The following is a 116,950-nucleotide window of genomic DNA, read 5'->3' on the forward strand; positions in this document are numbered from 1 at the left end:
TTCTTTAGAAATCCTCATTCGTGCCTTTGTTATCTCTACATTTGAACATTTCAATGTACTCTTGGTAGGTCTCCCAGGTTCTACTCGGTCATCTTGAGGCCATCCAAACCTCTGGAGTTTGTGCCCAGTTCTCACCCAGTCCCGTTTACCCATTGCCCCAATGCTGGCTAAACTACATCACCTCACAGCTAAACAATGCCTTGATGTTAAAATTCTCATTTTTAGTTTCAAATCCCTCCATGCCTCATCCCCTTCCTCTCTTCAATTTCTTCCACCTCACAACCCTCTGAGATATCTCTAATTCCAGCCGCCTCAGTATCCCCCATTTTAATCGCTCCACTATTGGTGGCTGTTCCTTTAGCTGCCTGGGCAGCTAATCTTTAGAATTCCTTCCCGAAAACCCGTTTCCTCACCCGCCTCCTCCAAGAGGCTCCTTGAAACCAACTCTTTGATCAAGCCTTTGGTCATCTGCCCTAATACCTCCGTATATGGCTTGGGGTCAATGTTGTCTGAAAAGGTTCATGTGAAGCACTTTGGGAGATTCAAAAGTTTGCTGTGATATCCAAGGACACCAACTGTCCTTCGCTGTTTTCCCAAAAGTGATCATTCCTCCAGGGGCCAGAAATAGATGACTTGATTGAGGAGGCAATACAGCTGACTCCTATGATAAGCCACTAAATAATCAGCAGCAATCATCATTTTTGTTTTAGAACATAGAACATAGAAAATACAGCACAGAACAGGCCCTTCGGCCCACGATGTTGTGCCGAACCTTTGTCCTAGATTAATCATAGATTATCATTGAATCTACAGTGCAGAAGGAGGCCATTCGGCCCCCTGAGTCTGCACCAGCTCTTGGAAAGAGCACCCTACCCAAACTCAACACCTCCACCCAACACCAAGGGCAATTTGGACATTAAGGGCAATTTATCATTGGCCAATTCACCTAACCCGCACATCTTTGGACTGTGGGAGGAAACCGGAGCACCCGGAGGAAACCCACGCAGACACGGGGAGGACGTGCAGACTCCGCACAGACAATGACCCAAGCCGAAATCGAACCTGGGACCATGGATCTGTGAAGCAATTGTGCTATCCACAATGCTACCGTGCTGCCCTTAAGAACAAATTAATCTACACTATATCATTTTCCCGTAATCCATGTACCTATCCAACAGCTGCTTGAAGGTCACTAATGTTTCCGACTCAACTACTTCCACAGGCAGTGCATTCCATGCCCCCACTACTCTCTGGGTAAAGAACCTACCTCTGATATCCCTCCTATATCTTCCACCTTTCACCTTAAATTTATGTCCCCTTGTAATGGTGTGTTCCACCTGGGGAAAAAGTCTCTGACTGTCTACTCTATCTATTCCCCTGATCATCTTATAAACCTCTATCAAGTCGCCCCTCATCCTTCTCCGCTCTAATGAGAAAAGGCCTAGCACCCTCAACCTTTCCTCGTAAGACCTACTCTCCATTCCAGGCAACATCCTGGTAAATCTTCTTTGCACCTTTTCCAGAGCTTCCACATCCTTCCTAAAATGAGGCGACCAGAACTGTACACAGTACTCCAAATGTGGCCTTACCAAAGTTTTGTACAGCTGCATCATCACCTCACGGCTCTTAAATTCAATCCCTCTGTTAATGAACGCGAGCACACCATAGGCATTCTTCACAGCTCTATCCACTTGAGTGGCAACTTTCAAAGATGTATGAACATAGACCCCAAGGTCTCTCTGCTCCTCCACAATGCCAAGAACTCTACCGTTAACCCTGTATTCCGCATTCATATTTGTCCTTCCAAAATGGACAACCTCACACTTTTCAGGGTTAAACTCCATCTGCCACTTCTCAGCCCAGCTCTGCATCCTATCTATGTCTCTTTGCAGCCGACAACAGCCCTCCTTACTATCCACAACTCCACCAATCTTCGTATCGTCTGCAAATTTACTGACCCACCCTTCAACTCCCTCATCCAAGTCATTAATGAAAATCACAAACAGCAGAGGACCCAGAACTGATCCCTGCGGTACACCACTGGTAACTGGGATCCAGGCTGAATATTTGCCATCCACCACCACTCTCTGACTTCTATCGGTTAGCCAGTTCGTTATCCAACTGGCCAAATTTCCCACTATCCCATGCCTCCTTACTTTGTGCAGAAGCCTACCATGGGGAACTTTATCAAATGCCTTACTAAAATCCATGTACACTACATCCACTGCTTTACCTTCATCCACATGCTTGGTCACCTCCTCAAAGAATTCAATAAGATTTGTAAGGCAAGACCTACCCCTCACAAATCCGTGCTGACTATCCCTAATCAAGCAGTGTCTTTCCAGATGCTCAGAAATCCTATCCTTCAGTACCCTTTCCATTACTTTGCCTACCACCGAAGTAAGACTAACTGGCCTGTAATTCCCAGGGTTATCCCTAGTTCCTTTTTTGAACAGGGGCACGACATTCGCCACTCTCCAATCCCCTGGTACCACCCCTGTTGACAGTGAGGACGAAAAGATAATTGCCAACGGCTCTGCAATTTCATCTCTTGCTTCCCATAGAATCCTTGGATATATCCCGTCAGGCCCGGGGGACTTGTCTATCCTCAAGTTTTTCAAAATGCCCAACACATCTTCCTTCCTAACAAGTATTTCCTCGAGCTTACCAATCTGTTTCACACTGTCCTCTCCAACAATATCGCCCCTCTCATTTGTAAATACAGAAGAAAAGTACTCATTCAAGACCTCGCCTATCTCTTCAGACTCAATACACAATCTCCCGCTACTGTCCTTGATCGGACCTACCCTCGCTCTAGTCATTCTCATATTTCTCACATATGTGTAAAAGGCCTTGGGGTTTTCCTTGATCCTACCCGCCAAAGATTGTTCATGCCCTCTCTTAGCTTTCCTAATCACTTTCTTCAGTTCCCTCCTGGCTATCTTGTATCCCTCCAATGCCCTGTCTGAACCTTGTTTCCTCAGCCTTACATAAGTCTCCTTTTTCCTCTTAACAAGACATTCAACCTCTCTTGTCAACCATGGTTCCCTCACTCGACCATCTCTTCCCTGCCTGACAGGGACATACATATCAAGGACACGTAGCACCTGTTCCTTGAACAAGTTCCACATTTCACTTGTGTCCTTCCCTGCCAGCCTATGTTCCCAACTTATGCACTTCAATTCTTGTCTGACAACATCGTATTTACCCTTGCCCCAATTGTAAACCTTGCCCTGTTGCACGTACCTATCCCTCTCCATTACTAAAGTGAAAGTCACAGAATTGTGGTCACTATCTCCAAAATGCTCCCCCACTAACAAATCTATCACTTGCCCTGGTTCATTACCCAGTACTAAATCCAATATTGCCCCTCCTCTGGTTGGACAATCTACATACTGTGTTAGAAAAGCTTCCTGGACACACTGCACAAACACCACCCCATCCAAACTATTTGATCTAAAGAGTTTCCACTCAATATTTGGGAAGTTAAAGTCGCCCATGACTACTACCCTATGACTTCTGCACCTTTCCAAAACCTGTTTCCCAATCTGTTCCTCCACATCTCTGCTACTATTGGGGGCCTATAGAAAACTCCTAACAAGGTGACTGCTCCTTTCCTATTTCTGACTTCAACCCATACTACCTCAATAGGGTGATACTCCTCGAACTGCCTTTCTGCAGCTGTTATACTATCTCTAATTAATAATGCCACCCCCCCACCTCTTTTACCACCCTCCCTAATCTTATTGAAACATCTATAACCAGGGACCTCCAACAACCATTTCTGCCCCTCTTCTATCCAAGTTTCCGTGATGGCCACCACATCGTAGTCCCAAGTACCGATCCATGCCTTAAGTTCACCCACCTTATTCCTGATGCTTCTTGCGTTGAAGTATACACACTTCAACCCATCTCCGTGCCTGCAAATACTCTCCTTTGTCAGTGTTCCCTTCCCCACTGCCTCATTACATGCTTTGGCGTCCTGAATATCGGCTACCTTAGTTGCTGGACTACAAATCCGGTTCCCATTCCCCTGCCAAATTAGTTTAAACCCTCCCGAAGAGTACTAGCAAACCTCCCTCCCAGGATATTGGTGCCCCTCTGGTTCAGATGCAACCCGTCCTGCTTGTACAGGTCCCACCTTCCCCAGAATGCGCTCCAATTATCATACATTCTCTCTCAGCAGAAAAGTACTGGGGTCCACTGTGTGAACCATGACTAAGATCAGCTATATTAGTATTGAGTTTGGGGTTTCCCACTGCTTTTTGTCAATGGGTCAGTTCCACACTGGGCAGTCCCTTTACTAACTGAGTCATTAGGGGAACTGAAACCAAAGAATGAAGTGTATTTGCAGACTATAATGATGTAGGCTGTGGTTGTGCTTTGACTGTTGAGTATTTATATATGACGCTGAAAAATCCATAAGTTCCATAACCTAGGTCCATTGCATTGATCATTAACCTGGTTACATGACGCAGAAAATAATTATATTACAATTTAACTTCATTAAACAAACATATTCAATGAAAATATTAAAAACAGTATCTCAGGAACTTTATATAGAATATATAGATAGGAATTAGCATAGATCACACAGACCCCCTGTCAAAAGAAAATCTATTTCCTTTTGGCTCCTTATTCATATTGATGTTGTCACCTGTTTGATTTGAACATGATTTTAATAATTCAAACAGCAAAACATGCAGTGATGCACATCATAATTTAACGTTTTGTCTTTTAAAGAATGATGGAATGTATACATTTTCCTCCACTGTATTGAAACTTGGATGCATTTTCACTAATGGGGCAATGAATCAAAGCTTCATTGAGTGGTGAATGATGGCCACTGTGGACTATTAAGGATGTGCTCCATTGCTAGTCTTTCTTTTTCTGCTTGTTGCCATGTAGAGGAGAAAGGAAATTATTGGATTGCAGTCCGATCATCTAACAAGTGAATAAATATCTTGTGTAAAAGTATGAAGGTGGAAACACTCCAATTTGAAGACTGCTTGGTGTGAAGTAGCTTGTGTCTTGGAAATCATCAAATAGATACATTTTATTTTTCCTTGTATCATTTTTTAAAAATATGAACTTGATAATGATAAGAAGATATTTCTATGAGGTATAAAGACATTCACTGTGAAGGTCAATGGATCTTAAATAACAGGTGGAAACCTGTTACAGAAAGATCAAGCAAATAATGGTGATTATTTAGCTCCTGACCTGCAGGTTATCAAATACTGAAATGATTTTCTGTAAAACTTTCTCTATAGAAATAGCGTTCTTTCATTGAGCCAATGTTTTACGGAAATGCATGGAAGGTTGAAGGATTGTAAATTATTCCCTGCTCAAGTATCTATAGAAAGCGAAAAAAAAATGAAGAACTAATCAAAAAATGTATACATAATATAACCTACATATAATCTATACATAATATAACCAAGTATATTTTTGACTACTTTGGTTAAATATAACACTTTTCCACAGTCCCTATAAAGTGACAACTAGGTCATGGTAAACTTCCCATGGAAACCTGGATTTAAATCTAATCCATAAACTGATTGGACAGAAGGTTGTCATTCTGATTGCTCAATGGGGTTTTGCTAATTCCAACTCAATTTTTTAATAGTACAGGCCTATAGCTCAAAACTGTTCACCAGTCAAAACAAATTAGCCATCTCATAAGAACAGGAAATGGGAGCAGGAGGAAGCCATTTGGCCCCTCAGACCTGCTTTACCGTTCAATAAGATCATGGCTGATCCGATTGTGACTTGGTATGGACCAGGGTTTAGAGAACCCCAAAGTGTATCATGGAGTTCACCTGACCCACAACTTTACTAGATTGTGGTACGGGGAGCACGCAGCCCACTCTACAGGTGTAGTACAGCAGAAATGGAAAAGTATTTTTTAAAGCAAAAATGTTTATTCTATGAACTCAAGTTAACCTTTTTAAAACAAACAGTGAACAGCTTAGCAACTATTAATTCAATACAACACCCAAAGAATACAACACTAAGTAATCCTTTAAGCTTTCCTTTTAACATCCATAAGACTTAAAATACCATTTACCAGAAGCACATCAAGTTAAAGTCACTACTGTTATTAGTTTTAAATCACCAGGATCGATTTACAGTCTTTAGATTAGAGAGAGAGACTCTAATACACTTTCTGGTTGTGACTGCAGCTATCCAGCTCTGAAAACGAAACTAAAACACACCCTGCAGCAAACAGCCTAAAGCAAAAGTAAAAAGCCGACAGACAGCCCAGCTCCACCCACTCTCTGACATCACTGCAGGAATAAAAACCCATTTCTTAAAGGTACTCTCACTACAGATATTTATATACACACCCATTTATAAACACCCATTTCTTAAAGGTACTCTCACTACAGATATTTATATACACACCCATTTATAAACATTCATTTCTTAAAGGTGCTCTCACATGACAATTTTAACTCCACTTTCCCATCCATCTCCAATAACCTTTGAATCATTTGTTGGTCAAATATCTGTCTGACTCAGTCATGAATATATTCACTGGGCCAGCAAGCACTACTCTCTGGGGTAATAAATTCCAAAAATTAGTGACCCATAGAAGAAATTTCTCCTCCCCACCCTCTTAATTGGGAAACACCTGGGGCTGGATTCTCCACTGTCGGGATTCTCCGTTGCGGAAGCAACGCACCCGCACCCGGGGATTTTCCGACGGCTGAGGTAGCCCACAATGGGAAACCCCATTGGCAGGCTGACGGGTTGGCGAATCCCGCTACTGGCAGGGGCACGGTGCAAAGAAAACTGGTGCGGCGCATCAGAGAATCTCACCCCTTATTTTTAAACTGCACCCCTGCATCCCAGATTCCCCACATGCAGAAACATCCTCCGAGCAACCAGTCTGCCTCTCAGAATATTTTCAGCTCTCATTCTACTAACTCCAATGATTATACGCCCAACCTGCTCAATCTTTTCTTAAAAGGCAAACCCTTCATTCCAGGATTTGAAATGCTTCCAATGAAGTCAGGATGCCAAAACTGTACACAGTATTCGAGGGGTGGTCTGACCACCGGCCTGTACAGTTCGGCAACATTTCCCCTACTTTTATATTCCATTACCCTTCCATTTGCATTCCTAATCTCATGCTGTACCTGCATGCTAATGTTTTCTGATTCACGTACAAGGACACCCAGATCCCTCTGCACTGCAGCATTGTGCAATCTCTTGCCATTTAATTAATGTTCTGTTTCTCTCTGTTTCCACTGAAGCGGACAACCTCAGCTTTTCCCACGGTGCACTGCAGCTGACAAATTTTCACCCAATCTGTATTCCCTCGCAGACCTTTTCTGCCCTTTTTCACAAGCCGCTGCCTATCTTTGAATCGTCAGAAAATTTGGCGACAGGACACTCAGTCCCTTCAAGTCATTCATATAGATCATCAATAGTTGGGGCTACACTTCTGAGGTCATACAGTTGCTTATGTGGGAAACTGGAAAATTCACATGGACACAGTGGATATTTTATACTATGAGCGCAGGTGGAGAACTGACATTTGTGGATCAACCTCACGTTATAGTCATCAGCTATGGGGAAGAAGTACAGGCTGCTGACTCCATCCATCAATTCAAAATTACATTTTCAACTTAATTCTTGTTTTAGAATAATCTTTACTATTCGTGTCACAAGTAGGCTTACATTAACACTGCAATGAAGTTACTGTGAAAATCCTCAGACTGCATGGATTTAATTTCTGAAACATTGCCAACCTGAATTGAGTCACTTATCAATTTTAAAAATAACGATTCTCTATTTATTTTATTCAACTGGAAATTTGTGCCTATAATTGCCTGTGAGGTGGTGAAACAAGCACTACACTTGCAAACAATGTTCTCCTTTTTAGATAGGGGAAGCATTACATCCTTATTGTTAACCCACCACAGCACAAAGATGCATGGAATTGTGGTGAGGAGCATTTCTGGCATTGGTCAGAGACTATGTCAATGAGTTATCATCCCAGTGAGATCCTTACTGATGTGATGTTGCCAGGAAACGACTGCCTGAGGTGAGATGATTTCTCACAGGGTGTGAGGCAGCAAAAACCAGAGAGGGAGCTAAGCTCGAGTGTTATTGTTCCCTCTGGTAACCAGAGGGAAGAAATGGATTGCATTAATGTTATGATTTACAGGGCCAACACGGTATCACATAACCCTCTGTTTTGCTGTTAACCACTAATGTGTTTGAGCTGCATGCAGAACAATATTTTTCACTGTACCCCGATACACGTGACAATAAACCAATCCACTCCAATCCAATGTAATGATTACCTATTTAAATCGCTTCTCGGCCTTTTGGCTAAGATCAAGTGTAGTATGATTACCTATTCAAAAAATGAAGGAGATTTGGAAGTTTAAAAGATGGTGAACAGATTTCCTATCATCATTCATCTAACCTTCAGAATATGATGAAAATCCATCTTCTGCTCCTGTTTTATGGGAAGCAGTTTGGTCTTTTGCTGGTGAGGATTAACAGCGATAACACTGGATGGCAATAGGGTACAATTGGTAGCAAATAACTAAATGATGAGGAGAGAAAGATATGGGCTGTAGCCCAAATATATCTATTTCCCGAACATCTGTGAGGTGGTAAAACATGCATTACAATATCCATCACATTTTTCATTTCCAAAGTGCTTACAGTCGTGTGTTCTGCAAAGAATTCTCTTTGGTTCTGCATTGCGTTGATCTGATGATGATGAAGTGAGAATATGTGAAGACTGCAAATGCCCACTGCTGTTGTTTCTGCTTCTGACAGTCTCCCACCCAATGTGTTCACTCGTGGTTCTTTCAGGTAACTTCGGATCATTGGATGGGTTAGAATTGGGGCATCTCCGCATCACAGGACTCTGAAAGGACAACATTTTATTCAGCCATCGCCAGGTAAAGGTCAATGGATGGTTTTGCACATACAGTGGTTCACTCCTTCGTTTCCACAGACTGTAATCCAGCATAAAGTTTAGTGGTAAAGCTTTTCTTTTTCTCCTCTGACTGTCTTCGTTCTTATTTTAGCCACAACAGGATTTTGCTGCACAATTCCATAGCATTTTGATGTCTTGCACAAACTATCTTATATTGTTGTTTATATTTACCCTCCTGTGAAAAGAAAATGCACCCAGGTTTCTCTGCTCCTGAACCCCCTGCAGGATTGTCCCCTTTGTTTCTTATTGACTTTCCTCATACAATCTAACAAAATGAATCAATTGTACTCTACATTATGATCCTACTGTAGGAAATGAGAATGATTACTTGATCTGGTTAGACATTGATTTAATTTTCTAAACGTATTTGCAAGTTGGAAGAATAGATTGAAACCATGTCATTTCTGACATAAGAATCGTGGTGTCCAGGCAGCATCTGTAAACAGAGTTAACTTTTCATCAGCTATTGATCTGAAATGTTAACTCTGTTTCTCTCTGTTTAATGAGAGGGGGGTAACTTAAGGACATTAATATTATTAATGAAATGGTGTTGGGGAAATTGATGGGATTTATAGAATTTACAGTGCAGAAGGAGGCCATTCTGCTCATCGTGTCTGTACCGGCCCTTTGAAAGAGCACACCACTTAAGCCCACATCTCCACCCTATTCCCGTAACCCAGTAACCCCGAAAGCCCACCTAACCTTTGAAGGCTGATAAATCCCCAGGGCCAATCTGCATCCCAGAGTACATAAGGAAGTGACTCTAGAAATAGTGGATGCATTGGTGGTCATCTTCCAGGATTCTATAGACTCTGTAACAGTTCTTGCAGATTGGAGGGAAGTTATTGTAACTTCACTATTTAAAAAGGGAGGTAGCGAGAAAGTAAGGAATTATAGATCAGTAACCTTGATGTTGTAGTGGGGAAAATTCTAGAATCCATTAGAAGATAAACATAGAACATACAGTGCAGATTGAAGCCATTCGGCCCATTGAGTCTGTACCGACCCACTTAAGCCCTCACTTCCACCCTATCCCCGTAACCCAATAACCCCTCCTAACCTTTTTATTGGACACTAGAGCAATTTAGCATGGCCAATCCACCTAACCTGCACGTCTTTGGACTGTGGGAGGAAACCGGAGCACCCAGAGGAAACCCATGCAGACACGGGGAGAACGTGCAGACTGCGCACAGACAATGGCCCAGCGGGGAATTGAACCTGAGACCCTGGTGCTGTGAGGCCACAGTGCTAGCCACTTGTGCTACCGTGCTGCCCCATTGTCAAAGATTGTATAGCAGAGTACTTAGAAAATAGTGACAGGATCAGACAGAGTCAGCATGGATTTATGAAGGGGAAATCATGCTTGACAAATCTACTGGAATTCTTTAAAGATGTAACTTGTAACGATGATGAGGGGAGCCAGTGGATGTGGCATATTTGGACTTTCAGAAGGCTTTTGACAAAATCCCGCATAAGAGATTAGTGCATAAAATTAAAGCCCATGTGATTAGGGGTAATATATTGAGATGGATAGAAAACTGGTTGGCAGTCAGGAAACAAAGAGTAAAGGCAGCACAGTGGCGTGGTGGTTAGCATTGCTGCCTCAGGGTGCCAAGGTCCCAGGTTCGATCCCGGCTCTGGGTCACTGTCCATATGGAGTTTGCACATTCTCCCCATGTTTGCTTGGGCTTCGCCCCCACAACCCGAAGATGTGCAGAGTAGGTGAATTGGCCATGCTAAAATTGCCCCTTAATTGGAAAAGAAATGAATTGGGTACTCTAATTTTTTTTAAAAAGGAAACAATTAGTAGGAATAGGTCTTTTTCAAATTAACAGCCAGTGATTAGTGGGGTACCACAGTGATCGATGCTAGGACCCCAGCTATTCACAATATATATGAATGAGTTAGATGAGGGAATTAAATGTAATATCACCAAATTTGCAGATGACACAAAGCTGGGTGGAAGGGTGAGCTGTGAGGAGGATTCAGAGGTCCTTCAGTGTGATTTAGACAAGTTGAGTGAGTGGGAAAATGAATGGCAGGTGCGGTATAATTTGGAGAAATGCGAGGTTATCCAGTTTAGTAGCAAAAATGAGAAGGCAGACTGTTATCTGAATGGCCATAAATTAGGAGAGGGGAATGTGCAATGAGACCTGTGTGTCCTTGTACACCAGTCACTGAAGGTAAGCATGCAGGTGCAGCACGTGGTAAAGAAGGAAAATGATACGTTGGCCTTCATAGCGAGAGGTTTCGAGTTCAAAGAACAAAGAACAAAACTGAACATAAACAGGCCCTTCGGCCCTCCAAGCCTGTACCGGTCATGATACCAACCTTTGCCAAAACCCTAAGCATTTGTGCCATGTCCCTCTATACCCATCCTATCCATGTGTTTGTCAAGATGCCTTTTGAACACCGTTAATGTATCTGCTTCCACAACCTCTCCTGGCAACGTGTTCCAGGCACTCACTCTGCATAAAAAACCTGCCTCATACATGGGCAGCACGATAGCATAGTGGTGAGCACAGCTGCTTCACAGCTCCAGGATCCGAGGTTCGATTCCCGGCTTGGGTCACTGTCTGTGCGGAGTCTGCACGTTCTCCCCGTGTCTGCGTGGGTTTCCTCCAGGTGCGCCGGTTTCCCCTCTCAGTCCAAAGATGTGCAGGTTAGGTGGATTGGCCATGTTAAATTGCCCTTAGTGTCCAAAAAGGTTAAGTGGGGTTACTGGATTATGGGGTAGGGTAGGGTGGAGGTGTGGGCTTAAGTAGGGGTCTCTTTCCTAGAGCCGGTGCAGACTCGATGCGCCAAATAGCCTCCTGCTATATAAATTCTATGATCTCCTCTAAACTTTGCCCCACGGACCTTTAACCTATGCTCCCTGGTGACTGACCCTCCATCCTGGGAAAGAGCGCTAGCCCATCCACTCTATCCATGTCCCTCATAATCTTGTAGGCCTCTACCAGGTCACCCCTCAACCTCCATCTTTCTAATGAAAACAGTCCGAGTCTATTCAGCCACTCCGCATAGCTAACACCCTCAGACCAGGCAACATCTCAGTAAACCTCCTCTGCACCCTCTCCAATGCCTCCACATCCTTCTGGTAGTGTGGGGCCATGAGTATAGGCAATATTCCAAGTGCGGCATTACCAAGGTTCTGTCGAACTGTAGCATGACTTGCCAGGTTTTATACTCAATGCATACTCAATGAAGGCAAGCATTCCGTATGCTTTCTTGACTACCTTGTCCACTTGTGTTGCCACCTTCAAAGATCTGTGGACCTGCATGCCCAGATCTCTCTGACTTTCTATATTCCTAAGAGTTTTGCCAATTACGGTTTATTTCCCCTCTATGTTAGACCTACCAAAATGTATTATCTCACATTTGTCTGGATTAAACATCATTTGCCATTTCTCTGAACAAGCTCCAACCTATCTATGTCCTGCTGTATCTTCTGACAGTCCTCAACACTATCTGCCACTCCATCAATCTTGGTGTCATCCGCGAACTTACTAATTTGGAGGAAAATGTAGCCAGTCTGATTAGTAAGTTTGCTACATCCGCGAATTTACTAATCAGACCGGCTACATTTTCCTCCAAATGGTTTATGTTCAGGAGCAGGGATGACTTGTTGCAATTATACAGGGCCTTGGTGAGGCCACTCCTGGAATAGTGTGTGCAGTTTTGGTCTTCTTATCTGAGGAAGGATGTTCTTGCTCTCGAGGGAGTGCAGGGAAGGTTTACCGGACTGATTCCTGTAATGGCGGGACTGACATATGAGGAAAGATTGAATCAGTTAGGGTTGTATTCGCTGGAGTTCAGAAGAATGAGGGGGGATCTCACAGAAACCTATAAAATTTGAACAGGATTGGACAGGGTAGATGCAGGAAGGATGTTCCTGATGGTGAGTGTGTCCAGAACCAGGGGGGCACAGTCTGAGGATATGGGGTAGACCATTTTGGACTGAGATGAGGAGAAATTTCTTCACCCAGAGAGTGATGAGCCTGCTGAATTCATTACCACAGGAAGTACTTGAATCCAAAACATTGCATGTTTTCAAGAAGCAGTTAGATATAACACTTGGGGCGAAGGGATCAAAGGACATGGGGAGAAGGCGGGATTAGGTTATTGAGTTGTATGATCAGCCTTGGTCATAATGAGTGGCGGAGCAGGCTTGAAGAACCGAATGGCCTCCTGCTGCTCTTATTTCTATCTTTTCTATGTTTCTATGAAATGGCCATTGACCTTCAGGTCCTGTTGGCGGCTAATAGCGGGCTGCCGCCGGAAAGCCCGCTGCAAGGGTACCGGAAAATGCCAACCACAGTGCGCGTTACAATTTTGATATACTCTTTAAATCACATAAGGCTGTCTCCCCTCACCTGCCCCATCACTTTCTTCAATTGAAAAAAAACAACTTACCCAAGCATGTTGTTCTGTCGGAATGTCGCTGACCATTTCGAGCCTTTGAAAGTGTTTCCTCTGTACATCAACATAGCATTTTTCGCAATATCCGTTGTACACAGGATTGGCGAGCATGCTACATTCGTGTTTACAACAAACAGACATGTTTTTAAGATGGGATGAAATCTGAGCCAGGTCCCCAGGTGAAGGGGGAGGCTCCTTACTCTGCTGTCTGTTTGGATCTTGCTCAGAGGATGCTCCTAAGAAAAACAATATTAGAATAAGTCTCACCATCAATCATACTAACCCCACAAAATAGTTCAGCAAGATCACAGAAATTTCCACTAATTAATATAATGCATGTATTTTATTAAATCAGTGTCCCTATGCAAAATGTAATCACATGTGTAGACTATTAAATCCTCAAGCCTGGTTCACCATTTGGTAGGATCATGGCTGACCTGATTCTAGCCTTAATTGTTCTTTTCTGTCTCTCCCCTATATCCTTTGGCCCCCTTGTCAATTAGAAATATGTCTAACGTCTTTCAGGCTCTCCCAATCTTTATACCAAAGGCCTTTTTTTGGAAAGTGGACACGATTATTTCGGACTTTGTATGGACGGGGAAGGTGCCGAGGGTGGGGAGGACCCTGCTACAGAGGCAGAGGCAGCAGGGGGGGTTGGCGTTGACGAACTTGCTTCATTATTATTGGGCGGCGAATGTGGTCAAGGTGCGGCGGTGGTGGGAAGGAGAAGGGGGTAGAGTGGGTTAGGATGGAGGAGGAATCTTGTAAGGGGTCTAGTTTGAGAGCTATGGTGATGGCAGCATTGCCAATAGCTCTGAGTAGGTATTCAGGGAGCCCAGTGGTGCAGTCCATGGTGAAGATATGGAATCAGCTGAGGAGGCATTTTAGGGTGGAAGGAATGTCGGTGCTAACGCCGCTGTGCGAGAATCATGGGTTTGAGCCGGGGGGAATGGATAGTGTATACAGGAGGTGGAGGGAGGTGGGGCTGGTCAAGGTGAGGGATCTGTATTTGGAGGAAGGGTTCGCCAGTCTGGAGGAGCTAAGGGAGAGGGTAGAGCTGTCGAGGGGTAGTGAGTTCAGGTATCTGCAAGTTAGGGACTTTGGCCAAAGGTCTGGAGGGGTTCCCTAGGTTGCCAGGATACACCCTGCTGGAGCGACTGCTGCTTCCGGATGTGGAAGGGGAGAGAAGATTTGGGGATATTTACAAGTGGCTGGGGGAGAAGGGAGGCGAGCGGGTCATGAAGATCAAGGAGAAATGGGAAGTGGAGTTGGGAGGGGAGGTCAATTGGGGAGTATGGAGTGAGGCACTGAATGGGGTAAACGGGACCTCCTCTTGTGCAAGGATGAGCCTGATACAGTTTAAGATGACGCACAGATCATAGAATTTACAGTGCAGAAGGAGGCCATTCGGCCCATCGAGTCTGCACCGGCTCTTGGAAAGAGCACCCTACCCAAGGTCAACACCTCCACCCTATCCCCATAACCCAGTAACCCCACCCAACATTAAGGGCAATTTTGGACACTAAGGGCAATTTATCATGGCCAATCCACCTAACCTGCACATCTTTGGACTATCCACAATGCTACCGTGCTGCCCCAGGGTGCATGTGACTCGGGTGATAATGAATGGGGTCTTTCAGGGGATAGCAGATGAGTGTGAGAGGTGTGGGCGGGGCCCAGTGAATCACGCGCACATGTTTTGGGATTGCGAAAAATTGGGAAGTTTCTGTGCGGTAGTGTTCGCGGTCTTCGCCAGGATAGTGGAGGAGGGAGTGGACCTGGAGCCTTTGGTGACGATATTTAGGGTTTCAGACAAGCCAGAGCTCATGGAGAGGAGGAAGGCCGATGTTGTGGCCTTTGCCTCTCTGATTGCACAGCGGCAAATTTTGTGAGAGTGGCGGTTGGCATCGCCACCAGAGGTAGCGGCTTGGTTGGGTGACCTGTAGGACTTCCTGCAGTTAGAGAAGATAAAGTATGAGTTAAGGGGTTTCAAAGCGGGGTTTGAGAAAAGGTGGGGGATGTTTGTGACTGTGTTTGAGGAGCTGTTTGTTGCAGGAGGGTGGGAGAGGAGGGTGAAAAAGGGGAAAAATCTTAACAGACTGTATAGTTGATTGCTGGGAAGTATGTTTCCTGGGGTGTTTATTTGTTGTAACCTGTTTTGATACATGTTTGCAATAAAATATATTTTTTAAAAATAGAAATCTGTCGAACTCCGCTTTCAAATTATTGATGACCAAGCCTTGTCCACTCTCGGGGGAAGAAAATTTCATAGATTCACGAATGTCAGAGAAAATAATTCTCATCTCCATCTCAAATGGGAAATCCCTTTTTTTTAAACTGTGTTACTTGTTCTAGTCTCTCCCACAGGAGGATCCATCCTGTTAAGTCCCCTCAGGATCTTATATGTTTCAATAAGATCACTTCTCATTCTTCTAAACTCCAATGGGTATATGCCTAACCTCTGCAACCTTTCCTCATAAGATGAACACCTCTATCCCAAGTACCAGCTGAGTGAACCCTCTCTGAACTGTTTCTAATGCATTTATATCTTTTTTTAAATAAAGAGACCAAAACTGAATAAGGTACTGCAGATGCAGTCTCACCAACACTCTGTACAATTGTAGCAAAACATCCCGACTTTTACATTCCCTTTGCAATAAACAACAACATTCCATTTATCTTCCTAATTACTTGCTGTATCTGTAAACTAACTTTTCCTGATTCATGTACCAGGACAACCAGATCCCTCTGCACCTCAGAGTTTGGTAATCTCTCACCATTTAAATAACAGACTGATTTTCTATTCTCCCTGCTAAAGTGGACAAGTTCACATTTTCCTCCTCATAATTTGCTCTCCTAGGTCATCAGCAAATGGAGAAACCATATGATAATCTTTATTGTCACAAGTAGGCTTACATCAACACTGTAATGAAGTTACTGTGAAAAGCCCCTAGTCGCCACATTCTGGCGCCTGTTTTGGGTGCACGGAGGGAGAATTCAGAACGTCCAAATTACTTAACAGCATGTCTTTCGGGACTTGTGGGAGAAAACCGGAGCACCCGGAGGAAACCTACACAGACACGGGGAGAACGTGCAGACTCCGCACAAACAGTGACCCAAAACCGGGAATCGAACCTGGGACCCTGACGCTGTGAAGCAACTGTGCTAACCAGTGTGCTACCGTGCCGCCCCATATATTTGGTCCCTTCATCCAAGTCATTGATATAGATTGTAAATAGTTGCGGCCCCAGCACTGATCCATGTGGCGCCCTACAAGTTACATTTTGCCAACCTGAAGATGATATATTTATGCTGTTTGCTGACTAATCCTCTATCCGTGCTAATGTGTTGCTCCTAACACTATGAGCTCTTACATTTGAAGAAGTCCCTTATTAAACATTTTTAGAAATCCAACCATACCACATCGACGGGGTTCTTTTTATCCATGTGGCTTGTTACTTCCTCAAACAAATAAATTAGTCAAACATGGTTTTCCTGTCACAAAACCATGTTGACTCAGCCTGATCACATTGAGATTTTTGAAGTGCCCGGCTATAATCTCCAGATACAGATCCCAGCACTTTTCTCATGACATCGAGGTGAGGTTGGATGGCCTGTAGTTTCCTGCTGTCTCTCTGCTTCCTTTCTTGAATAGAGGAGTTATATTCGCTATTGCCTAATATGGTGAGGTCTTTCCAAAATATAGGGAATTTTGGAAAATTACAACCAATACATCAACTTTCTCTGCAGCCGCTTCTTTTAAGACTCCAGGATGAGAGCCATGCATTTCATTTGAGTTTTGATACTGAAGTGCACAAACGATGAGGTGAGTACTTACTTTAAAAAGCCTTGCCTTTACAGGAGCAGCCCTTTGGATTTCGGCGGCAGCGGTGCGCAGGGGCCCTCTGGGAGGTGAGTAGTGAATTTAAAAACTCTTACCTTTACAGGAGCAGCCCTTTGGATTTCGGTGGCAGCGGTGCGCAGGGGCCCTCTGGGAGGTGAGTAGTGAATTTAAAAACTCTTACCTTTACAGGAGCAGCCCTTTGGATTTCGGCGGCAGCGGTGCGCAGGGGCCTTCTGGGAGGTGAATACTTACTTTAAAAAGCCTTACCTTTACAGGAGCAGCCCTTTGGATTTCGGCGGCAGCGGTGCGCAGGGGCCCTCTGGGAGGTGAGTACTTACTTTAAAAAGCCTTACCTGGTCCCGTGTCTGTTCTTCTTTTCTGTTTTATTTGTTTTTATATAAGGCAGGAACCGGAAGTTCGACCCGCGGACCTCTGGGAAGTCCCCCCCCCCCAACCAATAAATTCTGGTGGAGAGGAAACCCGAGACACTACACGTGTCTCCCACCCGCCCTCCTCCTCTAACCTAATAATAAGACCCATTGGTGTAAGGTAAGTGCCATATTATATTATTATTATATTATTAGCATTGTGCAGGTCAAGGTTCGGAGGTGGAGGAGCAGTCTCTGTCAGCGAGAGAACCTGAGAACATCTAAGGCACTCAGAAGGTAAGAAGGTAGGTAAGTGATTTTTACTTATTTTCACTTTTATACCTTTTTTCAAATTGTGTGTGTCGGGGGGAAACTGAAGTGACATCACAGAAAAGCTGTGGCCAGAGTGGCTGGTTGGGATTCTACCCTAAATTTAAAAAAAAATGTGAGTATTTGGTAACTAATTAAACATAATAACTTAATTATAATTTAGAGGGATATCTAAGCCAGAGATCGGAGAGTATTATAGTTAGCTATCGCATTTTTATTAGAAATCTAGTGCTAGGAAACAGATAGTTGACAGTAACTTTAAAAAAAAATGTAAAATATTTTTTTTAAAAAAGACAAATTTTAATTTTAATTTTAATTAATTGACACAATGTCAGTTAGAGGGGTGCTGTGCTCTGACTGTGAGATGTGGCAGGTCCGGGAGGCTTCCAGCGTCCCGGATGGCTTCATCTGCAGAAAGTGCACCCAACTGGAGCTCCTCACAGACCGCATGGTTCGGTTGGAGCAGCAATTGGATGCACTTAGGAGCATGCAGGTGGCGGGAAGCGTCATAGATCGCAGTTATGTAAATGTGGTCACACCCAAGGTGCAGGCAGAGAAATGGGTGACCACCAGAAAGGGCAGGCAGTCAGTGCAGGAATCCCCTGTGGTTGTCCCCCTCTCGAACAGATATACCCCTTTGGATACTGTCGGGGGGGATAGCCTATCAGGGGAAAACAGCAGCAGCCAGAGCAGTGGCACCACGGCTGGCTCTGATGTTCAGAAGGGAGGGTCAAAGCGCAGAAGAGTAATAGTAATAGGGGACTCTATAGTCAGGGGCACAGATAGGCACTTCTGTGGACGTGAAAGAGACTCCAGGATGGTATGTTGCCTCCCTGGTGCCAGGGTCCAGGATGTCTCCGAACGGGTAGAGGGAATCCTGAAGGGGGAGGGCAAACAGGCAGAGGTCGTTGTACATATTGGTACTAACGACATAGGCAGGAAGGGGCATGAGGTCCTGCAGCAGGAGTTCAGGGAGCTAGGCAGAAAGTTAAAAGACAGGACCTCGAGGGTTGTAATCTCGGGATTACTCCCTGTGCCACGTGCCAGTGAGGCTAGAAATAGGAAGATAGAGCAGATAAACACGTGGCTAAACAGCTGGTGTAGGAGGGAGGGTTTCCATTATCTGGACCACTGGGAGCTCTTCCGGGGCAGGTGTGACCTGTATAAGACGGGCGGGTTGCATCTAAACCGGAGAGGCATAAATATCCTGGCCGCGAGGTTTGCTAGTGTCACACGGGAGTGTTTAAACTAGTATGGCAGGGGGGTGGGCACGGGAGCAATAGGTCAGAAGGTGAGAGCATTGAGGGAGAACTAGGGAATAGGGACAGTGTGGCTCTGAGGCAGAGCAGACGGGGAGAAGTTGCTGAACACAGCGGGTCTGGTGGCCTGAAGTGCATATGTTTTAATGCAAGGAGCATTACGGGTAAGGCAGATGAACTCAGAGCTTGGATTAGTACTTGGAACTATGATGTTGTTGCCATTACAGAGACCTGGTTGAGGGAAGGGCAGGATTGGCAGCTAAACGTTCCAGGATTTAGATGTTTCAGGCGGGATAGAGGGGGATGTAAAAGGGGAGGCGGAGTTGCGCTACTTGTTCGGGAGAATATCACAGCTGTACTGCGAGAGGACACCTCAGAGGGCAGTGAGGCTATATGGGTAGAGATCAGGAATAAGAAGGGTGCAGTCACAATGTTGGGGGTATACTGCAGGCCTCCCAACAGCCAGCGGGAGATAGAGGAGCAGATAGGTAGACAGATTTTGGAAAAGAGTAAAAACAACAGGGTTGTGGTGATGGGAGACTTCAACTTCCCCAATATTGACTGGGACTCACTTAGTGCCAGGGGCTTAGACGGGGCGGAGTTTGTAAGGAGCATCCAGGAGGGCTTCTTAAAACAATATGTAGACAGTCCAACTAGGGAAGGGGCGGTACTGGACCTGGTATTGGGGAATGAGCCCGGCCAGGTGGTAGATGTTTCAGTAGGGGAGCATTTCGGTAACAGTGACCACAATTCAGTAAGTTTTAAAGTACTGGTGGACAAGGATAAGAGTGGTCCGAGGATGAATGTGCTAAATTGGGGGAAGGCTAATTATAACAATATTAGGCGGGAACTGAAGAACATAGATTGGGGGCGGATGTTTGAGGGCAAATCAACATCTGACATGTGGGAGGCTTTCAAATGGCAGTTGAAAGGAATACAGGACCGACATGTTCCTGTGAGGAAGAAAGATAAATACGGCAATTTTCGGGAACCTTGGATGACGAGTGATATTGTAGGCCTCGTCAAAAAGAAAAAGGAGGCATTTGTCAGGGCTGAAAGGCTGGGAACAGACGAAGCCTGCGTGGAATATAAGGAAAGTAGGAAGGAACTTAAGCAAGGAGTCAGGAGGGCTAGAAAGGGTCACGAAAAGTCATTGGCAAATAGGGTTAAGGAAAATCCCAAGGCTTTTTACACGTACATAAAAAGCAAGAGGGTAGCCAGGGAAAGGGTTGGCCCACTGAAGGATAGGCAAGGGAATCTATGTGTGGAGCCAGAGGAAATGGGCGAGGTACTAAATGTTCACCAAAGAGAAGGAATTGGTAGATGTTGAGTCTGGAGAAGGGGGTGTAGATAGCCTGGGTCACATTGTGATCCAAAAAGACGAGGTGTTAGGTGTCTTAAAAAATATTAAGGTAGATAAGTCCCCAGGGCCTGATGGGATCTACCCCAGAATACCGAAGGAGGCTGGAGAGGAAATTGCTGAGGCCTTGACAGAAATCTTTGGATCCTCGCTGTCTTCAGGGGATGTCCCGGAGGACTGGAGAATAGCCAATGTTGTTCCTCTGTTTAAGAAGGGTAGCAAGGATAATCCCGGGAACTACAGGCCGGTGAGCCTTACTTCAGTGGTAGGGAAATTACTGGAGAGAATTCTTCGAGACAGGATCTACTCCCATTTGGAAGCAAATGGACGTATTAGTGAGAGGCAGCACGGTTTTGTGAAGGGGAGGTCGTGTCTCACTAACTTGATAGAGTTTTTCGAGGAGGTCACTAAGATGATTGATGCAGGTAGGGCAGTAGATGTTGTCTATATGGACTTCAGTAAGGCCTTTGACAAGGTCCCTCATGGTAGACTAGTACAAAAGGTGAAGTCACACGGGATCAGGGGTGAGCTGGCAAAGTGGATACAGAACTGGCTAGGCCATAGAAGGCAGAGAGTAGCAATGGAGGGATGCTTTTCTAATTGGAGGGCTGTGACCAGTGGTGTTCCACAGGGATCAGTGCTGGGACCTTTGCTCTTTGTAGTATATATAAATGATTTGGAGGAAAATGTAACTGGTCTAATTAGTAAGTTTGCAGACGACACAAAGGTTGGTGGAATTGCGGATAGCGATGAGGACTGTCGGAGGATACAGCAGGATTTAGATTGTCTGGAGGCTTGGGCGGAGAGATGGCAGATGGAGTTTAATCCGGACAAATGTGAGGTAATGTATTTTGGAAGGTCTAATGCAGGTAGGGAATATACAGTGAATGGTAGAACCCTCAAGAGTATTGAAAGTCAAAGAGATCTAGGAGTACAGGTCCACAGGTCATTGAAAGGGGCAACACAGGTGGAGAAGGTAGTCAAGAAGGCATACGGCATGCTTGCCTTCATTGGCCGGGGCATTGAGTATAAGAATTGGCAAGTCATGTTGCAGCTGTATAGAACCTTAGTTAGGCCACACTTGGAGTATAGTGTTCAATTCTGGTCGCCACACTACCAGAAGGATGTGGAGGCTTTAGAGAGGGTGCAGAAGAGATTTACCAGAATGTTGCCTGGTATGGAGGGCATTAGCTGTGAGGAGCGATTGAATAAACTCGGTTTGTTCTCACTGGAACGAAGGAGGTTGAGGGGAGACCTGATAGAGGTATACAAAATTATGAGGGGCATAGACAGAGTGGATAGTCAGAGGCTTTTCCCCGGGGTAGAGGGGTCAATTACTAGGGGGCATAGGTTTAAGGTGAGAGGGGCAAGGTTTAGAGTAGATGTACGAGGCAAGTTTTTTACGCAGAGGGTAGTGGGTGCCTGGAACTCGCTACCGGAGGAGGTAGTGGAAGCAGGGACGATAGGGACATTTAAGGGGCATCTTGACAAATATATGAATAGGATGGGAATAGAAGGATACGGACCCAGGAAGTGTAGAAGATTGTAGTTTAGTCGGGCAGCATGGTCGGCACGGGCTTGGAGGGCCGAAGGGCCTGTTCCTGTGCTGTACATTTCTTTGTTCTTTGATACAGAAGAGGGAGCACAACCCTTCCTTAAAAAAACATTTGCTGTGAGGTACATCTTGAACAAAACGAGGGGCGAGATTCTCCGACCCCCCCGCCGGGTCGGAGAATCGCCGAGGGCTGGCGTGAATCCCGCCCCCGCCGGTTGCCGAATTCTCCGGCACCGGATATTCGGCGGGGGCGGGAATTGCGCCGCGGCGGTTGGCGGGACCCCCCCCGCGATTCTCCGGCCCAGAAGGACGAAGTCCCGCTGCTGGAATGCCTGTCCCGCCGGCATAGATTAAACCAGCTACCTTACCGGCGGGACAAGGCGGCGCGGGCGGGCTCCGGGGTCCTGGGGGGGGGCGCGGGGCGATCTGGCCCCGGGGGGTGCCCCCACGGTGGCCTGGCCCACGATCGGGGCCCACTGATCCGCGGGCGGGCCTGTGCCGCAGGGGCACTCTTTTCTTTCCGCCTTCGCCACGGTCTCCACCATGGCGGAAGGAAGAGACTCCCTCCACAGCGCATGCGCGGGGATGCCGTGAGCGGCAGCTAACGCTCCCGCGCATGCGCCGCCCGGAGATGTCATTTCCGCGCCAGCTGGCGGGGCACCAAAGGCCTTTTCCGCCAGCTGGCGGGGTGGAAATTAGTCCGGCGCGGGCCTAGCCCATTAAGGTTGGGGCTCGGCTCCCCAAGATGCGGAGGATTCCGCACCTTTGGGGCGGCGTGATGCCCGACTGATTTGCGCCGATATCGGAGAATTTCGCCCCAGCTCTTCTTATACCTCGGGCTGGATTCTCCGCCGGCGGGATGCTCCGTTTTGCCGGCAGCCATGAGGTTTCCCGATGGCGTGGGGCTGCCCCACAATGGGAAACCTCATTACCAGCCAGCGTAATGGAGCATCCCGCCAGCGGGATAAAAGAGAAATGTGGCACGGCGGAAGAGAGAATTCAGCCTCTGGGGCGAAATTCTCCAGTATCGGCGCGATGCCCGCCGACCGGCGCCCAAAACGGCGCAAATCAGTCGGGCATCGCGCCGCCCCAAAGGTGCGGAATCCTCCGCAACTTGGGGGGCCGAGCCACAACCTTAAGGGGCTAGGCCCGCGCCGGACTAATTTCCGCCCCGCCAGCTGGCGGAAAAGGCCTTTGGTGCCCCGCCAGCTGGCGCGGAAATGACATCTCCGGGCGGCACATGCACGGGAGCGTTAGCAGCCGCTCACGGCATCCCCGCGCATGCGCTGTGGAGGGAGTCTCTTGCTTCCGCCATGGTGGAGACCGTGGCGAAGGCGGAAGGAAAAGAGTGCCCCCACGGCACAGGCCCGCCCGCGGATCGGTGGGCCCCGATCTCGGGCCAGGCCACCGTGGGGGCACCCCCCGGGGCCAGATTGCCCCGCGCCCCCCGCCAGGGCCTAGGAGCCCACCTGCGCCGCCTTGTCCCGCCGGTAAGGTAGGTGGTTTAATCTACGCCGGCAGGACAGGCATTCCAGCAGCGGGTCTTCGGCCCATCTGGGCCGGAGAATCGCGGGGGGGGGGGGGGGCCCGCCAACCGGCGCGGCGCAATTCCCGCCCCCGCCGAATATCCGGTGCCAGAGAATTCGGCAACCTGCGGGGGCGGGATTCCCGCTAGCCCCCGGCGATTCTCCGACCCGGCGGGGGGTCGGAGAATCTCGCCCCTGGTTTCTGTTTGCAGCATCTTATTGTTATTTGTATAAAGCTGCAAAGAATGCTTTGATAAGGTGAGATTTAAATTAAACGGGTTTGAGTGTCTGTGAGACTCGCTGGCCACAACAAACCATCCCTTTTGTGCACGCATTTTAAAATATACGTTTTCCCCCCCATTTACCTGCATTTATGAATAATGATTCACGAATGGATACTTGTACTCATGTCCGGAGCACCTGGTTTAAATTTAGCATGTTCATCACACTGGAATTATAGGGCGAGATTCTCCGGAAAAATTTCCAAGTGCTGTAACGAGCGAGAATTGCCGCGAGTTTCCCGGCGCTCGGCCCAGCTAGGCTGGCAACACTATTCAATGTTAATTGGCCCACTTAACGAGGCCTCACGGACTTTGCGCCCTGAATGCCGGCTCGCTAGCTCATTCACCGGGATCGCGCTCCCCAGCACCCCGCTAACAATGTCGAGCAGCACTTAGGCTGCACTTGCTCAGCCAACTCCAGCCAGCTCGCAACAATGGAGCCCAGGAGACCCGCCCCAAGATTTGGGGATGCTGACCTGGGGAGGCTCCTGGATGCAGTGGAGGCCAGGAGGGATGGCCTGTTGCCCCGTGGGCCCTGGACGGTGAGCCACAAGGCAGCCAGTGCTGCCTGGGACGAGGTGGCGGCAGTAGTCAGCTCGGGCAGTGTGACTAGGAGGACTGGCCTTCAGTGTTGGAAGGTCAGCGACCTACACTGGGCAGCACGTGTGAGTAGACACCAATGTCCCACCCCCCAACCCCCCCAAGTGAGCATCTCCCCAGGCGACCCCCAACCTTCCTTCTGTCTCCCTCCCTCTTCAGCACTCCCTCCATCCACCCCTTCAACTGTGAACCACGCGTGTGACTAACAATGCCCTCTCGTTGTCCCCTCAGGAACACGATCCCATAATCGGCGGCAGAAGGCACAGACTGGCAGTGTGGTGCCAGACGAGAATCCTCACCTCCATCGAGAGGCAGGCCCTGTAGGTGACCGGTGTGGCCGAGGACAGGACGGTCACCCACACGGAGACTGGCGGATGCCGCAGAGGTGAGGGACCACCAGGCTCCACCCGGAGGATCTGTCAAACGCGAGTAGTGATTGCCTTACTGATTGACCCATCCACCCCCAATGACCACATGTCCATTCTCCCACAGGTCCTCCATCCGACGATGCCGGCCCACCCCGAGTGGCCCTCTCTCCTGACCCAGAGGAGACCACCTTGGAGGAGAGCTCCAAGGATGCAACTGTTATAGTCGCAGCACAGCTGTCATCCCCACCCTCCACCAGCACAGATACACACACCTCAGTGGACATGTTAGTGGTCAGGCTTCTGTGGCACAATCTGGTGAGCACCACATTGCTGCTGATGTACATCAGTTGGAGGCAGGAACCCTCAGGCGAGAGAACAGTCTGAGGGTTGGACCCAGCTGGGTCCCAGCCTGATGCTGAGCCTCTGGAAGTGGGTTACCTGGAGCAGATGGGGACGCTAGGGACAAACCTGGATGTTCAGAGGGAGATGTTAGCATCACTCCAGCAGATCCAGAGCTGACTGGAGAAGTCCCAGAGGCTACGGGTGCAGGTGATGTCGCCGGCAATGCGTGGCACCGAGGCCAACACTGCTACGGTGGGGACCGCAGTGGAGAGCTTGGTGCATGCCGCCGGCACCATGAGTGAAGATGTCCAAGACGTCGCACAGTCGGTGACGGCCATGGCTGAGGTTCTCGGCAGTAATTCTGCCTCACTGGGGGATGTCACCAAGCACCAGGACAACCTTGATGAGGTTCTGCAGGACATGTCCCACTCTCAGATGGGAATGGCCGAGGCGCTGCGGAGCTTGTCCCAGTCGCAGGTGGGCATGGCTGAGGCGCTGCAGAGCATATCCCAGTCACTGGGGGATGTGTACCAGTCACCGAGGAGCATCAACAAGGGCGTCAACGCGATGGTGCAGACTATGGGGAACCACCAGGGCTGGCAGAGCCAGATGATGCAGGGGCAGCTGGGGCTCGAGCCAGCTACACCTCCGTCCCTAGGTGAACCCCAGGGCCCCATGGGCACCGGACGGGAGGAGGGGGCACTGAGTGCCAACCCAGGACCATCGGTGGCCACCAGCTCCGCTGAGTTCCACCCCGCTGATGAGGCCGCATCTCGGAGTCAGCACAGGGAACAGGGCGGCAGGGCTGTGCATGTGCCGTCGACAAGTGAGCCGGGGCCCTCTGGCCTCAGAGCTCTCAGAGGACGCCTGCCGGGAGCATCGAAGGCCATGGGACGAGTTAAGCAGCAGGCTGCCTCCATATTTGATGTGCATCCTGGGGACACACCAAGACATAGTGGTAGAGCTAAGAAGACCAGGCACGTTGAGCATCACTGAGGGCACTGGGGGGCTCTGTCAGGAATGGGGTATTGTACAGCACATTAAACAACTTTTATACAAACATTATGATGCCTCGGTCATGTTCTTCTGCAATGCGGGCTGACCCCCGGACCCTTTGGCTGTCACTCCAGGCTACCCCCTCTCCCCATGGTACCCACCCACCCTCCAACCATGGTCATGACCCGGTACCTGTACCCCATCCCCTGGGTGTTCGGATGTTGGCTGCTGCCTGTGTGGTGTTGACTCCCACACAGTGTCTAGGCGTAAAAGTGCGATCGGAATGTTAGGCAATGACTCCCACATGCGACATGGCCCGCCTATACACAGGAACCCACTTGGCATGTGTCAAGTGCTCACTTAACCACGATTGCCAATTCCCTATAAACGATAGTCTTCAGCCAAATGACCAGAGGTCCAACAGTCGGTGGGGGTTATGGCTGATTGGTGGGGCAGACGGGCAGGGACAGCGGTTGCCCCCGGAATGGGGTTGGATCCAGATATTGGCATTGTAGTGTTGTGTACGATTGCCCCCCAGTGGCCCCCCCATCACCTCCCTGCAGAGGGTCCCCCACCCCCGCTGGGCACTGGGGTGGCAGGCACAGTGCCCCCCCTGGTCTCTTTGCCTGTGAGCAAAGATGGCTACTCCCCTCCTCGACTCCCCACGGAAGCCCTTCCGCCAGGTTCACGTTTTTAAAAAGGAGTACTAATTGGTGCCAGCGTGAATGACAGGAAGCCTTTGGATGACGGGTGGCTCTCATTAATTGTATGGAAAAGGGTTCAGAGGGGTTGATTTCCAATGGGTCAGAATGGAGGAGAGTTTGTGCAGGGGTTGGGATTGAAGGCGCTAGCGACAGCGCCGCTTCCGACGGCCCCAGGGAGATACTCAGGGAGTCCGGTGGTAATAGTTTCGTTGAGAATTTGGAGGCAGTTTCGCCAGCACTTTGGGTTGGGGGCAGGGTCAAGAGACATGCCGATTCAGGGGAACCATAGATTTGAGCCAGGGAACTGGGATGGAAATTTTCGGAGATGGGAGGAAAAAGGAATTAGGACACTAAAAGATATATTTCTTGGGGGTCATCTTGCGGGATTGAAGGGGCTGGGAGCGAAGTACGGGCTGGAGCAGGGGAAAATATTTAGGTACATGCAGGTTCGAGACTTTGCCAGAAAGGTGATACAGAGCTTCTCAGTAGAGCCGACCTCCATATTGCTGGAGGAGGTGCTGACGACAGGGGGACTGGAGAAGGGGGTAGTTTCGGCAGTTTACGGGGCTATTTTGGAGTAAGGGAAGGCGCCGATAGAAGGGATCAAGGCAAAGTGGGAAGAGTTGGGAGGGGATATGAAGGAGGGTTTCTGGTGTGAGGTGCTCCGGAAAGTGAACGCTTCCACCTCGTGTGCGAGGTTGGGGTTGATACAGCTGAAGGTGGTGTACAGAGCACACCTCACAAGGGCGAGGATGAGCCGGCTCTTTGAGGGGGTAGAAGATGCGTGTGAACAATGCGGGGGGGCCCCGCGAATCACGTTCATATGTTTTGCTCCTGTCCAAAGCTGGAGGATTACTGGAAGGAGGTTTTAGGGTAATCTCTAAAGTGGTGCATGTGAAACTGGACCCGGGCCCTCAGGAGGCCATATTCGGGGTGTCGGACCAGCCGGGATTCGAAACGGGCGCGGAGGCAGGTGTTGTAGCCTTCGCCTCGTTGATCGCCCGAAGGTGGATCCTGTTAGGGTGGAGATCAACCTCTGCACCCTGTGCCCTGGCGTGGCGGAGGGATCTGCTGGAATTCTTAACGCTTGCAAAGGTCAAATTTGAACTCTTTTTGTCATTTGTTTATGTTAACATGCGGTCTAATGTTTGGGGTTTGGTGGGAGGATGGGATCGTTGTTACTGATATGGGGATTGACATTACATTCGTTACTGATTATTGTTTATTGTTGGGTGTAAATTTGGGAGAAAATGTGAAAAAGGAGCAGAATAAAAAATATTTTTTTAAAAATTGTATGGAAAAGGGGCTTAAAGTGGTAATAATTGGTTTATTGCCACGCTACCGATTTCACCTACGGGAGCAGGCCGGTTGCATCGCAAACTGTTTGGCACCTGGTGCAGTTCCCATTTTTGGCCTCACCCGCTATTCACCGGCCTCGTTCCGCCTGAGCGCGAGTGTAATGAGGCCAGAAGATCATGCCCGTAGTGTCATTGAATAGCGGTGTGGAATAGGGCTGTGTAGCACACTGGGCTAAATCGCTGGCTTTGAAAGCAGACCAAGGCAGGCCAGCAGCACGGTTCAATTCCCGTAACAGCCTCCCCGAACAGGTGCCGGAATGAGGCGACTAGGGGCTTTTCACAGTAACTTCATTTGAAGTCTACTTGTGACAATAAACGATTTTCATTTCATTTCAACTCACCGACACAGCCGGCGAGAAACTACCTGAAGAACCTGCCACAAAGGAATTTAGAAACTTTTCCGGAGAATCGCGCCCCAAGTGTTGACGCCAGGGCAGGATTAGCGGAGTTCTACGACAGCAAAGCTGCCGCTGCACCTGGACCAATTCAACAACTGTTAAAGGGCAAGTACTGGTGCCACGTGGAACACAATTGATTGCAATGAGAAACGGTGCCGGATTCGCCAGGTCCGCGTGTAGCACTCAGGAGGCTGACAAGCTGCAGCCGCACATACACACTGCCCTACCCACACACACCATCCCGACAAGATGGCAGCAAGGAGAGCAGCACCGAGGTTCACCAACGCGGAACTGGACGCCGTGGAGGAGAGGCAAGTGACCCTGTACCCTGGGGTGGGAAGGAGGCTGTAACCAGACGCCATTCACCTGGACGCCTGGTGGCAGAGGCAGTGCCATGGACAACACCATCTGGACCGGCCAAGAACATAGAAAAAGAACATAGAAAAATACTGCACAGAACAGGCCCTTCGGCCCACGATGTTGTGCCGAACCTTTGTCCTAGATTAATCATAGATTATCATTGAATTTACAGTGCAGAAGGAGGCCATTCGGCCCATCGAGTCTGCACCGGCTCTTGGAAAGAGCACCCTACCCAAAGTCAACACCTCCACCCTATCCCCATAACCCAGTAACCCTACCCAACACTAAGGGTAATTTTGGACACTAAGGGCAACTTATCATGGCCAATCCACCTAACCTGCACATCTGGTGCCTCTTCCACTTCCTCAAGGTTCCCTTCGACGTCACCAATGGGGACTCGGTCTTCCAACGAACGATGGACCGAATGGTGGACCAGTATGGGCTGCGGGCCACGTTTCTGTACTTGGATAACGTTACCATTTGCGGCCATGATCAGCAGGACCACAACGTTAACCTCCAAAAGGTCCTCCAAACCTCCCAAGCCCTCATTCTCACCTATAACAAGGAGAAATGCGTTTTCCGCAGAACCCGACTAGCCATCCTCAGCTATGTCATGGAAAACGGAGTCCTAGGGCTTGACCCCTTGTCAGTGATCGTGGGGGCGATTAGGGCGCCCCATGTGCGTTGGCCTTGGCGCACATGTTCTGCAGCCTCCCATGCCTGTCCGGGCCCTAGAGCTATACAGGAGCGCTCCTCCAGAGCGGTCCAGGCACCTGAACCACATCTTCAGTATGCCGAAACACTGCTCAATCACACCCCTGGTCGCAGCATGGGACTCGCTGTAGCGGGTTGTCGCGTCGGTCTGTAGCCTCCGGATAGGCATCATCAGCCTTGACGGCAGTGGATAACCCGTCACCCAAAAATGAACCCCTCACCTGGGGGTGCACCTTGAATGTGTCAGGAACCGTCAAGTGTGCCAGGATGAAGGCGCTGTGCCCACTGCCTGGGTATCGGGCAGACGTACATGATGTGCATCTCATGGCCACACACCAGCTGCATGTTCATTGAGGGGAACCCCTTTTGGTTTGTGAAGATCGGCCTGTCATCTGCAGGTGCCCGTAGGGCAACATGTATCCTGTCAATCACCCTGTGGACCTGGGGCACCTCGGTGGTGGTGGCGAACCCTGGGCATCCTGGTGGGCTCGACCCACATTGAAATGGAATTGTGCCGACTGGGCATATAGGGCCACCTGTGCACTGGGCTCTGTCAGATTCCAGACAGGTTCCCACTCGGCACCTGGAAGGATCCCATGATGTAAAAGGTCAGGGCGAACGTCACCTTGACGGCCACCGGGAGTAGGTGTCATTCCCCCATTCCCCCTCGGTACCAGGTGCGCCATGATCCGGCAGATATGTCGCTCAGCCGAAGTCTTCGGCGGCATGCCTTGTACAGAAGGTCCTCGAGTGACAGGCAGTGCTGGTACCCACGAGGCCTCATGCGGTGCCTCCTTTGCACCCATCCAGCCGGGGGCACTCTACAGAACCAGGGGCCAAGGTGGGGTGTGCAGCAAGATGGCTGCGTTGCAGGCCGTGGGAATGTTGGTCCGTGCTTGGACACCAACCCAGTCCGTGGGGGCCACCATGGCCACCAGTCTAAGGTCCGGCCGCCCTTGGTCGCGCCTCTCCGTGTCCTACCTCCTCTCTTTCCCTCATCAGCCACAGCGCCTGATTCACAATTTTTGAAAGCACAAGCGAACTTCGCCGTCAGGAATTCCGCCAGTGGAGGCGGAGAATCGTGGAGGCCATGGGAAATATTGGCTCAGGCCCGCTAATTATATGCAAACGGCGTTTACTGTACATGCGAATTCCGATTTGGCGTGAACCCACAATCTCGGCGTCAAAACCGATTCTCTGCCAATCTCCTTTTCTGATTTTGCCGTCGGCCAACAAAGAATCCCGTCCCTGTGTCATTTAGAATTATAGAATCCCTACAGTGCAGAAGGAGGCCACTCAGCCCATCGAATCTGTACCGACCCTCCGAAAGAGCACCCTACCTAGGGCCAAATGCTCCCCCCCATCCCTGTAACCTTACCTAACCTTTTGGAGTAACCTTACTGTGCTCACCCCAGTCCAACGCCGGCATCTCCACATCGTAACCTTTTGGGCGCTAAGGCGCAATTTAGCCTGGCCAATCCGCCTAACCTGCACATCTTTGGACTGTGGGAGGAAACCGGAGCACCCGGAGAAAACCCACGCAGACACGGGGAGAACGTGCAGACTCCACACAGACAGTGACCCAAGGCTGGAATTGAACACAGGACCATAACACAGTAAGGCAGAAGTGCTAACCACTATGCCACCGTGCCACCCCAGCGCAGAATGACCACTGACACCAGTCTTAGTACAATTGACCACGCGTGAAGAATCCTATGTTGTCATGTGCCGGTTGGAAGTCGTTAACCCAAATTCAGAGTCCTGCGGCTGGTAGGTAGTCTGGGTACAGCCTCCCTGCAGAGGCTTCTGATTCCGGGGATCGGGATTGGGATGGAGGGAAGCCTTCTGATTCATCCAGTGATGACCACAATTACTCTGCACCTCTGGGTCCTGTTACTCCCAGCACTGAATATTTTAGTAGCAAAAGGGAAGGCAGATGATGGAATGCAGGCTTTAATTACACTGCAACCTTCCAAACCGCTGAGATATGCAGCTGTGACAAGATGGCTTACTGGAAGAAAAGTGGAGAAATGGATAAAGACAAGGAAAATGTGAAGCAAATCAAATGGAATGAAGAAAACTGGGGCGCGTGAGAGGTTCTGCTGCTGGCTCTGTAATATTTGCAATTCCAGGACCAGTGATCACTGTGCATGTGCCCAGTTGCACATTGCCCCCAATGTGGCAGCACGGTGGCACGGTGGTTAGCACTTCTGCCTCACAGCTCCGAGACCCGTGTTCAATTCCGGCCTTGGGTCACTGTCTGTGTGGAGTTTGCACTTTCTCCCCGTGTCTGCGTGGGCTTCCTCCGGGTGCTCCGGTTTCCTCCCACAGTCCAAAGATACGCAAGATAGGTGGATTGGCCATGCTAAAGTGTCCCTTCATGTCCAACAGTTTACAGGCTAGATGGGGTTATGGGGATAGGGATGGGGGAATGGCCTAGGTAGGATGCTCTTTCAGAGGATCAGTGCAGGCTCAATGGGCCAAAAGGCCTCCTTCTGCACTGTAGGAATTCTATAATTTTATTATAAAGACCACAGCTGCGCAAACAATTTTGCATGCAGTGTTGGCAGCAAACAATCAAGGTAGTTTTACATCTAGTGACTAGAGATATGATATTCCATTATCTTTTACAGTTATTGAACTTTTTTTCATTTTGGAAGCTGGTTCACTAAATCCTTGAGTATGTTGTGTGCACTGAGCTTGTGGTTTCCCACTATCAACGGCTGGGGTTTTCCTGTATCCGTGCTGGAAACTCCCACCCCTTTTATAGAGTGGGCAGGAAAATCACACTTCCTACCATCCTAATATTGTGGTACAGTAGAACTGGAGAATGAAACAACCAAACATTCAAATATAGGTTACTTATCATGAGATGTTAACTAACTGGACCAGCAGGGAAATGGGGCAAGTTCTCTGATATTTCCTTGTGTCATATAAACAGCAACTTTGAAAATGGATGATGGCAAATGCAACCACTTTCTGGACTGACAAAAGCCAGGAGGAGTGGAAGAAAAGTTTTCAACAGCAATTCTTGACCACCAGAACTTTTTTCAGATAACTCACCCTTGGGGTGCGATCCTCCCGAACCACAATTAAATGCTCCCACCAGCGGAAAACCGGAGTGCTTCCCGCTGGTGCTAGGAGCGCTGGAGAGTTGAGATTCGCAGCACCCAAATGGGCTATCACCCTGTCCACGTGAATCTCGCCGGATTCCCGATTTCCCCAGATGAGTGGTTCACTGGGGTCAGGAATCACCTTCTTAGCCTGACACGCTGCAGCAGCTTTTAAGCGCTCCCCTCAGCACAAACTGTCATTCCAGCCAAGAAGATGGCTGTACGAAATCCACCACCAAGGTTCCTGGATGGCAATATGGAAAGTATGCCGCACGCTGTGGAGGAGAGGAGGGACATCCTATTCTCCAGGGTGGGCCGCAAACACAGCTGTCATGAACCAAGCGTGGGATGAGGCGGCAGAGGCAGCATGTGCTGGCAGTCCGACCAGGTGGACTGGCCTGCAAGGCAGAAAGAAGATGGATGACCTCCTTCGAGCTGCTATGGTGAGTAACCATCTGGCATTTCTCCCATCCCTAACGCCTGCCATCTGCCCCTAAAGCCTTGTAACTGTCTAACACACCGACTACCAGCATCTCCCTTAGAAACCACCCCCAGGAATCCTCACCACAATCCCTATCCTCTTTGGATAGATGCCTTACCCACATATGCCATCAGCTATAAATGCCCCAAACCTAGCCTGCCGGCACCTCTCCTTGTTCTTTCTGTGTCCCCAAGGATAAAACAGGACACGGCAGGAGGGAGTGTCAGAAGACAGGTGGGGGCAGCTCCGAGATATATGTCCTCACCCCCTCTGAAAAGAGGGCCATGGAGCTCGCGGGAGAGGCTGAAGAGCAAGCCGTGGCTGACGTGAAGAAGTGAGAGTTCAAAACTACTTAATCCAGATGTCGTGTCTCAAGTGAGTCTTTCATCTCCCACAGCTTATGCTTGCCAAGAGTTTACACCATGGGTGGGATTTTCGGTTGCCTGACGCCGAAATTGTGAAACGCGATTGGGCGGAGAATCGGTTCTGATGCTAAAATCGCGGCAGGCACCGATTTGACTGTAAATGGCAATTCTCTGTCACCTCGAAAGCCGCATCAATGCGTACCGGAACGTATGTACAGAAAACACTGCTCACATGTCATTATAATAATAATAATCTTATTATTATTTACTGTCACTAATAAGCTTACATTAACACTGCAATGAAGTTACTGTGAAAAGCCCTAGTCGCCACATTCCAGCGCCTGTTCGGGTACACCGAGGGAGAATTCAGAATGTCCAAATCACTTAATAGCACGGGCTTGATTCTCCGATTCTGGGGCTACGTCCGCACGGCGTGGGATCGGTGGTGTTTCACGCCAGCAAAAATGGTGCAAAATGGCCACTGATTCCCCATTTTGCTGAGGGCTAGCAGGACGGCAGCGTACAGCACCCGGCTCTAGCTGCTGGTACGCCCCGGAAAATTGCTGGGTCCATGGCCACGCATGCGCACGGCGGTGGCCTGCAGTGGCAGCGTCGTGCTGTACGGTGGAGGCCGCTGGCGGACCCGGCCCGCGAAATAGTCACCCCCTTAGGCCGGCTCGCGTGCCCCGGACCGTACCCCACAGTGCTGGACTGAGCCCGTAGCCACCATGCCAAGGTCCCGACGGGCAAGACCACACACGATCCACACCATCGGGAACTTGGCCGGTCGGGGGTGGAGCATCGTGGGGCAGGCCTCAGGCAATGCCCTGAGGCCTTTGATACGTGGCGCGCCGTACTCTCCGAGTATGCTGCCTTGGAGGGGGCGGAGCATCGCGAAAGCGGCGCCGCCCCTGATTTGGTCGGAATCGGGTATTCTCCGGCCGATCGCCAAACGCAATTTCGGCAAGGGGCAACCAGGGAATCCCGCCCCACATCTTTCGGGACTGTGGGAGGAAACCGGAGCACCCGGAGGAAACTCATGCAGACACAGGGAGAACATGCAGACTCCACACAGACAGCGACCCAAGCGGGAATCAAACCTGGGACCCTGGAGCTGTGAAGCAACGATGCTAACCACTGTGCTGCCATCTGCCCATTAGCGGGCCTGACCTGGTATTCTCCAGGGGCGTCCGCGATTCCCCCCCTCCAATGGGCCGAGTTCCCGATGGCGTGGTTCACTTGTGCTTTTAAAAATCATGAAATCGAACATTAGTTGGGGGGGGGGGGGGGGGGGGTGGGAGGGTTGGGGGGGAAGGGGGGCTGTGTGTATTAAGGGCGACTATGGGTAATCCCTGATTCCTTTTTGTCATTTGTTTATGTAAACATGCGGGCTGATGTTTGGGGGTTGGTGGGAGGATGGGATCGTTGTTATTATGGGGATTGACATATCTGTTGCTGATTATTGTTTATTGTTGATGGGTGTAAATGCGGGAGAAAATGTGAAAAAGGAGAATAAAAATATATATATTTTTTAAATCATGCAATCGGCATTGTGGCTGCTGAGGGAGAGGGAGGGCGTATGGAAAGTGTCCGACATCACCATAGTTTGCTGACAATTGTGCCGCTCGCCGGTGGGCTTATACCAGGGCCGGGGGGAGTATTGTGGGGATGTCTGGAAGTGGGCTTTGGGGTCGGGTGGACGGGCACGGAGCACCATTGACGCAGCTGGCAAGGCAGCCATGCAGCTGCACACACCGCTGACTGGCCACTGTGAACTTAGTGCCATGGGTCGTATAGGTGCCCCCCCCCCAGGTGCCCTCTGGCCCCAGCCGACTCATCAGCTGTATGGGCACGCTACAGCACAACATAGAACATAGAACAATACAGCGCAGTACAGGCCCTTCGGTCCACGATGTTGCACCGAAACAAAAGCCATCTAACCTACACTATACCATTATCATCCATATGTTTATCCAATAAACTTTTAAATGCCCTCAATGTTGGCGAGTTCACTACTGTAGCAGGTAGGGCATTCCACGGCCTCACTACTCTTTGCGTAAAGAACCTACCTCTAACCTCTGTCCTATATCTATTACCCCTCAGTTTAAGGCTATGTCCCTTCGTGCTAGCCATTTCCATCCGCGGGAGAAGGCTCTCACTGTCCACCCTATCCAACCCCCTGATCATTTTGTATGCCTCTATTAAGTCTCCTCTTAACCTTCTTCTCTCTAACGAAAACAACCTCAAGTCCATCAGCCTTTCCTCATAAGATTTTCCCTCCATACCAGGCAACATCCTGGTAAATCTCCTCTGCACCCGTTCCAAAGCCTCCACGTCCTTCCTATAATGCGGTGACCAGAACTGTACGCAATATTCCAAATAAAACAACCAATGCCATCTTGTTGGCTGGGATAGTGTGTGTGGGGATTGTGATGTGTATATGCGGCTGCAGCTTGTCAGCCTCCTGAGTGTCAACCACGGACCCGGCGACTCCCGCATTTCTCACTGGAATCGATTGTGTTCCACGTGGCGCCGTTGCGAGCCCCTCCACAGTCACTGAGTCGATCCAGGTTCGCCGCTGGTTTTGATGTTGTGAAAGTCCACAAATCCTGTGGTGGCGTTGACACTTAAGTCTCAGAAACGGTGAATCCCGCCCCATATCTTTTGTATTCCAGGATCCCCACCAGGTGAGTTCAGGCCATCTGGCTCCATGTCCCCTTCACAACTCCTCAGAACACCATGGAGCAGAACTCCGGGGAGGACACCAAATTCTCGACACTACATTCGCCTGCACCATCCAACACCACAGAAACAATCACCTTGGTGGGACATGTTAGTGGACAGGCTCCTGGGTCACTCTCTGGTAAGCACCACTCACCTGCTATAACACAGCAGGTGGAGGCAGGGACTCCAGAGGGAATGGCCAGTCAGAGGGCTGCCCCATCCCAAGGAACAGCTGCCCCAAAGACAGATTTTGCACATCTGCAAAGGGTTATCCCAACACTAGTGCAGATTTCAGAGCTAGATTTTACAGGAGAGGGCGTCAGCAACATTCCAGTGCCTGCTAGTACAAATGGAGGATTCCAACCGCCTTCAGGCGCAGGAGATGTTGCAGACAATGCATGGCACCCAGGCCAATACTGAAAGGGTGGCATCTGCAGTGGAAATCCTGGACCATGTGTGAGAACGTTTGGGTCACACTGTGAAGTCCATGGCTGACGCGCAGGGCAGGAGAGCCCAGTCACACACAGACATATCCCAGGCACAAGTGGGTATTACGGTGGTGCTCCAGAGCTTGGCTCACTCACAAAGGGTCATGGCGGAGGGCATCGATAGCAGTGACCGGATGCTGAGGCACAATATCCAGGCACAGAGGGACATACCCAAGGCATTGGGACACGACGCAGTCACAGAGGGACATGTCCAAGGCATTGACGGACACGATGCAGTCACATAGGGACATGTCCAAGGCACTGACGGACATAATGCAGTCACAGAGGGACATGTCCAAGGCACTGAGGGACACGACGCAGTCACATAGGGACATGTCCAAGGCACTGAGGGACACGACGCAGTCACAGAGGGACATGTCCAAGGCACTGAGGGACACGACGCAGTCACAGAGGGACATGTCCAAGGCACTGAGGGACACGACGCAGTCACATAGGGACATGTCCAAGGCACTGACGGACATAATGCAGTCACAGAGGGTCATGTCCAAGGCACTGACGGACACGACGCAGTCACAGAGGGACATGTCCAAGGCACTGACGGACACAACACAGTTACAGAGGGACATGTCCAAGGCACTGACGGACATAATGCAGTCACAGAGGGTCATGTCCAAGGCACTGACGGACACGACGCAGTCACATAGGGACATGTCCAAGGCACTCACGGACACAACACAGTTACAGAGGGACATGTCCAAGGCACTGACGGACACAACGCAGTCACAGAGGGACATGTCCAAGGCACTGAGGGACACGACGCAGTCACAGAGGGACATGTCCAAGGCACTGACGGACATAATGCAGTCACAGAGGGACATGTCCAAGGCACTGAGGGACACGATGCAGTCACAGAGGGACATGTCCAAGGCACTGACGGACATAATGCAGTCACAGAGGGACATGTCCAAGGCATTGACAGACACGATGCAGTCACAGAGGGACATGTCCAAGGCACTGACGGACACGACGCAGTCACATAGGGACATGTCCAAGGCACTGACGGACACGACGCAGTCACAGAGGGTCATGTCCAAGGCACTGACGGACACAACGCAGTCACAGAGGGACATGTCCAAGGCACTGACGGACACGATGCAGTCACAGAGGGACATGTCCAAGGCACTGAGGGACACGACGCAGTCACAGAGGGACATGTCCAAGGCACTGAGGGACACGACGCAGTCACAGAGGGACATGTCCAAGGCACTGAGGGACACGACGCAGTCACAGAGGGACATGTCCAAGGCACTGAGGGGCACGACGCAGTCACAGAGGGACATGTCCAAGGCACTGAGGGACACGACGCAGTCACAGAGGGACATGTCCAAGGCACTGACGGACACAACGCAGTCACAGAGGGACATGTCCAAGGCACTGAGGGACACGACGCAGTCACAGAGGGACATGTCCAAGGCACTGAGGGACACGACGCAGTCACAGAGGGACATGTCCAAGGCACTGAGGGATATAGCCCAGTCACAGGGGGACATGTCCCAGTCATTGAGCACCTTGGCTGAAGGCATTGGCACTATGGTTCAAACGAGGTAGGCCTCCAGCACCGGCAGTGACAGATGATGTTGAGGCGTCTGGAGCTCACTCCAGCTGCCCCTCCGTCCCACAGAGTAGCCCAAGGGCCAGTGAGCACCCGAGGGTGGATGAAGCGATGGGGCCCATCCCAGGGCCATTCTGTGCAGGCATGCAGCTATTCTGAATCCTCCCCTCCTGACACTGGTGCACCTCCTGGCCAGCAGGCCGAACAGGCTGACATCATCACCGGTGACACCCAAAAATCTGCCTGGCCACTCCAGGTCCAAAGAATTGCGTCAAGGGCATCACAGGCCAGAGAGTGCAAAATGCAGCAGGCTGCCCCCACTTCTGATGTGCAATCTGGGGAGCAGGAGGCCGGAAGCATAGCAAGATTCAGGACCACTAAGTTGGCACGGGTGTAGTTGCAAAGAGTTTGTCAGGGGGAAGGGGACACTCAATGTAAAAAGGCACCGTTAAACACATTTGCCTATCACTCCGTGCTGACTCTCACGCTCATTGCTTTCTCACGGGTGGGAGGGTTGGGCTGGGGCTATTGTGGGGGGAGGGGGACGTTTGTGCACCTCAGACCCATGGACGTCCCACATGCCCTCCACCCTCACCCAGGAGTGACAGGACAGGAGTGCTGCGGCGTGAGACACACAGGGAATGACAGCATCCCCTGTCTATGACCCCAAAACTCAGTTCATTCCCACCGCACCCCCACCAAATAATGTGGCTCATAAGGAGGGGTCCCCATTGCACAACCAGGGATCACCCGGACAGACAGTGGATGCGATCCTAAAGGCAGGTGCCAGATTTCGTCAGATAATGAGGAGCACCAGAGCCCATCTCACAGCGAGTCATCATCACCCTTCAACCGGCCGAGGAGACCCGCTGTCAACCCAGACCCACCACCCTGCTGGTGTGATGCTGAGATCACTCTGAGAGAGGAGCCCTGGTCTCGGGACAGGGGGAAAAGTTGAAGGACAGATGGGGGAGGGAGGGGGGTGGGGAGAAGAGGGGGGGTGGATACAAGGGAGCAAGGTTAGACGGAAGGGGTGGAGTAACAGGGTGATGGGAAGGGGTGGGTGAATGTGTATGGGGAAGGTGGGAGTTAAAAGGTTAGGATAAATGGGTAATGGGACAACAGGGGTGATGGTGATGTAGATGATGGACTATTGGCCTTGTAGTCAGCGAATGGTGACTGGGTGAGATTATCCCTGGTTCGATGGCCCTGTATGATCCTGGCTGTGGCCTGTTAATATATCATAGCAGCAAAGCTCCCAGGAATGGTACACATCGCTCAAAGACTCTCATCATTAGGATGTGCCTCACTTCAGAATCTTAACATAGTGCCACATGCGAGCACAGAATGGACAACTACACCACACAAGCAGATGCCATTGTTCTGGTAGGAAGGCACACGGCCACTTAATGAGGACACCCAAGACCATAGGACATAGGAGCAGAACTGGGCAACTCGGCCCATCGAGTCTGCTCCGCCATTCAATCAAGGCTGATACGTTTCTCATCCCCATTCTCCTGCTTTCTCCCCATAACCCCTGATCCCCTTATTAATCAAGATCCTATCTACCTCTGTCTTAAAGATACTCTATGATTTGGCCTCCACAACCTTCTGCAATGAGTTCCACAGATTCACCACCCTCTGGCTGAAGAAACTCCTCCTCATCTCTGTTTTAAAGGATCATCCCTTTCGTCTGAGATTGTGTCCTTAGACTCACAGGGAGGCCCAGGAGAAGGACCACATAGCCATCGCTAACATCTCCTGTTGCAGCCACTGACTCATTTGGCAGGGAGGGATTGAGAGTATAGAAGGTTTTCACATAAGGGCCAGGTGCCCTCTTATGGACTGAACTGATCTCTCTTCGCATCTTCTCTGCAGTTGTAGCACTATATTCTGTATGCATCACCCGATGTCTATGTTTATGTATTTACGTATGTTCTATGTTTTCATGTATGGAGCGATCTGCCTGGACTGTACGCAGAACAATACTTCTCACTGTACCTCTGTACACATGACATTAAATCTAAATCTAACCTAAACCTAAATTACTTCTGCCTCGCAATATTTTACACAGGATTGAAACATCTGAGACGGTTAACAGCAACCTTGACTTCAATTTGGGTTTCAGTATAAATGGCTGTAAGAAGAAAAAAATGACTTTGTTGCCTTTAAGGCAAGAACATCAGAAATATACGTTAGTTCCACCCTTAATAATAATAGGACAATGGGTTTACCAATGGATATTTACCTCTTTATGTTCAATGGAGAAAGAGGTGGAATAACAATAGAAAAATGTCATTTGTGTTTGACTGCACTGATCACCATCTTAAGGAAGCTAAAATCCTGTGTGGCTTATCACTATGAAGGTTATAGATTTCACAGAGAAATGTGAGTCCTCTGCAATGAGCTGGTCAGCCCTGTGAAGGATTCTGAAGGACCCAAGTGTCACAGGTATGGTCAAGATGCCAGGAATTGGTTCGGACATCTTCAGAGGGTTGTGGGTTAGTGATTACAGGAGAGGCCAAGGCCATGGGTTGATTTGGAAACAAGAATTTTAAAGTGGAAGTGTAGCCAGAGCAGCAGTCAATGTAGCTCAGTGAGCACCGGGATGATGGATGAATGGGACTTGGTGCGGATTAGGGGGCAGCCAGCAGAGTTCTGGATGAGCTCAAGCTTATGGGGGATGGAAAATGGGGGGCTGACCAGGAGTGGGCCTGGAATATATATGTCTAAAGGGTAACAAAGGCGTTTGTAAGGGTTTCAGCGACAGATGAGTTGAGGGAGGGGCAGAGTCAGATGATCAGTGGAAATAGGCAATTTAAAAGAATTTCAGGCTCAATAATTTTGCAAGTACCAAAAGGCGGAATTCTGCCCAGCTGTGCTTGAGGAGGAGTCTCAGTTACTATGAGTGTATGTCGTAGAGGCATGGCATGTGATTGATTGTTTGATGGGCAGAGCCAGTCGACCAACTTTCTTCGCATTGGCACACATTTGAAAAATTTAGGCCATGGTGTTCATGATTTCTGAAAGCTTGCTCTACAAAATGCAACTACTTACCAATCTCTTCCACGTATTTTAAGAAACATGTAGTACAAAATCCATTCTGTTCTTCAGTCCCAAAGTACTGACAGTTTGGATTTCTGCATTTTCCAGATTCATTGATCTGACTGAACGTCTGTCCTTGGTCCTGGTGAGACAATGTTCCATAACTGCCCGTGCTGGCCAGTGACTCTGAAGGAACGTGCTTGGTTCTGGCATGTGACTTTGCAAGAGAATCAATTGGCTTTAAGCAGGAGAAACACAAACCATTGAACTTTCTTATTTCTTGCTTACAATTGCTGCACCTTTCTCCCCACAGATCCATTGTTTCCTCCACTATTTCACCTGCCGACTTAGGAAAGCACAGAGCAGGATGACCGTCGCCCTCTGGAAAATATTCTAAGTGGTGATTTGCTTGGAAGCAACTTTGGCAGAGTCCATTCTGTGTCACGCTTCCAGTGAACGGACATTGAGATGTTTTGCATTTCAGGGCGCTGTTCTCATTGAAGAAAGGAATGTGCGATGCTGGCGGAGATGGAGTTGATTGAGTGTTCCTGATCTCTTGCAATCCAAAGATCTTTGTTCTTTCTGACTGCAAATGTTCATCAGACCCTTGGCTGCCACTTTGATTACAGTTGATCATCCCTGAAGACACTACTTCCTTTTGGAAAGCATCGTGACACATATGACAGAATGGCTTTGTGAATTTTGAGCAGAAGTATGTGCAACCACGAGTCAAACATTTGTCTCCCACAATGGATAGATTTGAGAGAAAAGCAAGTTCCTCCTCATTCCCACAACTTCTTTCCTTATCCATGTTTTGCTGCCAGAATATGTACTGATGATTAACCAGCTGGAAATAATCTTGAACCAAGTTAAGATCATCGGGCAAAGGATTTGGAAACAACCTGCAAAACAAAACAAAACTGCATTTATTTATAATCTTATTTTTCTCCTTTGAAGGATTTTCCTTTTATAAAGTCGATTTTAGGGCAGCAAGGTAGGACAGTGGTTAGCACTTTTGCTTCACAGCTCCAGGGTCCCAGGTTCGATTCCCGGCTTGGGTCACTGTTTGTGTGGAATCTGCACGTTCTCCCCGTGTCTGCATGGGTTTCCTCCGGGTGCTCCGGCTTCCTCCCACAAGTCCTGAAAGATGTGCTTGTTGGGTGAATTAGACTTTCTGAATTCTCACTCTGTGTACCTGAGCAGGCGCCCGAATGTGGCGACTAGGGGCTTTTTACTGTAACTTCATTGCAGTGTTAATGTGGCCCTACTTGTGACAATAAAGATTGTTATTATTATTCAATTATAAGACTTTTCATTCACTTCATAGGGACAAAGATCCTGAAATGAAATGGTTGTTCTGTTCTCTCATTGATGGCAGACTCTGTCCTATCACATTTAATCACCTTGAAGGGTTTCAGAACAAATTGGTTGGAATGCCCAGCCCTTCCAGCTAGCAGGGTCTTCTGGTCCTGCCAAAGGCGATTTCCTGTGGCAGGTTCCCTGGCAGTGGGCCAGGCGAGCCATACAAAACGTCGTAGATTTTGGCGGGACAGGTAAGGTCCCAGCAGCCAATGGTGTGCCTCCTCTGCCACCGGGAGGGTCAGAAAATCTCGGCCGTTGTATCATCTTACTATGAGCTATACTCGTGCCTCAAAGTGAGAGATTTGGAGGTGTTCCTAGGGGCAGAGCTAAGAGCTGAAGAAATACCGTCAACAAATTGGTACTCAGTTTCCTTCAATCAAAAATAATAGCCACAGCCTTATGGAACTTTAAAAAAATTATCCTTTCATGGGATGTGTGTGTCACTGGCGTGACCTGCATTTTCTGCTCATCTCTAATTGCCTTTGAATTGAGTCGCTGGTTAGAATCATTTCAGAGGGGCAGTTATGAGTCAATCTTATTGCTGTGGATCAGGAGTCACAGGTAGGCCAGACCAGGTAAGGACAGCAGATTTCCTTTTTTAAAAGAGCATTAGTGAACCAACTGAGTCTTTGAAACACTCGATGGTCACCATTAACTCGACCAACTTTAGAATGTGGCGACTAGGGGCTTTTCACAGTAACTTCATTGAAGGCTACTTGTGACAATAAGCGATTTTCATTTCATTTTCATATCCTGGATTTACACATTGAATTTAAATTTCACCAGGTGCTGTGGTGGGATTTGAACTCGCGTCCCCTGAGTTTTATCCTGGGCCTCTGGATTGCCAGTGATGTTACTACCATGCCACCACCTTCCAAATCTGGACAAAATATTTTCAGTGATGTGATCATATAAAATCTACAAAATGTCATCATTCACTAAACAAATGCATTAATTGGAACAATTACTTATATGCTCTGATACTAATACAAAGAGTGATTAGATATTTTATTTTCAATAGCTCACTGTTAATCACCAGTCCCAAACTTCCAATCGTTCGAAATACATTACTTCTTAGTTTCCAGAGAAAAGACAGATGAGTTAGTCGTGGCTGGGGAATTAATTAATTTGCCCATCATCCACAACCTTTTACTGCCCTTTGATTCCCTTGATTCAACTAAGACAATTTGGATATTTGTATCTTTTATTACAACTTGCAAATGATCTCATTGGAACCAGAGTTAATGATACAAAACAACTTTTAAAAACCTTAATTGGTGAATAGCAGTTTGTGACATTTTACTGCATTAAGGGTGCTATATAAATGCACATTGCTTGCCTGGTTTGGAAGCTTCAACAGGCTGTGCTTCACTCCAGGGTTCTGTTTCCTCTGTTGCATTATCACAAGCATTGGTGCCTTACTCTAATATGTTAATGAGCCTATCCCTGCAATATTGGGCAAGAGAATGATGGGAAAAGGCAGTTCCTCAAAGTTTTGCCCTATTGTATCCCACCTGTGTGCCAAGGTAATTTCTTGAACTGCACTGCACTACTGAAGCAGGCAGTTTGAGTTGGGAAACGTCCTGAATCCTCAAACCTTTAGTGTTCAAAGTGTCCTGAGAGGCCCGGGGTATAGGTGGACACGCCGATCTCAGAAGCGTGGTGCAGGTGGCCGGGGGGGTGGGCGAGTGCGAGGCAGGTGGGTTAGAAGGGCTGCCTCGAATTTTTGGGGCTTTATCACAGTTGTTTTAGAAGTTGTTACATCCTTATCCCTCACATCCACCTACTACCAACTCTCATCAGCTCCTAACGCTCCATGTCACCTCTATAGCCACTCACCAATATTCACCATGGCCAGACCTCAGGAGTCATTTGGTAATGATAAAAGAATAACCGTCTAACAACCTAATATAACTCCCACTCTGACACATTTGATAGTGAAAGAAACCTCCCATTCATAAAACACACACAAAGCTATCAAATCTCTACATTTGGCGAATTGAAAACAAACAAACTTTTATTCAGACTGCACATCAAATACAGTTAATCCTTTAATAGACTCTTTAAACTGTCAGTAAAATTGTGAAAGCAGAATCTCGACTGAGATAACTAACTTTAGAAGCTCAGCCAGCATTCATCATGACATATGATAGTCCTTTGGAAATTTCAACAAAGAACTCTATTGAAACTTCATGATCAGATGCTACACTTTTTCTAACCTACACCTGTCAATCAAAGCAGTCCAGCAAAAGTTTTTTTTAAACTCCCCATGATAGCTGCAGCCAGCACTTTTTAAGGTTTGAAGAACAAGACATTTTTTAAAATTTCAGTTCATGACAGTCATACAGGCTTTTTAAAGAAAATAATCTTTATTCTCACAAGTAAGTTTACAGTAACACTGTAATAAAGTTACTGTGAAAAGCCCCTAGTCGCCACATTCCAGTGCCTGTTCGGGTACATGGAGGGAGAATTCAGAATGTCCCAAATTACCTAACAGCACGTCTTTCGGAATTGTGGGGGGAAAACGGAGCACCCGGAGGAAACCCACGCAGACATGGGAACATGTAGACTCCGCACAGACAGTGACCTAAGCTGGGAATGGAACCTGGGACACTGGAGCTGTGAAGCAACAGTGCTAACCACTGTGCTACTGTGCAGCCCATTATCCACTCCAGCAATTTGTGACTCCTCCACTGCCGGTTAAGGCCCTTGAAAAAGCCAAAACAGGGTCTGTTTTAACACTGCTGGCTGGCCTTGCGGAGTTTGGTTTTCCCTCCTGTGTAAATCACACCCCTCCCCTTTCCTCAACTGACACAAATTGGATCTGAGGGTGTCTTCCCGACTCTGCCAAAATCCAGCCCCTCGGGTGTCTAGTTTTCTGATTCAAATCGAATGTTTGGAATCTTGTGCTGAACCAGGTTTGTCAGTGGATTGGATCAAGATCCAGCTATCACAATTGAAAACTCAATTTTTCCACTGGAATTTGTAAATAATTAACTTTGTTCTAAAAAAGGAAAGCAGAATCTGTAGGTAGGCATTAATTATGATTTAAATTCCAAGATGTAAATGCAAGATGGCGCCGGAGCATGGCGATTCTGCGAGCTCTCTCAACCCGACCTCTTTCTGTTATCTCTTATCACCATTGCCCTTGTTCCACACTGTAACCATCACTTTTTGTTGATGTACCATTGTCAATGGACTCTGTTGATTATCCAACCTATCCACATAACCTAGTAATCCCACCTCACCTTTATGGACACTAAAGGCAATTTATCATGGCCAATCCACCTAACCTGCACATCTTTGGACCGTGGGAGGAAACCGGAGCACCCGGAGGAAACCCACACAGATTCAGGGAGAACGTGCAGATTCCACACATACAGTGACCCAAGCCGGGAGTCGAACCTGGGACCCTGGAGCTGTGAAGCAACTGCACTAACCACTGTGCTACCTTGCTGGATAATAAAAATGACATGGTAACACGGTGCATGTTTTTCCGGTAGTTAATGAGACGATTAGACTGACCTGGCTGCATTGACAAATTCCACACCTTTCCAGTCTGGGACAGGAATCCCAGTCAAATAATTGTTCAGCAACTTTTTTTTGTCACCTTTTTCAGTATCCAGGAGAAAGCGAATTGGTAATTCTACACTCCCATCCTTACTTGGTACCACTAGTGGAAAAGCATTGATTTCTGAAGGAGGAAAACATTTGGAATCTTTTAAAAATATATTCCTGGAGTCAGTACACTTTGCGATGTAACAAATGCTTTGATCATCATCCTGATTTTTTTTACACATCCTGGAGTTGAAATTTCCTCCCACTCTACAACTGGCCCAACGGAGACCTTCTTTAAAATATATATAATGCTCGAACCATGACCGGGGGAGCAGCCAGGGTTTTCTCCCTGGGTCAAAGATATTGGGAATAGCAGCCAGAGACAGAGGGGGCCCATCCAATTATAATATATTTAAAGAGTCTAGTTTCCGATGGACTCCTCCAGGCTCAACAAAGGTCTCCGCTGCTCAGGGCCACTCTATAGTCACTTTGTCATGTTCACATTCGGGAGTTACAACTGAGCCCAAAGTCTCTTACCTAGATACAATGGGCGGGATTTAACTAAATGGGAACACAGTCCCACAACAAGCACGTTTAGCTGTGCGTTTCCTGGTGCTCGCAGAGCCGGGAAACACGACGCTATAAAACAGCACCCAGGTTAAATAGGGGGCCTCAGGGGGAAAGCATGGCCAAGGCCGCACATAGACCCGGTTTGCTCACTGAGTAGGTCCGCTCGCCAGAACTCCATTTTTAAATGGCATCCCAATCTCTGGAGCCACAAAAACAATCCCCAACCCCCCTCCCAAGCCCCAACGCACAATGGGAGGGTCCCCACCTACCCCACCCCAACAACTGTGCAAGGCACCCCCGACCCGATCACCACCGTACAAAAACAATGCCAGCTTGTCAGGCCAGGGTAACATCTTGCCCAAAAGGCATGCACCTGGAGGCCTCCGGTCCCCTGGGAAACCCTCATGAGTTTCATTCCGTCGGGTTCCCATTTGTGAAGACCACTACAGAACTGCACTCGCCCAAGATCTCCGAGGCAAAAGGGAAAATCCCAAAGCCTCAGTGTTGCTACCTTTTGGTTGGTTCAATTGGCTCTGTTTTATAACCTTTGCTCTAGAGTCGCCAGGTATCTTTATGATACCACCACGAGGTTCAAGTTCAAGTAATGATCAATAGCTCAACACACCAATTAGTAAGATTCAAATCAAAACACATTTATTATACACAGTAAATCACTACTCATGCATAAACTCTACTTTCTAGACTACTCCTATCACTAAAAGGCCTATATGTAGCTTCGGACTGGTCCACCAGGTCAGGGGAACAAATGGCCTTTCGTTCAGGTCCTGAGTCTGCAGGATTCAAAAGCTGGTATGGACTGGTAGCTAGGAGCGCCTATCTCGTAGCAAGCGTTGACTGGAGACTTACTTGGTTGATGTGGCAGCTTGGACAGTCACTCTCATGGGTTGATTCAAGTTGCTGAGTGATCCTGCCAAAGAAGGACGATTTGAACTTGGGGCTTTACTTTATAGTCCCCAGGGGCATCCCGCCCTTCGGGGCGGACCCCGTACCTGGTTCCAAGTGATTGGACTACTTTCTGATTACTTGGATCGATTTCTCCAATGCTGGAGCGGTTCCCTGATCGTTGGGCGGTCCCTAAATGTTCGTTGGCCTTCCTGTGTCTTGGCTCCTGCTGGCGCCGAGGAGTCTGGCTTGGCTTTATTTACCTTAACTGTTGCCATTGTGCCTTGGGATCGCACATTACTATGTAGATGGCTGCTGCATTACTATGCAGATGGCTGCTGGTTTCAGTGCTGTCTGGTTCCTTACAGGTTTCAATACACATGATTTCTGCATTTCCTAGTCTTTGCCTGTGTTGGCTGAATTTCCCTTTAGCCTTTGCGGTTCTCTATTTTACGTCGGGAAGTGGCCAACTCAGGTGGCTACACTCCCTCCTCGTGATCCTAACGCGAAGCGTGAAGGATCACATAACTACGTTGTCTTCATTCCCTGACCCGGCGAGCACTCTTCTATGGCCTCTACACTGACCATAACTATGCAAGAAAAATTTTAACTAACATTTTAACTGGCGCTATGTCAAAACAGGGACATGCATTCCCAAAATAAAAAAACGGTACCTCTAACTGTCCTCAATAAACTACACTCACTCAAACATTCACTCATACTAACTTCCTAAACAATACAAAATGAAAGCAGCATTTACATTTTTCCTGGCTTGGCAGTCAAGCACAGGATTGTACAATCTTTCCATTTCTTTATTTACAGAATGCAAACAAATGTCCTTTATTATAGATCGACGGGTTCGGGGGTCTGGTGAAAACCGAAAATAGGGGATCTCATTCTGTACACCGGGGTGCTAGCTCTCCTTCTCCATTTCCTCATGCGGATAGTCTGCACGATGCGTCGCCAACACTAATAGGGATTTGACTACGTAGGAAAGGGAGTACCACGTTATGAGCTTATCACACCATGATGGTGTATCAGGGACTATCTTGGGGTTCTGTGTGCTATGGGGAAGTGGATCATTACCGGTTGGGGGTGTTGGGGTCAGGGGGTTCGCGTTCACGCGCAACCGGGTACAAATTGCAATAACGAAAAACATGTATGCCATCTTTATTGTTGTCTTCTTCTTTCTCTTCTCTTCCTTTCCGTGTTGTCTCTTTTCCTGGAGCTTCTGGGGTTCTATGGATCAAGCATAGTGTCTGTTACTATCTTGGTTAATATCTCGTCTGTTAGTATGTCTGTCCTTCAGTGCCAATTCTCCCTTTACAATTTGTCACCATGTGTGACTCCCTCATTTTTTTTAAAAACCGAATATTCAGGACAAGACACGCTTAAAAATACTGAAACAGTGCGAGCCGTCTCGCAGGCTGTGCGATTTACCATCCAAATGGTTGAGGATGTAAATAGCATGGGGATGGCAACCTAAGGGTCGCCTGAAAACAAAACAAAACTTTTTGAACCAAACGTACCGAAATAAGGTGCGTATGGGCCGCGACGGGTAATAATTGGATGGAATCCCCGGGTAGGACGGCGACCAATGCTGTGTGTGCTCTACCCGAGCGTAGCTGATCAGAGGGGGGGTCCTCAGGCAGGGCGGGTCCCAATGCCGATTCTCCACTGCCTGAGCAACCGACAAGAACGGGCAAGAAATGTAGTCATCGTGGGGGGTTGCCGTATTGGTTCTACCTTCGAACCAGAAGAGCAGTTATGAACGGGGGCTGGCAAGCTCTCAGTGGTTTCTGCCGATGAGTGCGCTGGCAAGTTCTCAAAGGTTTCTGCAGACAAATAAGGCGTGGGGCCATGGAAAAATTTCCGATCTTACAAACAACATTTAAAAATAACTGTAACAAACAACATTAAACAACTTGCTGCAGGTTCCATCAGAAAGGACACCGTAAATCACATTTGAACTGGGGTGTAACTAGCATATGGAGGCAGTGTAGTGTGGCCGAAGAAGAGAGGAAGGAGGAGTGAAACAAAAATGAAGTGGCCTTGCTGAGGTGTCCCGGCCAGGAGAAGTTGTGGGTAAGCGCTCACAGTGTGCATGGGGCAGCTGGGACCTTGTAGCTGCTGTGGGTGGTGTTCTCTTTCATATCTGGGGGCTAGTCTAGCTGGTGGGGGTCTCCTGCAGTCTCGGGCGAAGTGTCCTGGCTGCCCACAGTTGTAACATGACCCCTGGGGCACATAAGGTGGAGCAGGCTCTCTGGTGCATTGTTCCCTTGGGTATGGTTCCCTGGGTGGGGGGGTCGGGGCTGTTGGTGTCTTTTCTGGTTCGGGAGGCATTTGGGGGCTGATCCCGTTGCTGTTTCAGGGGGGCTTGACATTCTCGTGTGTAATGTCCTAATTGTCCGCAATTGTAACATTCCTGTGGTTTCTGTGGGGGGCTGTTCCTGTCTTTATTCGCCCATGCGGGGTTCTGCTGCGTTTTCACCGCTTGGATGTCTGCTTCTGCCTGCTGTTCCTCGGGTTTCCTAACTGCGGGTTTGTTTTGTACAAACTGCTCCCAGGCTCGGGACAATCTTTTTAAAACCCATTTCTCATTGTGGGCTTCCTCTGAGGGGTCATAATTTGTACAGGCTTTTTGTCCTGCCTCCGTGGCATGGGAGATAAGCGTGCGGGTCCATTTGGCCATACCGTCTTGGGACAAATAGGCACGTTCTAAATTACCGAAAACTGCTGTGAAATGGATCCAGCAAACGCTGTGGGGTGTTCCGTCTTTCTCTGCCTGCACTTATTCAGGCCTTCTACAGTCACCTCTGTTGTAGCCAATCGCATCTAGGAGGATCGCTGCGTGCATCTCTGCAAGGGTGCCACCTCCTACATTCTGTGGGTCGGGAAGGGCTGCTACGACCGAAGGGTTTAAGCTCAAAACTGTGAGCTTCACGTGCTCATGAAGTCCAGGCCGTACATGGTCGCCTGCTGCTGTACTCTAGCAAAGAAGTGGTGGGGGTCTGAGGTGGGGAGGAACGGTGTGATTTTCTCGCACGCGTCCCGTAATTGAGTCACGGTTAAGGGGGTGGTATAAAGAAATTCTGTATCTCCGTCCGACGTGACTGTGCGGTGGGTGGTTACTGGTTTCATTGGTGCCTGAACTATCTGCTCTGTGGGGGGTTGGGGCGCTTTGGTATGTTCCCTGAACATATCTATGCGCGGTCTCATTTAATTCTTCCCAATGTGGGCCATCTTCCTCATCTAATTGGGATGCAAAGGTGCTCTGAAACCCATTCTGAACTGAAAGTAAAGACTGCAGTTTTGCAATCTGCTTCCGACAATTTGCGTGATCTAGTGAGCGCTGTCTGTGCTCTGTGGTGGTAGCATGGAGTGCTCGTAATGCTGCTTTCAGGTCGCTACACTGCCTCTGCAATGCCTCTACCTGTTTCTCTGTTTCCTCTCTTACCAGGACTGCACGTTGCGTGTCCTGATAGGCCTTTTTGTCCTGTGTCTGGAAACTGCTTAAGTGCGCCAGACAAGACTGCTGTGCCCACTTGGCACCATCCACCTCTCCGTCCTTTGCTGCTAACTTCCTTCTTAATTCTGCGTTCTCTTTCTCTATCTCGCTCACATCGACCTTACTCATTCGATGTGCCTCCTCTATCTCTCTGCGGAGCGCCCGAACGACCTCCTCTGTGCCTCGCAATTGTGCCAAACAGGACACGATTGCCATCGGTTTGCGAGCTTTTCCCAAGCTTTTCCTATGAATTTCTGACAGTTTCTCCCACCAAGCATGTCCTATACTCCCGGGTCCTGCTTCCTCATTGTCACAGAATTTGCTCCAAGGCCATCCTTTCCCTTTGAGGTACTTTCTGATTTCCACTTCCCAAACGGGACAGTGTCCTACTCTACTGCTGGTCGCTGTGAGCACGAATTCTTCGGGGTTCATGAGACATTGCATTGCCTGCATTGCCATCTTTCATCTCTGAATACTTCTCTTAAAATTTGGAACGAGGGGTACGAAGAAATGAAAATGAAAATCGCTTATTGTCACAAGTAGGCTTCAAATGAAGTTACTGTGAAAAGCCCCTAGTCGCCACATTCCGGTGCCTGTTCGGGGAGGCTGGTACGGGAATTGAACTGTGCTGCTGGCCCGCCTTGGTCTGCTTTCAAAGCCAGCGATTTAGCCCTGTGCTAAACAGCCCCGACAGTGCTGTAATTACGGGTACGGCTTTCGCTATTTTCCAGAATACAAACTCCCGACAGTTTTTCGCAACAAAAAATCTATCAGTTTACCTTATAGCCCTGTTAGTTACGCATGCATTAACACACTTCCGAATTATGAGGATTGATCAAAACTGCTTGAACACTTGTGGTTTTTCTGTTCCCAATTGGATTTCTAATTCAAACTTTGGGTTCTCCTGGAGTGGTTAAGCCACTTCTAAGTCGGGTCCCGTCAGGATGTCGGCAGTAATATGTTGCTAACTTTTGGTTAGTTCAATTGGCTCTGTTTTATAAACTTTGCTCTAGAGTCGCCAGGTATCTTTATGATACCGCCACGAGGTTCAAGTTCAAGTAATGATCAATAACTCAACATATCAATTAGTAAGATACAAATCAAAACACATTTATTATACACAGTAAATCACTACTCATGCATAAACTCTACTTTCTAGGCTATTCCTATCACTGTAAGGTCTATACTTAGCTTCGGACTGGCCCACCAGGTCAGGGGAACAAATGGCCTTTCGTTCAGGTCGTGAGTCTGCAGGATTCAAAAGCTGGTATGGATTGGTAGCTAGGAGCGTCTATCTCGTAGCGAGCGTTGACTGGAGACTTACTTGGTTGATACGGCAGCTTGGACAGGTGACTCTCACGGGTTGATTCAAGTTGCTGAGTGACCCTGCCAAAGAAGGACGATTTGAACTTGGGGGCTTTACTTTATAGTCCCCAGGGGCTTCCCGCCCTTCGGGGCGGACCCCGTACCTGGTTCCAAGTGATTGGACTACTTTCTGATCACTTGGATCGATTTCTCAATGCTGGAGCAGTTCCCTGATCGTTGGGCGGTCCCTAAATGTCCATTGGCCTTCCTTTGTCTTGGCTCCTGCTGGCGCCGAGGAGTCTGGCTTGGCTTTATTTACCTTAACTGTTGCCATTGTGCCTTGGAATCGCACATTACTATGTAGATGGCTGCTGGTTTCAGCGCTGTCTGGTTCCTTACAGGTTTCAATACACATGATTTCTGTATTTCCTAGTCTTTGCCTGTGTTGGCTGAATTTCCCTTCAGCCTTTGCGGTTCTCTATTTTAAGTCGGGAAGTGGCCAACTCAGGTGGCTGCATCAGGTACCTCGGGATACTGCATACTAAAGTGAGACTAGCTGTTTTGCTTTAATATGCAGATTTGCCTAAAAGTGATCCTGCCTACAATGGGTGGGATTTACATTATGTCTCGTGAGATCACGTTAGATCTCGCGAGGCATTGCGAGCCAGGTAGATCCCAAGAGCTGGGTCTCCTGGCTTCTATTGGCCACGCTGCGCTGCAGTGATCTGCTTTTCTGGCACACTGAGAACTAAAGGAACAGAATTTAGATTCTTAATCTCTGCAGTATGTTCAATGCCAGATGTCACAACACAAACTGCTGTCATACTTTCAGTGCTTCCTGAGTATATAATTATGGTGAGGAGCTGCCATAGGGTGGTTGTGAGCAGGTTGGACCAAGGTCCCGACCATCAACCACAGGATTATTTATAAAAAGCAGCCCTCAAGGCAGGCGGAGTTTGCAGTCAGCGTCACATGAGTTGCTCCTTCCCACACCTGGTTCATTGTAATGAGATCCCTGAGCAGGTCTGGCAGGGTCATTGCTGGGATGTGGGAGGTGCATGTGTTTAACCATTATCATTGTGACCCAAGGAATTTGGCCCTAAAGATATTGCTGCTGCTAGAGTGTAAAGTCTATTTGTTCTCCATTCTTGAAATTAGCACTCAGGTTAGTTATAGACCAGCTTGTAAATCAGAACTTTGGCTTTGTTTGTGGGGGAGTTAATGAATAACAGCAGCCATTTTGGCTTGTTACAGATCTTTACATGTTACCCGAAAATCGATCGACTCTTGAAATGGACAAGTTAAACACCTTACCCGGCCCTACATCATTTATATCGATGAGTGGTGTAAAATGTTGATTCACATAGCTGAGCAAAATGGGATAAGTGTGGCAGTGATAGGGAGGCCAGTGCAAAGGCAGGTAAATCCCAGCAGGGCTCGATGTCATCATGGCTGAAGCACTTTTGGAACGTCCTTCTGAGTTGCCTGCTTTCAAAAATAAAAAATCACAACTGTTATTTCAAATGGATTATTATAAAAGCGGAAAATGCTGGGAAAACCCAGCAGGTCTGGAAGCATCTGTGAAGAGGGAAACAGGGGGTTAACGTTTAGAGCCTGTATGACTTCTTCAGAGCTGGAAGATTACTGCACCCTGAAATATTAATGTTTCACTTTCATAGTGACTCGTAGAACTTGAAATGTTTTATTGTCCATTTTAATTGCCCTCAACAGAAGAATAATGAAATATTATAGCTGCAAGAGGAAATTAGTACAAATATGTTACATCTGCTGAGGGATACAGTGTATTAGATACTGTGTTGATAGATTCTTTAAGGGCAACACAGCAGAGTAAGGGTCAGCCGACCTGGCTGACCAATCGGGTCTAAGAGTGGGGAATTACCCACTCCTAGGCAGAGGTATTTTAGAGCTAGCTGCAAACATGCTATCGCTCTAGTAGATCACTGTAATTACATTTTTTTTTTCTTCATTAATGAAGTTTCTGAAAGTGGATCATTCCAGAAACATATTGGGCATGATCTACCGGCCGCGTCCCGTGAGAATCGGAGCAGCATAAAGCTGGTAGATGCTGGGAGAGACCTCCCCAAGGCTTCCAAACAGCTGTTGCGCCTCGTAAGATGTGGTTAGATCCACAATGGGTGGGATCCAGTCTCACACGGCTAAGTGGGTTCAAGAACTCACTTAACCGTGTCATTGCTGGAACTAACTGGCTCCTGGCATCTAACGGCCTCCCCAGGGAGACCCTGGCTGGGCGCCGATTAGTACTGTTCCACACAAATGTGGACCAGGCTGAACGACACCTAGGGGGGTCTCCCAGGCCAATGGGGGCTACTGGGTGGTCGGAAACAGGGTAGGGTGGCACCCTGGCTTTCCCCCTGGTACCAGGGCACCTTGGCACTACCAGTTTGGCACCATTGCACTGCCACTCTGGTATTGTCAAGGTACCCTGGTGGCACTGTGAGGGTGGCAGGAGCACTTCAAGGGTGCTTGGATTCCAGGGTCGCACTGCCAATAGTCAGGGCCTGAGGGGGCCAATATCTATGAAAGGTGGGATGAGGGTTGGGGGGGGGGGGGTGAAGGGTGGGTATGGTGGGCCTGTGGAAAGTTGGGGGGGGGGGTGAATGGTGGGGCTCCTAAAAGGGGAGGAGGCTGGAATGTGGGCATGGGAAGGCCTAAAAATGGGGGCCCTCAGCGACCCATAGTGGGGTGTTCTCACTTGGTGGGGTGTGGAGGGTCCCCATGTGTGTGGGGGGTGACGCTGCCATGGGTGGGGGTGTGGGGGACCCGAATGCTCACTCAGAGATTGGGGCACCCTTTCAAAATGGTGGCCCGATCTCTGAGGAGACGGTGAGGCCAATGAGTTCAGCTCTCTTGTGATGAACATGTGGTGGTATGTATTAGGGGTAGTACGGTACCTGTGAAGCCGAGAGGCTATTGGTTGACAGGTCCCGGGTCCTGGTTGGATCTGCCGCCTGCTTGCTCCGCCCAGAAAGGCGGAGTATAAGAACCCAGGTTCACCCAGCAGCCGCATTCTGTAACTGAGCTGCTGGGGAACAAGTCTTGCTTAATAAAGCCTCGATTGACTTCATCACTTCTCGACTTGAGTGAGTAATTGTTGCGCTACAATTTATTAAGCAAGCTTAAAAAGACTATGGAGCTCCGGATCGCCCTGGAGTGTCTGCGAATCAGCCCCCATGCAGCAAACCCGGCGGCTGTGTTTAAACACTGGCTAGCATGTTTCGAAGGTTACCTTCGAACGGCCCCCGGCCGGACCACGGAAGATCAGAAAATGCAGGTCCTGCATTCCAGGGTGAGCCCGGAGATCTACACGCTCATCGAAGACGCGGAGGATTTTCCGACGCCGCTCACCATGCTGAAAGGAGTCTACATTCGGCCCATAAACCAGGTCTACGCACGCCACCAACTCGCGACGAGACGGCAAATCCCCAGAGAATCGCTCGACGAGTTCTACAGCGCACTGTTGATTTTGGGAAGGAACTGCAACTGCCCGTCGGTGAGCGCAAACGAGCACACTGAGCTCCTAATCAGGGATGCTTTTGTGGCAGGTATGACTTCTTCTCAAATTCGCCAAAGACTGTTAGAGAGAGACTCGTTAGGACTCGCAGAGGCACGGGCCCTTGCGGCCTCCCTCGATGTGGCCTCCCAAAATGCCCGCGCCTACAGCCCCGCCCGCGCGGCAGCCCCTTGGGCTCCGTGGCCCCCCGTTGCGACCGACTCCCCGGCATCCCCCACCCCCCTGCAGGCCTGCGCAGCTAGAACACCAGACCAACCCGGTGGGCCCCGCTGCTATTTTTGCAGGCAGGCGAAACACCCCCGGCAGCGCTGCCCGGCCCACTCAGCTATCTGTAAGAACTGCGGCAAAAAGGGGTATTACGCAGCAGTGTGCCAGTCCCGGGGGGGTCGCCGCCATCTCCGGGGGAGAACGGGGACAGCAGACTCAACCTCCCCAACGATCCATGTGCGGCCCGCGGGCGCCGCCATTTTGGGTCCCAGACACCACGCGGGGAGGGTGGGTGCCGCCATCTTGTGACCCTCCCGGCCACGTGCAATCCATGGGGGCGGCCATTTTGTCCACCCCTGACCGCGTGTGATCCATGGACGCCGCCACCTTGGCTGATAGCCAGGGACCCGAGCATAGACGGCTCCACAGGGTCTGAAGAAAACGCAGCGATGCAACAACCAAGACTGGCTTCAGTGACCCTGGACCAATCTCGGCCCCGGACGCTCCAAACGGCAACAACAACGGTGCTGGTCAACAGGTACGAGACGCCATGCCTGATCGACTCTGGGAGAACGGAAAGTTTTATCCACCCGGATACGGTAAGACGCTGTTTTCTTTCCATTCGTCCGAGCACCCAAAAGATTTTCCTGGCAGCGGGATCCCATTCCGTAGAGATCAAAGGGTTCTGCATCGCGAACCTAACGGTGCAAGGGAGGGAGTTTAAGAATTATAGGCTTTACGTCCTTCCCCAACTCTGCGCTCCCACTCTCTTAGGGTTAGATTTCCAGTGTAACCTCCAGAGCCTAACGTTTCAATTCGGCGGCCCAATACCCCCACTCACTATCTGCGGCCTCGCAACCCTCAAGGTTGAACCGCCTTCCTTGTTTGCGAACCTCACCCCGGATTGGAAACCCGTCGCCACTAGGAGCAGACGATACAGCGCCCAGGACCGGACGTTTATCCGATCTGAAGTCCAGCGGCTGCTGAGGGAAGGCATAATCCAGGCCAGCAATGCTCCCTGGAGAGCCCAGGTGGTAGTTGTGAAGACCGGGGAGAAGCAGAGGATGGTCGTAGACTATAGTCAGACCATCAATAGGGACACGCAGCTCGATGCGTACCCTCTCCCCCGCATATCCGACATGGTCAATCGGATTGCACAGTGCAAGTCCACCGTGGACCTCAAGTCCGCATACCACCAGCTCCCCATCCGCCCGAGTGACCGCAAGTACACGGCCTTCGAGGCAGACGGGCGGCTCTACCATTTTCTAAGGGTCCCATTTGGCGTCACGAACGGAGTCTCGGTCTTCCAACGGGAGATGCACCGAATGGTTGACCAGCACGGTTTGCGGGCCACTTTCCCATACCTCGACAACGTAACCATCTGCGGCCATGACCAGCAGGACCACGACGCCAACCTCCGCAAATTCCTCCAGACCGCTAACGCCCTGAACCTCACCTACAACGAGGGAAAATGCGTTTTTAGCACCAACCGTCTGGCCATCCTGGGATACGTAGTGCGCAATGGAGTGATAGGCCCCGACCCCGAACGCATGCGCCCCCTTCTGGAATTTCCCCTCCCCCACTGCTCCAAAGCCCTGAAACGCTGCCTGGGCTTCTTTTCATACTACGCTCAGTGGGTCCCCCAGTACGCAGACAAGGCCCGCCCGTTAATCCAGTCCACTACCTTCCCCCTGTCGACAGAGGCCCGCCAGGCCTTCAGCCGCATCAAAGTGGATATCGCAAAGACCACGATGCACCCTATCAACGAGTCCCTCTCCTTCCAAGTCGACAGCGACGCATCATCTGTAGCTCTGGCGGCCACCCTCAACCAAGCGGGCAGACCCGTGGCCTTTTTGTCCCGGACCCTCCACGCCTCAGAAATCCGCCACTCCTCAGTGGAAAAGGAAGCCCAAGCCATAGTGGAAGCTGTGCGACATTGGAGGCATTACCTGGCCGGCAGGAGATTCACTCTCCTCACTGACAAACGGTCGGTAGCCTTTATGTTCGATAATGCACAGCGGGGCAAAATTAAAAATGACAAGACCGTGAGGTGGAGGATTGAGCTCTCCACCTATAACTATGAGATCTTGTATCGTCCCGGAAAGCTGAACGAGCCGCCCGATGCCATATCCCGCGGCACATGTGCCAACGCACAAGTAGACCGCCTCCAAGCCCTCCACGAGGACTTCTGCCACCCAGGGGTCACTCGATTCTACCATTTTGTGAAGTCCCGCAACCTCCCCTACTCTGTGGAGGAGGTCCGTACAGCCACCAGGAACTGCCAAACCTGCGCAGAGTGCAAACCGCACTTTTTCAGGCCAGATAGAGCGCACCTGATAAAGGCTTCCCGTCCCTTTGAACGCCTCAGTTTTCAAAGGCCCCCTCCCCTCCACCGACCGCAACGCATACTTCCTAAACGTGGTGGACGAGTAGTCCCGTTTCCCCTTCGCCATCCCCTGCCCCGACATGACAGCGGCCACAGTCATTAAAGCGCTCGGCACCATCTTTACACTGTTCGGTTTCCCCGCGTACATCCATAGCGACAGGGGGTCCTCCTTCATGAGCGACGAACTGTGTCAGTTCCTGCTCAGCAAGGGCATTGCCTCAAGCAGGACGACCAGTTACAACCCCCGGGAGAACGGTCAGGTAGAGAGGGAGAACTCTGGAAGACCCTCCTACTGGCCCTACGGTCCAGAAATCTCCCAGTTTCCCGGTGGCAGGAAGTCCTCCCGGATGCCCTCCACTCCATCCGGTTGCTGCTGTGTACCACCGCTAACCAAACGCCCCACAAGCGCCTCCTTGTCTTCCCTAGGAAGTCCTCCTCCGGAACGTCGCTGCCGACCTGGCTGGCAGCCCCAGGACCCACCTTGCTCTGAAAGCATGTGCGGGCGCACAAATCGGACCCGTTGGTCGAGAGGGTTCACCTTCTCCACGCAAACCCTCAGTACGCCTACGTGGCTTACCCCGACGGCCGACAGGACACGGTCTCCCTGCGGGACCTGGCGCCCGCCGGAAACACACACACACCGCCAACACCGATCACCCCCTCTCTCCCACCGGCGCACCCCACGACCGCTCCCTTCCCGGGTGGATCGGTCCTCCTCCGGTGCCCGCCCAGGAGTAAAGAAACAGGGACTAACAGCGCATCGCTCCCAGAGACGACAGTGCCCGAGCCAGCACCTGCACCACCACTGGGGCTGAGGCAATCGACAAGGACGACCAGGGCACCCGCTCGACTCGTGGAATGCGCGTGACAAAAATTTGTAAATAATTCTGACAAAACCTGTATATAGTTAACTGTTGGGCTAAATGCATAGCCACTGTACAAAATTAGTTCCAGGACCAGCCTTGTAAACCCCTACCACCATGCGAACCACCACCCCGCCGGGTTCTTTTTTAACAAGGGGTGAATGTGGTGGTATGTATTAGGGGTAGTATGGTACCTGTGAAGCCGAGAGGCTATTGGCTGACAGGTCCCGGATCCTGGTTGGACCTGCCGCCTGCTGGCTCCGCCCAGAAAGGTGGAGTATAAGAGCCCGGGTTCTCCCAGCAGCCGCATTCTGTAACTGAGCTGCTGGGGAACAAGTCTTGCTTAATAAAGCCTCGATTGACTTCATCACTTCTCGACTTGAGTGAGTAATTGTTGCGCTACAGAACATAATTATTTTCTTAAAATAAATTTAGGGTACCCAATTCCTTATTCCCAATTTAGCGTGACCAATCCACCTACCCTGCACATCTTTGGGTTGTGGGGGTGAGACCCACGCAGACACGGGGAGAATGTGCAAACTCCACACGGACAGTGACCCAGAGCCGGGATCGAACCTGGGATCAGTGCCATGAGGCAGCAGTGCTAACCACTATGCCACTGTGCTGCCTCTGATGAAAGTAATTCTAAGCGTGGGCTTGACCGAGGACAAACTCCCCAGGACCCGAAAAAGTGACTAAGTGTGGTTCGATAGTGGTGGGGAACTCGCTGACAGAGTGGGGGCGGAACTCCCAGACAAACCTGCCTTAAATGACACTTAGAAACATTTCTGTTAGATCGCACTCAATGTCTTAATCCATGCAAATGAAAAACATAAATGATGCAATGACATAAATAATGCTAGTACGAAGTCTTACAACACCAGGTTAAAGTCCAACAGGTTTGTTTCGATGTCACTAGCTTTCGGAGCGCTGCTCCTTCCTCAGGTGAATGAAGAGGTCTGTTCCAGAAACATATATACAGACAGATTCAAAGATGCCAGACAATGCTTGGAATGCGAGCATTAGCAGGTGATTAAATCTTTACAGATCCAGAGATGGGGTAACCCCAGGTTAAAGAGGTGTGAATTGTCTCAAGCCAGGACAGTTGGTAGGATTTCGCGGGCCAGCTGGTGGGGGATGAATGTAATGCGACATGAATCCCAGGTCCCGGTTGAGGCCGCACTCATGTGTGCGGAACTTGGCTATAAGTTTCTGCTCTGGCATCTCCACATCATAAATAATGCTGAAATATATCTTTATGCACCAATAAGAACATGCATTTATATAGTGCTTTTAACATTGTAAAATACCCCAAAGCATTTCCGTTCAATGGCAACATGCCTTTTGGTATTATTTTTCGTTCCCAACTTATTTCTTATAAAGATTTTTGCCTCTTTGGACCTGCATTTTCAGGATTGTGAGCACTTGGCACCCATCATCAGGGCAGTTTGCGGGGAATGCATCCTTCTAACTCAACAGGCCTGCTGCCATTTCCCACTCTAATGAGCATTGTTTGACAGCAGTCAGAACTTCCACTAGCACTGGGAAGGAAGTACTGCCTTGGAAAGTTATCGGCCAATCAGATTAGCCGACAGCTGTCCAACTCATTGAGAAACATGAGGAACCCTTTGACAAAGGGTCATCTGGTCTCGAAACGTTTGCTCTTTTCTCTCCCTACAGATGCTGCCAGACCTGCTGAGATTTTCCAGCATTTTCTCTTTGGTTTCAGATTCCAGCATCCGTAATTTTATCATTGAGGAACACCACTGCAGTGGCCAGAAGAGGTACTGCAGTGACATGCCTGAGACTAAGCCATGGGAAACGCAATGCTGTAAGTACCGGGGTCCCAGGGAGGAGAGGGGAGGGGATGCCCCCCGGGGTCATGAGGGAGGCGTTCTTGCTGTCAGTGTGTGGAGGTCCAGAAGTCTCTAGTTTGTGAGGGGAGGGTGTCTCTAGCCTGACGGGGCCTTCTGATGGAGGCCTACCCACCTCTTCCGACCTGGAACCGAGGGTGAGAACATTTTGTGTTCCCCACCCTCAGTCATTGCCAGCCAAATTTGAGACTGGGCAGGAAAATGCCTTTAGTGGCCACTTACGACCCTTAATTGGGGCATGGGCAGTTTAATAAGGACACTGGGAGCACACACAGAGTAAAATAAGAACAAAATTTTATATACACAAACGATATATACATTACCTGGTAGATCCCTACCGGGTTCCTTGCCCTGGTTGATGCCTTACTGGCCGACCTATATACAGTGATTAATTGAGATACTCCGCCCCTAGCGGGGGAGCTCGTAATCCACAAGAAGCATGGGGAAGACAAACATTCCCACCCCATAGGTCCCGTGCGGAATATTAAAGACGGATTTTCCATCTGAGGCCTTTCCCTCCCCACGGTAAAACCGTGTCCAGGTCGGGGCAGGTGGGATCCCAGAGGGAATCCCATCCATGATATTTTACACTCCCTCCCTGTCTCAAAAACCTCCGGGGGGAGCGTAAGATTCTGGCCCACGAGTACTTAAATTTTACTGATTGCATTTTTCTTTCTAATAATAGTGTTGAACTGTTCCAATTAATTCTATTTTGGATGTAATGGCTGTTTTGTTAGCAGACATAGCAACCATCATCTTCCTGTAACATCCCATAAACAGCAAAAGGGTTTTAGTTATGTTGGCTGAGCTGGCAACCTGGATGATCCTTGTTCTAATGAGGCCTTTAGTGTTGATCTGTTAAAGCAGAGAAAGGAACATTTCATTTAAAGACCAGCACGTCTGAAAATGTAGCATCCTCTTAAGTACTGCACAGAACATCCACTAGATTGTGTGCTGTCTCAGCATTGTAGCATTTGAATCAATTACTTTCTGGCCCAAAGTGTTCCCAACTGAAACAAGCTGGAGGATTTTTATACATTAAATGGATAACTTTAATATAATGAAAAGATGGATGGATGGAAGGCAGGATGAAGAGAGGGATGTGTTATATTCCTCCTTTTGCTCTCCAAGACAGCCAGATATGTAGTGTTGACAAAGAATATAAAACTAAGGGGCACGATTCTCCGGCCCCCCGCCGGGTCGGAGAATCGCCGGGGGCTGGCGTGAATCCCGCCCCCACCGTGTCCCGAATTCTCCGCCACCAGAGAATCGGCGGAGGCGGGAATCGCGCCACGCCGGTCGGCGGGCTCCTCCCGGCGATTCTCCGGCCCGCGGTGGGCCGAAGTCCCGCCGCTGTCAACCCTCGCCAGCCGGCGTGGATTGAACCACCTACCGTACCGGCGGGAGCAGACAGCGCAGGCGGGCTCCGAGGTCCTGGGGGGGGGGTGCGGGGCGATCTGGCCCCGGGGGGTGCTCCCACGGTGGCCTGGCCCACGATCAGGGCCCACCGATCAGCGGGCGGGACTGTGCCGTGATGGCACTATTTTTCTTATGCCTTCGCCATGGCCTCCAGTATGGCGGAGGCGGAAGAGACCCCTCCACTGCACATGCGCGGGGATGCCGTGAGCGTCCGCTGACGCTCCCGCCCATGCGTCGCCCGGCGAAGTCCTTTCGGCGCTGGCTGGCGTGGCGCCAAAGGCCTTTCCCGCCAGCCGGTGGGGCGGAAATCACTCCGGCGCGGGCCCAGCCCCTCAAGGTAAGGGCTTGGCCCCTAAAGGTGTGGAGAATCCGCCCCCTTTGGGGCGGCCCGACGCCGGACTGATCCGCGCCGTTTTTGGCGCCGGGTAGCAGACATTGCGCCGTTTGCAGAGAATCCTGCCCAAGAAGTTTAAATCAAACCAAATTTATTTTACACTACTAAACTTGATTAGGTTTGCACTTTACTAAGTAACAGATAATAAAATAATAATACTGAATCTGTAATACAGTAATCAATATTCTCGCTAACTAATAAACTACACGATAACTCAACCTCATGCTATACTTCTACTATGAAATCTCCCTCAGCTCTCTCTCAACTTTGCATCAGCTTCTCCCAGAATTCCTAGAGACACAGCATTATATCTGATCACTTAGTACCGCCATCTAGTGTTGAGTTACATGTAATCTCCCCTGTTAACTCTTTACTACACTTGTACAATACATGTCATTACAGGATGGAGGGAATTTTACAGCATTTTCCATCACCACTGGGCAAACCAAAATATTCACAACCAATGCAATACTTGTTACAATGAGTCACTGCTGTGATGCAGGAAACGCTGCAATCAGTTTGTGTTTCTTTTAATATGCTGGTTGAGTGAAAAATAATAGTACAACACTGGGAAAACCTCCCTGCTCTTTTTCAACATAGTGCCATGGGATCCTTTACACCCACTTGAGAGGGCAGACACGGCCTCTGTTTAACACTGAATTGAAAATGATCTGTATGTGTTGTGTACCTGGGAATACATTCTTGCTGGTTATGGGTCACGTAAAGTGTAGTCACATCATCAGAGTGCGCAGGCTTTGGCTATATCATCATCTTGATTGTGTAAGAAACACTCTTGTTGTGTTTCACAAGAATCCAGAGTGCGGACACCTCCATATCTTTTCCCTCTGCGTGCGGCAACAAAGAAATAGAACAGGAGAGAAAACTGACGAGGCAGAAAACTCACTGGAAAGAAGATTTTCGCCGATTTTCTGTGGGACGGCATCGGGAACGATGGAAGATTCTCGGGGCCGGACCCGCGCACACACAGATATCGGGTGGAGTACAGCCGCCAATGTAAAGATTTAACAAGGTTTTTGACAGCAACTATGAATAACAAGACTGACAGGCGTAGAAGACTTGCATGCATTGAAGTGAGTGGGATATGGGCTGCAGGGACTGCACACGTGGAAAAGCTACATGGGCTGTGGGGAAGGGGGATTGCAAAGTCTGCCGACTCTCCACGGCCACTATTCGGGAGAAAAGTTGAAATAGTCTGACAAAAATGGAAAAGATTTCCCAGTTACTTGTTCAAGGGATTGTTTGTGCCAGACTTTCCAGCAGACTTGGAAGGGAGGAAGTGTAGACCCTAGGAGCAGGGAACCAAAAATGGTGGGAATAACGGGCGCCATGGATGAATTTGATGAGGATTATGAAACATGGAATTCATATGAAGATTCCAATTGTTTTCAATAGCTAATCAGACACCAGAAGACCTAAAAGTCACAACATTTCTCAGCTCAGTTGGCCATAAACTTGCTGCTACAGAATCTTGTTCACCAGAAAACCAGCAGACAGGTTTTTCAGTGAATTAATGAATATATAAGAGGGGCATTCCTCCCCTAAACCGTTACTGATTGCAGAAAGGTTGCTGCAGAACCCCCTGATCTTATCAAGCATGCGGCTTACAATGCCCTCTCTTTGGCCCCGCAGGAGAAGAAATCCCATAATAAGCGGGAAAGGGCCAAGATGAGAGACGGAGTACCAAAGATCAGAGTCCTCATCCCCTATGAGGAATGGGCCCTGGAGATTGCAACGTTTTTTTAAAAATTGTTTTTATTAAAGCCTTTTTCAACCAGAATTTCTACATAACAGAAAAATAAACGAAAAATATTTCACAAAACTAGGTGGCTGTTATCATTGTACAAAAAGAAAATATACATTAAATAGACAATTCCCCCACCTGAGCCCCCCCTTCCCCCCCCCCGCCCCCCTCCCCGATTGCTGCTGCTGACACTTACTGCTCCCCTAGAAAGTCAAGGAAAAGTTGCCACCGCCGGGAGAACCCCAGCAAGGACCCTCTCAAGGCAAACTTTATTCGCTCCAGGCTGAGGAACCCCGCCATGTCACTAACCCAGGTCTCTACACTCGGGGGTTTCGAGTCCCTCCACATTAACAAGATCCGTCTCCAGGCTACCAGGGAGGCAAAGGCCAGTACCTCGGCCTCTTTCACTTCCTGCACACCCGGATCATCTGACACCCCAAAGATCGCTATTGGCCCAGCTTCACCCGCGTGTCCAAAATCCTGGACATAGCCCTCATGAAGCCCTGCCAGAATTCTTTAAATGCCGGGTATGCCCAAATGGTCATAGTTCGTTGGACTCCCTGAACACCTCGCGCACCTGTCCTCCCCAAAGAACTTGCTCATTCTCGCCGTCGTCATGTGAGCCGGTGTACCATCTTAAACTGAATTAAACTGAGCCTGGCACATGATGCGGAAGAATTCACCCTTCCCACGGCATCAGCCCACAGGCCCTCATCTAGCTCCTCGCCCAGCTCCTCCTCCCACTTGCCCTTCAGCTCCTCCACTGAGGCTTCCTCCGCCTCCTGCAGCTCTTGGTAGATGTCCGACACCTTCCCCTCTCCTACCCAGATGCCAGACACCACCCTGTCCTGTATCCTTCGAGGGGGTAGCAGCGAAAATGTCCCCACCTGATTTTTGAGAAAGTCACGGACTTGGAGGTATCTGAAGGCATTTCCCGGGGGCAGGCTGAACTTCTTCTCCAGCGCCTTCAAGCTAGGGACAGTCCCATCTATAAACAGGTCTCCCATCCTTCCAATGCCTGCCCTATACCAGCCTTGAAACCCCCCGTCTATTTTGCCCAGAGCAAATCTATGGTTGTTCCGTATCGGGGTCCAAACTGAGGCCCCCTCCTCCTTCCTGTGCCTTCCACACTGACCCCCAGACTCTCAGTGCCGCCGTCACCACCAGGCTCGTGGTGTATTGTGCCGGCGAGAACGGCAGCGGTGCCATTACTAGTGCCCCTAGGCTGGTGCCTTTGCATGATGCTGCCCCCATGCCGACCCCTCCTCCATTACCCATTTCCTAATCATGGCCTCATTAGCCGCCCAATAGTAGCTACAGAAGTTCGCCAGTGCCAACCGTCCCCCCCACCCCGGCTACGCTCCAAAAACAGTCTTTTAACTTGCGGGGTCTTGTTTGCCCACACAAATCCCATGATAATCCTGTTCACCCGCTTGAAGAAGGATTTGGGGATGAAGATGGGGAGGCACTTAAAAACGAACAGGAATCTGGGGAGAACCTTCATCTTCACAGTCTGCACCCTTCCCGCCAGGGAAAGCGGGAGCATGTCCCACCTTTTAAAGTCTCCCTCCATTTGCTCTACAAGCCGAGATAGATTGAGCCTGTGTAGGGCGTCCCAGTTCCTAGCCACCTGTATTCCTAGGTAACGAAAGCTCCTTTCCACCAACTTGAGCGGGAGCTCTCCCAGTCTCTCCTCCTGACCCCGAGCGTGGATTACAAACAGCTCACTTTTCCCCACGTTCAGCTTGTACCCTGAGAAGCTCCCAAAGTCCCTTAGGATCCGCATGACCTCCCCCATCCCTTCTAGCGGGTCCGAAATATACAATAGTAGGTCGTCTGCGTAGAGGGAAACCTGGTGCTCCTCCCCCCGGACCAGCCCCCTCCAGTTCCTTGAAGTCCTCAGCGCTATGATCAACGGCTCAATTGCCAGGGCAAATAGTAGCGGGGATAGGGGGCACCCCTGCCTCGTCCCTCGGTGCAGCCTAAAATACTCCGACCTCAGCCGGTTCGTGGACACACTTGCTACGGGGGCCTGATACAGTAGCTTGACCCACCCTATGAATCCCTCCCCGAATCCAAACGTACCTAACACTTCCCACAGGTACTCCCACTCCACCCTGTCAAAGGCCTTCTCTGCATCCATTGCAGCCACTACTTCTGCGTCCCCTCCCTCCGAGGACATCATAATAATATTCAGGAGCCTCCTCACATTTGTGTTCAGTTGCCTGCCCTTGACAAAACCCGTCTGGTCCTCCTCAATCTTTGACGCGGTTCTCTATTCTGGTAGCCAAAATCTTTGCCAGCAGTTTGGCATCCACATTCAGGAGCGATATCGGCCTGTAGGACCCACACTGGAGCGGATCCTTCTCCCTCTTCCAAATGAGCGAGATCAATGCCTGCGACATCGTCGGGGGGGAGGGTTCCTCTCTCCTTCGCAGGAGTGGGCTCAGTAGCTCCGAGAACTTCAGTCCCTTCACCAGATCTTCGTCCACCTTTGGGAACCTCAATTGATCCATAAATTGTTTCATCCCTTCCCCTCCCCTCGGGGGTTCTGACTCGTACAGCTTACCATAAAACTCCTTGAAGACTTCATTGATCTTCTCTGGGTCCAACACCGTATTACCTTCCTTATTCCTCACTCCCCGATCTCCCTGACCGCCTCTCTCCTGCGAAGTTGGTGCGCCAGCATCCTACTTGCTTTCTCCCCATACTCGTAGACTGCCCCTTTCACCTTCCTCAACTGTGCTTCCACCTTCCCAGCGGTCAGCAAATCGAACTCCGCCTGCAATCTCCGGCGCTCCTTTAGCAGCCCCCCCTCGGGGGCCTCCGCGTACTTCCTGTCTGCCTTAAGTATCTCTCCCACCAGCCTCTCCCTCTCCGCCCTCTCCCTCTTCTCTCTGTGGGACCTAATAGAAATTAACTCCCCTCTGATGACCGCCTTCATAGCCTCCCAAACCGTTGTTGCTGTTACCTCCCCTGTGTCATTTGTTAGCACATAGTTTTGAATGCTCCTCCTTATCCGCCCACACACCTCTTCATCCGCCAGCAGCCCCACATCTAGTCTCCAGAGAGGGCGCTGTCCTCGCTCCGCTCCTGTCGCATGTCCAGTGCAGGGCATGGTCCGAGATCGCAAGGCCGAATACTCGACCCCCTCCACCCTCTGGATTAAAGCCCTGCTCAACACAAAAAAGTCAATCCGCGAGTAGAGTTTGTGGACGTGGGAGAAAAAGGAGAACTCCTTCGCCCTTGGCCGTGCGAATCTCCACGGGTCCACGCCTCCCAATCTGATCAATGAACTCCCACAGGGCCCTGGCCCCCGCCGGTCTCTTTCCCAACCTGGACTTCGGCCGGTCCAGCGCCGGATCCAAGACAGTATTAAAGTCCCCCCCATGATCAAGTTACTTGACCGCCGCCCCCCCCCCCGCTTCCCTGCCAATTAGCCATCTCCCTTTTTCGGCCAGCCACGTGCCCGTGCCCCCCGCTCGCTCCAGCCCTCCCGCCGGAGGCCCCCCAACCCGACTCTCCATTCGTCCCCAACAATTGGCTCCCCTTCAGTCAGCAAAGCAGCACCCCATCCCCCGCCATCCCAACCCCCCCATCCCAACCCCCAGTGCCAAGCACCCGCTTAGCACTGAATTCCCCCCCCCCCCCCCCCATTACGCTTCTGTAAGTCAGCTGACCCATGCTGACCCCGGCCGCTCCCACTTCTATCTCCAAACTTACTATTGTCTCCTCCTTCGGGCCCCCAACCCCCCCTCCCACACAGGGTAAGAGGACAAGAGCCATCCAGATCATCCCGTGCAGCAACGGACAACACAACCCGGGTGTTCCCCCGCCCCCTGAAACAAAAACAGAAAAAGAAAAGCAAACAACTTAAATTCTACTAACAATCTTACACCAGGCCAACACCTGGTTACACATCCCCGCCAGCGCGTTTCACCCACGTGCAGCTGCCCCTTAGTTCAAGTCCAGCTTTTTGTGCTGAATAAATGTCCACGACTCGTCTGGCATATCAAAATAATGGTGCCTGTCCTGGTACGTCACCCAAAGTCTCGCCGGATGCAGGAGCCCGAACTTCACCCCTTTGCTGTGGAGGACCACCTTAGCCCAGTTGAATCCCGCACGCCTCTTAGCCAGTTCAGCTCCCAAGTCCTGGTATATGCGGACCTCGCCGTTCTCCCACTTACTGCTCCGCTCCTTCTTTGCCCAATGCAAGACACGCTCCCTGTCTGTGAAGCGGTGGAACCTTATCACCATCACCCTCGGTGGTTCGTTCGCCCTAGGCTTCCTCACGAGGACTCTATACGCCCCGTCCAGTTCCAAGGGCCGTGGGAAGGCCCCCGCGGCCATCAGTGCCCCAGCATTGTAGTCACATATGCGCTCGCATCCACCCCCTCCTCACCTTCAGGGAGGCCCAGAATTCGCAGGTTGTGACTCCTAGACCTATATTCGAGGTCATCCAGTCTCTCCTGCCATCTCTTGTGTAGGGCCTCGTGCGCCTCCACCCTGACCGCCAGGCCCAGGATCTTATCCTCGTTCTCAGATACCTTCCTCTCCACCTCTTTAATCGCCTTCTCCTGCACCTTCTGAAACTCCACCATCTTTTCCATGGAGGCCTTCATAGGGGCCAGCATCTCCGTCTTCAGCTCTGCGAAGCAGCTTCTCAGAAAGTCTTGCTGCTCTCTCGACCACTGGGCCCACACTGCTTGGTCCGCGCCGGCCGCCATTTTGTCCTCCCGGACCTGCTCCGCTCGCTTCCCCGCAATCGCTCTTTTAACGGACCCGCTCCTGGTTCCCTCCATACAGCAGTGGGGGGAACCTCTCCAGCGTCCGTTGCCATGCTGGGAATCACCGCCAAAGTGCCGTTGCCGCTCCATTTAAAGGCCCGACACTCCGATCCCGGCGGGAGCTGCCGTGTGCGCAACCTATTCGGACATGGCCGCTACCGGAAGTCGAGATTGCAAAGTTGACCAAAGAGAAAGCAGTCACTGACAGAGAGGCTGGCCTGCGCTGCAGAGGTGAGGATCCGCTGCCCCTTCACCCAGATGACCTGTTTCAAGTGAGTTCTTCATGTCAGACAAAATGATCCTTTCCTCTCACTGGCCACAGATCCAGCCTCTCGCAGGATATCCATCTGATGGGGCTGGACACCTGGAGTCATCCCTCATCCCCCCTCCCCATTACCTGAGAGAACACCTTGGAGGAGAGCCCAGAGGAGACAACCATTGAGTTGTCACAGCTGTCACCCCCACATTCCACCAGTGCAGAGACACACACCTCAGTGGGCGACATTAGTGGACAGGCCTCTGGGGCACAACCACACAGTTGCTAATGCACATCAGGTGGAGGCAGAAACGTCCAAGGGAGTCAGCAGTCAGGGGTCTCCTGGATCCCAGGGCTCAGTTGAGTCTCAGTCAGCTGCCCAGCCTCGGGACAAGGTATCCCAGAGCTGATGCACATGCTGGGACACGGCCGTGAAATTGAGGAGTGGACGTCAGCGACATTCCAGCAAGTGCATAGCCGATTGGAGGAGTCCCAAAGACTACGGGCGCAGGTGATGATGCCGACAAGGCGGGGAACTGAAGTCAACATTGTTAGGTCGTGGAAAGCCTGGAGCATGAAGTAAGCGTGGTGTCCAAGGCATGGCTCAGTCTGTGATGACCATGACTGAAGGCCTCAAAATCAAGTAATAAATGGGGGACATGTCCCAGAAGGACATTGCTAAGGTACTGCAGTGCATGGCCCAGTCACTGAGGACTATCACTGAGGGCATTGACACCATGGCGCAGACAATGGGGAGCCACCAGGACTGGCAAAGCCAGAAGACTCAGAGGCCTCTGGAGTTCACTCCAGCTGCCGCTCTGTTTCATGGAGAGCCCTGGGGCCCTACAGGCACCATCAGGGATGAGGAAGCTCTGGAGGCCAACCCGGGGCCTGTCACCAAGGAGGTGACAGTAGTCTCCAGTTTTATTTTATAAATTTAGAGTACCCAATTAATTTTTTCCAATTTAGGGGCAATTTAGCAAGGCCAAGCCACCTACCTGCACATCTTTGGGTTGTGGGGGCGTAACCCACACAAACACGGGGAGAATGTGCAAACTCCACATGGACAGTGACCCAGAGCCAGGATCAAACCTGGGATCTCAGCGCCATGAGGCAGCAGTGCTATCCACTACGCCACCCGGTCTCCAGTTTTTACGAGTCCCCCCCTCAAAGGGCAGCAGGCAGAAGAGGGGGGCACGGAGACACCGGTAAGTCAACGGGGCCATCCAGCTCCAGGCCCTCCAGATGTCGCCCGCCAAGGGCATAAAAGGCCACTGGGTGTGAAAAGCAACAGGCTGCCTCCCTCTCTGATGTGCATCCTGGCGACACATCTAAACGTATCAGAGAGATCAAAAACAGAGTGGATCACTGATGGACACAGGATGGGGATGGGGTCACTAGTTGCAGTTAGGGAGCATTAAAACATGTCACAGCTGATACATGTGAAGCCTCTGTAATGTTAATCTTCACAGCGGCCGGTCACTGACCGTGCGGAGTTTGACATTCTTTCCATGTTTGCGTGGGTCTCACTCCCACAACCCAAAGATTTGCACGGTAGGTGAATTGGCCACATTAAATTGTCCCTTAATTGGAAAAAAAAATTGGGTGCTCTAAAGTTCAAAAAAATCTTCATAGTGGCCGTGCCTGCACCCCTAGCCCCCCACCTCCGCTCCCCCCACCCCACACCCCCCCACCAGGATACAATGGTCTAAGATCAAACCCCCCCGGTGCAGACCCTGTTCAGAGGATGGGTGTGAGCGCGCTGTCAGCAGAAAGACAGGAGTCAGACTTTGGCATTAACTGAGGAGCATCAGAGCTCACCTCAGAGCGAGTGATCACTCTCCTGCCTTGTATATTGACCCGCTGACAGTGCCAAGACAGGTCCATCAACCTGGGTGATGTTACACAGACCCTGAGAGGATGGAACACAGTAGTTGGGGGGCAGGAAGTGGTGGAAGGGACACACGCTGAACATTCAGAGAGTGGAACCCCTTCTTGTTAATGAAAGGCACTCCCTGATGTCCCGGTGCACGCAAGGCGACATGCGTGCCATCAATTATCCCCTGGACCTGGGACATCCCGGCGATGGCAGAAAATCCAGCAGCCGCGGCATCTTGGTGGGCTTGGTCCAGCTCAAATTTGATACAGTCTACTGTCAAGGCATACAGGGCACCCATGACTTCACGGATACACTTGTGGGCTGTAGCTTGTTATATTATGCACAAGTCCCTGCTCGAGCCCTGGAATGGACTAGTGGCATACAAGTTCAGGGCCACCGTGACCTTCACAGCCACTGGAAGTGGGAGTCCTCCTCCTCCTTGGTCCTCAAGGTCATGGCATAGGTGCTGCACTGTCTCCTTGTTGAGACGGAGTCTCGTGCTGCACATGCTGTCGTCATCTCCTTGAATGGCCAAAAAGGCTTACACATCTTGGGCCGACACTGTTATCCCCTTCTGAGTGCCTCCTCGGCCTGATGCGGCTGGATCTTCAGGGCATGCACCGGCCTGCTGCATATGTGGTGCCACCTCCAGCCAGCGTCACCACAGCTGCCTTCTCTGACGTCCGGCCGAATGGACTGCCCCAAGCTCCACGAATACATCTTTTGCGGGACTGACACCATCATCCATTTTGGTCTCCGTAAGGAAATGGAGAAGGAGATAGACCGACAATCAGTTCAACCTTTCAACCCGGGACCCTCAAATCTCCCAAGCCTCCCTACACTTCCACGTCCCGCCTTCTCTCAGAGTGCCATCCAGGGAGCCAGTTGTGGTGGAAAACCTCACTCTGCACACTCACCCCCGGCCACGACAGGAACCCCCAGGCTGCGGGCCCCTGCCAGAAACATTAGCAAGATCAAGCTCAAGTGCCCTCCCCTGATCCACACACTCCACCCTTTGGCCGTGTGGATATCCCCAGTACTGAAGCCCAGCTCCGGAGCGTTGATTATTCGCTGCTGCCTCTATGGTGCTGATGTTTCTTGAGGTCAGGCAAAGTTTAGGCTGCAAAGTCTGATTGAAACGTGATGCAATAATCATCCTCTGAGACAGGGCACGCGTACCCATGAGAAGGCACTGACAGCTGTGAAGTCTTCTCACAAGTCACAAGGCCAATTCCTCATTAGCAATAGCCTTCAACCGTGAAGTTGGAGGCTGCTCACAGTCAAAGTGGTCCTCAGCATGTAACCATGAACAGGGCTCTGTGCTGGATGTTTTTGGTAGGACAGGCAGCAGCTGTTGTCCCTGTTAGGGGTATCCACAACATTTAAAGATGCTTGAAGGCCTCACAGGCGAAAAGCCCCTCACTCCCCACCCCTTCCCGGCCCAGGGGCAACCGCTGACCTGGAACACCAGCTGCCCCCCCCCCCCCCCCAACAAGCACAGGGGCAGCAGCTCCAGTGCCCTTGAACTGCATGCGGAAAATGGAAATGGCTCCTCGCTTTGCTCAGTTCCCCTCAGCAGCCAATGCGCCACCTTCATGATTTTAACAAGAAGTACAAAACACCTACGCAATTTCTTGCTGGGGAGCCGGTTAATTCCCGGGAGGCCGTTACATTCAACGTCATTCTCACTAATGAGATTGAAATGAGTGCAAATTGAGGTTAATGATATGCTCGCCATATTTGAGCGAGATCTGGAACTAGCCATCGGGAGCAATGTGGTTAGATGGCAAACTGAATCGCGCCTGGCACGGGTCTCGATATTGGCCTTTCCCGCTATTTAAGTGGTGTGCCCAGATCCACGCCAGGCACAACACGGTGGTTAAATCGCACCCAAGATCTGTGTCTGCTCTTTTTCAAAGAGCCACGGATCGAATTCTAAGTGGGTTGAATGGAGTGCAATGTTATTTTGATGACATACTCACTGATTGAAGTGAATAGGAACACTTGGAGAATTTGCAAGTTACCTTGAAGTGGTTACAAAGCCACAACCTGAGAGTTAGGAAGGAAAGGTGTGACTCGTTCAAGTCATCCATAAATTACCTTGGTCATACCTTCTACAGTGCAGAAGGAGGCCATTCAGCCCATCAGGTCTGCACTGATCCTCAAAGAACACCCTACCTATGCCCACCCTATCCCTGTAACCCCATCTAACCTGCACATCTTTGGACATTAAGGGGCAATTTAGTATAGCCTAATCACCTAAATGGCACATCTTTGGACTGTGGGAAGAAACCAGAGAACTCGGACGAAAGCCACGCAGACACGGGGAATGTGTCAGACAGTCAGCCAAGGCTGGAAATGAGCCAGGGTCTCTGGCACTGTGAGGCAGCAGTGCTAACCGCTGTGCCACCGTGCTACCCTCATGATCATGGTTACCAGTTTTATTTTGCAACTATATCATTCTGTGTACACCCACTCACTTATAGAAAATCAGTACTTTCAATAGAGATAGTAAAGTCAACTGATGCAATCTAGTTGAGCTAGGAGCACAAACTCAGATTAAGAATTGCATTTACATCACAAGATGTATCACTGATTCAAAATAGTTTCACTTTGCGCTGATGTTGCAGCTATTGTGCAAACACAGTTTGAATGTGGAGACTCCATAGAAGGGGTGGGACTAGTCTTGTTCTGCTTTGCTTCAGAGTTAGTTTGTGCCTTGACAGCTGATTTATACCACAGCCATTTAGTTTGCTGTGAAACATTGGGCAGAATCTTCTCATCTTAATTCCTGCCGGATTGGCAGTCCAGTTTTTGTGTTGGGAACCTGACTGACTGATGGGACACATGGCGGCTGCTCTTCATTTTCTTGACCCTCAGCAGAGTTGTACAGTGCAGCTGCATAAGTTGCTCACATGCCATGGGGAAAGCTGGCAGCGAGGAAATGCTGCTGAAGATGAGTGAAGTGCTATATAGGTGAAGTACATTCCAAGAACCTTTCAAGCACTGAAAGCAATCTTTAAGAAAAGAGTGGCTTTGAAAATCTCAATCACCATAGCTGAAGATCCTCAGTGTATCTGATCAAAGCCTTCCCAGCCTGACAGCTTTACTAAAATAAAAGAGACATGTCAAAGCTTTTCATCTTGCACCCATCACGTCACTTCGCAAATGTACTAATATAAGGGGAAAGCAACAATTTAGCCTGTATAAGAAAGAGAAAGTAGATGGTTGGCAAGTGGCTTCTGATTGGTGGAGGGATTGTCATGGAGGATGACCTGTTTTTAGTGATTGACAGGTAACTGCAGAGCATTGTTCAAAATTTAAACCAGGCAGCTTGACCCTGACTGGTTAAGGCATTGCCCTGGGAATGAATCAGCAAATGGCTATCAATTGTTTAATTCACTGAAACAGTTGTAATGTTCTTTCTGTCTGCAAAGAACAGGGCCCTGTGGTTTAATATATGTAGCTTCCAGTATATGCAAATGCCCCACACTACAAGCCTGACTGACTATGTTAAATTGGTTATAATTCTTAGCAAACTGAGGGTTAGTTAGCAAACGTTCTCCAATCGCGTAATCACATCTAATTTTGGACAATGTGTTTTGCGCCGATGGCCTAGTTGGGTACGGTCCATACCTTGCCCATTGCAAACAGCGGCTGTACATGCTATTTGATAGGATGTATGGCCTACATATCGAGCCCCACACTGGCACTGAAATTCATATTATACATTGGTGTGATAGGCAGAACGTCTTTTAGGCTTGACGGCACTCGTGTTGCTACTGCACAGCAGCAGTTGAAAGAGTCCTCTTCACCTGTTGCTCTAGGTTCTCAGCCACTTTTGTTCTACCAGGGTAATCAGAAGTAGACTGAGCACTTTTCAGGGCTGGAAGTCACAGCCTTAGGCCCATTCACGAGATTGCGCAATATACAGCGTCAAATAATCTGATCAGTGTAGCCATTATCCCACAGGATGTCTTGGATGCCCTATTTTAACATCGATGTGGAGATTTCGGCGCTGGACTGGGGTGGGCAGAGTCTCTGCTCGGCAATTCTGCGTTGTCGTGTGTCTTGAAGGCCGCCTTGCTTGTTCGCAGCAAACTATCTAGCCTTCGGGAGAACAGCAACCACAACACCACACAACTCTGCCACTGCAACCTCTGAAAGGCATGCCGGATCATTGACATAGATACTACCATCACATGTGAGAACACCACCCACCACGTACGCGGTACATACTCGTGCGACTTGGCTAACGTTGTCTACCTCATACGTTGCAGGAAAGGATGTCCTAAGGCACGGTACATCGATGAGACCATGCAGACGCTAAGACAATGGATGGACGGACACGGTGCAACAATCGGCAGGCAGGAGAGTTCCCTTCCAGTCGGGGAACATTTCAGCTGTCAAGGACATTCAGCCTCTGATCTTCAGGTAAACATTCTCCAAGGCGGTCTTCAACAACGCAGAATTGCTAAACAGAAACTGACAGCCAAGTTCCGCATGCATGAGTGTGGCCTCAACCAGAATCTTGGGTTCATGTCACATTACATGTAACCCCCACCATACTGCCTGGGTGCAGAATCCTACTAACTGTCCTGGATGAAACACTTCACACCTCGATTACCTGTGAATATCCCTCACTCCACCCACACTGTCTGTTCCTATAAAGACTTGTTTACCTGTAAAGACTTGTATTCCAACCATTCTTCACATTCCAATCTGTAATTATCTTGTAATTGTGTCTCTCCTATATATGCTGTATTTGTGAAACTGCCTCCACTTCACCTGATGAAGGAGCAGCCCTCCGAAAGCTTGTGATTTCAAATAAACGCGTTGGACTTTAACCTGATGCTGTGAGACTTCTTACTGTATTTTAACATCAACCGTGTGTGGCAAGCTAATGCCCCTGACCCTATTTACAAAGTTGTTGATATGGCCAACCTTATAGCGTGTGGAACTATAAGAATCACAACACGTATATTGACCAGTGAATATAGGTGTGCAGGCTGTGGTAGCAAACCTCCTGGCAGAATTCTCAACTAGTACACCAGGAGAGAGAGTGCATCTGACTGTTCCAATTCAGAGGTGGATTCGAGGGCAGGACAGAGCCCATTAAGACATGTTAGGAAATTATTGCATGTAGCTGCAGATTTAACATAGCAAACATATCATCCACATATTGGAAATATGCAAGGGGCAGGATGTTAGGTGTCACTCTTATCAAAGACGCATTGTTGCCTGAAGGATGGAATTGATTGGACAATAGGAGAAATTCATGCTCTTCTTCAAATAGAGCCAAGGAAACATTAATACCAGTTGATCAGGAATGCAGGACATCAATTTAATGTTTCATCCAGCGATGATACCTCTGACACTGCAGCACTCTCCAAACACTGCACTGAAATGTCAGCCTAGGTTCTCGGCTAAGCTCCTGGAGTGAGATTCAATTCCACCAGCCTCTGACTGAGGTATGGGCATAATCATTAAGCTACGCTGAGAGAGGGTGAACAGCCTGAGCTTCAGGACATAAATACCTATGAGGGCCTGGTAGTGTGGTGGTGAGTGGAATGGTCTCTGTGGAACTGGACTGCACAGAGTCCGGTATTTAATTCATGGCTTGTGTTTTATTAGCTGATCCCAAGGGACAGTGGGGAAAGGGCTTCAGGTGCTGCATTTGGACTCAATGTCTCAATGTCCCTTTAACGTGAACAGTGTAAGGCTCCGCTGCAAAGCATCCTCATGGTTGAATAGCTTTCTGATACTTATTGTCTCGGCTCAGACTTGGAGAATGGGTATCTGAGCAAGATATCATTGGGTATGTATGGAAATGTTTAGCAGAATATCAGCAACTTCAGGAAAGGAACAAGGAAAAACTTACCTGGAGCCACAGAATTACATGCCGATTTCATTAAAATAAAAATATATATTTTATCTGAACTGATTGGACGAGATGCCAGTTTACAATTGAATTTCATTTGTTTTCCTTCCTTTCCGTTTTTTAACTCACCGACAATGACAACAATAGGCCGCCTGATAATGTTGGCTAATACAAATATGTGGACATCCTGATACATGTTTGTAAAAGCCTGGCCTGCAGAAGACCGAGGATCCGCAGATTTAATTACATTCAGCCATTCTTGATCCCAAATCTGAAAAACATTAATGCAACAGAAAAGTAATCAAGAAAATTAGATCGTACCACTTATACAAAACAGCAAATTAGCCCCCGACATACTGATGTCTCAACATTCAATTAATTGTGCACAATTCCTGAGGACAAATGGAATACACTCATTTCCCCAAAATAACACCTCATCTTTACAGGAAAAGGGGTCAAATTGGGAATTTGATCTTTATTAGACTTCTACCAACTTGTGTGGAAAGCTTATGGCTCCAGCCCTATTTACAAGGTTGCCGATAAGGCCAAACTTCAAATGGTTTGCTTTTCAAGAATGTACCATGTTTAATAATAAAAGTGGATGCAGTGGGACAGTGCGTTGGTGCTCTTACAGACTCCGGAGGGCACCAAGGAGGGAAGGTGATTAATCTTAGGTACCTCTTATAACCTGTCTGTAATTCCTGGCACAAGAGCTGCCGAGAGAGGGACCATGGTAACAAATTACACCATTGCCATCTCAGCTAGAAAATAGGATAAAACACCATCTGATCTAAACATAGTGCATCAAAATCAGTAAATGAAACCAGACCTGGAATAGTTGAGGCATAGACTGAATACAACAATGAAAAGGTCAACTTTGGGGTGCAAAACAATTAAGGTATTTAAAAAAACTAAAGGCTGTTCTGATTAAAGGTCATTGATCCAAAATGTTAACTCTGTTTCTCTCTCTAGAGATACTGAATGGCCTGTCAAGTGTTTCCAGCATTTTCTGCTTTTCCCCCCAATAGATCACATCCAGTCTGACATTTTGCAAGTTTTTTAAATAATATTGTGGGGAACATAAAAACAGAAAATATTGGAACCATTCAGTAGGCCTGACAGTATCTAGCAGGAAAGAAATAGAGTTTACAGGCTGGATTTAATGAGGGCAACAGAGGTCTTAACCATCGGCTGGAGAGCTGGCAAAATCCCCTCATTTGGGAAGAAACACTGAATTGTGTTTCACTCAAGCAGTTAAGTAGACAGTGGTGGGCCTTCCCAAGGGATTCCACGGGCAGATGTCCAGCCTACCAAGAGCTACCAGCCAATTAGAGGCCAACTCTATTGAATGGCAGCCCCACTGGGAAGGCAGTGGCTGCTGCTAGTACTACACCCACGCAAGGCCCAAGTTTATGGAGGGATCCAGACACAGGTGATTGACAGGGGGGGGGGGGGTTCGCAGGTTGGAGACCATGGGGGAAAGGGGGGAGGTGGTTGGAGAGTCAGCAATAAGGACAGGATGGACGGCTCTAAGCAGGCCCCCCTCTTCATGGTTTCCTTGATCAAGCACTGATCACCTTTGGAAAAGGGAGATCACAAGTGAACCCAACAGGGTTGCTTGTCTTGCACTTTGCATGGCGAGACTCTGCCAATTGCTGTGTTAATCCCAGTGATGTCTGGGTGAGGCTTTTGAGTGAGCATTAATTGCCCACTTTCGGGCCTGAATTGGGCACAGAATGGGAAGGCCGTACAATGGGCTTTCACGCCAATGACCTGATTGGGACGGAGGCAGTGGGGTCCCCACTGGCCACCCTCCCACCTGATTGAAAGCCCCCTTGCCACATAACCCGCCATAGGGGAGGGCATTAAATTCTGCCCAACATTTCAGACTGGTGACGTTTCATCAGAGCTTGAAAAAATTAGAGATGCAACAGGTTTTCAGCAAGCCAAAAGCGGGAGGTGGGAAAAGAACAAAAGGGAAGATTTGTGTTAGGGTGGAAGACACAAGATTACATTTCAGGAGAGAACATTTGGTGTTATTCATGTTCTTGATCATTGTACCACAAAATAAAAGATCTACTGGTGGAAACATAGTGAAAGAAAACAGGAAACATGCAGCTATAATCCCCCAACATCCCCCGCACGCCTTTCACATTAAAAATACGATTTAAATAAAACAACAGAAATACCCTTGTATTATTTACCCTGCTAGTATCTCAGTCAGTAACTGACTTTTTCCTCACATTTTATTTACCTTCTCTCGAACAAGCCCTAAATATTTCATAAAGAACTTTTAAAAGCCTTTCTGCTCATTGTCATGAGGAATGGTTGCGTTGGGCAATGAAATGCCTCCCATCCAGGGCACCAGTGTCAGCACTGAACACTCTTAGTACAACTAAGTCTAAAGTAATACTCTCGCTACTCAGTCCCAAGAAAATGTCTCAGCACCAAGATCAGAATGTGATTTGGAGCATCTCCCACACCAGCCATAATGTGGCCTCCCAGTTATCCAGTGGCCAATCTAATTGTCAATGCCAATTTTCACCAAAATAAGGACAGTTTTTGACCTTTGTCCATTAAAAACTAGATTGAAGCAAGCCAAACTTACATCACATGGACTCTTGAACTCATCAAACTGTAGAATTTAGAGCAACTCTTTTTCAGAACAACAACTTGAATTTATATGGCACTTTTAACAATAATAATAATATGAAGAATAATAATATTTTATTGTCACAAGTAGGCTTACATTAACACTGCAATGAAGTTACTGTGAAAAGCCACATTCCAGCGCCTGTTCGGGTACACGGAGGGAGAATTCAGAATTCTCAGCTGGTACGGAAATTGAACCCGTGCTGCTGGCCTTGTTCTGCATCACAAATCAGCTGTATAGCCCACTGAACTAAACCAGCCCTGGCACTGGCATATGCAAGCAAGCATGTATCATCAGTACTGGTCTCCTGCCCAGATAAATGGAGAGGGGCAAGAAGGGCATCTGGTTGCCAAAGCCAAAACTGAGGGCTAATATGAAGAGTGATGAAGCTGCCTTGTGGTGACCCCATGTAACTTGCGAAAACATTTAAGGTGGCGAGAGGTTCAGTATCTGGGGGTCCAGGTAACGCATGAGTGGGCTACAATGCATAGGTCGAACCTGACGAGGTTGGTTGAGGAAATCAAGGGGGACCTTAAGAGGTGGGATACGCTACACCTGACATTGGCGGGGAGGGTGCAGGTGGTGAAGGTGAATGCGCCACCAAGATTGCATTTGTGTTTCAGTCCCTCATGATTTTTCTCCCCAAGGCTTTTTTCCAGAGGGTGGATGTGCTAGTTTTTGAATTTGTGTGGGCAGGGAAGGTGCTGAGGGTGCTGAGGGCTTTGTTGCAAAGGTAGGGGTGGGAAGGGGGGGGGGGTGGAGGCGCTCCCAAATTTGTTGCATTATTATTGGGCAGCGAATGTGGAGAAGGTGTGAAGATGGTGGGAGGGGGAGGAGCCAGAGTGGATCAAGTTGGAGGAGGAGCTATGTAAGGTTATGAGCCTGAGGGCTCTGGTGACGACCCCGTTGTCACTCGTTCTGACGAGGTATACGGGAAGTCCGGTGGAAGACCCATCTATAAAAATCTGGAAACAGCTAAGGAGGCACTTTAAAATGGGTCACATGTAAAAGGAGAAAAATGTACAAACTGTATACTTTGATTGGATGTTGAGATATGTTATTTTGTTGAATGTGTTTGGAATAAAATAACCATGAAAAAAATTTAATTTGGAAAAAAGTCAAAATGAAGAAAAAGAGAGAGAACATGAGAACATTTCCCAAATGCATTGGCAGGAGTTGAATCGATAACAATTGGCACTGAGCCAAAGGAGGGGATATTGGGAAGAATGACAAAGAGCTTGGCCAGAATGGGTTGAAAATGTGGGAGGAGAAGGAAGAAGTGGAGATTTTTAGTAAGAGAATTCCAGAACTAATGGCCAACTAACTGAAGGCATATCCGGATAGCCAGAGACTGGACACAGATCCACAAGTGGAACCTGACCAGCCTGGTGGAGGAAGTAAGAAGAGACCATCAAAGGTGAGGCTCACTCCAACTCTCCCTGGCAGGGAGAGCGCAGACGATTAAGATGAACGTACTGCCAAGGTTCCTCTTCCTGTTTAGATCCATAACGATCTTCATCCCCAAGACCTTTTTCCAAAACGTAGACAGCGTTTGTGTGGGGGGGGGGGGGGGGGGGTAAGAACCCGAGAGGGGAGGGGAAACAGCCCCAAATCATGGTCCACATAGGTACCAACGACATAGGTAGGAAAAGGGATAGGGATGTAAGGCAGGAATTCAGGGAGCTAGGGTGGAAACTTAGATCTAGGACAGTTATTATCTCTGGATTGTTACCCGTGCCACGTGATAGCGAGACGAGGAATAGGGAGAGACAACAGTTGAACACGTGGCTACAGGGATGGTGCAGGAGGGAGGGTTTCAGATTTCTGGATAATTGGGAATCATTCTGAGGTCGGTGGGACCTCTACAAACGGGATGGTCTACACCTGGACCAGAGGGGTACCAATACCCTGGGGGGGGGAAATTTGCTAATGCTCTTCGGGAGGGTTTAAATTAGTTCAGCAGGGGCTTGGGAACCTGAATTGTAGCTCCAGTACAAAGGAGGTTGAGAGTAGTGAGGTTATGAGTAAGGTTTCAAAGTTGCAGGAGTGTACCGGCAGGCAGGAAGGTGGTTTAAAGTGTGTCTTCTTCAATGCCAGGAGCATCCGGAATAAGGTGGGTGAACTTGCGGCATGGGTTGGTACCTGGGACTTCGATGTTATGGCCATTTCGGAGACATGGATAGAGCAGGGACAGGAATGGTTGTTGCAGGTACCGGGGTTTAGATATTTCAGTAAGCTCAGGGAAGGTGGTAAAAGAGGGGGAGGGTGGCATTGTTAGTCAAGGACAGTATTACGGTGGCAGAAAGGACGTTTGATGAGGACTCGTCGACAAAGGTAGTATGGGCTGAGGTTAGAAACAGGAAAGGAGAGGTCACCCTGTTAGGGGTTTTCTATAGGCCTCCGAAAAGTTCCAGAGATGCAGAGGAAAGGATTGCAAAGATGCTTCTGGATAGGAGCGAAAGCAACAGGGTAGTTGTTATGGGGGACTTTAACTTTCCAAATATTGACTGGAGACGCTATAGCTCAAGTACTTTAGATGGGTTTGTTTTTGTCCAATGTGTGCAGGAGGGTTTCCTGACACAGTATGTAGATAGGCCAACGAGAGGCGAGGCCATTTTGGATTTGGTACTGGGTAATGAACCAGGACAGGTGTTAGATTTGGAGGTCGGTGAGCACTTTGGTGATAGTGACCACAATTCGATTACGTTTACTTTAGTGATGGAAAGGGATAGGTATATACCGCAGGGCAAGAGTTATATCTGGGGGAAAGGCAATTATGATGCGATGAGGCAAGACTTAGAATGCATCGGATGGAGAGGAAAACTGCAGGGGATGGGCACAATGGAGTGGAGCTTGTTCAAGGAACAGCTACTGCGTGTCCTTGATAAGTATGTACCTGTCAGGCAGGGAGGAAGTGGTTGAGCAAGGGAACCGTGGTTTACTAAAGCAGTCGAAACACTTGTCAAGAGGAAGAAGGAGACTTATGTAAAGATGAGACATGAAGGTTCAGTTCGGGCGCTCGAGAGTTACAAGTTAGCTAGGAAGGACCTAAAGAGAGAGCTAAGAAGAGCCAGGAGGGGACATGGGAAGTCATTGGCAGGTAGGACCACGGATAACCCTAAAGCTTTCTATAGATATGTCAGGAATAAAAGAATGACTAGGGTAAGAGTAGGGCCAGTCAAGGACAGGAGCGGCGTGTGCATGGAGTCCGAGGAGATAGGAGAGGTGCTAAATGAATATTTTTCGTCAGTATTCACACAGGAAAAAGATAGTGTTGTCGAGGAGAATACTGAGATTCAGGCTACTAGACTAGAAGGGCTTGAGGTTCATGAGGAGGAGGTGTTAACAATTCTGGAAAGTGTGAAAATAGATAAGTCCCCTGGGCCGGATGGGATTTATCCTAGGATTCTCTGGAAAGCTAGGGAGGAGATTGCTGAGCCTTTGGCTTTGATCTTTAAGTCATCTTTGTCTACAGGAATAGTGCCAGAAGACTGGAGGATAGCAAATGTTGTCCCCTTGTTCAAGAAGGGGAGTAGTGACAACCCCGGTAACTATAGACCAGTGAGCCTTACTTCTGTTGTGGGCAAAATCTTGGAAAGGGTTATAAGAGATAGGGTGTATAATCACCTGGAAAGGAATAATTTGATTAGAGATAGTCAACACAGTTTTGTGAAGGGTAGGTCGTGCCTCACAAACCTCATTGAGTTCTTTGAGAAGGTGACCAAACAGGTGGATGAGGGTAAAGCAGTTGATGTGGTGTATATGGATTACAGTAAAGCGTTTGATAAGGTTCCCCACGGTAGGCTACTGCAGAAAATACGGAGGCATGGGATTCAGGGTGATTTAGCAGTTTGGATCAGAAATTGGCTAGCTGGAAGAAAACAAAGGGTGGTGGTTGATGGGAAATGTTCAGACTGGAGTCCAGTTACTAGTGGTGTACCACAAGGATCTGTTTTGGGGCCACTGCTGTTTGTCATTTTTATAAATGACCTGGAGGAGGGCGTAGAAGGATGGGTGAGTAAATTTGCAGATGACACTAAAGTCGGTGGAGTTGTGGACAGTGCGGAAGGATGTTACAAGTTATAGAGGGACATGGATAAGCTGCAGCGCTGGGCTGAGAGGTGGCAAATGGAGTTTAATGCAGAAAAGTGTGAGGTGATTCTTTTTGGAAGAAATAACAGGAAGACAGAGGACTGGGCTAATGGTAAGATTCTTGGCAGTGTGATGAGCAGAGAGATCTGGGTGTCCATGTACATAGATCCCTGAAAGTTGCCACCCAGGTTGAGAGGGTTGTTAAGAAGGCGTACGGTGTGTTAGCTTTTATTGGTAGAGGGATTGAGTTTCGGAGCCATGAGGTCATGTTGCAGCTGTACAAAATTCTGGTGCGGTCGCATTTGGAGTATTGCGTGCAATTCTGGTCGCCGCATTATAGGAAGGATGTGGAAGCATTGGAAAGGGTGCAGAGGAGATTTACCAGAATGTTGCCTGGTATGGAGGGACGATCTTATGAGGAAAGGCTGAGGGACTTGAGGCTGTTTTCGTTAGAGAGAAGAAGGTTAAGAGGTGACTTAATTGAGGCATACAAGATGATCAGAGGATTGGATAGGGTGGACTGTGAGAGCCTTTTTCCTCGGATGGTGATGTCTAGCACGAGGGGACATAGCTTTAAATTGAGGGGAGATAGATATAAGACAGATGTCAGAGGTAGGTTCTTTACTCAGAGAGTAGTAAGGGCATGGAATACCCAGCCTGCAACAGTAGTGGATTCGCCAACACTAAGGACATTCAAATGGTCATTGGATAGACATATGGATGATAAGGGAATAGTGTAGATGGGCTTTAGAGTGGTTTCGCAGGTCGGCGCAACATCGAGGGTCGAAGAGCCTGTACTGCGCTGTAATGTTCTATGTTCTATGTTCTAATTCCCAAACAGGCACTGCAAAGAAGGAAATTCAAAGGCGGCTTGGCCTTACCAAACCTACAATACTACCACTGGGCAGCAACGGCAGAAAGAGTGAGGGGATGGGTACAAGAACCCGACACAGATTGAGTACAAATGGAGGAGGCATCCTGTAAAGGAACGACCCTCCGGGCCCTGGCCACAGCAACACTCCCATCCTCCTCAACAAGATACACAACGAGCCCAGTGGTAGTGGCCATGCTGAGAACGTGGACCCAGCTCAGGCAACACTTTGGGATAACCAAAATGTCCCCCATGGCTCCCATATGCGGCAATCACAGATTCCCCCCCAGCCATGCTGGATACCACTTTCAAAAGATGGCGGTGGGACGGGGGCACATTGACGGTCGGGACTTCTACGTAGGGCACAGACTGGTGACACTAGACGAACTGATGAGGAAGTGGAGGTTAGCAAAAGGACAGGAAATGAGACACCTCCAAATAAAACACTTCCTCCGCAAAGAGACGGTAGGGTACCCCGGTGCCCCAGAAAGCACACTACTAGAGGACCTGATAAGCACAGGCAATGAGAAGGGAAGGCTATGTGGGAAAATATACGGACAGCTACTGGACAGAGCCTGGGCTCCACTGGATGAGACCAGTCAAAAATGGGAGGATGAACTGGGGTCAGAGATAGGGTGGAGACTCTGGAGCGAAGCACTGAACAGGGTGAACTCCACCTCCTCCTGCGTAAGGCTAAGCCTAATGCAGCTCAAAGTGGTGCACAGAGCGCACCTGACCAGAACCCGAATGAGCAGGTTCTTCCCGGAGGGGGAGGACAAATGGGAGCGGTGCCAGAGGGGCCCGGCCAACCACACCCACATGTTTTGGGCTTGTCCCAAACTTGCTGGGTTTTGGACAGCCTTCTCCGAGGCAATGTCCAAGGTTGTGGGGGTGAGGGTGAAGCCATTCCCAATAGTGGCAATCTTCGGGGTATCGGAGCAGCCAGAGTTACACATGGGGAAGGGGGCCTACAAGGAAGCTTTCGCTTCCCTAATCGCATGCCAGAGAATCCTGCTCGGCTGGCGATCGTCAGCACCACCCACAGCTGCAGACTGGCTCGCTGACCTTTCGGAATTTCTCCACCTGCAGAAGGTTAAGTATGCCATCCGAGGGTCAGAGGAAGGCTTCCTGGATACTTGGGGGCAGTTTGTCGGTCTGTTCCAAAACCAGTTCGAGGCCAGCAACAAGGAGTAACCTAATAAGATTTTTTTTTAAACCACCAAGATAGATGAGGTACCAAAAGACTGCACTGTTTATAAATATGGGAAATGCCAATAAAAAGATTTTAAAAATAAAAGTAACTGAAGGCATGGCTGACAATGGTGGATTGAAGGGAGTGGAATTTTATTTTTATTTGGTCACGCGATGTTGGCTGGGCCAGCATTTATTGCCCATCCCTAATTGCCCTTGAGAACATAAGAACATAAGAACTAGGAGCAGGAGTAGGCCATCTGGCCCTTCGAACCTGCTCCGCCATTCAATGAGATCATGGCTGATCTTTTGTGGACTCAGCTCCACTTTCCGGCCCGAACATCATAACCCTTTATTCCTTTATTCTTCAAAAAACTATCTATCTTTATCTTGAAAACATTTAATGAAGGAGCCTCAACTGCTTCATTGGGCAAGGAATTCCATAGATTCACAGGGTGAAGATGTTCCTCCTAAACCCAGTCCTAAATCTACTTCCCCTTATTTTGAGGCTATGCCCCTAGTTCTGCTTTCACCCGCCAGTGGAAACAACCTACCCGCATCTATCCTATCTATTGCCTTCATAATCTTATATGTTTCTATAAGATCCCCTCGCACCCTTCTAAATACCAAAGAGTACAGTTCCAGTCTACTCAACCTCTCCTCGTAATCCAACTCCCTCAACTCTGGGATTAACCTAGTGAATCTCCTCTGCACACCCTCCAATGCCAGTACGTCCTTTCTCAGGTAAGGAGACCAAAACTGAACGCAATACTCCAGGTGGGGCCTCACTAACAACTTATACAGCATAACCTCCCTAGTCTTAAACTCCAACCCTCTAGAAATGAAGGACAAAATTCCATGCGCCTTCTTAATCATCTGTTGCACCTGTAAACCAACTTTTTGCGACTCATACACTAGGACACCCAGGTCCCTCTGCACAGCAGCATGTTTTAATATTTTATCATTTAAATAATAATCCCTTTTGCTACTGTTCCTACCAAAATGGATAACCTCACATTTGTCAACATTGTATTCTATCTGCTAGACCCTAGCCCATTCACTCAAACTATCCAAATCCCTCTGCAGACTTCCAGTGTCCTCTACACTTTTTGCTTTACCACTCATCTTTGTGTCGTCTGCAAACTTGGACACATTGCACTTGGTCCCCAACTGCAAATCATCTATGTAAATTGTGAACAGTTGTGGGCCCAACACTGATCCCTGAGGGACACCACAAGCTACTTATTGCCAACCAGAGAAACACCCATTAATCCCCATTCTTTGCTTTCTATTAATTAACCAATCCTCAATCCATGCTACTACTTTACCCTTAATGCCATGCATCTTTATCTTATGAAGCAACCTTTTTTAAAATAAATTTAGAGTACCCAATTCATTTTTTCCAATTAAGGGGCAAATTAGTGTGGCCAAACCACCTACCCTGCACATCTTTGGGTTGTGGAGGCGAAACCCACGCAAACACGGGGAGAATGTGCAAGCTTCACACAGACAGTAACCCAGGGCCGGGATCGAACCTGGGACCTCAGCACCGTGAGGCAGCAGGGCTAACCCACTGTGCCACCGTGCTGCCCTCATGCAGCAACCTTTTGTGTGGCACCTTGTCAAAAGATTTCTGGAAATCCAGATATACCACATACATTGGCTCCCCGTTGTCTACCACACTGGTAATGTCCTCAAAAAATTCCACTAAATTAGTTAGGCATGACCTGCCCTTTATGAACCCATGCTGCGTCTGCCCAATGGGACAATTTCCATCCAGATGCTTCACTATTTCTTCCTTGATGATAGATTCCAGCATCTTCCCTACTACCAAAGTTAGCTCACTGTCCTATAATGACCCGCTTTCTACCCACCTCCTTTTTTAAACAGTGGTGTCATGTTTGCTCATTTCCAATCCCGTGGGACCACCCCAGAATCTCGTGTATTTTGGTAAAGAGAAGGTGGTGGTGAGCTGCCTTCTTGAACTGCTGCAGTCTGAGTGGTGTCGGAACAGTCACAGTGTACCATCTATAGCTGGGGTTTTCAAACTCAGGGTCGTGATTGGTCACGGAGTTCCGAATCATAGAATTTACAGTGCAAAAGGAGACCATTCAGCCCATCGAGTCTGCACTGGCCCTTGGAATGAGCACCCCATTTAAGCCCCACACCTCCACCCTATCCCCTTTATCCCCGTAACACAACCTAACCTTTTTGGACACTAAGGTCAATTTATCATGGCCAATCTACCTAACCTGCACATCTTTGGACTGTGGAAGGAAACCGGAGCACCTGGAGGAAACACACGCACACACGGGGAGAACGTGCAGACCCCGCACAGACAGTGACCCAAGCCGGGAATCGAACCTGGGACCCTGGAGTAGTGAAGCAACTGTGCTAACCACTATGCTACCGTGCGAGAAGCGCCCAATGGCCGCAACCGACTTGTCAGAATGACGGCCACGACCAGCCTTTAAACAGAAACAATGGAGTCTTTCCGCCAGAAGTGGTGACAGCGAGCAGGACACAAGCCTGACATGTACACTGACGTCACATGCCCTGTACATCCATGCTGAGGACCGCAAAATCACGGGGAAGAAATTTCTCCATTTTGTAGCTGCCAAAAAGCAAGGTAACAGGACCGTGTGAAGAACTGAAGATGCGTTATTTTGAAATAAGGAAGAGAGGGCCAGAGTCACAAACAGGCCAGGGTCCCACAACTGAATCTGCTGGAGAGCGATGCTCAAGAGAGTCCACTGAAGGACAAAGCAGTGCTGATGTGAGCTGTATGCCGAGCTCCAGGGCCTCTGGTGAACAGCCAACAAAGAAAAAACTGAAATCGGGAACAAAGCAATTTAAAAATGATTTCTTGACGTGTGGCTTCGTTAATTGCGCCAGTGCAAATCAGGATGCACAGCCCATGTGTGTTACATGCAAGGAAGCACTGGTAAATTAAAGTTTAAAGCCTTCAAAATTTCAAAGGCATTTGAAGTCTAAGCATGGAGAGTTTGTGGACAAACCTCTTGATTTTTTCAAAGGATGCAGCGAGAACTTAAATAGTCAGCTGAAATCCCTAGCAGAAATGTAATATTGAATGACAAAGCAAGTGAGATTGTGAGGGCCAGGCAAGTTCACCTGTCGCATTAAATGTAACTGAAAATGAGGGCAGCACGGTGGCACAGTATTTAGCGCTGCTGCCTCACGGCGCCGAGGTCCCAGGTTCGTTCACGGCTCTGGGTCACTGTCCGTGTGGAGTTTGCACATTCTCCCCATGTCTGCGTGGGACTCACTCTCACAACCCAAAGATGTGCAGGGTAGGTGGATTGGCCACGCTAAATTGGCCCTTGTCATGATATTCAGATAAACATCATGGTGCAAACACACATACACACTGATGGACAGATCAACGGACCAATCAACACACACGCAACATCACAGCCAATCACAAGCAAGGGCACACGCACTATAAAACGGGGAACACCACAGTTCCCTCTCATTCCAGCAGGAGACAGCTCAGGGCACAGAGCTCACAGCAAGCCACTCAGACAATCACCATGTGCTGAGTGCCTCTCCAAGATAGTGTTAGGGCTGAGTCCACAGGTTAAAGGGTAATGAACGAACCACAGTAACAAGTTTACAGATGTTGTTATTGAAAGTAATAAAACAGTTCCGGGTGCGGCGATGACCAGCTGAGTCGCACGTTTCGGCAGCTCCCTGTGAAACGGACTTTTGGGCTCTTGATAGGAGCCCCAACGGCAATTTTGACGGCTAAAAACACTGTGCGGTAAACCAGAAGGGAATCCCCCCTGGATACGGATGGAAAAAGGAGGAGAAAGTGGCCAGATTGCAGTGGATCCTTTAGAACAGCGGCAAGGAAGGCAAGCAAAAACCAAGATGGCGTCGGAAGGTGGCAGTTTAACATGGGGCCCTGAACAACAAGAGTTCTTGAAATGCTGTGTGGAAGAGATCAAAAAGGAAATGAAGACAGAGCTGTTGGCCCCGAAACTACAGGCGATCGAAGGGCTAAAGGAGGAACAAAAGACCCAGGAGCGGGAGCTTCGGGTCGTGAAGGCAAAGGCAGCCGAGAATGAGGACGACATACAGGGCCTGGTGGTGAAGACGGAGACGCAGGAGGCACATCAGAAACGATGTGTGGAAAGGTTGGAGGCACTGGAAAACAACGCAAGGAGGAACAACCTGAGGATTCTTGGTCTTCCTGAAGGTGTGGAGGGAGCGGACGTCGGGGCATATGTGAGCACGATGCTGCACTCGTTAATGGGAGCGGAGGCCCCGGCGGGTCCGTTGGAGGTGGAGGGAGCATACCGAGTGATGGCGCGAGGACCGAGAGCAGGAGAAATTCCCAGAGCCATAGTGGTGAGATTCCTCCGTTTTAAGGATAGAGAAATGGTCCTTAGATGGGCGAAGAAAACTCGGAGCAGTAAATGGGAGAACGCGGTGATCCGCGTTTATCAAGACTGGAGTGCGGAGGTGGCGAGAAGGAGGGCGAGCTTTAATCGGGCCAAGGCGGTGCTTCATAAAAAGAAGATAAAATTTGGAATGCTGCAACCGGCAAGACTGTGGGTCACATATCGAGGGAGGCACCACTACTTTGAGACGGCGGATGAAGCGTGGACTTTTATTGTGGGAGAAAAACTGGAATGAGCGGGTTATTAAAAAGAACGTTCGAACAAAGTGGTGGGGCGAATGTGGGGGGCAAAGAGGGGTTTTATGTACTAATCCTGCGATGTGGTAACTTTTCTCTCTCCCACAGGTGGTGATGGGGGGAGGAGGGGAGGTGGAGGAGATGGGGCGTTGGCCATTGGGGGCGGGGCCAAGGGAGCTTGGTTCCCGCGCTATGATAATCATGGCGGGAATAGAGAAGCAGGAAGGAGGGGGCGTCGCACGGTGCGAGCCGAGGTCACGGGGGGAAGCCGAGGTCAGCCAGAGTTTGCTGACTTCTGGGAGCAACATGGGGGGAGTAATTACGCTAGCGGGGGATCTAGCGGGGGGGTGGGGGGGTGGGAGGGGGGAATTACTGGGTTGCTGCTGCTGGGGAGTGGGGGGAGCTGGTATGGGAGAGGATGGGCGGGGGGGCACCGCCTGGGGGAGATACAGCTGCGTGGGAACCGGGTGAGGAGCTGGAAAAAGGTGATGGCTAATCGACAAGGGGGGGGGGGGGTAGGAAGCCCCCCAACTCGGCTGATCACGTGGAACGTGAGAGGGCTGAACGGGCCGATAAAGAGGGCACGGGTACTCGCACACCTTAAGAAACTTAAGGCAGATGTGGTTATGTTACAGGAAACGCACCTGAAACTGATAGACCAGGTTAGGCTACGCAAAGGATGGGTGGGGCAGGTGTTCTATTCGGGGCTAGATGCGAAAAACAGGGGGGTGGCTATATTAGTGGGGAAGCGGGTAATGTTCGAGGCAAAGACTATAGTGGCGGATAACGGGGGCAGATACGTGATGGTGAGTGGCAAACTACAGGGGGAGACGGTGGTTTTGGTAAACGTATATGCCCCGAACTGGGATGATGCCAATTTTATGAGGCGGATGCTAGGACGCATTCCGGACCTAGAGATGGGAAAGCTGATAATGGGGGGAGATTTTAATACGGTGTTGGAACCAGAGCTGGATAGGTCGAAGTCCAGGACTGGAAGGAGGCCGGCAGCAGCCAAGGTACTTAAAGATTTTATGGAGCAGATGGGAGGTGTAGACCCGTGGAGATTGAGCAGACCTAGGAGTAAGGAATTCTCGTTTTTCTCCTATGTCCATAAAGTCTACTCGCGAATAGACCTTTTTGTGCTGGGTAGGGCATTGATCCCGAAGGTGAGGGGAACGGAGTATACGGCTATAGCCATTTCGGATCACGCTCCACACTGGGTGGACTTGGAGATTGGGGAGGAAACAGGAGGGCGCCCACCCTGGAGAATGGACATGGGACTAATGGCAGATGAGGGGGTGTGTCTAAGGGTGAGGGGGTGCATTGAAAAGTACTTGGAACTCAATGATAATGGGGAGGTCCAGGTGGGAGTGGTCTGGGAGGCGTTGAAGGCGGTGGTTAGAGGGAAGCTGATATCAATAAGGGCACATAAATGGAAGCAGGAGAGTAAGGAACGGGAGCGGTTGCTGCAAGAACTTTTGAGGGTGGACAGACAATATGCGGAAGCACCGGAGGAGGGACTGTACAGGGAAAGGCAAAGGCTACATGTAGAATTTGACTTGCTGACTACAGGCACTGCAGAGGCACAATGGAGGAAGGCACAGGGTGTACAGTACGAATATGGGGAGAAGGCGAGCAGGTTGCTGGCACACCAATTGAGGAAAAGGGGAGCAGCGAGGGAAATAGGGGGAGTGAGGGATGAGGAAGGAGAGATGGAGCGGGGAGCGGAGAGAGTGAATGGAGTGTTCAAGACATTTTATAAAAAATTATATGAAGCTCAACCCCCGGATGGGAGGGAGAGAATGATGGGCTTCTTGGATCGGCTGGAATTTCCCAAGGTGGAAGAGCAGGAAAGGGTGGGACTGGGAGCACAGATCGAGGTAGAAGAAGTGGTGAAAGGAATTAGGAGCATGCAGGCGGGAAAGGCCCCGGGACCGGATGGATTCCCAGTCGAATTCTATAGAAAATATGTGGACTTGCTCGCCCCGGTACTGACGAGGACCTTTAATGAGGCAAAGGAAAGGGGACAACTGCCCCCGACTATGTCTGAAGCAACGATATCGCTTCTCTTAAAGAACAAAGAACAAAGAAATGTACAGCACAGGAACAGGCCCTTCGGCCCTCCAAGCCCGTGCCGACCATACTGCCCGACTAAACTACAATCTTCTACACTTCCTGGGTCCGTATCCTTCTATTCCCATCCTATTCATATATTTGTCAAGATGCCCCTTAAATGTCCCTATCGTCCCTGCTTCCACTACCTCCTCCGGTAGCGAGTTCCAGGTACCCACTACCCTCTGCGTAAAAAACTTGCCTCGTACATCTACTCTAAACCTTGCCCCTCTCACCTTAAACCTATGCCCCCTAGTAATTGACCCCTCTACCCTGGGGAAAAGCCTCTGACTATCCACTCTGTCTATGCCCCTCATAATTTTGTATACCTCTATCAGGTCGCCCCTCAACCTCCTTCGTTCCAGTGAGAACAAACCGAGTTTATTCAATCGCTCCTCATAGCTTATGCCCTCCATACCAGGCAACATTCTGGTAAATCTCTTCTGCACCCTCTCTAAAGCCTCCACATCCTTCTGGTAGTGTGGCGACCAGAATTGAACACTATACTCCAAGTGTGGCCTAACTAAGGTTCTATACAGCTGCAACATGACTTGCCAATTCTTATACTCAATGCCCCGGCCAATGAAGGCAAGCATGCCGTATGCCTTCTTGACTACCTTCTCCACCTGTGTTGCCCCTTTCAATGACCTGTGGACCTGTACTCCTAGATCTCTTTGACTTTCAATACTCTTGAGGGTTCTACCATTCACTGTATACTCCCTACCTGTATTAGACCTTCCAAAATGCATTACCTCACATTTGTCCGGATTAAACTCCATCTGCCATCTCTCCGCCCAAGTCTCCAGACAATCTAAATCCTGCTGTATCCTCAGACAGTCCTCATCGCTATCCGCAATTCCACCAACCTTTGTGTCGTCTGCAAACTTAAAGGAAAAGGACCCGCATTGGGTCCTGTAGACCTATTTCCCTCCTAAATGTAGATGCCAAGGTCCTGGCCAAGGTAATGGCAATGAGAATAGAGGAATGTGTCCCGGGGGTGGTCCACGAGGACCAAACTGGGTTTGTGAAGGGGAGACAGCTGAACACGAATATATGGAGGTTGTTAGGGGTAATGATGATGGCCCCACCAGAGGGAGAAACGGAGATAGTAGTGGCGATGGATGCCGAGAAAGCATTTGATAGAGTGGAGTGGGATTATTTGTGGGAGGTGTTGAGGAGATTTGGTTTTGGAGAGGGGTATGTTAGATGGGTGCAGCTGTTGTATAGGGCCCCAGTGGCGAGCGTGGTCACGAATGGACGGGGATCTGCATATTTTCGGCTCCATAGAGGGACAAGGCAGGGATGCCCTCTGTCCCCATTATTGTTTGCACTGGCGATTGAGCCCCTGGCGATAGCGTTGAGGGGTTCCAAGAAGTGGAGGGGAGTACTTAGGGGAGGAGAAGAACACCGGGTATCTTTGTATGCGGACGATTTGCTACTATACGTGGCGGACCCGGCGGAGGGGATGCCAGAAATAATGCGGATACTTGGGGAGTTTGGGGATTTTTCAGGGTATAAATTGAACATGGGGAAAAGTGAGTTGTTTGTGGTGCATCCAGGGGAGCAGAGTAGAGAAATAGAGGACCTACCGTTGAGGAAGGTAACAAGGGACTTTCGTTACCTGGGGATCCAGATAGCTAAGAATTGGGGCACATTGCATAGGTTAAATTTAACGCGGTTGGTGGAACAGATGGAGGAGGATTTCAAGAGATGGGATATGGTATCCCTGTCACTGGCAGGGAGGGTGCAGGCGGTTAAGATGGTGGTCCTCCCGAGATTCCTCTTTGTGTTTCAGTGCCTCCAGGTGGTGATCACGAAGGCTTTTTTTAAAAGGATTGAAAAGAGCATCATGGGTTTTGTGTGGGCCGGGAAGACCCCGAGAGTGAGGAAGGGATTCTTACAGCGTAGCAGGGATAGGGGGGGGCTGGCACTACCGAGCCTAAGTGAGTATTATTGGGCCGCTAATATTTCAATGGTGAGTAAGTGGATGGGAGAGGAGGAGGGAGCGGCGTGGAAGAGATTAGAGAGGGCGTCCTGTAGGGGGACTAGCCTACAGGCTATGGTGACAGCCCCATTGCCGTTCTCACCGAGGAACTACACCACAAGCCCGGTGGTGGTGGCTACACTGAAGATTTGGGGACAGTGGAGACGGCATAGGGGAAAGACTGGAGCCTTGGGGGGGTCCCCGATAAGAAACAATCATAGGTTTGCCCCGGGGGGAATGGATGGGGGATATGGAATGTGGCAAAGAGCAGGAATAACGCAACTGAAAGATCTGTTTGTGGATGGGAAGTTCGCGAGTCTGGGAGCGCTGACCGAGAAATATGGGTTGCCCCAAGGGAATACATTCAGGTATATGCAACTGAGGGCTTTTGCGAGGCAACAGGTGAGGGAATTCCCGCAGCTCCCGACACAAGAGGTGCAGGACAGAGTGATCTCAAAGACATGGGTGGGGGATGGCAAGGTGTCAGATATATATAGGGAAATGAGGGACGAAGGGGAGACTATGGTAGATGAACTAAAAGGGAAATGGGAAGAAGAGCTGGGGGAGGAGATCGAGGAGGGGCTGTGGGCAGATGCCCTAAGCAGGGTAAACTCGTCGTCCTCGTGTGCCAGGCTAAGCCTGATTCAGTTTAAGGTATTACACAGGGCACATATGACTGGAGCACGGCTCAGTAAATTTTTTGGGGTGTAAGATAGGTGTGCGAGGTGCTCGAGAAGCCCAGCGAATCATACCCATATGTTTTGGTCATGCCCGGCACTACAGGGGTTTTGGATGGGGGTGACAAAGGTGCTTTCAAAAGTAGTAGGAGTCCGGGTCGAACCAAGCTGGGGGTTGGCTATATTTGGGGTTGCACAAGAGCCGGGAGTGCAGGAGGCGAGTGAGGCCGATGTTTTGGCCTTTGCGTCCCTAGTAGCCCGGCGCAGGATATTGCTAATGTGGAAAGAAGCCAAGCCCCCGGGGGTGGAGACCTGGATAAATGACATGGCGGGGTTTATAAAGCTAGAGCGGATTAAGTTCGTCCTAAGGGGGTCGGCTCAAGGGTTCACCAGGCCGTGGCAACCGTTCGTCGAATACCTCGCAGAAAGATAGACGGAATGGGAAAAAGAAGGCAGCAGCAGCAGCCCAGGATCGGGGGGGGGGGGGGGGGGTATAACATTGTGTAAAGGATGCACAATGTACTGTGTTGGTTGACCAAAAATTTTCAATAAAATATTTAATTTAAAAAAAAGAAAGTAATAAAACAGAGTTGTACCATCTCTAACCGTGTTGGAGATGTCTGTGTAGCAGAGCACCCAACACGACAACCCTTAATTGGAAAAATTCAATTGGGTACTCTAAAAAGGTAAGTGAAATGGTTGGTCGCGAAGGTCAGCTCGTTGGTAAAAGTGGGTTCCGGGAAATAAAGTTTGAAAAACACTGATCTAAAGAATGCACTGCAGGAGCTTACCAAGGCTCCTTCAACAGCAACTTCCAAACATGTGCCCTCTAGACCAGTACCATTTAGAAGGACAAGGGCAGTAGATACATGGGAACACCACCACCTGACGTTCCCCTTCAAGTCACTCACCATCCTGATTGGGAATTATATCTCTGTTCCTTAGGATGTTTACTGCATTTAAGGGACCATATAAATTTGAGATTGAGAATAAATTGAGACAGTTAGTGAAAAATGTGATTAATATTGAGTTTAGCTGAAATCTACAATACAAAGAGGTTTGAATTTTGAGTTATGCTGGGTCAGCACTGGCCCCTAACATTCCCTCGAAGCTGCATGGGTGGACTGTTGTGCATAATAATATAGCAATGGGTGGACAGTCGTGCATGGTAATGCAGCAATGGATGGACAGCCATGAATAGTAATGCAGCAATGGGTGAACAGTCGCACATTGTACTGCAGTAGTGGGTACACAGTTGTGCAAAGTAATGCTGCAATGGTGGGACAGACCTGCATAGTAACGCTGCAGTGGGTGCGCAGTCAGGCATAGAAATGCAGCAATAGCTTCACAGTCATGCATAGTAATGCAGCAATGGGTGCACAGTAATGCATAGTAATGCAGCAATGGGTGCACAGTCATGCATAGTAATGCCATAATGGGTGCACAGTCATGCATAGTAATGCTGCAATGGGGGACAGTCATGCACAGTAATGCAGCAATGGGCGCACAGCTGTGCATAGTAATGCAGTAGTGGGTACACAGTCGTGCATAGTAATGCAGCAATGGGTGGACAGTTGTGCAGTAATCCAGACCACACAGCAATAAACAAAGCACTAAAAGCAAAGACAAGAAGGAACATTGAGCGTTCTTATTGTGAGAAATGAACATTCTGTGTTATTTTAGTGTTGTTTTTACATGTATATACTCTGGTTCACAGTTCAGATGTCAACAATGAAGCATGATGGGAAAATTAACATGTCAAGTTCTGAGTAAGCTATAGTGAGCGAATTATTATAACGATGGACCAGAATGACCTTCGGGGAAGAACGGGATGTACAATAACAGAACTTGCTAAGCAAGGGGGAGATAGCAGGTGCAAGCAAAGGGCCTCATTCTTATCTTTAACTGCCGGTCCAAGGATGTACCAGGAGCGCATAGAACTCACTATGCAAGGGAGAGACCAAATAAGGGATCACTGATAAGGGGACTGCCCTTTCTATAGTTTGTGGGATGTGTTTCTCAGGGATGGGTTCCCACGGATTGTATTTGCATGGATTGTATATAACAAAGTGATGCTGTGTGAATTCTTTGTGTCTGCTATTGCTTACTGGCGGCACCCACTCTTGCAAGAACGATTTGAAAATAAATGCTTCTTCAGAATTTGACTAAGTGTAAATCTTTTATTAAGTGAGCAGTGTTTCTCACAATTGGGGGCTCGTGGCCGGGATAGTTTTTCATTGATCAGGGGGGGCGGCTCAAGAGGAATCGAGAAGACGCGTCCCGTTATTTAAACGGTCTCGTACTTCATCTTGAGTGGTTACCCACGGTCAACTGAACACGTTCCTAGGGTAGTCATTCTGACGAAGCAAGTAACGGATTATAGTGGCAGGCACGCCGTGAGTGAAAGTCAGGCAACTCTGTGCACGGAGCAAGGTAAGAAAAACGGCTTTTAAGTACTACCTTGTTGACTTGGGTTCGTATCTAAACATCCGCAGGGGCGGGTTAATGATATAAGGACTCTGGAGTTTATATCTAGACATCCGTATAAGTGTATGGGCGGATTGATGATATAAGTGCTTTCAGGATTGTGATTGTTGTGACAGGGTCATAACTAGACACTTTACTTAGAAATAAGTGAAAGTTGAGTACATTACAATGGGAAGTAAAAACTCGAAACAAGGTTGTGAGAAACAAGGAGACGGCGTTGATAAGAGAATCCCTAAGAATATCCCACCAGAAAGCCCAGTGAGTCGGATGTTAGTGAATTGGGATTTTGAGAGCCACGTACAAGAATATATATGTCAATGATAAAAGACCCTGTTCAGATAAAGAAGTAAGCTACGCGAGTTGTTGGCTTCCTAGCGGGAACACCACCCGAATATATCCATTAATCCCACAGGGCGAAGACGTTCGCACAGCCCCTCTTAAATGGGACGTCCTAGATAATTTGCCACCCCCTTATAAGAATAAGTCAAACGACAAGGACTCGCCAAATGACCAACAAATGAATAAAGGTAAATCAGAGGAAGCCCCTGAAGAAGCAGGAGGGAGTAAAATGATATTAAGATCCACAAAAGGACAGGGAAAGGAACCAGAAATAACGAAACTGAACCCCCTTCGGGAAGTCCCGATTGGAGATGGAGACATAGGATTTGTAAATCCTCCTTTAAATTCAGGAGAAGTCAGAGCATTCAAAAAAAAAGAACAGAAAACGAAAATGATGGTTGCAACTGTAAATGAGGTAGTGAGCAAACAGAGACAGAGAGAGATACAGACAGACAGAGAGAGAGATACAGACAGACAGAGAGAGAGATACAGACAGAGAGAGACAGAGACAGAGAGAGATACAGAGACAGAGAGAGATACAGAGAGACAGAGAGAGACAGACAGAGAGAGAGAGAGATACAGAGAACAGAGAGCGAGAGAGATACAGAGAGAGAGATACAGAGAGACAGAGAGAGAGATACAGAGAGAGAGAGACAGGCAGAGAGAGAGAGATACAGAGACAGAGAGAGAGATAGAGAGACAGAGAGAGAGAGACAGAGAGCGAGAGATAGAGAACAGAGAGAGAGAGAGAGAGATACAGAGAACAGAGAGAGACTGAGAGAGATACAGAGATAGAGAGACAGGCAGAGAGAGAGAGATACAGAGACAGAGAGAGAGACAGAGATACAGAGACAGAGAGAGAGACAGAGAGATACAGAGAACAGAGACAGAGCGAGATACAGAGACAGAGAGAGAGACAGGCAGAGAGAGAGAGACAGGCAGAGAGAGAGAGATACAGAGACAGAGAGAGAGATAGAGAGACAGAGAGAGAGAGAGAGAGAGATACAGACAGACAGAGAGAGACAGAGACAGAGAGAGATACAGAGAGAGAGACAGAGAGATACAGACAGAGAGAGAGAGAGATACAGAGAACAGAGAGAGAGAGAGATACGGACAGACAGAGAGAGAGATACAGACAGACAGAGAGAGACAGAGACAGAGAGAGATACAGAGAGAGAGAGAGAGAGACAGAGAAGGCTGCAACATGCCTGGAGTAACTGTTTCAATACAGCGTGAGAGAGAGAGACAGAGAAGGCTGCAACATGCCTGGAGTAACTGTTCCAATACAGAGTGAGAGAGAGAGACAGAGAAGGCTGCAACATGCCTGGAGTCACTGTTTCAACACAGAGAGAGACAGTTTGTTACAGAGAAGGCTGCAAATACTGAACTATCACCCGTGGGAAGGCTGAAATAATCATTCGGGAGCAAATAGTTCCCCGATACGGGTTGGTAGAAAATATAGACTCAGACAGGGGAAGTCACTTTACCTCTAAGGTCTTATCAACCGCAGTGTCAGTTCCCCATCCGGCAAGTTACCAATATAGCATACAACCCTGCCAACCGCAGGGGCCCAACAACCAGGCATTTCAAAATAATTATTATAATTAATAAATTAATCAAATTTGATACTACTGATTCAGTAACATTTCAATAATAGTATTTCAGCTCAAATTTCAAATTCATCGATTGTAAGGGTTGGATTGCTGCCAAATTCCCGTTATCAGATGTCCTTGAACGATCTGTTTTTTTTAATCAAAGTTGTTTTGGTTTTTTAAGACCAGCTTCCACATGGTTTGAAGTTTTAATTTCCAGGCTAATTCTAAACATTTATTTTGGAATATCAAACACAATAACTTATTAAACATATAGGTTTTCTATAGATGAATTTGTCGATTCTATTAAAGAAGGCACGACTAGAAGTTTGGAGATAAATTGGGACGTCCATACTCCTTGGCACCCCCCCCCCCCCCCCCCCCCCCCTCATTGGGACGGGTGGAAAGGATGAATCAAACTCTTAAAAATCGTTTGTCAGAAATAATACTAGAAACTAGGCTCCCCTGGACAAAATGCTTACCGATAGCCCTTCTAAGAAAAGTTTGGGGCTGTCCCCATACAAAATGTTGTTCGGATTGCCATACCTTGGAACAATGGGAGAATGACCCATTGCAGAATGTAAAGATATTTATGTAAAGAAATATATACTGACACTGTTCCTCATTATCATTCCTCAGGAGACAAGGACTGCTAGCGCAGACACCTCCCCTTGAATTCGCAGTCCACAAATTTAAACCAGGAGATTGGGTACTGGTGAAATCGTGGAAAGAAAACAAGCTTCAACCCACTTGGGACGGGCCGTTCCTGGTTTTGTTAACCACAGAGACTGCCATACGAACTGCTGAAAAAGGTTGGACTCATTACAGCAGAACAAAGGGTCCCATTAAATCACCACCTGAACAGGAACAATGGCATGTGGAGGCCACTGAGGAACCATTTAAGATAAGATTGAAAAGACACTAAATCCTGAACTGTTCAATAATATGACAAAACTACAGCTAAAATGGACTATGCAATGTATAATAATATTAATGATGTGGGAGTTTGGAATCGGTCGTATGATTACATTGACAATACCAGAAAGTCGGTACCCTCAGGTAATACGAACTGATCTGTGCACCCTCAGACTGCGTGTCACCGGGGCAGGGAAAGGAGTTTAGGGTAGACTCTCTTCATTATTACCGAGAGGGGATGATTACGGAGAGGGAGGGTTGGCTGAAAAGGTTCTACCAATTGCCCAGAGGGGCACCACCGGTTGTCTCCATTCACCAGATTAATGGTTATTCCCCCTCAACGTGCATTGCTGGTACTTGTCACCCCGTATACATCACCGTAAAACACATGGCCTGGATTGAGACAGGCAATAGGGTTTGTTCACTTAGAAATGAGATATTCGGGGTAATCATGAGAAATGGCAAGACTGAATGCTGCTTCCGTCTTTTATTAGACCAGGGAGCAACTCCCACTAATGTCACTAGGGGCAACACGGCGAAGAAAGAGAAAGAACAGGGAGTCAAAATAATTGAAGTAAAAGATTTAGAGCAAGCCTTTGAGATAGAGACCGGCTATGAGGAACAGAATGCGTGGATTGAGTGGGTGAGGTATTCGGCCCAGACGCTGAAGAAAGACAATTGTTATGTTTGCGCATCAGGTAGACCACAGGCCCATATGGAGCCCTTTCCACTGGGGTGGACAGAAAATAGAGGGAGCATGGAATGTATGATGGCCTTGTACCAAGATGAGACAGCCTGGGGCAACAAGACCTGCACTGCCCTATCTCTGATGTTTCCTCCTGTTAATAAGAAACATTCAGCAAATCCTCCCTCCTTCTTGGTTACCGTGGCGCATCACAAATCGTGTATAAGTCGTTCTGATACGGGGCTAAGTAAAGATATGGGAGACCTCAAGACTTGTATTGAGACTAAGAACCTGACCACCCAGGGCAATTACTCATCACTAAAGATATCACGTGCAGATATATGGTGGTATTGCGGAGGAAAGATTCTAAGGCCCACTCTACCCCCCCAATGGAAAGGGACATGCGCATTAGTTCAGCTCGCCATTCCGTTCAGTATAGCCTATGAAAGGCAAGAGGAGAGGGGGAGTGTAAAAGGGGGACGATCTAAACGGGGCATACCCACCTTGTTTGATGACAGGATTTACCTGGACTCCGTTGGCATTCCCAGAGGAGTACCGGATGAATTCAAAGCCCAAAATCAGATTGCAGCTGGGTTCGAGTCCCTCTTCTGGTGGGTTACGATCAATAAGAATGTGGATTGGATAAACTATATATACGATAACCAACAGAGGTTCATCAATTATACCAGGGACGCCATGAAGGGCATAGCAGAACAACTGGATGCAACCAGTAGAATGGCCTGGGAGAATAGATTGGCTCTGGATATGATTTTGGCAGAGAAAGGTGGTGTATGCATTATGCTCAAAGGACAGTGTTGCACGTTTATGCCCAACAACACGGCACCCGACGGATCGATTACCCGTGCGCTACAAGGGTTAACCACTCTGGCTGTGGAAATGGCACACAACTCAGGGGCAGACACATCCATGACTGGGTGGCTTGAATCATTGTTTGGGAAATGGAAAGGGTTAATTGTATCCATCCTCACCTCCATCATCGTGGTGATAGGAGCATTGGTGGCAATAGGCTGCTGCATCATCCCGTGTGTAAGAGGCTTGGTGCAGAGGCTCATCGAAACAGCCTTGACCAAGCAGATGCCCCTGGGTCAGGATACCATTTGCCTACTAGAAAGTGGGGAGAATGAAGGGGGGGGCGGCCCAATAGAAAGGGAAGTTGAGAGGATGTTGGACAATTTTGCGGTAGCTTAGAAGAGACTACAAAGTGTAAAAAGCAACAACAGTAAAAAGAAAAAAATGGGGATGTGAGAAATGAACATTCTGTGTTATTTTAGTGTTGTTTTTACATGTATATACTCTGGTTCACAGTTCAGATGTCAACAATGAAGCATGATGGGAAAATTAACATGTCAAGTTCTGAGTAAGCTATAGTGAGCGAATTATTATAACGATGGACCAGAATGACCTTCGGGGAAGAACGGGATGTACAATAACAGAACTTGCTAAGCAAGGGGGAGATAGCAGGTGCAAGCAAAGGGCCTCATTCTTATCTTTAACTGCCGGTCCAAGGATGTACCAGGAGCGGATAGAACTCACTATGCAAGGGAGAGACCAAATAAGGGATCACTGATAAGGGGACTGCCATTTCTATAGTTTGTGGGATGTGTTTCTCAGGGATGGGTTCCCACGGATTGTATTTGCATGGATTGTATATAACAAAGTGATGCTGTGTGAATTCTTTGTGTCTGCTGTTGCTTACTGGAGGCACCCGCTCTTGCAAGAACGATTTGAAAATAAATGCTTCTTCAGAATTTGACTAAGTGTAAATCTTTTATTAAGTGAGCAGTGTTTCTCACATTATCATCCACCAAACAATGGATAAATACCAGAAAGGAAAAGATGAAATTAAAGTAAAATGTTGCAAATGCACAACAGACTGTTCAATATTTTAAGATACATTAGGGGTTTTAGGGGTATAGCCATTCAATTCAGACAAATGAGTTCACACTTGCAATGTTAACCTAACTTTTCCTGTCACAGACGTTGACAGACCTGCTGTGCATTTCCTGTGTTTTCCACTCTTAGTTCAGATGTTCAACTTTTTCAGTTTTTAAATTTTACCTCTGAAATCATAATATCTTTGGAAATTTGAAATTCTCTCACTAAGCAGGAAAAGAGCCAACATGAAATTGTTGGGGGGAATTATAATTCTGTGTGCCATGAGTGATTGGAGAGTGGCAGCTTAATTCACATCCATTCTTTTCTTTATTTCCACTGATCTGATAAAATTAAAAAAAAGAAAGATTTCTAACCTTACCTCAGATTCCTGAAACAGAGTTGGGTCTTCTCTGTATTCTGTCCACAATCTTAATTTGAAGTTTGCATCTTGTGTTTTGACCAATGCCTCATGGAAGGTTTTCTGCAGGTCCAGATCTGTGTCCTGAACACCCCACATATAGAGAGAGATGGAATGCAGAAGACGGTTCCCTTCTCCTGCCCAAGAGGAAGTACGTTTATAAACACAGTACAAATATAATTATTAAACTGTTAATTTGCAAAGGCGTGGAAGGGTTCAGTGAGTGAGCAAATGATTTGAAACTCCTGACAAACAAATTGGATGGTATCAGAAACAAAATGTCTGTCCATCTGACTGTCCAAAACCCTCGGATCCAGAACTTAACTGCACTTGCCTCGGTTTGTTATTCTGCTTATAAATGTATCAAAAATTCCTGGGTTTTTAAAACATTTGCAGACCTGTCAGAAAAATGACACAATTCGAAATGATGGCATTATTTATGCCAATCTGATTTTGGAGTTAGCTGCATACCTGATCACCCAAATGACTTAAGCAGGTGGATCTTATCAAGCTAATGTAAGATGATGATAAAGATTTTGAGATAAGTCACAATTTAGCACATATGTCAGATAAAGAATTAAATGCTTGAAGACAGACAACTGGCTGGAACAGGAGCCTTTCTCACTGAGTATGATGGGGGAATTGCACTCAGGCAATGAAACTATTGTCGCTTAAACTTAACCTAAAAACCGAAAAGTCTGAGTGATATTGTACTAAGAAGATGCCATCTGAGATGACTAAAAAGGCATTGTTTTAAACTACAGAATAACAGAGTCCAGAGGCTACTGGACAGTATGAAGAGTGAGAAATCTAATGAGAACGATGATTTCAGCTGGGTTCATAAGACCATAAGACATAGAAGCAGAATTAGGCCACTCGGCCCATCGAGTCTGCTCCGCCATTCAATCATGGCTGATATTTTTCTCATCCCCATTCTCCTGCCTTCTCCCCATAGCCCCTGATCCCCTTTGTATTCTTGTTTCTAAACAACTGACATTACATCGGATGTAGTGACTTAAGACAGTTTTCCAAAAGCTCAAATTAGTAACTTCTCAAACTCCAATTAGATAATTTTCTACTTCAATTCTTCTGACAGAGTTATGTTTTCAACTTCACTTCGGATTGAGAGTGGCTGCATTTCGTGTCCAAAGGTCAGACATCAAGAATTTGGGACCCATCCCTCCAAAACTTGGCTGTTCTGGTTATTTTTATTATGTGTATTTTGCTTCAGTGTGTGTTGAAGCAATAATTAGGGGAGGTGGTAACATTGTGGGATTGTTAATGGACTAGTAATTCAGAGACCCTGGGTAATGCACTGGGGCCCCGGGCTCAAATCCCCCCCCAAAAGATGGTGAAGTTTGAATTCAATAAAAAAATCATGAAACAATTATCAATTGTAGAAAAAATCCATCTGGTTCGCTAATGTCCTTTAGGGAAGGAAATCTGTCATGCTTACCTGGTCTGGCCTACATGTGACTCCAGGTCCATAGTAATGTGGTTGGCTCATAACTGCCCCTCTGAAATAGTCGAACAAACCACTCAGTTCAGGGGCAATTAGGAATAGGTACAAATTCTCACCCAGCCAGTGGTGCCCACATTCCATGTATGATTTAAAAAGTGTCCCATAGTTCTGGACTCTCCCACAAGAGGAAACATCCTTTCCACGTCCACCTTGCCAAGACCCTTCAAGGTCTTATACACTTAAATCAAGTCACCCCGCACTCTTCTAAGCTCCAGTGGAAACAAGCCCAGTCTGTCCAACCTTTCCTCATAAGACAACCCGCGCATTCTAAATATCAATCTAGTAAACCTCCTCTGAACTAACTCCAACGCATTTGCATCCTTCCTTGAATAAGGAGATCAAAACTACACACAGTATTTGTGGTGTGGTCTTACCAGTGCCTGTATAACTGAAGGATAACATCCTTACTTTTATGTTCAATTCTGCTTGAAATAAAGGATAACATTCCATTAGCCTTCTTGATTACATGCTGCATCTGCATACTAATGTTTTGTGACTCATGAATAAGAACACTTAAATCCCTCTGTATCACGGCATTTTGCAGCCATGCTCCATTTAAATAATACCCTGCTTTTTTTATTCTTACTGCCAAAATGAACAACTTCACACTTTCCCACATTACTCTCCATCTACCAGATGTTTGCCCACTCACTCAACCTGTCTATGTCCATCTGCAAACTCTGTATGTCTTCTTCACAACATACTTTCCTATCTATCTTTCTGTTTTCTACACATTTAGCTACCATGCCTTTGCTCACCTCAACTAAGGCATTGATGTAAATTGTAAAAAGTTGAAGCCTCAGCACAGACCACTGTGGGACTCCACTCAACAAATCCTGCCAATCAGACAATGACCCATTTATACATACTCTCTATTTTCTGCCAGGCAGCCAATCTTCACTCCAGGCTAATATGTTACTCCCTGCAGCATGAGCTTTTATGTTTTGCAATAACCTTTGATGTGGCAACTTATCAAATGCTTTCAAGAAATCTGAGTACAGCATGTCTACAGGCTCGCCTCTATCCACAGCAAATGTTACTCCTTCAAAGAACTCTAATAAATTGGTTAATCATGATTTCCATTTCATAAAACCATGCTGACACTTTCCTAACTACCTTGCACTTGTCTAAGTGCCCAGTTATAACATATTTAATGATCAATTTGAGCACCTTCCCCATGATGTGAAGTTAACTGACCTAACGCTTTCTGTTTCCCTACCTTCTTGAATAGAGTGGTTAGATGTGCTACTTTCCAGTCTGATAGTACCTTTCCAGAATCCAGCAAACTTCAGAAAATTAACACCAACGCATCTACTCACTCATTAGCCACCTCTTTAAAGACCCTAAGATGAAGCCCATCATGACCCAGGGATTTTTCAGCCACAGCTCCATCAGTTGCTCATTGATTGATTGTTATTTCACCAAGTTCCCCGCTCCCGTCCACCTCCCAATTTACATCTATTATTGGAATGTTTCTTGTATCCTAGCAAAATATCTGTTCATTTCATCTGCAATTTCCTTAATATTTATTATTAACTCTCCCATTCTCACTCTCCAGAGGCCAACACTCACTTTACTGACTCTTTTCCTGTTTAAATACTTGTGGAATCTCTTGCTCTCTGTTTTTAAATTCCTAGTTAGCTTCCTCTAATTTTGTTCTCCTGATTCTTCCGCCCTTCAAACCTTCTCTGCCATTCAATAAGATCATGCCTGATCTTTTATCACAGATTTACCTGCTGTATGGTGTTGGATAGTGTTTGGTGGGTCTTAATGAAGTCTTCATAGTTTTAAGTAGGTTAAATGTGTGTATTTATTAACTAAAAGAACTATGCCCACATACAGTAATGGGTTCACGCTAGGGGCTGTTTCCCCCTAGGGGCTGTTTCCTCGCCTGTTGATACACACAGCTCTGTCCAACTCTAGACTGTCCCTGGGTGCAGGTCATGTCCTTCTTACATCATTGGGTGGACAATACTGTGCTCAGTCCAATGTGCCAGACCCTTAAACCATGCACACTATCCCCATATCACTAAATTCCTAGAGTACCCCTAAAATGTATCAATCTCTGACTGAATACTGACCATCCAGAGTGCCCCAAGGCAGAGAATTTCAACCCAGTGAAGACAGTTCTCCTCATCTCAGTCCTATTAGCTCACCCTCTGGCTGGAATTCTGCGCTGTCAAGATTCTCTGTTCCCACAGACAGCCCACACCTGCCCGTGGGTTTCTCAGTGGCGTGGGGTGGCTACAATAGGAAATCCCATTCACAAGCGGCGGGAACAGAGAAGCTAGCCGCCAGTGAACAGTGCGTGGCTGAAAAACATGTGGCTGGGGAACAAGAGAATCCAGTCCTATATCTTTGGTTTGGAACATCCAGTTTTAGACACTCCAGCCAGAGGAAACATCCTTTCAGCCTCTACCTCATCAACACATTGCTATTTTTAAAATGTTTCAATGAAGTCAACTCTCATTATTCTAAACCCTAGACCAGGGTTTCCCAAACTGGGTTCTGCGGAACACTGGGTTCCGTTGGGTAAATCCGGGCATTCCACTTAGGGCCAGGCTGATGCATACAATTTGAAAAATGCTATGAAGTTGCTTGTGCAATCAGAGGTTGAGAGATGAGAGAGAGAGAGAGAGAGAGAGAGAGAGAGTGAGTGTGAGAGAGGTGAGAGTGTGAGTATGTGTGAGAGCGAGAGACAGAGAGAGCGCGAGAGAGAGAGCGTGAGAGAGGTGAGAGTGGGTGTGAGAGCGAGATGGGAGTGTGAGTATGTGTGAGAGCGAGAGACAGAGAGAGAGATGAGAGAGAGAGAGAGAGAGAGAGAGAAAGTGTGAGTGTGAGAGAGAGATGAGAGTGTGAGTATGTGTGAGAGAAAGAGAGAGAGAGAGCGAGAGTGCGAGAGAGAGAGAGCACGAGAGAGAGAGAGCGCGAGAGAGAGAGTGAGTGTGAGAGAGAGAGGTGAGAGTGTATGTGTGAGAGCGAGAGACAGAGAGAGCGCGAGAGAGAGAGCGTGAGAGAGAGATGAGAGTGAGTGTGAGTGTGAGAGCGAGATGGGAGTGTGAGTATGTGTGAGAGCGAGAGACAGAGAGAGAGATGAGAGAGAGAGAGAGAGAGAAAGTGTAAGTGTGAGAGAGAGATGAGAGTGTGAGTATGTGTGAGAGAAAGAGAGAGAGAGTGCGAGAGAGAGAGAGCACAAGAGAGAGAGAGAGTGCAAGAGAGAGAGTGAGTGTGAGAGAGAGAGGTGAGAGTGTATGTGTGAGAGCGAGAGACAGAGAGAGCGTGAGAGAGAGAGCGTGAGAGAGAGATGAGAGTGAGTGTGAGTGTGAGAGCGAGATGGGAGTGTGAGTATGTGTGAGAGCGAGAGACAGAGAGAGAGATGAGAGAGAGAGAGAGAGAAAGTGTGAGTGTGAGAGAGAGATGAGAGTGTGAGTATGTGTGAGAGAAAGAGAGAGCGAGAGTGCGAGAGAGAGCACGAGAGAGAGCGCGAGAGAGAGAGTGAGTCTGAGAGAGAGAGGTGAGAGTGTATGTGTGAGAGCGAGAGACAGAGAGAGCGCGAGAGAGAGAGCGCGAGAGAGAGATGAGAGTGAGTGTGAGTGTGCGAGCGAGATGGGAGTGTGAGTATGTGTGAGAGCGAGAGACAGAGAGAGAGATGAGAGAGAGAGAGAGAGAAAGTGTGAGTGTGAGCGAGATGAGAGTGTGAGTATGTGTGAGAGAAAGATAGAGAGAGAGAGAGTGCGAGAGAGAGAGCGCAAGAGAGCGCGAGAGAGAGAGTGAGTGTGAGAGAGAGGTGAGAGTGTATGTGTGAGAGCGAGAGACAGAGAGAGCACGAGAGAGAGAGAGAGAGATGAGAGTGAGTGTGAGTGTGAGAGAGGTGTGAGTGTGTGAGAGAGAGGTGAGTGTATGTGTGTGAGAGAGATGAGAGTGTGAATGTGTCTGTGGGAACACTGTGAGTGTGTGTGTGTGTAAGAGATGAGAGTGTGAGTGTGTGTGTGCGAGAGAGAAGTGAGTGTGTGTGCGTAAGAAAGGTGTGCGTGTGTGTGAGAGGGAGAGCCAAGAGTGTGAGTGTGTCTGTGAGATAGGTGTGAGTGTGTATGTGAGAGAGGTGAGCTATGAGTGTGTGTGAGAGAGAGGGGAGAGTATGAGTGTATGTGTGAGAAAGAGATGTGAGTGTGAGTGTGAGAGAAGTGAAATAGTCTGAAAGAAAGGTAAGCTGTGAGTGTGTGCATGAGAGAGAGAGTTGAGTGTGAATGTGTGTATGTGGGTGTGGGAGAGTGTGTGTGGGGGGGTGAGAGGGGAGAGTGTGAGTGTGTGTGGTAGGAAAGTGAGAGAGTGTGTGTGAGAGAGGTGAGAGCGAATTTGTGTAAAAGAGATGCGAGTGTGTGTGAGGTGAGAATGTGAGTGCGAGTGTGTGAGAAAGAGAGTGAGAGTAACTGTGTCTGCGAGAGTTGAGTGTGAGTGTGTGTGAGAGAGAGGAAAGTGTGTGTGAGAGAGAGGTGTGTATGTGAGAGAGGAGAGTGTGTGCATGAGAGAAGTGAGTGTGCGTGAGAGATGAGTGTATGTGTGTGAAAGAGATGAGTGTGTGTGTGAGAGAGGTGAGTGTGTGTGTGAGAGAGGTGAGTGTGTGTGAGAGAGAGGTGAGTGTGTGTGTGAGAGAGGTGAGTGTGTGTGCGAGAGAGGTGAGTGTGTGTGTGAGAGAGGTGAGTGTGTGTGAGAGAGGTGAGTGTATGTGTGTGAGAGAGAGGTGTGTGTGAGAGAGGTAAGTGTATGTGTGTGAGAGAGGTGAGTGTATGTGTGTGAGAGAGAGGTGAGTGTGTGTGAGAGAGGTAAGTGTGTGTGTGAGAGAGATGAGTGTATGTGTGTGAGAGAGAGGTGAGTGTGAGAGAGAGATAAGTGAGAAAGAGAGGTGAGAGAGAGGTGGAGAGAGGTGTGAGTGAGTGAGAGTATGGTGTGTGAGGGACAGAGAGGTGAGTGTGGCTGTGAATGTGAGAGAGAGAGGTGTGTGAGCGAGGTGAGTGTGTGTGTGAGAGAGAGGTGAGTGTTTGTATGTGTGAGAGGTGAGAGTATGAGCGAAGGGGGAGTATGTGCATGTGATAGAAAGGTAAGTGTGTGTGTGAGAGAGAGGTATGTGTGAGAGATAGATGAGCGAGAGAGCTGAGTGTGAGTGAGAGAGGTGAGTGTTTGAGAGAGGTGAGGTGAGTGTGTATGTGAGAGAGGTGAGCCTATGTGAGAGGTGAGTGTGTGTATTTGTGAGAGCGAGGTAAGTGTTTGTATGTCTGAGAGGTGAGAGTGAGTATATGTGATAGAAAGGGGTGAGACTGTGAGTGCGAGTATGTGTGAGAGTGAGTGTGTGCATGAGATGAGAGTGAGTATGTGTTTGAGAGAGATGAGGTGAGTTTGTGTGTGAGAGAGAGGTGAGTGTGTTTCAGAGAGAAAGGTGAGACTGTGCGTATGACGATGAATGAGAGGTGAGTGTATGTGTGAGAGGGAGAGAGGGGTGAGTTTACTCATCTGGCTGGACAGCTGGTTTGTGATGCACAACAAGGTAGGCTGAATTCTCCCATCGGCTGAAATTATTCATGAAGGCTCAATCTTGCCCCTTGCCTGAGGTGTGGTGATCCTCAGGTTAAACCACCACCACTCAGCTCTCCCCGTCAAAGGGGAAAGCAGCCTACGGTCATCTGGGATCGTGGTGACTTTACTTTTACTGATATGAGAATCCAGCTCTACAGTAAGACCCCTGATAGAATATAGAACATAGAACAGTACAGCACAGAACAGGCCCTTCGGTCCACGATGTTGTGCCAACCATTTATCCTAATCTAAGATCAACCTAACCTACACCCCTTCAATTTACTGCTGTCCATGTGCCTGTCCAAGAGTCGCTTAAATGTCCCTAATGACTCTGACTCCACTACCTCCGCTAGCAGTGCATTCCATGCACCCACCACTCTCTGTGTAAATTAAGCAAATTTACTCCCATTTACTGGGAGGAGCATCTTTCCTCCCAGTAAAAATTACAAAATGTTAAGTACTTTGTTGAAAAAGATAACTTTTTAATGATAATAAATGTGTATATATATATATATATATATATATGAAATAGAAAATACGTTAATAAATTTGATTTTGTATATTTGTACCTATTATGCAAAAACAATGTTATTTTTTGAGGTTTAACTCGTCAACATAATAAGAATGCTTCTCAGAGTTTGGTCAATACACGTGGGAGGTCAAAAGTATTCTGTAGCTGGAAACGTTTGGGAAACCCTGCTCTAGGAAATACAGGCATCAATTTCACCACATATGATAAATCTTTCCTCCCACAAGCCAATTGGTGAATTGTTATTGTGCTCCCTCTAAGGCAAGTATGTCCTTCCTTCGTGAGATCTTCTTTGATTAATCTTACTGCTCCTGATTCTTTTCAAAAGCTTAAAAGAATACCACAACAGCCATTTAATGTTTTACTAATATTCTTTTCCATATCTGTCCACTGTGATTATCATGCCTCCCTTTTTTCTTGAATAACATCTTTCATCGAATTTACACTGCAAAAGGACGCCAATTGGCCCATTAAGTCTGCACCGGTCCTTACAAACAGCACCCCACTCAAGCCCACGTCTCTACCCTATCCCCATAACCCAGTAACCCCCACTTAACTTTTATTTTGGACACTAAGGGCAATTTAGCATGGCCAATCCACCTAACCTGCACATCTTTGGACTGTGGGAGGAAACCGGAGCACCCGGAGGAAACCCACGCAGACACGGGGAGAATGTGCAAACTCCGCACAGACAGTGACCCAAGCTGGGGATCGAACCTGGGACCCTGGAGCTGTGAAGCAACTGTGCTAACCACTGTGCTGCCGTGCTGCCCTTGATTGGTTATCATTCCCATATAACAACAGTTACAGATCTTTGAGCGAGAGAATGAGCTACTACATAAATATGGCTGCCCCTTACTTTTCTTTCATCTGGGACTTAACAGTCTTAAAACAGATTAAAATGATGCCCAAAGTAAATGATGCTGCGATAGTGGTCACATCCAGTCTCCTTCTTTGCAGCACTGTGCTGGCCTTAGGCAGTAAATGAGGCAGGTACTGGAGGCTCATGTGGCACTGGAGATGCTGAAATACCTGAAAAGGTGCACTTCTCATTCCTTAATTCTTGGAAATATGGGCAAAATGTCTGATGCATTATGAATTGTGAATTATGGATTTGGGAATACAATCACTGATTTCAGTTACTGCCTTCTATTGAACAAAAGTCCATCGACCTCAATCTCAACCTGAAATATTAATCAGCATAAAATTATACTCATAAAATACTGGCTAATGGCATAATTGTATTTATAGGTTCATGCAAGGTGACATTTAATATATTCATCTTAAAAAATATATCATAATTGTCCATATTTGAACTGTATTCTGGTTCTAGACATTTCCTAGATCTGTAAAGTTCATGCAAATAAATGATGTTTATCAGATTATTTCTAAGATAATTTTAAGCAGCCCATCACGTTATGGTGCTCATTAACCACATTAAAAACTGTTACAAACATTAGAACCAGGTCCTAGATGTTTGTTTTTTTAATTAGTAATATTTGAAAAAGCACTAAGCTTGTTTGTACACACAGTATTTCTGCACAAATACACTTCTGAATGGGAAAATGGATAATTTACAATAAATCTAACATCATTTGCTGCTGAAGATGTGTATTTCTATTGGGCTTGTAAATATCTTCATCATGTAAACATTTTCATTCCCTTTTTCTTACCAGAAACCTTGAGTGGAAATTGCTTCCTGACCTCTTTGCACCAGTTCAATGTTCTGGCTTCTTGCAACGCTTTCCACGCGGCCACATCCAACAACGCTTGTTCCAGGATTCTCCTGAACTTGGCCGGGTAGCCCTTGGTGCTGCATAACTGCACCGTGCAAACATGCAGTGTGTTTAGATGATGGATAAGGGGGTCAGCACTTGTTGGTTTAATAATATCTTCACGAATCAATGCTCGCAGTTTGGCCGCTTTGATTAAGTTGCTGTCTGCCAGTGTGTCAGGTAGAATCCCCGTCCTCTCCATATCAGCCGGTCAGGTATATAGCAGAGCTGGAAACCATGGGGACAAGTTCGTGAACACAATGCACCATGTCTGTTCCATAAGTAACTGCAACATGAAACCGAATGCCCATCGAACCCTCCACTTACAGAACCCTACTTTTCTCTTGGCTGATTTTAAACTCGCATTATCAATATAAAGGATTCCTTTCTCCATCCGAGCATTCTGAACCTGCTCTATACTCACCCAGTGTTTAACTTGTTTCAGTCTAAATACTCGCGTCGAGCTGTGAGTGTTGATGGGTGTGAGAGGGGACTTTCCACTGGGTAAAGCTCCCCTTAACCCCTTGCTCCCCACGACTTGCTGCTCGCTTTTCCATTTCCTTCACTTCACAGCGTTTGCAGGGGGAGAGCTTTCAGCTTTGTTATATTCCAGTTGTTTGTTATATTTGGGATATCCAGAGTAACATTAATTGAGTTATAATGCTCTCCGCCGGCTCTCCTCTCCCACGCACTTTCCTGGCGCTATTCGCGATTGAACATAAGGGTTAACTGAGTTAGTCATTCGCTTGTAGTTTGTCGAGCTCTCGCTCATTGGCCTTGAATAAGTTTTTTTTTAAAACTGAAATTTAGATTGACATTCTTGACTCTGAAATCCCGGTGGTTTTATTTATTCCACAATGGCGCGAAGCTATTACAAATAAATAGCTTCCGTTGCTGCCCGTTTTAATGATTGCAACTGTAGTATTAATTTATGATTGTCTAACTACAGTATTCGTGTAACTAGTATTAATTTATGATTGTCTAACTACAGTATTAGTGTAACTGTAGTATTAATTTATTATTGTCTAACTACAGTATTAGTGTACCTGTAGTATTAATTATTGTCTAACTGCAGTATTATTGTAACTAGTGCTAATTAATTATTGTCTAACTACAGTATTAGTGTAACTGTAGTATTAATTATTGTCTAACTACAGTATTATAACTAGTATATTATTATCTAACTACAAAATTAGTGTAACTGTAGTATTAATTAATTATTGCCTAACTACAGTATTCCAATTTCAATATAAAACTGACAACATGTGTGGTTGTTAAGTAATCGCATCGTGCAAGACCTGTTTAAGCGCCGTCAGAGTTAAATACCCAGAACCTTTTTTTTTGCTTTACTGAGTAATTATAATAATTATTATAACAACAATAATAAGCTATCAATAATTATTATAGGTTGCCTTTATAAATTTGAACGTTTGATGTCAATTTACTGGTCATCATAGCGAAAAGGAAACTTCATTTCAAACAGGGGTATTTCTTGCAAACTTTCCCCTTTGGATTACATTTGGGTTTAACCTCCAACAGTTTAGTCCGAGATTATATTCAATAACTGTTTCACGGAGGTAGTTCGCGGTGACATCAGGGCATGGTGGGATTCTTTGTTACAACTTATAGCTTTTCCACATTTGTCAAACTCAGCTAACCAGGAAATCACAACCAATTTTCATAACAACTAAACACAGATACCCACCCAACAGTAACACACCCGCCAAGTAAAAGGACGAAGTTTAACCCGATCCTTTATCAAAACGTTCGCCAAGCAAAGTCTCTTTTTAAATGTTGCAATCTTCACGATTAACAAAATCAGCCACTTATATAGCAGATATAAATGTACCTTAGGGTCCCAGCAGTGTGCTGTGTGGTGTTCTGTCGCACCCTTTCTGTAATGGAGTGAGGTAGAGAACCAAAAGATTTGTTATTTCTGAGGTAACTTCCTTGAATGCCTCCAAATGATTTTTTTGCACTTGTGTACTGGCGCCACTGCTGCTATCATTAAATATTGCTCTCCCAGTCCATGCTATTTTGCTGATTGTGAAGGATTCATGGGCGGGACTTTCGTTATCCCGCACTCTGAAAAACTGAGCAATGTACCTGAGCTGGACAACTACTCAATCTTTAATGAATTAGTCCCCATTCCAGGCCAATCATAGAATCATGGAATTTACAGTGGAGAAGGAGGCTATTCGGCCCATCGAATCTGCACCGGCCCTTACAAAGAGCACCCTACTCAAGCCCACACCTCTACCCTATCCCTGTTACCCAGTAACCCCCATTTAACCTTTTTGGACAGTAAGGGCAATTTAGCATGGCCAATCCGTCCAACCCACACATCTTTGGACTGCGGGAGGAAACCGGAGCACCCGGAGGAAACCCACGCAGACACGGGGAGAACGTGCAGACTCTGCACAGTGATCCAAGCCGGGAATCGAACCTGGGACTCTGGAGCTGTGAAGCAACTGTGCTAACCACTATGCTACTGTGCTGCCCGTGGAATCGTGAACTAAAAAACTCCAATGACAAATTATGTTTGAATAGTGTATGTCATCAAGTTTTCCAGGGGCCACAGCCCAAGAATAAGGTGGAAGCCATTCAGGACTGAGATGAGGAAGAACTTCTTCTCTCAGGGAGCTGTGAACTTGTGGAATTCTCTACCACAGAAAGCTGTTGGGGCCAGATCATTGGATATATTCAAGAGGGAGCTGGATGTGGCCCTTGCAGCTAAAAGGATCAATGGGCATGGAGAGAAAGCTGGGATACTGAATTAGCATGATCATATTGAATGGTGGTGCAGGCTCGAAGGGCCGAATGGCCTACTCCTGCACCTATTTTCTATGTTTCTATTTGTGCTTTCTGTATCTTTTAACAAAAATAAACGGCTTGTGATCCTGGTCATCCACATGTCCCCCAGCAGAAACCAGCCAATCATTTAAACCGTTCTATCTGAAGGTGAAAACCACACT

General features: G+C 48.4%; 2 protein-coding genes and 1 pseudogene across 4 annotated transcripts; 2 read left to right on the forward strand and 1 right to left on the reverse strand.

The window, feature by feature from the left end:
• Positions 1 to 3,852: 3,852 nt before the first annotated feature.
• On the reverse strand, positions 3,853 to 115,925 carry LOC140411087 (tumor necrosis factor alpha-induced protein 3-like). Of its 3 annotated transcripts, none has more exons than XM_072500133.1 (9): positions 115,825 to 115,925; positions 113,874 to 114,203; positions 104,540 to 104,715; positions 78,136 to 78,277; positions 54,060 to 54,230; positions 46,427 to 46,595; positions 41,552 to 42,441; positions 13,382 to 13,623; positions 3,853 to 8,896 (listed from the first exon to the last, which is right to left on the reverse strand). In XM_072500133.1, exons 2-9 carry the CDS (start codon positions 114,175 to 114,177, stop codon positions 8,612 to 8,614), a joined length of 2,379 nt encoding a protein of 792 aa, XP_072356234.1. In that variant the 5' UTR covers positions 114,178 to 114,203; positions 115,825 to 115,925; the 3' UTR covers positions 3,853 to 8,611. The 3 variants fall into 3 exon arrangements, with proteins under 3 accessions (XP_072356234.1, XP_072356217.1, XP_072356226.1); XM_072500116.1 differs by having other exon boundaries at positions 54,060 to 54,233; XM_072500125.1 differs by lacking the exon at positions 115,825 to 115,925 and adding an exon at positions 114,400 to 114,625 and having other exon boundaries at positions 54,060 to 54,233.
• Positions 8,327 to 8,466, forward strand: LOC140430924 (U2 spliceosomal RNA; annotated as a pseudogene).
• LOC140411082 (syncytin-B-like) lies at positions 98,379 to 104,038 on the forward strand. The gene is made up of 2 exons (XM_072500103.1): positions 98,379 to 98,679; positions 101,304 to 104,038. Exon 2 carries the CDS (start codon positions 101,818 to 101,820, stop codon positions 103,471 to 103,473), a length of 1,656 nt encoding a protein of 551 aa, XP_072356204.1. The 5' UTR covers positions 98,379 to 98,679; positions 101,304 to 101,817; the 3' UTR covers positions 103,474 to 104,038.
• Positions 115,926 to 116,950: the final 1,025 nt, after the last annotated feature.

This window comes from Scyliorhinus torazame, chromosome 1 (genome assembly GCF_047496885.1).
Source record: "Scyliorhinus torazame isolate Kashiwa2021f chromosome 1, sScyTor2.1, whole genome shotgun sequence".
Lineage (NCBI taxonomy): Eukaryota > Metazoa > Chordata > Chondrichthyes > Carcharhiniformes > Scyliorhinidae > Scyliorhinus > Scyliorhinus torazame.

Bases quoted from the DNA above. Each gene is read 5' to 3' on its own strand.
- LOC140411082 (XM_072500103.1), top strand. From the start codon at position 101,818: ATGATTACGGAGAGGGAGGGTTGGCTGAAAAGGTTCTACCAATTGCCC.
- LOC140411087 (XM_072500116.1), bottom strand. From the start codon at position 114,177: ATGGAGAGGACGGGGATTCTACCTGACACACTGGCAGACAGCAACTTA. The intron at 78,278-104,539 runs GTAAGGTTAGAA...AATGTTTTTCAG, and splicing joins CTCTGTTTCAGGAATCTGAG to ATTTGGGATCAAGAATGGCT. The intron at 42,442-46,426 runs GTCAGTCTAATC...TTTGTTTTGCAG, and splicing joins GAATTTGTCAATGCAGCCAG to GTTGTTTCCAAATCCTTTGC.